The sequence below is a fragment of the Nycticebus coucang genome, chromosome 8 (genome assembly GCF_027406575.1).
Source record: "Nycticebus coucang isolate mNycCou1 chromosome 8, mNycCou1.pri, whole genome shotgun sequence".
NCBI lineage: Eukaryota > Metazoa > Chordata > Mammalia > Primates > Lorisidae > Nycticebus > Nycticebus coucang.
This window is the reverse complement of record NC_069787.1, coordinates 74630868-74759027: the sequence shown is the minus strand read 5'-3', so window position 1 is coordinate 74759027 and position 128160 is coordinate 74630868. Positions and strand designations below refer to the sequence as shown.

Below are 128160 nucleotides of genomic sequence, written 5' to 3'. Positions count from 1 at the left end.
TTTTGAGGTGAATATTTTGAGAAATAGGAGACAAAGGAGTTGCTCTGAAAACAGAGTAGAAATAATCATTGTGTAAGGGAAATTTTCACTTGCAAAGAAAATCTCTATTTTTTTTCCCTCTCTGTATTAGGAATAGAAGGATGGGTAAATTAATATAGACTCTTATCAATGGAGAAGACAATGACTTACATCTGGCTAACAAAACTTACTGTTATTGACTGTATTTTCCTGGTCATCACCCCAGAATTTATCTCCCCATATCTTTCTCTCTTTTGTTTTTAGCTGAAGATGGTATTTAAGCATAAATTATAACCTACCTCTTTGAGAATTAGTTTTTCTGAATGTATCTCCCATGTGTACATGTTAGTAATCTTCTGGGTTTTTTTTTTCTCTCTTCTTAATCTTTCTTTTCTTATTAGGGACTCAGTTGAGAATTTAGAAGGGTTGAGGAAAAATTGTTTTCTGCCTTTATAATGGGCATATCAAAAATATTATAAATAAGAAATACACACACATGTAAATACATACATACATATTCTAAACCCTATCCAGGACACTGGGAGTCAGATAGTTTTGGAAATCTAGAATTTGGGGGGACTTTTAGATAATATTAGATATTATGTATGTAAGGAAGCTTAAACTTGCCCTCTGAATGCTTGATTTTTGAATCTGCTAAAATAAACTGAAAATAGATCAATAAGAGAAAGGACACATAAGTGTATTGACATTTAAGTGCACAGGAATCACAAAAAGTTTGAAACTCAAAGAAGGGCCAGATGGTTGAGCTTACATCCCCCTTTCACAGTATAACAGAGAGAATGTACTGATAAAGTGGTTAAAAATGTTTTCTGTCTCTTAAAAACATTCTCACTCTTTTCTAGAACTAAAAGCTGTATCTCTACCTCAGGCAAGTGGTTAGGAGGCCCATGGAAGTTTTTTGTTTTTTGTGCTACAGGACATGGCTCTGTGGAATTGTTCCTGTGGTCAAGGTGGGTGGAGGTTTGGGCAGGCAGAGGTAACAAGAATGTCTCTGCCTTCATCTCTCCGCTGGAGATGGGATCAATGAGAATCACCAAATATCCTTGAACAGCAATCATTTAAAGCTGAAAACCCCCCTGTAAAGGCTCTGCATCTCTGCTCATGATTTGGAAAATGGTACTTTGAGATGAGAGTCTGCCTTTTCCTCGTTCTCCAGAAAATTAATGAATCCCTCTTTCCTTCTCCTCAACTACTTGTCCTCATTCTTCTGATAAAGCCTCAGGGATAGGTGCTGAGCTTTTAGTAAGAGAATTTGGGTCCCTGTGGAACAGCATCCTCTACATACTGGAAGAGATAGAGTGCAGCATTGGGTCAAGCCATGGGAAGAGCATTGCCTTTTTTTGGTAAGAATGTAAGGGATTACCCAGCAGCTGCCAGGGCCTGTTCAGCTCCAGGGAAGTCTCATCTTTTTCTCCCTAAACCAGTGATTTTAAACCAGTGTGCCATGAAAAACTTTAAAGATTACTAATTATATTATTTTCAAAAAGAAGTTCAAATTCCAGTAAGTATATTCTTTTTTCTTACTCTTTCTTTTTATTAACATAATTTACATGTGTCATGGAAGTTTAACTATAGATTTAAGTGTGCTGTGAGAAAAAAAAAAGGTTGAAAAACACTGCTGTAAATGGACACAGCTGTAACCTACCTGAAACTTGTTGAAGAGAAAGAAATGAACCTGGAAAGTGTCTGGACACGAGGCCAATTTAAATAAGCTCCCTTTGACCTGATTCCACTTGTTCGGGAGGTTTTCAGATCTCCCTGTCAAATATATTAAAGGAAGTGTTTGAGAGCAGAAGTCAAAGAGTTGAGTGGAAGTAGGGAATGTGGTTTGAATTCAGGATTCGTTTGTGATTCTCAGAGAACTGGGGGCATGGGGAGATTAACATTGGTTCTCATTTTGTCCCTTTTGGGAGACATTGATTCTCATTTGAGATAATTAGGGTCTCCCTTTGTGGTTCCCTTTTGGTAAGGTCCTGGCATTTTGTGTTGACAATTCTCTGTAGTGTCTGTATTTGTTATTTGTGAGCTTTACTGCAACATAGGGAAGCTCCACCTAAAAGTCCCTTGGGAAAAATTTTGGCGGCACGGGCAACTTATAGTACAAGTCTATGTCTAAAAGAGGATGGTGTTATTGTAATCCAGTGTACATGCTGGAGGGTGAGGAAAAGTGGCTGTTGAATGAAACCTCGAGTTATTTTACCGTTTACAACTAAAATGATTTTGTTAAAGATCATGAAAATGGGAGGAGATCCCTTGTGTATGAATGCATAAAGGCCTGGGATAAAGTTAATGCTACAAGAGAGACCTCTACTGGTAGTGGGTGGGATAGGCGTGACACTTTGTTTTCATTGAATGGTAGTTTTCTGGGTTGGTGCCTTGCAGCATCAGAGGTAGACTAGGAGGAGAGGGGACCAGTGAGCACACGTGCCACCTGGTGAAGAGGCGCTGGGCTGCTGCAGCTGGGGTGACCCACATGAAGGTGCTGTCGGCTCAACACGCTTGATTGCACACTAATGTCCTCCTGCCCCGCCCCCAAGGCCTTCCCCGCCCCCAAGGCCAGTCGGAAAGCCGCCTGTGTGGATGCCGGCCAGGGCAGAGAGGGGCAAAGGCCGGGGCGACTGAAGTTTAATATCCTTCAGTTCTACACCCGCTAAATTATGACTTGGGAAGGGGAATGGTCTCTCCCTTTTAAGACTCCACTTGAAACTGAACTTGGCCAGAGGGCATCTCTTAACTGGATCGAACAGATTAAAAAGTATATAATGCCAGGGAAGAACAAACATTGAAACCTTTATGTGTTCTGTTAGCTGTGCCAACCATGCATCCTGTAAGTATTGTTTGCTGTAAAAAGAAAAGCTATTGGAGAGAACATTGCCAGCCCTCCAGGTAACAGGAAACCCTCCAAAAAGCAAATGATTATTTTTCAGGTCCAGAGCTCTGATGAGGAGGGGATCTAGGGACACACTGCTTCGTTTGGGGGCTTCAGTTTCTCCACAGAATCCCCAGGAACAACTGACAGTGAGGTTTCTATTGGTGCCAAGCCACGTGGACAGAAGCCATGGCTGGGGTTTCTTTCCCTGCTGCCACCCTGACCTCAGCACCAGCTCAGCCCAGCTTTACAAGCCAGTGTGGGGGCAGAGGGGAAGGGCCAGGGAGTGGTGAAGCAGCTGTAGGTTAAGTGGTGACTGAGGAAATGGTCCCAGGGCTCAGAGGGCAGACCTGGGCAAGGAGAGGGACAAAGGGAGTTGTTTGAGAAGTTGAAGCAGCTCATCTCTGAGGGCACCACTAAGCTCCTGCTGAATGAATACCAGAGCCTGGTGAAGCACACAGGAGACAGCTGTGGTGGAGCAGTTTGCTTTGAAGATCAGGTCCCAGCAGACCTGCACTTCTCTGCAGCATTTGTAAGAAAAGCTATCAAAAGTAAATAAGGCCTATAGGCTGATGGGACCTGGGGAAGGACAAAGGAATTTAAATTCCCCAAACCTGCAGGATTGACATGGCACTAATGATGTTGTACAAATGACAATGAGTGACACTTAGTTGCATTTAAGTGGCAGCATCCTGGGACTGGGGTGGCCTGTAATGCTGCTGGACTATGGCAGGACCTTTAAAGGGTTCTCCTCCCCCTTTAGATGGGAGCTTTAGTGGGGGACTTGTGGAACCTGCGATTGGACAGATTGGTGAAGAGCAGGTTACTTACCTGAGGGTTCCTAGAAATGGCAGGGTTTTGTCTTGTCTGGATTCCAGACTTTGGACTAATGATGGCAAAGCCCTTGTAGGACCACCAGGTGGGCCCTTAAAGGAATAGATGTGGAGCCCCTGATCTGAATCATGGACTTTCAAGATGCCTTTGAAAATCTAGAGCAGAGTCTTATGACTGCCCCCACTTCAGGGTAGCCTGACATACAGCTACTTTAGTGAAAAACAAGGAAAGAGCCTTGGAATCTTACTCTAGGTGCTGGGAGGCATTCCATAGCCAGTGACATACTTGACAAGGCAGCTGGACAATATTTTAAAGGACATCATCCTCGATTCAAGGCCAGAGTAGCTATTTGCCACCTGTTACCAGCTTGAGAATAAGCCTTTGCAGTATGACTGTTTATAGGTTCTGGAGGCTGTCTATTCCAGCAGGATCAATCTGTCAGATCAGCCAATGCCAGAGCCAATTGGAGCACCTTTTCACCAACAGGAGCAGCTTTATGGACAGCAAAGAGCTGGGCATGCATTGTCACCTGGGACTTCAGCCCAGGAAGCTGCACTGCAGTTATCCAGAAGAAAAAGGTAAACATTTGTATAAACTCCTAATAAGTTTTTATGATAGTGCATGCTCACATTGCCATTTAGAGATAAAGGGTGCCTGCTAATGGCAGAAAATAAGAATATTAAATATGCCATTCAAATAATGGCCCTGATACAGGCCATCGCTAAGCTCAGGCAGGCGGCCATCATGTAACTTCCTGGTCACCAAAAAGGAAAGACACTTACGTTGTAAAAAGAAGTCAGGTCACTGGTAGAACTGCTGAGAAGGCCACTGAAGGTGATGTGTTCCTCAGGGCTTTGATACCCCAGCTAGACTTATATTCCCTTTAAAACAAGACTGGGGCTCTGACATTTAGGATGGCACAGCTAAATTGAAATAGAATTCTCCTGAACTCATTCTCCTACCTGAAGTTTGGTTTGGCTCTTAAGGGACACCTACATGAATGCAAGCATTATGGCTGTGATGTCTTAATGGATTTGGGGGAAACCTCACTGGGGAGGACACCATTTGCAGCAGACTGTATGCTCCAAACAATTCAAAAACACAGGTGACTTGTGGCACAAGAAACCCAGCATGTGAGGTTTTGATTTGATTGCACTGGGGTGGCTAAACTTGCATTAGTAGATACCTTTTCAGGCTGGGTAAAGGCCTATCCTACTCAACGGGAGAGAGCATCTGAAGTCCCAAGATGAGTTCCTGCAAAGATCTGCTGGCCTGATATGGGGCCTTTGCCATGTCCCTGTATGCGTACACCAGCGTTGAGCAGGAACAGGCCTTAGGGGATGATGAGATGCTGGAAGTCAGCAGTCCAGGGAAGGAGGCCAAGCAAATGGGGAATGGCATGCTGGTGATGGCCATCACAGGCAGGCAGCTGCAGAGGCAGCTTGACAGCTCAAGGTGTCAATCACCACGTTTGGCTACTCCATGACAGTGTCCATCAGGGGAACCTTTGCTTCTTCAAGTGGATCCTGAGAATGGAAATTGCATGTGTCCTGGAATTGATGCAGGAAAGTGGAATAGGGTGCTACCATTTGCCCTCCTCTAGATAAGGGTAACCCCTAGAAACAAGCTTAAGTTAAGCCCATAAAAAATATAGTTTATGAGAGGCCCTTCTTACTACCCTGAGGTAAATATGGTAACATAACCTTTTGTAAAGAGCAGAGTAAAGCAATATGTCAAGCTCGCTGGAGCAGGTCAGGTGCTAACCGCTGTGCATGAATTGCCTCTTTCAGGCCTCTGCTGCAGTCGGAAGCACAAAAGTGAGTGAAACCTTGTGAAGTGCCTCTGACAACTTGCACCTCATTGAAACTGTCAGGAGTAAAACCTTGGGTCCATAACACCCAAGTAAAGAGGTATCCCATGAAAGAAGAGGCCCCAGGCCCCAGTAGAGTGGCCAGACTTTATGCTATCTAAGGTATCTGTTTAAGGAAGGGGGAAAATGAAAATCCTGATATTTTTGCCAATCTTTCTTTGATTACTTGTTGTTTCTACAGGATGGAAAGACAGCTCCTTAGTGAGGAATTCCCCAGGCTACAGCCTCGTCTGCTGATCTGTCCCACTGCTGGGTTTGTCTTCCTAGATTTCATTTGGTGCAGATGATTTCTGAATTTGTGGAAGCCAATCTCTCATATCACCTGCAGGTGAAACCAATAGTTCTATACTCAGAGGTTCCTATGTTTCTTTCTAACCCAGCCCTGTATCAGACAGTGTGTACAAGGCAACAGTCCTTTTTGCCTTGTCAGTCTTCACTGTTGTAGCTGTTGCCTATGACATGCTTTTTGTGGGGGAGACATGATAATCTATTGTTGTAAATATAAATAAATGCCAAAGCTTTCTGATGGCATATCTAAGTAGAAACCTTCCATCTAAAACATTGCCCAGTTCAGCAGGAAGTAACTCAATGACCATGTTGCCCCTCCTTCCATAGATATGGAAGGGTAAAATTGAGAGGGGAGCATATACAGAAGGAATAGGTTGAAAAAGTGAGTAATAATACTTTCTGTATCTTTAAAACATTATCACTATTTTTGAGAACTAAAATCTGCGTTCCTAGGTCAGGCTGGTGTTTGGGAGGGACAGGAAAAGGAGTGTCCCTTGTTCTTTGTGTTACTGGAGATGTGTCAGTGGGACTGTCTGAGGCAGTACAGGCAGCTGGAGATAAGGGCTGGATGGTAGAGGTCATGAGAATGTCTCTGCCTCCACCTCTCCTCTGGAGATGGGATCCATCAGAATCATCTAATGTATTTGAACAGCAATTGCTTAAAGCTGAAAACTACCCTTTAAAAGCTCTGTATTTCTACTCCTAGTTAGGAAAAATGGTAGTTTGGGATGGGAGCCTGCCTTTTCCTCATTTGCCAGAAAATTAATAAATCCCTCTTTCTTCCTCCTCAACCACAGTCCCTGTGCTTCTACTGCAGCTTCACGGACAAGTGCTAAGCTTTTCATAACAATAGTGGAGAGAGAAGTGGGTTTTAAATGGACTTGAAAAACAGACATTGGCCTGAGACAAAGTTCCTCTGCTCTTAGTATTGTACCAACTCTACTATTTTCCCTGAGAGACAGTCTTCTCTGTCTCTCTTTGGCATTCTTCAGTGTCATCAGCCATGAAAGAGGCTCTCATTAAATTCCAGAGATTTAGGAAATGGCTGAACTCAGAATCAAGAATAGAGTCTAATAGAAATGTGATTTCCTTATTATATTGGGGAATATGCAATGTGTACCAATAAACCTGATATATCCTTTTGCAATCGGATGTGAACATTCACTCTTAACTCTGGGAAAAATAATTATTTGGTTCTTCTTCCCTTTCTTTGAATCACTGAAAGATGGATTACAAATATTTCTTTCTCCAGGTAAGATCTGAAGATCTGGTATACTTGTTGTTTCATTGGTCATGGCTCAAAGCTCTGAGCTGAAAAGCTATCAAGATCTCTCAAGAAAACATGGGTACAGCCTGAGCAAAACCAAAAGCAGAGGATATAGAATCCCTATGACTTGAAGGATTAATAGTTATGGTGGTTTCTGAAGCAGAGGGCTCCTGTGTCCTGCTCCCAGGAGGGCCCTGAAGACACAAGGATGTAAGGGAGGGGCTCATGAGGCATAAGGAAGCAAGTCTACATGGATGGCACCCTGGGATCTCCCAGGAATAATACCAAGCCTCCTACCACCAATAAGGCAAGGGACCAGAAGAGAGGCAGAGCTACACAAACCCATCAAACTGGGGTAATGGGCATCTCAGGGTGGTCAGGTTTCACGGGCAGCTGAGAACCTGCACTCCTCAAACCCAGGCCTCTGTGCTGACTGAATGAGACCTGGAAGAATGACCCTTAGGAGTTAGTGGAGAAGGTCATCCCAAGAAAGTAGGACTACATTTCCTACCAACTCAAGAGGGTAGAGGTTTGGAATAAAAATTAAATAGATTTACAGACAAATAAGATTTTTTTGTACATCTGAGTTTGTTATCTGAGGACAACTACTATAATTTAATTGGAATATTAAATTGTACTGCTTTATGTTTAGTTATAATTGCAAGGGATGACTCCTAAAAATGAGATTCTGTAATGTCTTTCTGGCTTAATTGTGGGAAAAATATTAAAAGATCATGTACTGATGGGTTCACTGGTATGTTCACCACACACACACACACACACACACAACTTTGAAAATATAAATATATAAAGAATTAGAAGCCTGTTGAAACTGAGCCTTTTTCTTCATTTAATTTTATATGATATAATATAATTATTTTATAACAGAAAAGAAATGGCAGGTGCTTGTTAGTGTGAGCACCTATACATTGAGACGATTAAAGGAAAGCACTACATAGACACCAGGGGAGCCTTAGAGATAATGGAGTGCTATTTTACAGATGAGAGTAAGACTCACGTAGTGTAAAATACCTGTGGTGGTTTTAAAACACCCCCAAACTCTTTGTTGTGCTTCCCATTGAGAGGTAGGGCATTATGTGTCCTTTCTTTGAATTTGGGTGACTTGGATCAACAGAGCATGTGAAAAGAGATGTTGCATGATTTCCAAGGCTATGTCATAAACAGACATGCAGTTTTCTACTAGTATGGCACCCTCACCCTACAGAAAGCCAGATGCCTTGTTAGAACTATGGCCCTAACACGACCAGCTGGAAGGACCATGTGTAGGTGTTCTAGATGACAGCCACAACTGAGCTCCCAGCCTTAACTGCAGAGTGAGGCATCCTAAATGTCAAGCCTTTGCTGAGCCATCAAATGATTTCAATGGTAGAAGAGACATCATGTGAGAACCATGTGGCCAAAGCTTTTCCCAAGTTCTTAACACAAAATTCAAGCAAAATAAAATTACTGGTTTAAGTCACTAAGTTTTATAATAATAATAACTAGATTATCTAAGGGCACAGAGCTAAGAAACTCAGTAATAGGAATTGGGCTAAAACCCAACTTCCCCTTCTCAGCTAGGGTAATCATATAGCCCAAGAAAGAAATCAGATAGGACATTAGAATAAGACAAATATATATGCTTACATATTCATAGTTTATTTCTAACTTTGGCAGTGTTATAGTTCATAATATTGTTTGGGCACCATGCATTACTCCCTGCACTGTGTCAGGAGCTGTTAAAAACAAGATAGTATCAAGAGAATATATTCAAAACCAGCCTGATCATGAGCAAGATGCTGTCTCTGAAAAGCAGCCGGGCCAGTTGTGGTGGGCACGTGTAGTCCCAGCTACTTGGGAGGCTGAGGCAAGAGAACTGCTTGAGCCCAAGAGCTTGAGGTTGCTCTGAGCTATGATGCTACAGCACTCTACCGAGGGTGAAAAAGTGAGATTCTGTCTCAAAAAAGAAAGACAGAGAGAGAGAGAATACAGTGGGTGGGGAAAAAAATTGCCAACCAACTTCACCTCATTTTCGTATTCCTGCAGGGGAAAAATCATAACTGGTAGAAAAAATGATAGAGGTGCAAAAAGTATGTGAAATTACTGATATAAGGAGTAATCCTTACATGATGTTTCAATTATTATACAGTGTAAACGTGATGTTTTTTTCCATTCAGATAGAAAATGAAACCAATTATAATGTATCATGCTGTCAGAGTCATCTTTGGGGAGTCCTCAGATGCACAAGGAAGAGAGTCTAGAGCTTGGCATCTTCTCATCTTGGAAGAATTCATACCAAGGGAACTGGCTAAAACCCTGTAGTGGGTTGATTAATGGCTTCCAATGAGACCTGTCCATGTCCTAATCCCCAGAACCTGTGACTATGACCTTATTTGGAAGAAGGGATTTTACAGGTGTAATGAGATGAGATAATTCTGGGCTATTCAGCTGGGCCTTAAATCAAATGACAGATGTTTAGAAACTTCAGAGAAAGTGAGGTTCAACAGAGGAAGCAGAGCCCTCAGAAACCTTCCTTTCAGGCTTTAAACCTCCAGCACTGTGAGAGAATAAACTTTTCAAGCCATCACGATTGTGGCAATTTGTTACAGCAGCCCTGGGAAACTAATGCAAGCTTTTTGAAAAAGAGTTGTAAGGAGACCTCACAGCCACGTGGCCACCTGTAGGACAGCAGCCAGGCTCCCGCTTGGAGTTACTCCACAAAAGCCAGGCATTTTTTAGTTGCACTTGCTTTATTGCAAGACAAGTTACTGATTAGGACATCCTAATCACATGCTGTTTATTTGTATGTGTGTGTCTCCTCAGCTGGGTAATGGGCTTCTGAAGGCCAAGAGCCTTTATTTCCTCTTTCGGTGAAAATTTGTTGAAAGACTGTTATGCTCTCCTCTCTGTGCTAGATGCTGGGATGAAGTGCTGAGTAACCCAGAGTTCTTGTATTCAAGATACAAGCAGACCTTGGGTGGTTTTACATTTTAACTAATGCTGGATGGAGGAAATAGACATGGATAAGTTGGTTTGGAGGAGTGGACAGTTTTTTATTGATGGAGACCTGGGTCCAAGTTGTTATAAACTTAGGATAATTTCCTTAATTACAAAAGTGAGACAATAGTAGCTACCTTTAGGGCTATTAGGATGGTTAGCATAGGTATAAATATATGTTACACAGAAAATATTTATTTCAAAATGGCTGTAATGTTCCTGATGAATAAGAGTATAGTGTTCCAGCCATGTCTATAGCTTACATTAGTGATATTTTAGTACTGTTTCTGTGTGATTTTACTTATTATCTCATTTCCTTTTTCTCTAGCTTTCTAATCTAGGCAGGGCAGGGATGATTCTGAGATGGGGCTAAAGAACAAGAGATCAAATTCACAGAAGTAGAGGGTGGTGGTGGGTGAAGCTAGACAAAAAGCCAAGACCTCCTGTCTCACAGGGCCCTGTGTTTCCTACCCCAGCCTTTCACATGGATGAGACAGTCCCTCAAGGAGAAGGGGGGATTTTCTCACAGTTACAGCATAAACACATCTTACTCAAAAGTCAATTTTACCCAAATATTTTTGGGAATAATACATATTTAAAATATTATAACAACACAGCTTGATTTTAGAGAATGAGAAAACTTAATGATAATGAATGCTTATATGCAAGATTCTCTGTCTAACCACTATTAAAAATAGTATTTCATAGTCAAGGTCAGGTGTGGTGGCTTACACCTGTAATCCTAAAAAAAAAAAATAAAAAAAATAGTATTTCATTTAATTCTTAGTATTTTCCCAACTAGGTCCTGTCATTATCCTCATTCCATGTGTTAAGGAACTAAGAAATAAAAACAGCTAAACAGGTTCCAGTGCATAGACCTTCTAGATAAATATTTAGACAATTCATTAGGAATATTTTGATGACCTTAGGATACCAGGGCTACAGTTATTTTATTCTTTTGTCTGTCATTATGGACATGGGAAGGCTGTGAGGAGAATTTCAGAAGCACTGTGCTGCCTGCGCTGTATAAAGAAATGATTTTTAAGGAGCCGTGTACATGTGTGTGTGTGTGTGTGTAGAGAGAGAGATAAGGTGCAAGAGAGCAAGCATTTCATAGTGTGTGCAATTTTAGCTTAATTAGACTAGGAAGACTATTAACAAGTTATTTTTAAATGCACTGAAGATCAGGAGGTATATTAGAATTAAATTACACTGTGTGAGGCTGATTGGCAGGCCATGTACTGTGAGCAAGTTCACAATCTTGTCTTTATCAGCCCAGTTTGCAAAGTAGGCCTGAAAGGCACAGGCCCCAAACCCATGGCGTGTGGAGCTATAATTATTCAAGTAAAAAAAAAGAAACTAATTGGAAATGTGATAAGCAATGATTAGGCAGCCTATTTCAGGAGGAAAATGAACAAAATGAGCAGATGTCAACTGTGGTGGCTTTAGTGAAAAAGGACAGACACGCTTGTTGAAATGAAAAGTTCCCTGTCACCTAAAGAAGGGATTTCCCTCAGGACTGGACTATTAGCATGCCATTTGCATAGAGAACTGAAAACAAAAACAGCCAGCACAAAATAGAAACTCATGGGCACAAAGAAAACCTACATTCAAAGGATGCTGACTGGTACAGGGGACCTAGTCCCTGCTGAGGGCACTCAGGGAATAATTGCCAACTGGGAATGTTCTTGACCTTGCAGTAGCAAGAACTGAAATAACCCCAGCAAAACAGAGCCTGGAGCAGGGAGGGGGTCAGAAGACCTTGGCTCCTGTTTTGGCTGAAACTCTTGGTCTGAAGCCCAGAGCTCATGTGCATTTGAGGAATGACTTTCTCTCCCTGGGCTTCCTCATGGCCATCCCTCTCCTCTCCAGGGCTAACTGCATCTTCCTCCTCTGCATTTGGGACTAGTAAATCTGACTCTGGAGCCCTCCAGAGGCTCCGTGTCATTGCTGCCTGACTCCAGCTTTACCTTGTTTTCAAGATGGGACCTTGAGCTCGGGATAATTGCTAACTATGGGTCCCTTAGAGAGACCTCATTCTCTGCCTCAGTTTCCTCATCTGTAATATTGAAGTAAGATACTTAATGGGATTGTTGTGGGGATTAAAGCAGATTAAAGAAGATAAAACACAGGGAATAGTTTTTGGTGCCTACTGAGTGCTCTCAATAAATGTTCATTAAATTTCATTCATTAATATGCATTTGCCTTCTTGGGTGGAGCTCCCTAACTTCAGTCACTCATTTTCACTTCTCTTGCAGTTGCTAGAATAAGTACCATGGCATGCTTAGTGATTTTAAAACTCGATTAAATTTTTAAAAATCAACTGTACTTCAAGCAATAATATTTGCCCAAGCCCAGGCTTACTGTGTTAATGTTTTTTAATACTAGTTAAATGTAAAAATAGATCTCCTAAAGAATGTTTTTAAAGGTTGTCACAACTTGAAGTTATCTCAGATACCAGTACCCATTTCACACATCAGGAAACACTGTCTATACACATTCACTCCTCTTCCGAGTGTTCTCTCCCCAAGCATTTAGATAATACTTATCAGGCAGTGAAGAGCAAGTTAGGCAACAGAAAGGAAAAAGCACCTTCCCTGCCCCCAGTGAGCGAAGAGACCCAGAGAGAGAAGAGGACAATGATGAGGCAGGGTAATGTCTGCTGAGGGGGTGGGGTGGCCTTTTTGCCTTTCTAGGCAGGTCATGGAGTAGAGAAAAGGAACAAACATAGGGCCTTCTGAATTCCAGGTCCAGGGCAGTTGGCTGTGCACCCACATTATACCCATGAGCTTCCTACTTGAGCTCCCTGACCATAGGATTCCTCAGCTAATAGAAGATTAAATCTGATGACACTGGGTCCTTGGTGAATGAAAGTTCTCTTTGGATAAACAATACTCACAGAGAACAGAAACTTCCCTATCCCACGGGCCTGGGGAATATGCCCATTCTCCTTCCTTTTTAAAGCTCTCTGGGATTGTCCTCAAAATCTGCCTTTTTGCAAAAGGCATTTAATATTTGCCAACATGTATTGAAGGTTTTCCAAGTTCAAAACAATTCCGAAAGCCTTGTGTGTACGCTTTATCACGATGGTATCTTGTATAGGATGAGGCTTATAACATCCCATTTTACACATGATAAAATTGAGGCATGGAGGGGTTCAGTAATTTGCCCAGGCAACACAACTGGTAAATCAAGAAACAGGGAACCTGTAAAATTAGCAACCATTAAAATTGCTACTACTTCAAATGGAACGATAACTAATGTTCACAGTAGGACCACATCGTCTTGCTCCAAAATTTTTCAGCTGGAAGGGGTTTTGTCTTCCAGGAGACATTTGGCAGTGTGTGGAGAAACTTTTGGTTGTCACAGCTTTTCGGTAAGTGCTAGTGGATTCTAGTGGTTAGAAGACAGAGAGGCTGCTAAACATCCTACAGTGCCCAGGACAACCTCCCTCCTCCCACCAAAGGATTATTCAGTGCAAAACATCAGCGCACCAAGGCTGAGAATCCCTGATGTCGGCACTTCCACTGCAGAAGTCATAAAACCTCTCTGAATCCAAAACAGGTAGCTTGAAGTGCAGGCAGAAAATCTCATATAATTTTTTCACAAGAAACCCTATAAACAATGACCTGGAGCCAAATTCCTAAGATGAATTCATTTTGCCATTAGATAAGTCAATGAATAGCAGCACATGGGATGTGGGGGCTGAGTGACAGGAACAGGGCAGTCAGGGCACATGACAAGAGCTGAAAAGACAGCTGACAGCCTGCAAGTATGAGGGGTGGAGAGAACAGAAGAAGCCAGAATAATCTTTCTGCAGAAACCATGCCTGTGAAAACCCCTGGAAGAAACAGACATGTGGAAAAGGCAGCTCTAAGGATCACGGAGAGATGTCACATGGCACCCAGAGAGGCACAAACCAGGACACGGGCATAAGGGGCAGGCCACCAGCAGCAGCTGCTGCATCACACAGGATTAAGTTTCTGTGTTTGCTTTTATTTTTTTAAGAGACCTGAGACTATCAGTGGAAAAAGACAATAAATATGAAAAGTTTGATATTTTTCTGGTGAAATTTTCTGCATTAAATGCCAAAGAGTCACGTGAACCAAGAGGGAATAGGAAGAGGAAGCAGGAAGCTTACCTGAATATTTTTGCTTTATTGAATCTAATAAACATTTTATTTATATAAAAGACAAACAATGCATAGAATGAAAATAAGTGCTTGAGACCTTTGATATAAAAAGAGTATATAGCATTCACATTCCTATTACATGAGTACGACTGAAGTGTTCCATAAAGGAATAAAACTTTCCCTTTAAGTATAGTAGTGAAAAAAAGTCAGTATGTTTAGGAACTACAGAATGTTATTCCTTGGTCTTTTTTTTTTTTTTAAGAAGAAAAGAACATAAAATAAGCCACAGTATCGTCTGACACTACATTCCAGTTTATGCTGCTGATAACCCAGAAGTGACAGTGCTGTTTTGAATCTTGGAAGAGTCCATGAATGGATCAGTATTCTAAAAATTCACCACTAGAGGTCAATGAGCAACAGCTATTGGGATGGCATGGTGTGCCCTAAGTTGTGAGAGCAATTTCTAGGGGCTTCCATGGCATTGCAGTGAAATAGTCATTAACTCCCAGCCCGCCCACATGGAGCAAGGCCTCAAGGTTCCAGCTAACTCCAAAATTCTCCGTGGATCCTAAAACTTCAATGCCACCGGACCTTCCAAAATCTAAACAGAGCGCTGCCAGTCCCTAATATTCCTATTAGGCTGAAAACAAGTAGCTTCAAAACAATTTTTTTTTTTTTAAAGAAATTACTTGCAGCATTAACACTTGTGGACTAACAAGTTTCCTATGAAGTATTAAAGCTCATTCTTTGTTCTTGTCCATGTGGACACAGATTTCCTTACTGCAAATGGGACTCCTACGTCCCACATTCAAGTCTTCGCTCCCAATTTCTGCAAGGGATGGGAAGGCTAGTGTGATGAAGAGACTGGTCATCACGAGAAAAGCTTCTTGGAGTAAAGAGCTTCCCTCCCTAATGCAGAGGGAAAAACTATTAACATATAAGCAAAAGAGACCAGAGTTAACTGGGACCCCTTACAGGAGGTCCCTTTTAGTCCAATAAAGGCCAACTTCAAATCTTAACACCAGACAAGTAGTCAAAAGCATCCTATGTAGCCAGAGAATTGACTGCTTGAAAGCACATTTCTTACAAAGACCTTGGACAGGGGCAGTTCTACTTCCTAGAATAGGCAGAGGGAAGGGGGAGCGGCAGTGGAAAGGGCCAATGTTAAGCAGCTTTATAAGTGTGTCCATACTTCAGTTTTGTGAATATACGGATTGGAGAGAACTGGAAACGTTTTGCTATCCTTACCTGGGGGTCCAGATTTTTCTGCACCATCTCCAAATATTAAAAAAAAAAAATGGCATAATTTTTTAAAACACTCCTGGCCGAGTAAAACACATGTTCAGAGTGCTAAGGATTCTGGCAGTATTGTATAGTTCAAATCCTTTCCACAGGGCCAAAAAGGAGCATTCAGGAGCACCAAAAGATGGAACCCATTGGCCTCTGCATAAAAAGCTAGAGACGGACATCAACTGTTTAAAAAAGTTAATTACAATGAACTTTGGAGCAGGGATTTGTTCACTTTTAGAAAAGGATGAAGGCTGGAAGAGTATGATAGTAATATAGGTATAGAGGGAAGATGAAGGAAAGAAAATCTCCCATTAGTAAATGGTATGGCAATTTCATGAGTGAGGATATTTGGCCTTCTTATTTTTCTGCAGCCTACAAAAATAAAATATGGGGCTCGAAGGCTTACGCTACTAGAGATGGGGCAGTGTTTCTGAACTAGGATGAGAAAAGTGGTTCACAAAATAGATGGGGGGCTTGGAGCTCAAGTAAAAAGTCCAGGAAAACAATGGCATACAGGAACTTCAGGAACACTGGTTCCTAAATACTGCCACTGTATTTAACTCCACAGCCAGAGAAGAACCCCAATGCAGGGAATGATTATTTTGCAGAAGCAAGTGCAATGTGGCCATAGCAGGTTCTGAGACTTGAGGCCTGTCTCCTAATTCAAATGCCCCCATCATATAGTCAGAGAACCATCATGTATGTGATTGTCAAGTGCTAATGCTGTCATGGGTCCCTTCCTTCTCTGCTTGGTTCTGGAGCTCTCCAATAAAACCAGTTTCCTGGGAATATTTGATCTTTTTCCTTGTCTCTTTTCAGAGTATGGCTATAGATATAGACATATATAGATATAGATATATATATAAAACATAGCTATTCCATATTTATATACAGGCATTAATAAAGTGCAAAAATGTTATTGGCTATTGTAAAAATCAATCTCATTTCCTGAGGAAGTGCTAACACAGCTTATCCTATGACAATGTCAAAGGCATAGAATGCTTTATGTCACCCACTCCCTGCCGCTGTTGTTTCTGTTCATCCCCGCAGCTTGCAGGGAGGGGAGTGACCACCTTGGTTTTCAGGAAGCATCAGTTCAGGGGCAGCTTCCTGCTGCCTATGTTCTTTGGCGAGAGGGGTGGCTTCTTTAGGCTTGGCCCAGCCTGCCCCCAAAGAGCTATTTGGTAGTGTTCAGGGAGCCGTCTTCGGGAATCTTTTCCTCCGAGCAGCTCCTCCCAGAGAGCCTGTCCAGGTGCTCCAGCTCGCTGAAGCGTTCTGCCACACACTGGGCTGTGAGACGGGCCTCCGGGTCATGGTCCCAGCACTCGGTCAGTGTCTCGCACACCATCTGGATGCCCTATAGTGAGAGAGAGGTCCAAATGGCACCATGAGTGGTGGGCTCTGCAGAGGGAAAGGTGGCCCACTGGATCTTGTTTCTACAATGCAGGCTAGGTCCAAAAGAGCCTGAGGATTTAGCCCCACAGTGTGAGGCCAGCCAGTTTCATCTGAAGCATGGGGTCCACAGAGGGTAGCTGCCCTTGAAACCTGCCACACGTGTTTGCTCTGGTGCTATCTAATCATAATAGGGCCAGACAGCACAATGACCCTCTACTGGACTTCTGGGGTATGGTAATATCCCCACGCCTGAAAATTCCCCATGAAGATGCCCCTAATACCATTTCCACACCTTTATATGTATTTAAAAGGGAGAGACTTCACAGAAAGATTGAGTAGAAGGTAGAGTTTCCATATACCCCTTCTCAGCACATGTACAGTCTCCCCCATCTTAACATCTTGCTTCTACGTGATACATTAGTTATAATCCATGAATTAACATTGACACATCATTGTCAATCAAAGCTCACAGTTGACATAGGATTCCTTCTTGGTGATGTACTTTTATGGGTTTTGACAAATGTATCTGTCCTTATCTGTTTTGACCTGTATCTGTCCTTATACCATCATACACAGCGGTTTCTCTGCCCTAAAAATCCTTTGTCCTCTACCTGTTCATCCCTCTCTCTGCCAGCCCCCAAATTCTTGGAAACTACTGGTCTTTCACTGTTTTTGTAGTTTTTAACTTTTCCACAGTGTCACATAGTTGGATCATGTGACTTTAACATAGCTGTATACCCCACTCAGGGAGGTGCATAGATGTTAGCCCAGTTTCATTTTGTAAAATCTATGTTTTCTGGAGTGATTCATTAGCAGCTTCTCAGTGCTGCCAAGTATGGCCTCCGCAATGTCCATTCCTCTCCAACAAATGAGGCTGGACCTAGTAAACTGTTGTCTCTGTGGGTCAGGTGTGCTTGACGACAGTCCATTTCATAGGGTTCACCCTAACCCTAAAAAAGTCCTAGCCAATGAACCCATCTGGGAACTCCTGCCTAGGAAAGTGGTGAGAATTTTCTATTACTGGCTTAGATTTTATTTTGCATTGCAAATATTTTTGTTACCATTTCAAGTCCTTTTGGGGAATAAAGTAGGCAGGAGTTAAATAGATATTCTGGTAAGTGGAAGTGATCAACACTGCTAACAGTGATCCCTTATATCGGTGGCCAAGGTGGGACAGATAAATCCCAACACTGCTTGGGAGATCTGGCCCTTTCCCTGCATGTCTTCTAATAAACAACTTTCCCCACACACCTAGCAGTCTCTCTCTCTCTCCTCACCTTGGGAGTTCATGATGTTGAATTAATTGTATAATTCACCTAAATGACAGTATTGATTGATGGCCCTGTTAAAAGTAGAGTGTTATTGTTGGTATACAAGTAACATTTATTTTATTCTGGCATTGTAATTACAGGCAGTAAATTAAATTAAATATTAAGCATTAACTTGAAATCAATAGGGCAACAAATCTCATTATAAGAAAAATGTATTATGCAAATTCTTTCCAGAATTTTATCATTATGAATAATGGCTTCATTACAAGAACTGTACAGCTGAGAAGGTAACAGAGTTTGAAAGAAACATAACACTTTAGCACTTGGTGATTTCAGAGTTTGTGCAAAATGGTCTTGCATTTTTAGAATCGGAGAGGATTTATCCAAAATCTGGAGAAGTCCCTGACCCAACACAGTGTGGTTCACTGCCGCCACCTCCTCACCCCGACTTTATTAAGGTCTGTCCACTGAAGTGGCTCTGGGCCAGGGCTGGCACAGACCAGGCTTCCTGCTCCATTTGTCTTCCCGATTGCGCCAGATTTGTTGTTTCTGTTTCTTATCTGAACTTGCCTTGCCCTTAGGAAAACCTACAACTTAGCCTCAGCTTTCACGGATGAGGGAATTCTTCCAAAAGAGGCAATAAAAGGTTTTAGTCAGTAGAAAGAACAGTTTTGTCAGTGAGCTATGAGTACACTGTTCTCTCTCATTCTTTACGCAGGGTCCTTTCCTGGGTGTGTCAGACCTAGGGACAGTTCCTTCTCACAACCTATTATGTTTTTCTTTTTCTCTGACCATTGCCATTATAAGTCCCCCTAAAAATCTGGATAGGCCTCCTACTGCCTTGCTTTGCAGCCTTAGCTACCATTTCTTGAAAAGAAAAAATAAGAAGCCATTACGATGTTCCCAACAACCATGTTTCCCTTTCCTTCACTGGCATTTTCCTCTTCTTTGCTTTCCTTCATTCCAGAGTGAGGAGCTGACCGCCTCTTTCCCACGCATACACACGCAGGCCTCTCCCAAGTCTGTGTGCACAGCCTGCAAACACCTGTGCACGGCCCTCTGCATGCCGCAGTCACTTCTCAGTCCAGCTGCCTGACAAACCTAGCTTGTTTCACATCTGCTAAGTATTTCCTTCCGGAGATGAAGATTCCCAGCAGAAAACATTTGGAATCCATAGAGAATGAAACGCACTCCCCATGTGAAGGCATGGGGGTGAGTAGCAGAGGCTGCAAGAAAAAATATTTTGACCCCAAACCAAGAGGACTTGGAAAACATGACAAAGGTCCTTCAGATGATTATTCAGGAGGTCACTTTCAATGTGGTACATACCTGCTGGTTGAAACTTAGGATAATAGCATCGTCCACTTTATTGACTTTTTTCAATAAACAAAACCTAACAGGGTCATAGATCACAAAGGGACCTGCCTTCAGATTTAAGTGCAATATCCCAGAATTCTTTCTCTCCTAAAAGGCAGCTTGGAATGAATCCTTCTCACCCTAAGAAACAGTCGCTCCTTACCTGGTGGTTGAGCCAGAAGCTGGGAATTTCTGGTCGTCCTCGGTCTCTCAACACGTTGTCCTTCATGCTCTCCACACAGGGATGCTCCCTCACCTTGGAACCGAATGGAGGCTCATAATCTTTTACTTCTAAGAAGAAAGCAGGCAAACATGGGGACATTGAGAGTGGTGTGTGCAGCTGAGGGAAATGAGTGTGGTGGAGATGCCTGGCTGGGTAGCACGGGGCACTGAGTCTCAAAATACATCTGTGGTTACTCGAAGGGCAACTTTTAACAACACTGGAATCAAAAAAGAAGGAAAGAGTGGCCAAGCAAAGAGCTGGAAAGTATTCAATGAATGACTATTGAGTGCTCACTGTGTGCTGGGAACCATGCCAATAGCTGGGTACAGAGTGGACAGCAAGGCGGACAGGGTCACAGAGCTTACATTCTGATGCAGGCATTCTGTACAGGGCCACATTGCCCCAAAGGGGTGAAACTCGTTCTTGGAAAGTAAAAAAATTTTACGTATTACAATGGTTTGTGGCCCTCTAAAGCCCCATAATACATGAACAGACTTACTATGTGATATTAAACTTCATGAGGATATCCAGCCATAAATGGAATGCCATTCTGGCACATGGCACAGCATGGAGGAACCGTGAGGCCATTATGCTGAGTGAGGTAAGCCAGACATAAGGACAAACGATTGTCCTTATGTGTACGATTGCACTTACAGGAGATGCTTTGGACAGGAAAATTCAAGAGACAGGTGGTTGCCCAGGAATTGGAAAAAGGGGAGGGGGGGAGTGTTAGTAGTTATTCTTCTATGGATTAAGAGTCTGGGGAAATGAAATTTATGAAAACATGGAAAATAGAGAAGGTTGTATGACATTGCAAAGGTGCTTAATGTCAGAAAAATGAACACTTAAAGTCACTTAAAATGGCTCAGATGGGTAATTTTCTAATATGTATATTTTACTACAGAAAAAAAAATCAAGGGTAGAAGTAATTAGGCAAAAAATTATCTACAAAGGCCCCTTACAATAGCACAGATGAAAAAAGGGTTGAGAAGTGCTGTTTTAGTGAGATAATGGACGGGACAGAGTAACTATAATATCAATAGGCAAAATTCCAACATGATAATGTTTCCTTTTTTTTTTTTAAGACAAAGTCTCACTTTGTGACCCTGGGTAAAGTGCCGTGATGTCATAGATCACAGCAACCTCAAGCTCTTGGGCTCAAACAGTCCTCTTGCCTCAGCTTCCTAAGTAGCTGGGGCTATAGGCACCAGCCACAATGCCAGCTATTTTTAGAGACGGGGTCTTATTCTAGCTTAGGCTGGTCTCAAACTCCTGAGCTCAGGCAATCCACGTGCCTGGGCCTCCCAGAGTGCTGGGATTACAGGCATGAGCCACAACAATATTTCTTCAATGATACGTGCTATAAAGAAAATAATAAGGATGTAGTAACCCTTCACTAGGGCTTTGGGTTTCAACTAAGGTCAATTTTTTCATAGAAACTTCCTTGAATATCCTTCAAATCATTCTTGGTTAGAAGTGCGGGGTAGAGGTCTATTTTAGCACATGTCCTATTATAATAGATTCACCTGCTTATTTGTATCACTCAAATAAACTGTGAGTATCTGGGGGCAGAGTAAGTGTCCCTTTCTCACACTTGCATTTCTAATGCTAAGGACAAGGGCCTTGGACAAAAGCCTTCCTAGGCAGCAGGCTCTCAGTAAATGCTCTGTGAGTAAATGAATGAATGAGTGAATGAATCTTCAATCTTTCCCAAAGTAGCCGTGCATAAACTCTGAATGAATATTCAATCAATACACTAATGTAAATGAGCAGGCTAATATACAGGCCAATGGAACACAGGGCCATTTAAAAGATAGAAAACATCCCCATAGTAAAACATGACTGGGCTGGAAGGAGAGAATAAACTGGATTCAACATTTTTCTCCCAGGTAAGTAGGATCTTTGGCCTTAGCTTCAGAATAATCTTGTTTAATGAGTAAAATGTTCAATAATTTGCACTTCCAGGCTAAGAATTGAAGAAGCTTTCATGGCAAAATGACTCATTAAAATGGGATGTGTTGTTTTTGTTCGTTTGTTTTCTGTTTTCCCATCTCTCAGAACCCTAATTACATATTTATCTTCCTCAGCCTCACCCAAATAGAAGAGCTGCCAGGATATTTTCTTGTTTAGTTGTTTTAAATACAGGGAAATTCTGATGAAGGCCTTCCATCACACTGAGACAGGGACAAACTAGCCTCTGTGTGTCCACTTCTGCAGCAAGTGACCAAGCACTTAATCCACCTTGTTCATGGGTTCAGATCTGAATTTTGATTTGCCTAATATTTATGCATCTTATTTCTTTCTCCCCTTCCCTATTTCCATCAGACTGTAATTTGCTAAGGCCTGAGGTACAGGCCAAGTTTTGTCCTTCAATTCCCTGCTCAGTGCCTAAAACTACCTTACCCATACATAGTAGGCATTGAATAAATGTGAGTTGGGCTGAATTCAAGCAAAAGCAGATAACTGGGATACAGCTCTGATTCCCAGGAAGGATTTACTCTGTCCTTCTTCTTCTCCTCTATAAAATGAATAAACTGAGCTGAACAACCTCCATGTTCCTCTGCAGCAGTGGTTCTCAACCTTCCTAATGCCCTGACCCTTTAATACAGCTCCTTGTGTTGTGGTGACCCCCAACTATAAATTTATTTTCATTGCTACTTCATAACTATAATTTTGCTACTGTTATGAATTGTAATAAAAATATCTGACATGCAGGAGACCCCCCCAAAGGGGTCATGACCCCTTTTATTTTGTAATCTAATCTAATCTAATAAAATAAGATGATCTTTTCGTAGTGCTGCACCCTGAAGTGTGTGTGATAGGATAGGATAGGATAGGGTTTGTATATGATACATATTGCTCCTTGGCTAATGTACAGTTCACAGACACTCCATTCACAACTGTTTTGGCTGCTGTAGTGGTTGGTGCTGGCCTAGGTCCCCTCTACCAAGCCAAGACCGGCAGACCCTAGCTGCCACAAGTGTTATGTCATAAGAGCTTATACCTTCACCCTTCTGAGGGATGACCCTTGGCTGCTGATGGGAGCTGCCTAGTCTGGAGATTCCTGGACATGACACAGCCGCATCTCCAGGGACAGCCTGTAGCCAATAACAAACTAAGAGTTGGAAGTTTAGCAGTCCAACCCTGTCAGCTCTTGGTGAGATAACTCTGTGGTGCACTGCACACTCTAGAGCTTCCTGTGAGATCAGGCTGAGGCTAGACTTCTCTGCAAACTACCAGTTTGCTTAACTCCTTGCATGCTCCTTCCTGCTTCTCTTACTTCCTCGTCCTGAGACCTTATCCTTGTCATTGCACAAAAATCTTTGTGTCAGACTCAACTTCTAACAAAGCTGGCCAAGACATCTGCCAAGGAAATGCTTTCTCCCAGGTCTCTGTCTCAGCTAATCTGCACCACTTGACTATGGCTGCAAAGCCACCCTGAGGAAGACTTGATGTAGCCCCTTCCTCAGAGGCCGAAAGCACTCAACCAGGAAGAGCACTCAGAACTGCACACTGTATTACTGTTACTCTAGTGAAACTTTTTTGCCTTTTTTAGGAAGGGTTCATGCTTTCTCCTTTCATCAAGCATTTCAGAGAGTTGTTTCTCCCCCCACCATCAACAATTCCCATAGCCACGCTCAGAAGTGAAGGGGAGGCCATGAGCACTGTAAGAGGAAGGAAACTCTGGAGTCAGAACCAATCCCAGCTGTCCATCTCAGGGCTGATAATCTTTGAAAACAAAGAAAATTTCCATTGTTAACATTATAATCCAAAGCCAATTCATTAGAAATCACATAAGTCACAGTTTTAATGTTAATTTTGTAAATTTCTGTGTGGACCAAAGCAGGTTTCTATGAGGAATGGGAAAAGATGACACTGGGCACATTTCTATTTAAAGGAAAAATACTGAGGGCTCCTGGAAGGGGAAAAAGAAAAGACAAAGGCCATATTCCTTTCCCAGAGCAGAAAGATTTGTAAATGGATTACTTCCTATTTTTCCTAAACCCTTGGGAAGTTGTGAGGTTCCCTAGTATGCCCAAGGGATATGAGGCCTGCTTCCCGTCTTTGACTTGTGGGGGATTTCATAGAAGAGGGAGGTCAAGGTTAGTCTGAAAGGCACTGCGAGGGACTGACTCCTTGAGCAGCACTGGGAAGATCTGTGAATCCTTTGCCTCCTAGCTTTAAAGGAGACAAATATGAAAAATCATCATTTGACCCAAACTAGCATACTCCAGTCCCGTAATATTAAAAGTAGTTTTTCAGATTAGAAGTGGGGTGGAGATTTCCAGTGTGTGTGTGTTGCAAGCTGACCTTTCTTTAACTGCTGGGAAATGTCTTATTTAATATACATATACATATATATATTCTAAAATAGCTACATACATGCTTTCTTTCTTTTTTTTTCTATTATGGATTCTTGCAATTCTTCTTCCTTTGCCCTGCTCCCTCATTTTGGATATTCTACTCTCACCACTATTTTTCTCATGCCCTGTAATGTGTGCAAGGACGACTCACTGCTCGGCAGTGCCATATACATGTGCCTCTCGGTCTACAGATCTGATGTTTGATTGCAGCAATCAGGCAGCACTGCTTATTTTTCTTCTTGTGGCAGATAAGGGCAACATCATTCTCGGGGTTTCCCTTAGGACTGGAAGGATAACCATTTACAGACATTCTGCTGGAGGCCATTCCCTCCGGGAGGGCCTTTCCTAGCTGGTCCTTAGTTATTCTTAGTATCCCTCAGAACATTGTGGGTACTGGCTTTGACTCAGCAGAAGAAGGTGTCCAGACACCTGGGTGGAAGCCTGAACCTGGAGAGGAGGCTAGGGCAGGAAGCCTTCCACCAGCTGGGCAGGGACTGATGATCCTTCCCAGGACGAGATCTCTCACCTGGAGAGCCAGATGGTCCTGGAGAAAAGGACAGAGTTGGTGACCAGTCACTAGCTGGTGGCTTAACTCTTTGCAATTCCAACTTTTTCCTCACAGTTTCAGACAGCTAGAACCTGAGATGCTTAATCCACTTTGGCAAAATTATTGCCTACAAACTCCATATCTTTTACCACTATTTATTTTCATATTGGTGCTTAAAATATTTTGATTTTAGAAAATACACGTGATTAAAACTATGCAATTAATAAATGTGGATAGAGAAAAGCAAATCTCTCTGGCACTCCTAACCCCTAGTCTCTTTCACAGAAGTGGCTTAGGTTGAATTGCAGAATTTAAAAGAGACTGAAATTTTTCCTTTAATATTTATAAATGAGCACTTCTCAATTTTTTTTTTTTTTTTTTATAAAAGACCAAGTGTTTTGCCCTCAATTGATTGAAGATAAAGGCTTTGTCAAAACACAATGATTACAAGAAATGGATTACAAGAAAAGTGAATTCCACTTGGGTGTGGTGGTAACATCAATTTGCAATTAAAATTACTAACCACCTACTCTCAGATTCTATCCTCTCATACTGAAAATTTGAAACAAATAGTTCAAGGACTAGCATCTTCCACAGACCATACTTGGAGGAGCATCGTTCTAAGTATTTCACAAGAAATGTGAGTTGTATCTTGCCAGAGGAAAAAGAATGCAAGTTATTACATGTCTTTTAAGGGTTTCAAATGAGTCAGACAGAGAATGTTGAAGAACAGTCAATTTACAGTTTAGAAAACTGAGGCCCAAAGGGTACACTGGATTCCGGAAAAAACAGTTAGAATTACACACCGTATTACTGTTAATCTGAAGACACTGCCTTCCCTTTTTAGAATGCTTTCATGCTTTCTGATCTCCGCCAAGCACTTCAGCGAGTTCTTTCCCCCAACCATAGCAAGGACAGCTGAGTTTGTTTCTCGCCACCTTGGTGAGCCCTCCCATCATATAATCTCGAGAAGGGGAAATTTACAGGATCTGCTGGATAGTTGTGATTTGTAATTTCTAAACAAGCTTTGCAAAAAGCTACATATTAGAGAGCAGCCCTCTCCTTAGCAGCTATTATTTGCCCACCTGGAACCCACGCACTGTCCTTTCTGGGTTTAGGGAAGTAGATGAGACTGGTACTGGTGGGGGATGGGCGTGAATAAAAATGTGTCTTTGTAACCACAGGCCCTAGGCCAGGCCATGGCCCGCCATAGGGGTAATGCAACATTTTCTAGAGTTCCTCTCTGTGTGTGTGTTCAAATGATGCCCAGTCTCAGGCCTCCCTCTGTGAAGAATTGCAGAGAAAGCAAGTGAAGGGGTAAGCAGGTTGAGACCAGAAAGAGGGCTATACTTGGCTAACCTATAATAAGAACTGCCTTTAAAATAATCTGGATTTGCCTCTAGGAAAAAAGAGAAAAGCTTGAAGAATAAGACTGAATACAGTGCTTAAAAAAAAAAAGTGCTAACAATATGCATTATAATTAGGGGCACTATTTTGTTGCTTTTACCCTGGCTCCTTCATAAAGTAGGTATTAGGACTTGGAATAGAGATGCCAAGACCTGGGGCCTCAGTTTCCACGTCCACAAAATGAGAACCGTCTCACATGCTTCCTGCCACTCTTCGGCACAATGCTCCAGGGCCCCGCACAGCCCCTGCATCTTCCTGCACCTCTGGCCCAGCTGCAGGGGGCAGGTGGGGAGTTCTGGGGAGTTCACCCTCCTAACATGGCCCCTCTACTAAAGACCGAGGGGAGTTGGAAGATAGACCCCAGTTTCCTTTGAGCCAGGTGGTATCTGCTGCACTCGCTTACAGCCCTGTTGGCCATGGTGGTAACCCTCTTGATAACCTCTTCACTGGCTTCCTTCCCCTTCCTGACTCATTTCCCCATTCCGTTGCTGGCATTTCCTGTGATCTCTTCCCAAACAAATGATCTGCCCTCAAATCCTCCGTCTAGGGTCTGGGGCACCCAGCCCAAGGCAGATGCCCACGCAGCAGACTTACTTAACAAAGCAAGTTCTTCTCTCACCCACAGACTGCTTCCCAAGCTAGGCGTGCTGAGGCCAAACACCTCAGTCTTTCCCTGAGTGCCCCAAACAATATCTTTTCTAAGAAACCTCCTTAATTCACTGCTTGAGAACGACTTTCTCTTCCTTCTGTCTCCTTTACCCTCCTGCCTCTCGCTGCAAGCCTTTTCTCTGGTGGAAGCCACACACAACTGCCCGGCGCTGGCAGCTTCTTAGTTTCTCTTGGGAGGCTCTTAAGAGAAACTGTGCTTGTCTCTCTCCCCATTTTCTGCAACACTCAGAGGGCAGGTCTCTGGGACAGCAATGCTATTCCTCTGAAAGGCAGCATCTGGTGCACAGCTGTTGTTTTGATTGTAGTTCCAACTTAACAGAGCAGCAAAACTGTCGACGGTTTCCCCCAAAGCAGTAAGTACCCTTGAGTCTTCTTAGCTGCTTTCGAAATTGTGCTCCCTTGAAATCCAGGAAGATGAAGTGCTTCGTCCAATCCTGGCCTCTCCTCCACCTTCTCTCCAATCCCTACCTTTCCCCCCCTTTCTCTCTGCAACCCCCTTTCTGTTCTTTTTGATTCATTTGCACTTCTTGTCCATACAGCAGCTAGCTGACAAGAGGCTAAGGAGCCATTTTTGGGTGACTCCGTTCAACCCTTGCTCAGCTGGCCGCCGGGTGTCGGCTGCTATTCAAAGGCCTCAATGGCCAGGGATTTGGAAGCTGGTTTGCTTGTGGGCTGGTGTTGGCTGGGGATGACGTGAGTATTGAGCCTGCTGTGTTCACCAAAGGGGGCCCTGAGCAGAACCTCCCACACACCACACATACACTTGCAGAAACAGCAGACAAACTGAAGCCTGGGACAGAGATTTCTTTGTAAAAGAGAACCAGTCTCCAGGTCTGTCCTTGCCTTGCTGAATGGCAATTTCATGACTTTGCTCCTGCTTCATAAAACAGTAACACACCAATAACTTTCTTCTTTCTTGTTCTTTCTTCAAACAACTCTGAAAGACTTATTTTCTTGTTTTTTTTTTTTTTTTAATTCTTTCAGAGTGTTAAAGCATCTAAAATAACACCCTCTATCATTATCTAATTCTTACATCTGCTTTATTTTTCTCTCTAAAATCATCATACCCATCCCCCCATTATGATATTATGCGTCTATTTTTTCACTATCTGTCCTTCTGGATTATTAGCCCTTCACTAGATCCCTGGTCCCTTGAGAAAGACACTTATTTTTAAACTACCATATCTCTGCATTTTGAATAATGGCTGCCACACAAGGGATACCGAATAAGTATTTTCTGAGTGAATGAATGAATATATCTTCCAAGAAGTAAGAATAAAGGAGTTATCTAAAATTTTAAAGCACTGATACTGTGACATGCTATAGATAATCTTGGGCTTCTGTTAAGAAGGATTTACCCAGAGAAGTGAGGCCGTCACTGGATGTTCCTTAAGTGTGTGATAACCTTGCCACATCTTCTAGAAGGGCTTCACATCAATTGCCAGGATACACAGAGTAGCTCTGACTACCCCATTCATAATAATAATGGAAATCATTGATACTGTTTTTTAAATATGATGACTCATTGCTCAGGCCAGCATTATACCAGGATTGTTAAGGCCCAGGGGCTATATACACTCAGACAACAGGGCTTTGATTCCTGGCTGTACAACTTTCCCACATCCTGAAGCCTCAGTGTTCTCAACTGTAAAATGAGGTTAATAACAGCACACACTTCAAAGAGGTCTTAGCACATTAAATGAATTCATCTATGAAGCAATGGTGGTTATAATTCTTCTGTGGCTTTCTCCATCTGGACCAAACCCACTTCCAATAGGAAGCCTTTCTCTTTTGGCCACTCTCTTCACCTGCTGTAACCTGCCTCTTGAGCTCCACAGTGGAATTTCATGCAAAATGAAGCTGTGCCACTAGGCTCCAGAAGGGTGCCACTGTCATCTGTTTACATTTTCTCACCTGAAGCATCTCCAGTATGTGCTGATTTGCCCCATTTCCCCTTGCTACCTTGCATACTAGAGAGGCCAGCTGATAAAGAGGTAACTCAAAAGGAGACCCTTGAGTCTGACTTTTCCTTCAAGAGCTGTCTTAACCCCTCCTCCCTGACCCTAGCAGTTCACCCCCTTTAGAGGGTCTCACCATTCATTCCCTGTGTCCACTGCCTTCCCTTGCTGAGGCATTTATCACAACTGAATTTCACTTGCCTGTTTAAAAAGTCTATGTCAGAGCCAGTAAATAGCATGACACAAAGCCCAGAGGTGAGACCTAGATGACATTCACCATGATGAATGGAGAACAAGAAAATGGTGTTGAGATGAGCCTAGAGCTGAGCCATGAGAAGAGTTTAGACTCAATCCTAAGGACTGAATGGAGTCACTCATAGGCAGGAGAGGTGGGTTTTCACATTCTTCCATGAAATCTTCTGTCCTCTAATGTTTGGTATCCTATTTCATTCAGTTAGAGCATGTGCTACTTAGAACCTTTAGAACCTTTTTTTTTTTTTTTTTTTTCAAGTAGGGAGTAATGTAATGCTGACATCCAAGAAAGTAAAAGAAATAGTCACTTCTGCAGCAGCTTATTAACAACTGATAACAGATAGAGGTTAACATTTCAGAGCTTAAAAGAAAAGCATCAATACAATTATTGACCCCTTTACTATACAAAGGGGTGCTGTCTCCATAGTACCAATGACTGGCACCCTAAGAAATGCAAGCACCCACAGCCACCCTCCTTCCAGGGGCAGATCCTCTACAGTTATCACATAGATCAGCCACATCATCCCTGAAGACCCAGATCCAGCGATCTTCCTGCACATAGCAGAGGGGCACTGCCCCTCCTGAGCAGGCTTCTAATGAGGTGCTTGGCAGGTGTCTCAGTGCACCAAATCACGGGCCTTCCAGGGCACAGGAGGACCCCAGAGCCACGACCCTGTAAGCCCACACAGAGCTAGAACATACAGAAATGACCCTGACATCTGCTTCTCTTCACTGTCCACATAGTTGTGACATAAAATATTGACCTGTGTAATTCCTCGTTCTAAGGTAAGCACATTCCACACTCCCTTTTTTGAAATGAGACTGCTAGTACAAAGCAAGAAGTATAACAAAAACCGTGTGTATTTCAAAGCACAGAAAAGAAGTTTAAACTTACAGAAGAAACTTCCACATCCCTCCCCCTTCCTTAAACTTCACAAATTAAATTCTAATCCCAACTAAAGGGATATGTTATCTCTTTTATTTGTAAGGTAAAAAACGTACTTGCCTGTAAATTTTTTTTTAAAGGAGAAAAATCGAATATCAATTTCTAGTTGACAAAAAGTTTCTTCAGGTCAAGACCTGTCCTTCCTTCTGTGTGTCTCCCACACTTGGAGGAGATGCACCTGCCTCTAGGCTTCTTGTGCTTTCCGAAGGATTTCTTGAATGTGCAAGAAAAATCTCTCAGACTAGGAGTAAAAAAATCTGTAATATTTTAAAGACCTATCCAAAAGGAACAAAAAACATGGATGCATTTAAGAGAAGAAGCTTGCTATATAGAGCTCATACACTTAACCAAGTGAAGGGCTTTGTGTGAAGTGAGGATGAATAAGTGATTTAGGTGTCTGCAGCTAGGAAGAAACAGCATTGCGGCTTATGATCAAACAAAATGAGAACCAGGATGGCCTCTTTCCGGTTTTCTCATAGCCATCTGTTCTTATCCTAAAGGTTATGAAAGATTTTTTTGAGACTAGCTGAACAAACCAGAGCCTGTTCCTTCCTTGGGAAACCTTGTTTATACTGCATCCGTTTTTAGACCTTGTAAAAGTTGGTGAACTTGCTTCTTCCCATTAGCCTAAATTCTTCCATACTCAGCAAATATCAACAGGAAAAGGGTTTAGTCATTGATAACAATGAAAGCAGGGAGCTCACCTAGGGCCTTAATAAGCTGGCTGCTCTGACAGATAGGAAGACAGAGACACAATCTCCAGCTCATGTTTATAGAATAACAAGTTTGAAAGGATAGGAGAAGAGGCTGAAATCGAGGTAAATTTATTCTGACACAACTCATACCCGTCTAAAGATTCATTTTGGAACTGTCAAAGCTTTCAAGCAGAAAATTATTCTCAGTGGCTGAAACTTGGTTAAACAAATTTCACTATGCAAGGAAAAACAAAGTTACTTTTGGAAGTGTTATTGGGGAAGAAATCTCAGGCAGGAAACTAGGAAATAACAGAGTCAGCCAGATAAGAAGTGCCATCCACATGAAGGGGCCCAGGAAAATAAGTGATGGTTCAGCAAGGTGCAGGCTGGAAGGAAGTGAGCTGGACACACACCCCAAAGAGTTGGCTAAACATGTTCTGAATGGGTTGAAGAATCAGAGCCAGCCATGCTGCCAGCTAAATCTGCCTTGTACAAAACTCTGGGTAGTTTGGTCTCATAACTAAAGCTGGCGGAATTTAAGCAACAACATAAACAGTGACGACATCAGATACCCAAAGAATAAAATAACTTTCAAAATTCCATAGTGACCTAAATACTTAATAAATAAATGACAAGGGTTTGTGAGAGAAGGGACAGATACTCCTTACAGTAAAATGCCTATTAAATATAGAATGAATAAGAAAAATATAAAATCTTCATTAAGTAAACATTTCATTAATAACTGCTATAGGCAAAGAATTATTGTTGCATCTTCAAATTAATGGGTAAAATTATAAAAAGTCCTTACCTTTACTAAGGAGGTGTTCAGTATTTTTAGAAACAGATCAAAGGCATATATTACATTAGTTACATATAGACAAATACTTTCTTTACAGGGAAGAAACCTGGCTGATCCCATTGTAATGGAATGATCAAATTTAACATCAGGAATCAGACATCTTGTATCCCTGATTGAAGGGCACACTGTCTTTTGTGTGGTATTCTTGCTCAAAATAAGTAATCTCAACCTAATCATGAGAAAACATCAGGGAAACCCAAAGTGAAAGGCAGTCTATAAAACAACTGGCCTAAACTTTGACAAGTGTCAAGGTCATAAGAAATGAAAAACAGACTAAGGGACCATCACAAGGTGAAGGAGACTAAGAAGATACACATGTATGTCAATGTGGGATCTTGGAATAGATCTGATTCTAGAAAAGGACATTATTGGGGACTTGGAAGTGCAAATAAGGTCTATAGATTAATTAAGAGCATTGTACCAGTGTTAATTCCTGTTTTTGATAGCTGCACTATGGTTTAGGTTGGCTGTTAATGCTGGAGGAAGCTGGGTTAAGAGTATAAGGGAACTCTGTACTATTTTTGCAACATTTCTATAAATTTAAATAAAATTGATGCAAAACAAAAAGTTAAAAATAGAATTGGGGTTAACATGGCTTCATTTATCAGCCAGTCAGGACCAAGTTGGGATGTGTGCATTTCTCAGGTGAGACCTAAGACCCAGATGGAAACTACTGATGGGAGTGTCAAAGAAAGACACAGTACTGTAGACCTCAGCCACTCTAAACCTCCTGGACAAGCAGGGAACAATACTCTGGAGACCAAGAGTCTTGCTCCTGCACCCCAGGTATTGCCAATCCTTATCTATACTGTGTTCTCATGGTCAGTAGTAGTAATAGCCTCTAACAATGAGCCTCTAATAATGAAAAGGATGCTGTGTGCAACTTGCAGAGAAGATATAACAGAGGGAATCTGAGAAGACCCACTAATATTTTCAGGGAGAAATGACTTGAAAACAGAAAAATAAAGTAGGTGGCTGACGTTGGGGAAAAAAGATCAAACCAGATGACCATCTTTGGTTTGCAGAGAAAAAGCAGGAAAAGAGTAAGTCTCCCAATCAGTCATGGAAACTTAACCAGTGAGAGGATGGCCTTCCTCAATAGCCTGTGTACTAGCTTTTTCAAGGTACCAGCTAGGACCCAAACAAAGACAGCAAACTATTCTGCTTGTTCTATCCAGCAAAAGAAAGTCCATAAAAGTAAATTTTGAATCAAATCCCTTTCCCAGACCTTATAATTTGTAAATACCTTAAAATACAAAAACAAAAGTCAGATGCTTATCTAAATATTATCCAGTTGATAAATAGAGATAATTCCTATAAAGATCAGTAGTGCTTATCTCTTGCCAGACATTTAAATACCTTCGGAGAGATGGGTCAAGAGAAGAGTAATTACATAAAACGTGGTGAAAAGAGATATAAAGCTGTATGCTCCAAACGTGGTTTTTTCAGCTTAAAAATCCTAGGCTCTTTAACATAATCCCAAATAATTCTAGAATGGTTGTACAGGGATAGTACCAGATCTGGAAAAGCTCTTACTGTGGAGTTAACTGTTTTGTCATCCTTGGAATCATACTGAAGGCAAATAACATGATATTATTTTGAGGACGAGTCCACCACTAAACCAGCATGCGTGGCCTGTACATACCTCCCACTGCGTTACAGCGAGATGTCATTTCCCAGAGCACCAGAGCCATGGAGTACACATCGGTCTGCTTGAAGGACTCAACATTCTCCAAATTCATTCTGGATTCTAGGACTTCTGGAGCCATGTATCTTGCAGTTCCCACCTATAGCAAAGATAAACAGTGAGGCCCTTCATTTAATGCCAGCTCCATTTTGCTTACACAATATAGCTGACGCTTGTTCTTGCAGGTGCAGATGATCTCCTGGAAAATCACAATCCTGTGTTAAATAAAGGGAACTGCACAGAAAGGTACAGCATAAATGGTTATTAAAAAAAAACATGTTCTCTCCCTGAAAACCCTCTAAAGACTATAATTAAAGCATGCCAAAAATAAGGAAGTACCATGCCCCAGAGTCACCTTATCTAAGCTCCAAGACATGTGTTATCACATTTTTCAATAACATCCTTAGAGATAACCTGGGAGACAATATTTGTGATATTTCAGATGTTTATTTTTGCTTTTGCTCATTAATTACTTTTTCATTCCTGAAACTCCAAGACTTATGCTAAAAATAAAAAATGTCATCAGTTTTGATCAGTTAAGGACTGAATCTTAATCTTTGTTTTCCCCAAGGCACACTCCATTGTGTCAAGGATGTAGTATGATTTCATAAAATTTTCTCTACAAGATTACATTGTAGCAAAGTATTTCCACAGTAAAAAAACCAAACCTGGATCACTTTATGATTTTGGTGGGTGTGCCATACTGTGTTATTTTGCCTTTTAGGCCTGTACTAATCTCTGTGACTGATAACACAAAAACATGGGATCCATAGAACAAAGAAAAAAATATATATGTATTTCTAGGGAATGGATCACTTAAATATTTGATATTGCAGTATGTATAAATCAACTAAATAACAATAAAGTCTACCTTCCCAAAGGTCTAAGAAAGGCCAAGAGAGTTGATTTATCATCCCAAGGAATGCTTCTTATTGGCATGTACCAGAAGAAATTTTTCTTTCTAACAGGTCATTGCATGACTCATTACTCTGGCACATCAGTCGCTCTGTGTTTCAATGTGTTTACCTCAACACTGCAGGTGCTGCCATGCACACAGGGGGCTTAGGTAGGGGTGACCGAACACTTCAGAAGTATGCCCTGCCACCTGGCTAGAGAAAACAATGGTGCCCTGGATGGAGGACACTGCGAAAATGCAAGGCCTATCATTTATAAAGATGTCTGGTATGTCCAATCACTTTCCAATAGTTCCTTAGCCAAAAAGATTTCCATTTTAATCTGCAAGATTGCTTCACAAGTGGAATTGCTCGCTCGCTCACTCAACAAATACCAATGGGTTACTTTCACACGTCAAGGTATGACACCATCTATCTCAGGTGACCAGATGGAGATTTGGACTTCAGTGAGATTGCCCTCTGGAGTGGCATGAAGAAACTAATATCACTACCAATAGTATAGAGTAGAAAGGGCTGAGTACAACCACAAGAAGGAAAAAATAGAGATAAATTACTAGCAGTATTTGAAGCAAAGAAAAAACATTTGCAAATGGAATAGAAATGAACACTGACTCAGGGAGAAAAATCTCTCTCCTGATGTGAAGACAGGAGGAGAAACGCTGTCCATTAGCAGAAGTACCAAGGCAGGAGGGAGTGGAGTCTGCCCCAGGTAGACTTGGTACTTTGGCCAGATTCGCTTGTACTGGTGTCCAGGGGACAGGGCTACTTGGGACAAGAGGCAGCAGATATAGATTAGGAGGTGGAGTGAGGCCAGGCTCAATAAAAAGGGGATCTAGCACCAGCTCTAACTTACCTGCCCACTGTTAGCCAGGTCATCCACGGACAGGGTAGGGTCCAGACGCAGGGAAAGGCCAAAGTCACATAGACAGCAGGTCAGGTCATTTTTCACGAGGATGTTGGAGCTCTTGAGGTCCCTGTGCACGATGGGCATCTTGGGGCGCCCGCACGGGGTGTGGTCACTGTGGAGGTGAGCGATGCCCCGGGCCAGAGAACTGCCCAGCTTTCGCAGGTCCTCCCAGCTGACCACGTGCCGCATGAGGTACTCCTGCAGGTTGCCCTTGGCATGGAAGGCGGTGATCAGCCAGTACTGTTTCCCCAGCTCTGTCTTCCTCTCCTCAGCTGTCAGGAACTGGAGGATGTTCTCATGCTTCAGGTTGATGTCTGAGAAGATGTCCTTCTCCGTCTTCCAAGAGGCATATTCCTCATAGGGGAAGATCTTGACTGCCACCGTCTCAAACTGCTCGGAAGTGTTCTGCTTCAGCTTGGCTTTGTAGACCTCGGCGAAGCGACCTTTCCCCACCAGGGTGTCCAGCTCGATGGGCAGCAGCTCCGTGTTGTGGTTGATGTTGTTGGCACATGTGGAGCTGATGTCAGAGCGGTCATCTTCCAGAATGATGGCACAGTTATCACTGAAGTCCATGAGTTTCTGTGGCTTGGTGCTTTCCCAGGAAGGACTCAGTTTCTGCTGCCGGTTAACGCGGTAGCAGTAGAAGATGATGATGACAGCTATGGCGATTACCAGCGGCGGCAGGAGGCTGACACCTGTCACTTGGAATATGACTTGTAACAAGTCAGGATTGCTGGTGTTATAGTCTGATGGGGAAACAAAATGAGAGGAGGAGCTGTGTTCAGTTGGGTAAACACTATCAGGAAATGGGTCCATGTCTTACGCATCTACCCAGTCATCCTCGCCTCTGGCCATCCTTTCCTATTCTTCCCCCAACCTCCGGCTTAAATGTCACTTCCTATGGAAAGCCTAGGAAAACTTGGAAAAATGTCTTATTTTGTATTTTCTCATAACACCCAATAGCTTTCCTATGTAACAGTGCAGCAACATTTAAACTATGTAACTCTACTTATTGGTTTCATACCTGTCTTTCCTCTCTCCAGCCCTGGCAGACTGGGAATTCCACACTGGCAGGGAGTGTGTCTTTCTTTGTTACGACACTTAGCACATAGCAGGTCCTCAATATCATTGAATAAAGAGACAAAGCATCTGCTGAGTGTTACCTGAGCTCGAGGCATTGCAGGATGCATTGGGCGTATAGAAGGAACAATACAGCTCCTGCCTTTAGAAAGCTGGCATATATGGCATCTGATAAAAACAGAGAGATGGCCACAGTTCTGCCACAGTGTTTGCTTCGTTCCAAACTCCCACTTATACTGCTCTGATGGGCATCCAGCCTACCCTGACACTTCAGGTCTGGACATATGGGTGGTGGGGAGAGGAGTCTGTGGAAAAGGTCCCTTGCAAAGTCAGTTGTCTTATAACTATTCAATATTCCTCTTTTCAGGGTACACCCAAGTTGAAATTTCACGGAACTGAAATATTTAATAGCAATAATGGAAACATTGCTACAGAGGCGGAGGTGTTAAAGACAGCAATGCAGTTCATGTTATGACTTGGAACACTGAAACAGGCCCCTGTGGGTTGACGGCAGTGAGTCCTTATCACCAGCTTCTAAGTTCAATGTCCTGTGTATCAAACTTTGGTTCATGTGCTAGCCTTGCTGGCTCTCGTTAAATAGTTTTCTTCTTGGGAAGAAGACATGAATATAAATGTACAATGGAGATAGCAAAAGGCATTCATAGTTTAATGAGAGCTTGTGCTGGGTTGCTTCCACTGGACAAGAATGCCCGAATTTTATTACTTAACACCCGTGTCATCCACCTGCCCTCAGAGGCACCTATTACCAGGCCCCAAGCTCAGAGGCCAGATTCATTCATTAAATCACTGCTGAGTGCATGATGGGCATGGTACTGCCCTCAGAGAGTACCCAGTGGAGGAGTCAGGGCATGTACACAAACGCCCAGCAGGGACTGGCATCTGGGATGGCAGCTAAATGTGTGGTGCAACCTATGTGGAGGTGGGGCGTGGAAAAGGTAAGAGAAATGTTAAAGGTGTAGTGACAAGGGCTGATTTTGAGCTGGTCTTTAAAGAATAGAAAAAGTCCATTCAGGGCAGAAAGAGTGTTCTGTTGAGGAGAAAGAACATACGATTTATCTGAGAAGGAGCAATTCCCCCAAGATGACTACTCTGCACAGGGGGACAGAAAAGAAAAGGTTGGGAAAGTGATATGAAGCCAGATCTCATTTCAGAGATACCCAATTATAAGTTTTCACCGACTGAAGGTGTTTGAGGAAAAAAAACAAAAGAGCGATGAGGTGAAGTCCAGGTGGAATGAGATAACCATAATTTCTCGAAGGGAACCTGTAAATCTACACGGTATTTGATACCACCACTTAACAAAACAGTGAGGAATAAGGGTCATACATGTCAGTCTGGAATGTTCAGGTTTAATATGATTCACCACTTGTTCTTAAGGTAAGTCTGAGTGGAAATGGAAAATGCTACTGAAAAATATATATATATATGTTCTGGATGAAAATCTTAGGTCTTAAGTCAATTTGATGTCACTAAAACTAGAAAAGAAACCACAAAACATTAGAATTTCAGCAATTAAGAGAAAAATTTCACCATTTGGGAGAAAGGTATATGAAGATATTTTAAAAATATAGGGAAAGCGCTAAAATTTAGGTTGGAACATAGAAAGGGGAGGACTAGAGGCAGAAGTGGCAGTGGGACAAAGCCATTACAGAAAAATTGTAATGCAAAAGAAAAAAATGCTCTTGTGGAGATGGACACATGGTCCCTATTGTCCTGCAAAGTACAGAGCTAGAGAGCAAACTCAGGGGACAGATGAAATCACGTTCAAGCGCAATAATAGACCACAATGTTCCTCCCTGAAACTCTACCTCTGTTATCTGAAGTATCCAATGAATGTGTTTGCTTGAAGAACTCACTTGTTTCAATTGAGTAAATAACCCTAACCCTAACCATGTCTGTAACTATAGGAAATGTCTTATAATCGTAAATCAGTTTGATTATCTGATTGATTGCTTCTCTCATGACAAAGTCAGGTAATGGCCAGGTCTGTTCTGATCACCATGATACACTCAGCAACTGGCACAGAATGGGGCAATTTATAGGATTCAACAAGTGTTTATTTTAGAAGTTGAATGTCACATTATTTATGTAGAATAATATTCTTCAGATTTTTTACACTCTGTAGCGGGATTTGGCAAACTATGGCTCAAAGACCTATCGCCTGTTTTTGTACAGTCTTGTGACCCAAGAACACATATTACAAGGGTATATGTGAAACTTGGTAAACGGTCTGTAAAGCTAGTGAATGATGCCCCATGATTATATCAATGTACACAGCTATGATTTAATAAAAAAAAATAAATAAATAAAAATAGAAGGAAAAAAAAGAACTTAACCGAATTTGAAGAGAATTCACTTGGTCCAATAGGAATGTGCTTTTTCACATATGAGGAAACGTAATCAGAAAATATTAAGTATTAACTAAACAATTACTTAGTTGTGTTTCCAATTTATTAGAACATCCAAATGGTTTGTTCATTTAGCACAATAGTTTTATTTTATAATTTCTAGCCCATGTAGGAAAAGGGTCCTCCATGTTTATCTTCCTTTTGAGGGTAAGGGAAACAACATAAACAAAAATCCCCTGAAGTTCATGTGTGGCACTGACTGAAACAGATTTTAGAAATCCCCAGTTCAATGTCAGAAACCAAAGATCTACTTTCCCCTTAAATTTCCTGTGATTTCTTTTTGAAAACCTACAAGTAAAACTTTCAGGGGGAGGAATTATTGAATAACATCTGTCAATCAGGAAACTTCAAAGAGGTGGTGAAAACCCCTAACAATAACAAACTAGGCTGGAAGGAAGCTTTGGGATGTGGCTTTATCTAAACAGGAGCCACCCACACCCTCTCACAGGATTAACCCTTGGGCTGCTACCAGAAAAACCAACAGCTGTAGGTGTAAGTGGTATAGGTACATGCTGGCAACTCCTTTTAGAGAAGAACAAGAGGCATTTCTTTTTACCAATTCCCAATTACAGTGAAATTCATAAACTGAACCTTTATTATATACCTGGCTCTGTGCTAAGGATTTTACGTAACATGTAAATTTAATTGACAGAAAAACTCTATGATGTCGAAACTGCTGTTATTATAAACCCTATCTGACTGATAAGATAGTTGAAGATTAGACAGCTTAAGTAATTTCCCAAGATTACAGATTTAGGCAACAGCAAAGCTGATATTTGAAATTAGCTCTATCTCACTGGAGAGACCTCTGATCTTAACCCCACGCCTAATTTCTAAATGTCATATTGTCAAGTGTACACAGCCAATTGAGAATGACTTTGTATATGTTCTCAATTTGAGAAAGTCGTTTTCTATATTGGGCGGGGTTTTGACTAAGTGATTTTAGAGCCATCTAATGAATGATATTGGCAATTTGTGGATAATGTGTCTAAAGAGGTATATTCTGGGTGTGAGGACTATCTTCTTTGGTTTTAACTAAGACGTGCAGTTTAGTAATGTCCTTGCAAATATGCATCTTTTTCCCACCTGCGAAGAAAAACTTTTTACATGAAGGAGAACCTGAAAATCGTTCTCATTTTTTCCTCAGAGCCTGTCCCAGAGCCTAGAACATATGGGGGGCTCAGCACATAATTGTTGAAATTCTGGAATCTTCCATAAATAGTAATAACATAAATCTAGATACAGCTCTGAAGGGCATTACATATAAGGGTGGAATTTATCCACAGTTCATAACCAATGAGGCTTTACACTACAATAGCAAATGTTGTTAGCCTAGGCTCCATAGAGTTCAGTGGGTCTGTGAATTTAAATACGCAAAATTTGCATGTTTTTATTTTCTCTAACCTTTACTTAAAAATCAACATTTCTGGCTTGGTGCCCATAACACAGTGGTTATACCGCCAGCTACATACACCAAGGGTGGGTTCAAACCCAGCCTGGGCCAACAAAACAACTGCAACAAAAAAAATAGTGGGGGATTGTGGCAGGCACCTGTAGTCTCAGCTACTTGGGAAGCTGAGGGGCAAAAGAACTGCTTAAACCCAAGAGTTTGAGGTTGCTGTGAGCTGTGACGCCATGGCACTCTACCAAGGGCGACATAGTGAGACTCTGTCTCAAAAAAAAAAAAAATAAATAACCTTTCCAAGTATTAGCTGTACCTGTGGCTTTGTCACCAGTAGAAAACAGGATTTTCATACCATGTTACATTTGTTGCAGATGTCCCAGCATACCTGCCCTCATCAGTTAGACATTTCATTTTTTTTTTTATTTCTACTACTGGATCTTGTTATTTAAAGCATTACTATGGAAACATATTTTACTGTATCACAAATTCATTCTTAAAATACTTGATCGCCATATTTCAGTGTAATTGGTTTTCTTTGAAATACTGTGTGTTATATTTCACACTTTTAAAGACATCACTCTGAGAAAGGAGCTCCACAGGCTTCACGCCTTCAAGAAGTCCCTGGCAAACACTCACAAAAGAGCAAAGCACCCTTGGTAGAGTGAACGCATTTGAGCTCTATCTAATCTGGACATTGCCAGAATGTCCTAGAAAAGATTTTGAGATTCATTCCTTTCTTTAGGAAGCTGGTAACTTGTGCCAAGGGGGGATCCGTGTGTCTTAATGTGCTGCGCTCCTCGCGGACAGTGTGGCTACCGTGAGAGCTTCTTCCTGGTGAGGATGGAGCTCTGCAGTGGAGCAGGAGGGGAAGCCTTCCTTTGAAATCTCTTAACAATAAGGAAGATAACTAACAAAAAATGCTTTACTGGGTTACACACTGAGTGATTCATCTTACAAACATCATCTCACTTTATTTCTTCAACAACTTTGAAAGTCAGATTCTGTTACACATACTACCCCTGTTTTACAGAGAAGGATACTGAGCCTTGGTTACTTCTACAACATTCTTGTTTACTTAGCAAATAAGTATCCGTAGTAAGTAAAAGTGGTCTCTAGCAGGTGCTCAATAAATGAAGGCTGTCCTTTTACTGTTACAGTTAACACAATGACTTGAGACAGGAAGCTCTTCCTTTCCTTCAGTATATCTCTCTTCAGCACAACTTCCTTCTTTGGATCTCAGCCAGTTGCATATATATGCTGTTGCTCTAGGTGAACGTGTTGGCATGTGAACAACTTGGTGGTTAGAATATCATCGTCAACTGTACAAGAATCTCTCTTGGTATGTGATTTTCGTTGGTACACTGATGCACCAAAGTGAGTGGAAATCATCTGTGTCCCTTTCTGTCGCTCAGATAAATTAATATCTTAGTAAATTTTGGCCCTAACCTCCTTTATTGAGTGGAAGAATTACCCAACTAATACAAATATTAAAGTAGGAGTCCATCTCTCAAATTCAGCTACGTGATTTGTTTTTTTATCGAGACATATTAGCTGAGACTCATTTTGCATTTTTGCAATTAATTTAATGTCTTTTCCACCAATTGACTTTTATTTAAAATTGTAAATTAGAGAGGTTCACTTTTATGTTTCTTTTAAAAATAGTGTTGGCATAACAAATGGCTTGAAAGAGGCTGAGAGCAATCTGTTTTCGTTGTTCCCTCTGTGCGTGTGTGTGTGTGCATGTACACACACATACTCAAGTTGTCAGAGACAACTTGTTTACTTTTTTTTTTTGAGACAGTCTCAAGCTGTCACCCTAGGTAGAGTGCCGTAGCGTCACAGCTAGCAACAACTTCCAACTCTTGGGCTTAAGGGATTCTCTTGCCTCAGACTCCCAAGTAGCTGGGATTATAGGCACCTGCCACAATGCCTGGCTGTAACTTGTTTACTTTTTAATCACTCCAGAGAAAAGTATACTGTAGGATTTCCCCTTTGAAGTTTTCTGCTAGGTTTTTTTTTATTTTTATTTTTTCTTTTAATGGTACACTAACATTTGTCTTTGGGAAATAAAAAAAGAAAAGGAGAAAGAACAAAAGAGAATTTGACATTTGTCTTTAAAAATATTTATTTATTAAGACTCTGACATTTTCAAATGGCTCTTTATTTGCAACTAAGTCTGGCCTCTCTATGTGGGACATATGTGGTTGGAAATTTTCAGCATTCCTAAACAGACGTCTAGATTGACTACTAGGAAGGTGACCTGGTGGTATGGGAAGCACAAAGGATTTGGAGCCATTCAGATCTGGGGGGGAAAGGGGCTTCACTTGCCACCTGAATCACTTCAGGTGATTTGAAGGAATCACTGTAACTCTTAATTTCTCACTCCTAAAATGGGACTAATACTTGGGATTTCTGAGCATGAAATGACATTACGTATTTGAAGTTCCAAGTAGAGAGTAGGTGCTCAAAAAAAATTAATTCTCCCTTCCTTATTTATTTCTCTTAGTAGTATTTGAAATAATGTACTTAGTCCAGAAGCAAGGCATGGCCTCCATAAATTATTATTCTGTTTTCTCTCTTGTAAAAAAAAAAAAAAAAATCCCTCCAAAATAAAGCACAGATACAGAAAAGTATATGAAACACACGTCTGCCTTCAGAAATTTTTATAAGATAAACACTCTTATAACTACTGCTCAGGTCAAAAAATATGACTTTCAAGCCACCTGAGAAGTCCCTTCATCTTCTCAACTCAATCACAGACCCCTTTCCCTTCAGCTTTAACCACTACTCCTGACTTTTATAGTTACTGATAACTTTTGATAACTTTTGTAGTTATCACTTACTATAAAAGTTCTTTTTTATTGAAATTGTTTTATCATCCTTATGTACATCTGTAGTTTTCTTGGTACTAATAATATGACTGACTATACGTGACAGAATCTGTTTCAGAATACTGTAACAAAAAAATCTTCTTACAATAAAAACACCAGAATTCTACACAAATATTGAATCAGAAACTAATCAACAATCAAAATAGTGTTGGCATAACAAATGGCTTGAAAGAGGCTGAGAGCAATCTGTTTTCGTTGTTCCCTCTGTGCGTGTGTGTGTGTGCATGTACACACACATACTCAAGTTGTCAGAGACAGTAGGAACAGTCAGACAAATCCACAAAGTCCCTCTTCAGCATAAATGAAATGTCCTGGGCTGTTAAAAGTAAGTGTCATGAAAAACAAGAAAACATACAGAAAGCCAAAATAATCAAATTAAATTTGTGGGTTCTTGCTGGATTCTGAATTTAAACAACAATAGACTGATTTGGGGAAATTTGAATATGGACTGTACATATGTTTATTTACATATATGTATATGTGCACATACGTGTATATGTGTTGGTGTGTTTGTATACACACACACAGAAGTCCAAGCCATGACACCGTACATATGCTTTACAACTATGGAAGTCAAAGATATTACTGCTATTTTCTGCATTTTTAAAAAAATTCTGTGGACATGTTGCAGGAAGAGTATCTTGGTGCTCTGTTATTTAAAGTTGCCAGACCAGCAGCATCAGCAGTACCCAGGAAGATAGCTGAAACACAGCCTCTCAACCCTGTCCTAAACTATCTAAATCTGCATTTAAAATTCTCTAGGCCCCATCCACTCATGCATGGATTAACACATTGTGGCATATGTAGACCACGCCATACCATGCACCATAAAAAGATGGAGACTTGTACCCTTTATGTTTACCTGGATGGAGCTGGAACATATTCTTGGTAAAATATCTCAAGAAAGGAAGACAAAGTATCCAAAGTACTCAATACTATTATGAAACCAAGATATAATCACCTACACTTTCATACAAATGTTAAAACACAACTATAGTCCAGAGAGAAGGCAAGAAGAAGAGGGAGAGGGAAGGGGAGGGGAGGGGAAGGCCGGGAGGAGGGAGGGTATTTGGTGGGACCTCACCTCAGGTGCACAATGCAAGGGAACATGTCAAAACTACTGAGTCAAGTATAAATGTCTTAACACAACAAATAAGTAAGTGAGGTGAAGGCTATGTTAACCAGTTTGAATTAAGCATTCCAAATTGTATATAAAATCAGCACATTGTACCCCATAAATGCAGTAATGTACACAGTTGTGATTTAATAAAAAAACAAAAGTTCTCTAGGTGATTCATTTCACACATTAAAGTTTCAGAGGCACTGCTTTAACAAAAATAGAGGATTGTTCTTTGTACTATACCACAGAGATTCTTCCCTTGTACAGGAAATTTTCTTAGTGAAATTGTTTGCAAAGCTGTGTTACAACAGTATTCGGTACTAGCCAGTGAGAAAAGGGTCCATGAGGATGTTCTAGTCAAATAATTGGTGGAGGAGTGCAGAATGAGATATGATTCCCCATCCATCATCCCAACAGAAAGCAAACAAATTCAGGCAAACAATAAAAAAAAAAATCATTTAAATTAAACAATACAAGGGCAGTTAAGTTCACTGGGTATACAGGATTTAATTTAACTTGGAGCATATTGACAGTGCTGCCTGACATACTGGACAGATTTTGAGAATAGTTTTTCCCAAAATGATGGAAGAAGGCTTCTCTCCAATCAATGTGATTGTTTATTCCATTGCACATAATTCAAAACTAAGTTACTCCTCACATCTCCCAACCCATTCCACAGTCTCTTTTGTAGTATTTCCTTCTTATCTCTCTCCCCAAAATCTTCACCTCACTTATTTATCCCCCTCCAATCCAGCGTAACAACCTCTTCTGTAATATTCCTGAGAGATAGGGGTATAATGTCTGGCTGAAAATGTTATAGTAGAGGGACACCACTCCCCTGTTATCATCCCATAATCAAATCAATATAGGAAACTGCAAATCTATCTGCATAAAATCTAAACATGGGAACAGTAAAAAAAATTATTCTTTATATTAAGGCAAATATAGCCTCCCTGTACTTCCATAATACTTCCTGGCCCTCATGCTTCTCTCTAGAGCAAAAGAAAACTAAATTATTCCTTCTTCTATGGGATGACAGCTCATAGCTACCGGGTGTTAAACCCATATCCCTAAATCATTTCTTTTTCAAGTGGAATATCCCTGCTTCCTTCAATTAGTTTTCAAAAGATATTTGTCAGACCCTAAAGACTGATATATTTATCAGACCTTCAAATCAGCCTGCCAGCATAGCACCCAATAAATACCAGTATCTTTTTTTCTAAGTGTGCAGTGACCTGTTCTCTGAAGCCATTCTTTTTTTTTTTTTTCCAGTCCCTTTTCTGTTGCCTAGGCTGAAGTGCAGTGGTGTGATCATAGCTCAGCATAGCTTCAGACACCCGGGCTCAAGGAATCCTTCCATCTCCCTCTTCTGAGTAGGTAGGACTACAGTCGCCTGCCACCATGTCCAGTTAATTTCTTTCATCATTATTTTATAGTTTTCAATGTATAGCTTCTGCAATACTTTGCTAGAGTCATAACTAAGTCTTTCATTTTTGAGGTGCTATTATAAATGGTATTGCTTTTGAAAATGTGAATTCTAATGTTCATTGCTAGTATATAGAAATACAGTTAATTTTTGTATATTGATCTTGTATCCTGTGGCCTTAGTAAAGTCATTTATTAATTCTAGGCTATTTTGGGGGTGAATAATTTGGAATTTTCTACATAAAAACAAAAACAATGTATCATTTTAATTCTACACACATTTTTTACCATTTATATTCCTCTTCCTTCCTTCCTGAATGTCTGTGATTTTATCTGATACCATTTCCTTATGCCTGTAGATCTTTGTTTTTTCTGAAGCCATTCTTGCTATTTAAGATTCTCCATGATGTATTTTGCTAGACCCACCTACAACACTTAGAATGTAATCTGTGCAGGGAAGATTACAATGGGACTCACACTTCCTCTTCTATGGAGTGCAATATAAGACTCTGGGCAGTTTGTTTTTTGTTGTTTTGATTCTTTCAGCCAGATCATCCTGATTTCAGAATGACCTTAACTCACCTCTAAACCCCTCCATGTTTATCCCATGAACAGATGCCCAGCCGGCCTTTTAATCGCAATTGACTGTTTGAACTTATATATCTGACTTTACATCCACCCGTTAAGTTTCAGAAAACTGGCCATTTCAGTCAATTAAAAACCTGATTTGGTCATTGCTGTGTTAGGCGTTTCTTCCACTGAGCTTTTCGTCTTTCTCATTCTAACTTAGATCACCAACTTCTGCTGCTTCTGCTGCTCTGACTTTACAGGGAAGGTGACCAATATCAACAGGGTGCCTACCAGATGCCAGGCTTTGTCCAAGAAGTGATGGCACGTTTGTCCCCCCACAGACAGAGCCTCAAGCCTGACAGTTGATCTTTTGGAGTAAGACTTTTTTGTTTTATTTTTCTCTGTGTTATACAGTTTCCTGACTACTAAGCTTGAGTTTTGTTAGGATTCCCCACTTGGATTCTTTTTCTGGCTGCCTGTCTGGATTATATCTTTTTCTCTGTCTAGAGTCCCTCATGTTCTCTCAAAAGCAGAGATGAATTTCCCATTTTAGTATCTTTTCCAACAGGAAGACTAGATGCTTTGGAAAAGCACAGTAATTATTCACTATCAATACTGTTTAGGTCACTAAAATACATCCTGTCTTGTTTCTGGCTTTCCATGAGGACCACAAGTTTCTGTAGTTCCTTCCCACCTGAGTATCTTCACCTCCTAAAACCATGCACACAGCCAAGGCAGTGGCCTCCAAACCTTGTCATCTAACCTTTTGAACACATTAAGCTTTAAAATGTGCTTTCTCTTACTGTATAATTTAATTATATATTTAGAACTTCTGATGCCTATTCCCAGTGAAACCTTTGACCTTATTCTGAAGTAATTGCTTGTAAATTATAGAAAACACAGCAATATCCTGTATGAAAGAATCCTGTTATTCCTCGGGGAGGGGTAATACAGGTGTGGGTGCGTTTTTCTTCCCTTCTAACTTTAGAAGGCTGAATTTTGGCTACTTCCTGCATTGGCTGCCATTTTCTAATTGTTACCATCACTTTCCAGGTTATACAGGGAACAAGATGAAAAATATAAAAAGATTTGGCAGAACAAACTGTCTTGCGTCCAGTGATTCCCATTGTTGGCTGCATCTTGGAATATCTTAGGGAATTAAAAAAAAAAAAATTCCTGATAATAGGCCCCAGACCAATTAAGTCAGAAACTGCAGGAGTAAGACTCAGTTAATGAGTAGTTTTTAAAGCTCCTCAGGTGTTCCCAATGTGCAGCCAAGGCTGAGAATGACAACATTAGCCTGGTGGGAGAAAAAGTTATTTTGAATAGGATGGGGCCCAGAAAGTGGAAGGAATTTTAATGATTCAATTTTGAATGGATTATTTTTGACACTGAAATGAAATATATCTTCTAATGAGGCAACAAAAGATGTGTGTGTGTATATTTAAATATATAAATGTATGTACACATTTAATGTAGAAAAGTAATGATTTATTTCTTCAAAGTTAGCTTTTAAAAAATAAACATAATAATTGATGGTAAAATTGGTATTTTACATAGCAGGCATCATACAAGAGAAATTTGGGATCAGAAAAGATTTTCTAAAGGCAAGTCAGCCAGACGTCCAAATGGTGGTAAAAGCAGCCTCTGGAGTTTACCAGGGCAGAAATGAAAGTCACTTTCACAGTGGTTGGCTAGCTCTCTGTTTTCTTCTCTGCCAGGATACTGGAACACTTGCTAAGTAGCAAGTCTCCGCAGACCCTTTCTGCCGTTGCCCATGGCTGTGGGGTTGATGGAACGCCTGGAAACCCCAGCGAGAGAGATGTGGGCCTGCAGAGGAATCCCCAGGACCTCACCACAACACCAGCAATCTGGATCCAATTGCTTTATTGGCTACTCATATCCAGTGGGTTGAATTCAAGACAATCTGTGTCCACACTGGATTCCACTCTGCCATGATTCACATCAGAATGAAGTTCTAGAGTATAAACATTCACAACCAGAAACCACATCTGTTCTCAATGCATCTTTGTTTACTTTGCTGCTTAGGGGAAAAATTCTAAAAAAGCAAGTTGCTTTGCCTTAAGTCAAGGCAAATGTTCAAATACATTCTCAGCTTCACTTGACTGAGTCACAATGCCCTCTAGAATATACAACCTTTATTATTTCCTTAGCCAGACACGGGCCATATTGACCAATCCAAAGTATGTTTCCTAACTGAAATTTGGTCACAAAGTCATCTTCAGTTCTGAGTCATCACCTCAAATAACTGATTTCTCAGGAATGAGACTAGTGACTTTAATCCATAATTTTCTTCCTCTTCTAACAACTTGTCTCAACCATATTTCCACACTTATTTTTTTCCTCTGCATGTAGACTAGACCAGAAAGCAAATCTGGTTTGTTGCTTTTGAAACAGAAATGCACAGCTGGCAACGCAGCTATTTTGAGAAGTGAGTGCACAGTTCAAAGGCAGCACACCCAGAATCCTCCAGAACTGCCAAAGCACCATTTATTCTTTTCATTTCTTATACATGAGAACTAAGCATTTCCCCCAAGAAGCCAGCTCCCTGATGCTGGAGCTGAATAAACACAAAATGAGATTTGAGAGAAAGAGAGCGTTTCTAAGTCTTCCCGTACTCAGGAAGCAACACAAGTCAACGAAATGTGTCAGGCAAGCAATCCATACACAGAATGGGCTTGCTGGGTGCTGTGCAGCAACAACACAAGGTCACAATGGGCCCAGAGGGAACCAGCTGGCTGAGATGTTCTGCTAGCAAGTTAAACATAGACAGGAAACCGCGTGTCTGATACTGTAAAAAAAATCATTTGTCTTCCTGCCAGAGTTAGGCTTGCAAACCAAAGAAGCTGTTTTCATTTAGAAGAAATTCTACAACAATGAGAGAGGAAAGAATGAAACTTTGTGGCTATGAGAAGTCCTCTTCTCTTCCCTTCTTTCAGCTTCTTAGATTAGAGAGTGTGCGTCACCATGCTAACTGCTAATGCCTGCACTAGCTTTCAGGTCAGCGATGGACACCATTGGGGGACAGCGTACATCTGATGGTCTGCTTCCCTGTGTAACCACATAGGTTGAAATTGGGGACAGAAGTGGATTCTGTAGTCCGGGTTTCTAAGATAGCTAGTTATAACTGATGTATTTGTTTATAGTCCTATCCTTTTCTTTTTTTTTTTAAAGAAGAAGAAAAAAGATCTCATGAAACCTAAAAATAGATATAGTGAAAGAAGATAAAAAAAAGTGAAAATAGAAGCTGGAGTTATAACAAATGGAATATAAATGTGAGAAAACAGGGTAAAAACAGGTAACCAAGCAAGAGTGATATGAATGTATATGCATGGCTCAGGTTGGACCCTAAGGTTTTCCAGCCATTGGAATTTAAGAGGGAAGTACAAAAGAAAAAGCCCACAATGATTTTGATCAGTGATTGGCCTGAGATCTGCTTTTGTAAATGAAGTTGTACTGGAACACAGCCACGTCCAATAGCTTATATACTGTCTGTGGCTGCTTCCCCAGCCCAGGTGATTAGCTGCTACAGAAGACTCTATCCCATGCAAGGCTGAAAATATTTATTATCTGGCCCTTTACCAAAAAAAATGTTTGCAGACCTCTGCCTGATATACTTCAAAGAGTCCTTAAGATCAGAAGCAAACAGCTCCGCAAGAGAAGAGCATCTTTTTAGGGCAGAGAGCTGAAATACATTTCTCCCAGTTTCCTCATGAGGATGACGATACAGCTTAGTGAACAGCATCCCCAACATCCTTTACAGTCAGCATATACCTCTGAGTCACAGGACTGCTCCTGACAAATGGCGCCTCAACACAGTTCAGGCGAAGGAATTTTCAGAAAGGAGAATACTTAATATGAGCACAAAACTGCTCACTTATCTGGATAAGGCCAAAGTTAAGATATTTGAATCTAACAGGATAATAGTGACTACACCTAAAATTTGTTAAATATTTGCTCTATGTCAGGCACTGTGCTAAATTCCCTAAATAAACACATTTATTCATCCTCAAAATAATCCAATTGAAGGCACTCATTATTTCTAATGCCATTTTCAGAAGGGAAAACTCAGGCAAAGTAGTTCAAAGTTTATGAATGGATACGTTGGAATTTGAACTCAGATAATCTCACCAGGGAAACCATGCTTTTATCCCTTACCCTATATTGTCTTCTCAAAAGATGAGTGTCCTGCTGATCAGTATTTATGGACATCATTCCTCACAGAGAGGGGACAGTATATTCTGAGGCTGTATCTCTCACCTACGTCTATTTGAACATTAAGTCTGGGCTGCCATTCAGCCAACAGAACAGGTGGCCTCTATGTAAGGAGTGCAGTCAGCCTCCTGTGGCTGTAAGACTGATGAAAAGCACACACACCCCTGCCGCCTGCCATAGGAATGTGGAAGGGTGAGGGTATTTCTTAAAGAAAAGGCAAGATTTCCATCTAGATTTCTCTATGGTCTACCTAAAAGCAAAAGGTAGGGAATCAACTGTGAGATGCTGGGAATTTCAAGCTACTCTCTAGAGAGGACCCACTTCTTGGTCATTAAAATGAAGTTTGGATAAGCCAATTTCATAGGTTTAATTTCAGCATAAAATGGTAATAATTCCATGAAACAAGACAACACACCTCAAAGTGGTTAGCAATGGTGAGCACATCCAGAGTGGGCTCCAATCTGGGCTGAGATGGTCACTACTATAGTTCCCTGAGTTCCCCCAGCCTGGGCCACAGGCATGGTGCCACCTGTCTGCACTGCATTTGAGGAAGGGGTGGGCCCCTGGCCTTGTAACCCAACTGCTAAAAGTCTAAGACTTGAGTCGTATGTTAATTCCCTTTCCTACATGGCCATAGAGCCTCTCATTTTCTAGAATAAGCAGCTTAGCTCTCAGTCAGGAGGCAGGGTAGGATGGCCCGGATCCAGTCACTTGGGAACTGTCAGCAGCCCAGAAACACACCTGTCTTAATCCTCCAGGGGTTACCATCTTGTAGTCCATGCACCCAGCTCCAGCAGACGATTATAACAAAAAAGCTGAGGAGCAAACTGACTCAGGCCCACTGTTTTGTTTGCCACACTCCTCCTCCTCCAGGGGTTCCCAGGGCCACCAAACACCTGCATAGATCTAATCAGGATAATAGCCTGTAAAATACATCTTGAAAACATTCCTAAATGTCTTCTTGCTTTGGGAAATATTGAGGGACAGTCCCACAGATAAACTAATACAAATACAATAAACTAATATGAACACGATCATGATCACAGAAACAAAAGAAATGTTTACCAGAAAGGTGTCTTATTTTCCCTACATCCAGATCCATACCAGAACAACATATGGGGAGTCTATACATAAAATGAGCTTTAATCTCACTCCTTAAAAAGCCTGCATGTCACTGGCGAGTTCTGTCATACGAGCAGACTGAGTAAAGTTTATTTAGCTCATTTCCAAATGACCAAGTTTAAGATCAAACTTATTCCTCATGAGCCTGCTAGCCCAGCAAGTTCCTAGCAGAAAGTTAACAAGACCCCCGTCTCTGGTCCCACCACTGCCTTGAAGAGTTCACACCAGTGCTTCTTACACTTCAGTGTGCAAAAAAAGTGACTGAGGACATTGTTACAAGCAGTTGCAGATGCCTCAGGAGTGGGTGGTGTGAGGTTGTACGGTTCTATCAAGCTGCCCGGCCACGCCACTGCTGCTGGTCTGCATACACTTTCCGTAGCAAGGGTTTTCCCTACTCTGAAGAAGTGTGTTCTCTGGCATAGAGTGTTCTCCTTAACCACGGGAGGAAGGAGGAAGGAAGGAGGCATCTTCTGTGTGTCAACTACTGTGCTGGACACTCCCAACTACCATCTCCTCAAATCCCTGCATCGACCCACAGGCACTAGTGCTAGTTGGCCAACGGTGGCAGGGCATTCAAAGAGAAAGCCTCATGGCTGTAAGCAAGGTTTCCGTGGAAAAAAAAAAGAAGAAAGAATGAATCCCTTTGGCAAATGCAGAACTGCGATTACCCTAATTACTTATCTGAAAGGCACTTGTGAGTCGTTCCAGTTTTATTTAGCTGCTTCCTGCTGTGATTCTGAGTCAAAACAGGAACAACGTGCCTAATTTGTAATATTATCCAACAATGTCAGGGATGTGGTTACCTTTGATTAGAAATTCTAGACCCAGCATGCTCCCCTTTCCTCTGTGAAGGCATGTGGAGAAAAAGAGAAACTGGATGAGGCAGGGATTCAAGCAAAGCAAACCTTGCAGTGTGATATCGAAATGTTCTGTCCGTATAATGGTCAAAACTCAACTAAAAAACCTCAAAGTTAGAACAAACCAAAGGGTAAAGAGACCTGGTTTCCCGCATTCAGACAGGTCTAAGTCCCCAACCCCATGAAAAGCCCAGATACTACTAACAGCTAACACTTAGTGACAGCATACGATATGCCAGACACTTTGGCAAGCACTTTAAATTTATTTATTAATCTACTCAATCCTCGCAACACCTCCCACAACTGTTGTATTCCATTTTACAGACGAGAGGACAGAAGCACAGAGATGTTAGGTCACTGGCCTACAGTAGCAGAATTAAGAGAGCAAGAAGAAGAATAAACTGTATGTAAGTTACATATCTGTGTATCTGTGTATCTTGTACTAAAAGTTAACATCATCTCTGGGTTAATGGAATCTCCATCAAAAGGAACTGTGTAGGCTGGATGAAATGCCGTAGGTTAGGCCCGAAATTCAGGAGACCATCTCTGGCTCTCATCCTTGAGCATCACACTAGACTGTTTTTCTTTTCTCTCTCTCTCTCTTTTTTTTTTTTTGGCCGGGGCTGGGTTTGAACCTGCCACTTCTGGCATATGGGGCCAGCACCCCTCCTTTGAGCCACAGGCGCTGCTCTAGAAACACAGCAGAAATCATCTCTCTGCTCAGTGCTCTGCAAACTGAATGTCTTTATGCACTTGAAACCCATTTATGAAATGAACAAAACTGAGTGTTTGCGTTAGATCCTTAAAGGTTCAGTGAGAGATCGAGAACTACTTCATGTCATTGCAAAGTGGGGATGTCATCTGGAAGTAAACAGCAGCTGTTTGCTCAGGATCCCTTCCTCTCCCACATCCTGTGTGGGCTTTACTCCTGGTGCCTGTCAAGGGTGTGTCTGACTGACAGCTGTCCCCAGGCCATCAATCATGACCAGTCCAAACAGCTCTCTCTTCCAAGTGGCATTTTATGTGTTGGTGAGTATAGGGGTAGACATGGACTTCCTCAGCATTCTACACAGAATCTTCAGAGATGGTGGGGGGAGTGATGACTGTTAGAGAGCAGCTGTGGAAGCACAACTTGTTTTATTCTAGTTATTCCTCCACTGCCTGCCCTGGGCCACTGTCGGGAGGCAGGGGACCAACATGAGGCCCCAGGGGGGAATTCAGGGGCAAGGGTAGGGACCTAGCTTTCAAGAGAAAATCAGCAAGGTCTCTTTAACACTTTGATGCTACAACAATAGCAACACCTTTCTGGCATCTCTATGTCTCAGCTTAGTATATAGGGCAATAGAGGAGGGCTTCCCCATCCCTTCACCCTCAGTTCTGCACAGCAGCCCCTGAGGCCCCTTGGGAGGCAGCTTTCAAACCCCCTGATAGGGAAGCAAGCCTCTGTGAGAGCCTGGAGACAGTGAGCTATCGCCCCAACTTGCCACTAACTAGCTGAGTCACGGCAGGCAGGTCACTTAACTTCTGTGTTCCCATTTTTCCTCCATCAACAACTCCAGCTAGTAGTCTAATCTCTTTATTGAAACTTAACAGGATCATCTCGATGCACCTTCCAGGTGTTTTTTGTACATTCTCATGTATAGAAAAGAAAAGTACCTCAACAAGATGATCAAGACCATAGGCATAGAAGCCACTGCTACAAGCTGACCTCCAGGAGCCTGAAATGGGTGGAGATGGGAAGGCCAGGAGCTTAAATGTGGGCCCATTCTCCCCTGAAACCATCTGCCAAGCCTCATATCACTCACTGCATGGTATACAGACAAGCTATGTGCAGCGGCAGAGAAAATTTAGGGTAAATGGTGCAGAGCTTTAACATTTGCTCTCCTTCTTTGTTAGACTCTGCTTGCATGTCTGTAGGGGCAGGGGAACACAGTAACATCTTGGCATCACAGGCTGGGGTACATTCTTCAGAGATGCCCATTATTCAGAGGATTGAGGTCATGTCCTTCCTCAGAAAGTATTTTAATTGGAACTCACAACATGTAGATAGAAAACACCAAGTTTTAAAAATGAAACTAACAACAGGGACTCCACCTAACAAATGCAAACGTTGTAACCTAATTGTTTGTACCCTCACCTTAATATGAAATTTAAAAAAAGAATATGAACTATGTAATAATAAAATCTATTACTTGTAAAAAAAATGAGACTAAAATTCCCAGGGGTAACCACAAAAGGGCATGAGGAAACTTACTGTGAGTCATGGAAATCTTCTCTATTTATTATGATGGAAGTTATATACACTTGTCGCAATTCAGCAAACTGCTCTTTTTTAAAGGGTAAATTTTAGTTTACGTAAATTATATGTCAATGCATCTGACTTTTAAAAAACCTCAGTGATACGCTTTATCCAATTTAGGGGTATCCACAACTCCATGCAGAAAACTCTGTCTGGAAGAATGGATGATCAACTTTTAATAATGGCCCTGAGGGATGGAGAGATTGTGGGATGAACTGAAGGAAAGATTTACTTTTCTGTGTACCTTATTTTGTATCATTTGAATATATTTTCATGTGTACCTATTATCTGTTTAGAAAGACAGAAAAAGATATGGAAAAATAAAGAGAAAGAAGGAAGTAAAAAGAAAGAAGAAAGGAAGAAGGGTAAAAAAACCTTCACAGGTTTTGTGCCATACATCACCCATTACAAATCCTAGCTCTGACACTCACTGGCTGTTTGATCCTAGACAAAAGTTAAATTTCTCTAAGCTTGATTTTTCTCATGCATAAATGGGGATGCTAACAGCGCCTACCCTCATGGGAGGGCTACAAGATGAAATCAGGTCCTGGCTTGCAAAGGACTGGGGACCCTACACAGCAACAGTAGGTCTCCTCTGAATACTGGCTACCAGTATTAGGACCACTAGAAATGAAGATGTACACTTAAAGAGATAATTCTTGTGACTCAACTTTTCTTACCCATTTAAGTAAAGAATGGAAGGTGCACATAATTATCATTCACGTGTGGCTGCAGATCAGAAATCTGGCAATGAGAACAGTCCCGATAATGGAGTAGGAATAATCCAGCACAACACACCCCATAGCCTTTGTGTTTGCCATCCTGTTTGAGTTGGTGTGGAGAAAGAAAAATGATTGGAAGACTTTTCATTCCTCGTTATAAAGAAGAGATGGTGGCAGTAAGAGGAGAAAAGGAACACACAAGGTTGCTCCTAATATCTGCTGTTTTAGGTGGGGGGAAATAACCTATGGCAAAGAAGAGAGATGCTTCAAAAGCAAACACCATCCACCCACCTCCCCAGTGCATTTTAGAACACTCTGAAATTACCCAGACATTTGAGTCATCAGCTGTGTGGGGTTCCTGAGTTGTACAGTGAGAAAGTGTCTTTATGCTTAATATGGCATTTCACGAGGAAAGAAAATAGTCTGAAAATAAATAAGAGAGAAACTACGATAGATGCCCATGATTATCACCTCACTTGAAATACTCTGACAGTGAGAGCTGAAGTCATTAATAATCTGAAGGGCTTGTAGTAAAATACATATCCAACTTTCAGGTCAGTTATCAACTGAATAGGAGGGAGGAGAGATTTTACGAAGTGTTGCCCCGATAAGACATGCATATCTGCCTTCAGTTCACTGAGAAGTTGATGTAGGTGAGGAACTGGACAGGAAAAGAGAGAGACTGGGAGTAGCTGAAGGACACAGAGACAGAAAGAGTTGGACGTGGGTGCTTCTGGGCACCCAACACAAAACGTGAGAACATATCATCTCCCACAGTTGGGACACTCGTGGTAGCAGGGATAGTGTGTAGACCTGGCCCTTGTGTTTCAAAAGAATGTTTTATTAAATCAGATCTATTTTTGACTAAAGTAATCTTTCCCCACTCTGAATTTATGTTCCTAGAACACAGAGAATATTATTTACGGTATCAGACTGGCAAAACTGAAAGACATATTCATCACCATTGTTGGGGAAGGTCCATGGAAATCTATATGATCACATATCTTTATTGGAAGGAGAATAATTTAGTAGTGGTTATTCAACTTTAAAATATGTGCAACTTCAAATCCAGAAATTTCACTTCTAACAATCTACCAGAAATATTAGCACAAATGTATAAGAGGCACTCAATGCAGCATTAAGTGGAAACTGGAGATAACTAAATAAGCCACCAACAGGGGAATAATGAGATCAGTCATGAAAGATGATATATATTACGGAATTCTACACTACAATTAAAAGATGCACAGTGCATCTATTTATATTAGCTTGTTAAGAAGGAAATGTAAAATGCGTTGGATAAAAAAAGGGTTGCAAAATACTATTTGTAGTATGATCAAATATTTGCATTGAAAGATGAACAAATGAATGGAATGGATGGAAGGATGGAAGATAACTGTAAAAAGGGAAGAAGTAAAGGAGAGAGGTGGGGACTGAGGAGAGAGAGTGAGGATATGAATGAATAATAGAGTCATATGTACATCCAACAAACTGTCAATATAGATTACCCGCTGGATCAGAAATGAGGGGCTGAGAGAAATGTACTTTCCTTTTTAACTTTCACTGACAATTGGTTTGTTTGATTTTTGATAAGGAACATATATTACTTTTGTAATTAAAAAAAAAAAAAACTACTGAATAGTTTTCTAAATGGAGGGAATAGTGTGTGCCTTCCTTTCAAGCTGAGGGAAAGCTGAATTTCAAAGATAGAGGTTAACATTGAATCCGGATTCCCCCTGGCTTCATGGGTAAATTCTGGCTCACTATTTTCCCTCTGCGTTTCAAATTTTTTTCTCAAATGGGACTACTAAAGAAAAAGTCTAGGAATGTGTATATAAATCTACTTCAGTTATAAATAAAGTTGCCCTTTGGGGTCAAACATCCCCCCTCCAAATCTCTAGACTAGTGGTTCTCAAATTGTAGTCCACCAGAATCACCTGGAGGGCTTGCTAAAACACGGTGTTTCTGATTGAGTTAGTGTGGGGCCTGAGAATCCGAATTTCTAACAAGTTCCCAGGGAATATTCATGCTGGCTGCTCCAGGGACTGTACCTTGGGAACCAGTGTTCCAGGTGAAAGAAACTATTTGGTAAGGACAAGTAATAACGTGAGCCCTGGTAAACGAGATTTGATAAGGACCAGAACCAATCCTGCTACATCCTAACTGTTCCTTCCCCCCAGGCGAATGGGTTCCTAATCCATTCTCCAGCATCAGCTACAGAAGGATGTGCCCTAGGAGACTAAAAATGAAGGCTGCGAAGCATCTACACAGAAAGTGTCCAGCTCCTATCCCCTCAGAGAAGAAAACTCACCTTCTGAGAAGATGATATTGTCATTGCACTCATCAGCACTGCAGGAACACATGAAGAAAGTCTCGCCAGACTTCTTTTTTTCCTTCATAATGCACTTTGTAGAAGCAGCATCTTCCAGAATGAATTCATGGTAGGGGAGTTTGGGGTCATGGCAAACTGTCTCTAGCGTTATGTTCTCATCATTCTTTCTCCTAGAGTGCAGACGTTTGTTTGGGGTGGGGGAGGAGAAAAAGAAAGAAAGAATGAATGGCAAGGTCTCCGGACAAAAGGCAATTTGGACTATTTTTCCTTCATGAAGCTCTTGCTAGCAAAGGCTCTTGCTTCCCTGTTCTCCAACATTAGCAGGTTGGCCTCTAGTCTCCGCTCATTTATGGTTTTCCACTTTTTCCACTCATTTATGGTTTTCCTTTGCTTATTCCCAGAACCCACTTATGATTATAAATATAATGGTGTGCCTTGGGGGCAGTCCTGCTAGAGGATTTTGCACGTTAAATCTTAATTAAATCATTAAAGGGGAGGGCAAGGGGAAAAAAAGAACATTCCTAGGTACTCAGGATGATTTTCAACCTTCCATCCTGCATGTACTGCAAGGCTCTCATTGCCTCCCCAGTTTGTTTGGCAGGCTCTGTCCTGTCTGGCTAGTCTCATGGAGCACGCCTGGGGAAGCAGTCACAGTTCCTCTTTTTGGTTTGCTGGCCTCAGGGCACTGAGTGTGAGGGGGCATATTCCAGGTCAGCAGCTGGTTCTGTGTAGAAAAACGGGAAGAAACATCCCAGAGAAAGAATTGCAGCTTCCAGAATTACAGAAAGGATCAATAGAGGAAAAGGAATTAAAACATATGGGAGAGATTTTAGGGTTTCTTCATCTACAGTTTGATAAAGTATTTTACACTGTCATAAATCAATTACTGGTACATTTTGTATCCCTTTGCATGACTTATTTGGAGGCTAATTCAACTAAGAGCTCAAACAATCTCTGACAAAGCATTTTCCTTAGGTCTAAGGAAATGTTCAGTTGGCACTAAATGTAATTACTTTTTAAAACAACACAATTAATATCCACTATCATAATTGTAAAAGCCCAAATAAAACTCTGGCATCCTTGGAAAAGGGCAGCACCTCTGTACCCTCTTCCCTCTGCTCTCACGTGAACGTAGCATCTAGAACAGTGGTTCTCAACCTTCCTAAGGCTGTGACCCTTTAATACAGTTCCTCATGTTGTGGTGACCCCCAACAATAAAATTATTTTTGTTCCTATGGTTGGAGGTCACCACAACATGAGGAACTGTATTAAAGGGTCGCAACGTTAGGAAGGTTGAAAACCACTGATCTAGAATGACTTTGTGCAACACCAAGTTAGTCTGACACCCTCCTTCCCTTCTCTGCCCTTTTCTGATGCAAAGTACTTGTCTGGAATGGTATTCTCTGTGTCCAGAGGGGGAGCTCAGGCAAGGGGTAATTTGGTCAGGTTAGTTGTACTAGTGTAATCTTCCATGAAAAGGATTCTGAGCACCACCCTTTCCCCCACCCTCCCACATACAAGCTCAATGCGGAAGGTGGGCTGGAAGCAAAAAGCAGCTAAGAAACAGCTTTCACCTAGAAAAGAAGTAGGGCATCCCCAGGAGAGAGGGAGAGCAACTCTGAGTACTTCCTTCTTAGCGCTTAATTCAAGGACACTAAACAACAGTATGTCAATAAGAAGATAGTAAGAGCCCAACCAGGACTGGGGCCGGCGTTTACAACATCCACATAGCCCGGACTTGCCCCCAACATAGGCACATATGCCCATTTGTGAAAGAGCTCAAGGATTCCTGAACTACAACTCCAGAAGGCACAAGCAAAGTAAGCCCTGGGGAAGTGGGTTCCTGCTGGTACAAGAACAATAGTCAGAATACTTATCCTAGAATGGCTACTAGGTCATCAAATGAAACTAAATGAAAGTTAGATGACACATCTTAACCCCAAAGCTACTGAGCAGTCTTTGTAAAAGTTGTGGCCATAGAAAAAGAGCCCCTCCCTTCCTGCCCCTGTAGTTGTGTCTGTGCGTGTGTATGTGTGAGTGTAGGTTGCTTTTGGTTTGGGGAATAAAATGAAGACATGCTGAGTCTTCTGCACTCCTGGGGCAAGCATGGTCCCTTTTCTCTGTGAACCTTCTAGAGGCCAAACAAGGAACTGTGAGCCATGAAGTATGGCTGCTCTATAATTACTGGGCCTCTTGTATTCTACCTCCCAGATGCCGAGAGGACTAAAATTGCCCAGAGAAAACAACTACGATACTTGGGCCTGGGTGAAGTCTGTAACTGCTTTCTCCACTCACTGCTGTAACAGTGCTTTCTACCAGGAAGAGCTGACTTTTCAAAACTCTTCCGATCTAGCTGAGCATAGAAAGGGTAAATACAATGAAGTAAATATACACTTATTTTTTTTGTCCTCCAACATTTACTCTGAGCCACTGAACAGGATGTCAATATTTATTAAAAGAAGAACCACCATAATAATTAACTTTGGTTTTAAAATATTTCGGTCCTTGGAAGAGTAGGCATTGTGCATAGAATGGAGTGCACAGTCAACATTAGACAAATGAATGAATGTATCGACGAATGTACGAGAAGAACAGCAGAACGGATAAAGCACTGGAACCCACAGCCATAGCAGAGCCTTTCAATTACCATGTTTGGCTGCTTTTACAGTAGCTGCCTTGGTCTGGCTTTCCTAGAAGCAGACTGAGGCTGTGCAGGAGGTTTGCAGAGATGCAGCTGCGAGGGATCAAAGGAAGCAGCATTGCACAGGAAGAGAAGCCAAACCGCTAAGGAGGGGGTAACAGAGGCCTCAGCCACCCCAGGGAAGCTCTGAAGCTGAGATGCTTCTGCAGAGTTGTCCCAAACTGAGGTAAAGTGGCCCAAAGATGCTTGCTGCTCATGAAGAGGGTCCCAGGTGAATGAAGCAGCTCCTTCCAGTGGAGGAGAAGTCCCTGCAGAGGACCCTGGGGTGGTCCCCCAGCAGCCAGGAGTCCCAAGGAGGGAGTGCTTGGGTCTCACAGAGAAACCCAGAAGGCACACCACTACATGCACTAGACCACCCTTCCCACCAACACCCTGCTCTACAGTGGAATTCACCTTTGCCAAGACAGGTCAAAAGGATGTTCACCATATTTACTCTTTACAGGTAGGACACGGGGGAGACAGAGAGGCCTCCTCTCTCTCACATGTTCACATTTTTTGAGACTAGCAAAACCTCTACTCCAGAGGGACTCAATTCACATTCAAACATTTGGGCTTGCTTGGAATACCAGTCAGGAAAAAAATAAATCTTAAATAAAAGAGGCTGTATTGGGTAGCAGACGTAAGCTCTCACACCACAGTAGGCATTTAAGTCACCCTAGAGGGAAGCGCTAAGGCCACCTAGTCTGGTGTCTCAATCTTTCCTGCACTCTATGTGACACGTGGTCATCCAGCCTTGCCTGAACTTCACTTGACACTTCAGAGAAGGAAGCCTGTTCTCTGGTTGGGAAATCATGATTGTGAAAATGTTGAAACTTATGCTGAGCATGAGTCTGGCCTCTTGTAAATGTTATGGATCCTGCCTCACCTCGTCAGAGTTATGCAGAACACGCTTATTATATTTTCCACCTGAGAGCCTATCAATTTCTCTCAACAAAATGAATGTCCTCTCTTCATTGCACTAACCCTGTCTAATTGCCTAAGCCATTCCTCGGATGGTTTGCTTTCTAAACCTCTAACCAATGGTCCCTCTCCTCTGAACATATTCTTTGTCAAAAATCTCTTCTTCAAAAGCATTGCCTAGAACTGGGCATACATCAAACACGCAGGTACAGCAGGCCATCGTGACAAGTCTTTGCTGTTAATATTCCTTTAGTACATTCCTGGTATATACAGAATGCAAGGTTTCCAGATATGTCAACAAGGCTAAATGAAGAAAGTCGCAAAAGGCTTCTTCCCCCCAAAACAGGGAGAGATATTTAGGTTTGTATTCTTGTTTTCCAACTGGCCAGAAGACACATAAGCTAATTAAAAAAAAATAGCCAATAAATTAAAAACATCAGAATAAGTCTGCAACATGAACATGTCATATCTCATTAACTAATTTATACATTTTTATAAAATTAGGACGATTTTTTTTTTTCTTTTGGCCGGGGCTAGGTTTGAACCCGCCACCTCCGGCATATGGGACCGGCGCCCTACTCCTTGAGCCACAGGCGCCACCCAAAATTAGGACGATTTTAATGATCAAGGTTGTTTATCTCTTGCTCATGCCCCCAATCCATAATGATGAATCAATCAAATGACTCATGAGTATGCACTGTGTGTGCATAAAGAATTATGAGATGCGTATGTGTGTTGGAGGGAATGAGAGAGAAAGAAAGAGCTAGAGAGAGATAGAGTTATCAATACTGAGAGAGACCACATGCAGAGAGTGGAGAATCTGACCAAAAGAGAGAGATCTCACACACAGCCCAATGGTTATGAGTGATATAACCAGGGTTTTTCACTAAGGAACAGATTGCTTTCCTGGTTCTCTAAGTAGCTCCCCCATTTTAGGGAGGTGATTTTCCTTTCCAATAGCCAATCTTTCATCTCTCCTTCCCCAACATGGAGCTGAGATAACCTCAGAAGAACAAAGCTGTCACTGTGGGGTACTGAGGAGCTGTCAGTTAAATAAGTAGTAAGTGGCAAATCTCTCTTGTTGATACAAGGAAGGGTTTACATACTTATTATAAATACTAAGGAGCATCTAGTACACTGTCACACACACCTCAACGCATGTGTATGTATGTGAGAGTATACAGAACATCCCCGGAAACCACAGTTAACAATTCAAAGAGAGATGAGCTAAAGGAAAGAGAAATGGGATAAGTGTCTATTACACGTAGGGGATGGAGATAGGACGACTTTATGTACCCTGAGCATGCAATGCAACCTTTATAACACAGGAAAAGGAACAGTTTCTTAAAGGGCTCCCTTACCATACTGCCACGCAGACTTCCTGTGGCTTCTCACAGATGGACGTGATGCTGCAGTTGCTCAGGCATGACTTCTGGTTGTCACAGGTGGAAAATCGCACATCACAGAATTTACACAGTTGTGGAAGCTTCACTGCACCATTGTTGTCAGTGACCATTATGTCATTATTAACTAGGGGAAGAGGAAGATATATTAAATAATCATCCAACGTCTAGGAAGCCTGCCAATGAATTCCTGAAGACACAATGCAGTTTCAAACGACCTTGATATCGTGAGAATGATATGGAGAAAGGTAAAATAATTCCTTCACATCAGATTAGAATTCCCTCGTGGATGTAATTTGGAATAAAAGCCAACATGTGCTGGGGGGTGGTAGTGGTTGAGAAGCCTCTTGTTTTTGTCAGTGGGTATGATAAGCTTTGTTTTCTACAAAAACCTGTTACTCAATAAAGAAACAGATTGGCCCACTGCATAGCTCTGGATGCCGGGTACACAAAGAAAAGTACCCTTAAGGAAATTATAGTTCAGCTAGCGGAACAGACAAGAAAACAGACCAGGTCCAAGTAACCCAAAATAGAAGAAAACACAGAGGATGTGAAAGCTAGACAAGTGTCACAGCCTGGATGGGCACAGACAGGTCACAGCCAAGCAGAGTCATTACATACAAAAGATAGTGGGCAACTTAAAGGTGAGACCCTAGGTGGAGACTTTGCCTCCACCATCATTGCCCTGACCCAGTCCTGAAAGAGCTATAAGGGGCTGGAACTACTGACTTCCCTCTGTTGCTCTGAGGAAAACTGGTTGAGAGCCTCCCAGCCACAGTTCCACGCATTGGTGAGGTGTTGGAGTCCTCAAGGCAAATAAAGCCTGATTCCATCTCAAGGATGTGCCTCCCGCTGCCTCTGCAACCACATCCCTCATCACCATTAAGGGCCTTTCCAGGAAGAAGCCAAGTTCATTCCTTCCTCAGGCTTTTTTCACTTGCTATTACCTTTGTCTGGCTTCTTGCCATCTTTCTGATCTCTGATTAAATGTCACTTTTTCATCCTATACCAACCTTTAAATAACTAGCACAAACTATCTGGATCACATGCTTGCTTATAACCTGTTTATCAACACATAATCTCCATGAGCCTTTATCTGCCTCATTCATATGCTGTATCTTCAGTGCCAAAAAGAAAGCCTGTCATATAGAAGATATCCAAAAAGATTTATTGACTAAAATGAATGAACAGATGAAACTACATAGGCATGAATAGAAAGAGTTCAGGTATGGACCGGTATTACACGGGAACAGGATTTAGCACTTCTTCACTCAGTTTAGAGAGGAGTGTGATTATAAATGTGGTCCTCATTCACATTCGTTCAATAAAATATTGAGGACAAGCTTTTTTACATGCTGTGTGCTGAGAGGCAATAAAAAAAGATATAACACCCCATTCTCCACTTTTTTCTTTAAAGAGATCCATTTCTATTGATGAGGGTGGTAATTAAAGAAATAAGTTTGGAGAGTCTAAAGGAAGACAAGGCTACTAGGCACTCAAGCAGCAAACATGAATTAATGCCGATATATATGCTGGACCAGAAAGACGAAGCTCTTAGACTACATAGGCACTAGACTGGTCGCTGGCTCTTAAAAAGCAGAGAGATCCTTCCCCAGAGCACAAGGCTTAGAGAAGCCCGAACAAAACCTCCTCATGTCTTCCCCGTGTGAAGTGCGCTCCTGCCTAGACAGGACCAGCTTCCATGGCCTTCCATGGTTGCCTGCTGCCTTGTGAATTCCAGGTTTTCTGTCACTGATACTTTGCCCTGCAATTTTCTTTATAGCTTGGGCATAGCACCTGTTTCCTGGGTCTCTAAAAATATAAACACATACAAATTTAAGATCTACTTTCTTGTGGTGAAAGTAAATATAGAAGAAAAAAATAAACCCATTCATCCCTCTCAAGCCTCAAGTTCACTGCAGGAAGTATATTTTTAAGTAAGAAACTATTATGAAATTCTCAGTGTCTCCCAGACCAAGAGCTCTATGCTTAGCTAAAAATACAGGCAGAAATGCTTTCTGAACCTTGTGTTAAATTTGGGACTAACACAACAATGAATATATTATTTTCTACAATGGTTATATTTGAATCTGTCAACTAATGTAACCCTTCTGATTTCCCTAGAAGATATTACCAAAGCAAAAAGAAAAAACAATAAAAAGGAAAAGGGGAAACCCTATTTTGTTTATTTGATATGTGTATATATATATATACATAGAGAGAGAGAATGTTCTAGACAAATGTTTATTTGATGTTTAGACAGCTTTATTATTTTTAAATATAAAATCAGACCTCTATGACATGGAATTCGGCTTTCTAGCATTTTAGATTTTAGGCTAGATTAGTGATTATCAATTTTCAAGGGATGTTGAAATCAATCCTGTGGGGAGCTTTAAAAAATAATGAAGCCTGGGTCCCACTCTAAGATATTCTGATTTAACTATTCTAGGGGGTGGCCTGGACATCATAGTTTTTAGAAACAGCTCCTCAATAAAGTTAGAAGTTCCCTGTGAAACACATGCACCCCTAAAGAGGGATGATTAGTTCTTTTACACTCAAGAGAAAAAGCAATCCTTTTCTGGGATGGCCAATCCTTTTTTAGCAAATCTTTAGAAGTGTGAGAAAAGTGACAGGAGTCAGGAGTGATAAGACAGAAGTGAAAACAGATAAGACTGGTGCTGGCAGCCACAGATATGTGGACAAGTGTAAGTGGTTTAGGTTTGATGCCTGCAGAAATAATCAACAGGGAAGAGGGAGAAAGGACCACTGAATGAGAAGGAAGGGAGGGAGGAGGGAGAGAAAACAGAAGCCACCACCAGTCTGCACCATTCTGGGTGCAGAACCACCATGAACCCCAGGAGATGTGCAGGTGTGCTGTGCATGTGGGGAGGCTCAACCAAAGAAGACCTTTCTATTGAATTCTGCAGAAAGAAAAAAGACCCAAACATCCAACTGTAGTCCATCCTTGCAGGTACGGGTATATGGGGAGAAGTGGTGGTGTTTAATAGGACTTTACAAGTATCAAGCCCCGATTGTGTACTAGGAAAGGTTCTTCCATTATATTATCCCACATCACAAGTATCCAGGCAGGGAACACCTTATTTTTCTCCTCATTACAGCCAAAGCAACCAAAAGCCACCACTTCTAAGACCTGATCAACATTCGTTTCTTTTGAAAACCTTTGTACAGGACATGTTCACTACCAGCTAATGATTCCCTATTGGCTCACCCCATGAGTCTCCCCACCTTAATAATTCTGGCCAGCCCCCGATGTCATATCAATTTCCAATCTTCATCTTAAGGCAGCATTCTCATTTCAGGGGTCCTCAAACTGTGGCCTGCAGGCCACATGAAGTGGTGTGATTGTATTTGTTCCTGTTTTGTTTTGTTTTTTACTTCAAAATAAGATATGTGCAGTGTGCATAGGAATTTGTTCGTAGTTTTTTTTTTTAAACTACAGTCCGTCCCTCCAACGGTCTGAGGGACAGTGAACTGGCCCCCTGTTTAAAAAGTTTGAGGACCCCTATAGGCTCTCAGGTGCTTTGTGTACTGGTAGAATGGGTAGTTAAATTGAAAGGGCAAAGCTACTCAAACCTTTACCGGCCTCACCTAAGTTTGATAAAAGCCTTAAAAACTCACTGGGGGAGAGAACCAGGCACAAAGTTTTACTCATCAGTTCAGATAGTTCACAGACTCCCCAAGGCTTATAAACTCCAGCCAAAGAATCCCGAGCCAAACCCAGAACCCTCAGGAGTCACAGATAATATGCAAAGCGGTATGCTGCTAAACAGAGTGGGGTGGGGATGTGGGATGGGAGGGTGACAGTCATTTGCTGTATGCAACACCGATCTGTGCATCCCAATCCACAGGAGATGGTGCCATCCTGACTTCACATACCAAACCTCTCCTTACGTTTCACACATAATGTTTGAGAAGCCAAATTGAGTGGAAAAGTAAACACATATGTGTGAATAGCTAGGAATAAAGTCTTTAAATAACAATACACAACCCACCCAATTAACCCCAGAGTGAACCCTCACCCAGCTTCAAAATTACTTCTAGTCCAGGTTATTAAATGACTCTAAGGATCTTCAGCTAAGGTGCGTTGTATTAAGGCAATATACAGTCTGCCCTCCACATCTGTGGGTTCTGCATCTGTGGATTCAATCAACTGTAAATTAAAACTTTTTAAAAAAGTAAATGGCTATGGCTGCAGTGAACACATACAGACAATTCTTCCTTGTCATTACTCTCTAAACAATACAGTATAACAACCATTTACACAACATTTACATTGTAATGGGTATTATAAGTATTCTAAAAATGATTTAAAGTATATGGCAGGGTATGCACTGGTTACATGCAACTACTATGCCATTTAATTTATTCATTTATCTTTTAATTGCCATGGGCAGACAGATACTATGCCATTTTATTAAGGGACTTAAAACACCAGTGGGGTGGTGCCTGTGGCTCAGTGAGTAAGGCGCCGGCCCCATATACCGAGAGTGGCGGGTTCAAACCCAGCCCCGGCTGAACTGCAACCAAAAAATAGCTGGGTGTTGTGGCAGGCGCCTGTAGTCCCAGCTGCTCGGGAGGCTGAGGCAGGAGAATCGCGGAAGCCCAAGAGCTGCAGGTTGCTGTGAGTCCTGTGACATCATGGCACTCTACCGAGGGCGGTAAAATGAGACTCTGTCTCTAGAAAAAAAAAAAAACCTGTGGATTTTGGTGTGGGGGGAGGTCCTAGAACCAATCCCCCATGAGCGCTGAGGGACAACTGTACTTTAATTCCTGTAGATCCTATATGAGTAGCAGGCCATTCTTAGGAAATTTTCCACCTGTAACCATCAAATTAGTTATTCATAAGTTTTCCAGAAATAGATTCAAATAAGAATGTCTCTCACCTCCAAGGTCCTTATTCAAGGAAGTGACTGTGGGCAGTTTCTCTCAGCATATGATACTGTCACATGACCCATCATATTTCACTTCTCTTCATGCAAGCCCCTGAGTAATAACAAGACCCTCACTGTAGGTCAAACTGCCTTCCTCATTTTATCTCACATTTTCCCCCAAACTCATTGCCTCCAGACAGAGGTTCCAGGTCTCGAGAATATGAATTAAGTGCTTAGCTGTGTCTATTTCTGGAACAGTACTATTGTCTTTGAAGGTTGCATGACCAACTTAATAAGGTTTAGACTTAGGTAAACAGTAGGAATCTTGCATCTGACTTTTCAGTCCAAATCGTTAAGACAGCATATGCTATTAAATAAAGCATTAGGTAAAAATCTCATGATTTCACAGATAATGCTAAACACTTTCTCAGGAATGCATTCATGTGTCTTCAAATTCATGTATTCATCTGCTGTTGTTTTCTGGCATGTTTTAGAAGGAATTAAGAAGTTATTTATTCCATATACATCTGAAGATGTCTTGTTGAGTGCTGTATATTTCATAGCAGGACTACTAAAATTGATGCAATTAAATGTAGCATCTCAAAGAGTGAACCACTGCAATCTGTGCATGGAACTCCATATGCCTTAGAGCAGTGCTTCTCAATATTAATATTCACACAGATCCCTTGGGAATAGTTTTAACCTGCAGGTGTGGGGTAGCATATTGGCCTCATGCAATTATAGGGGCTAGCAAGTCTGAAATTTATAAGGTATACTGACAGGCTGAAAACTCCGGCAGAAAGAAATCAATGCCACAGTTTTGAGGCAGAATCTCTTCTCTGGGAAACCTCTGTTTTGGCTCTTCCAGCTTTCTAGCTGGTTGGATGAGGCCCACTCACATTATTGAGGATAACCTCTTTTTCTTAAATTCAACTGATTATATTTGTTAATTACATCTAAAAACACTTCAGAGCAACCTCTTGAGTAGTAGGTACAAGAGCCAAGCCAACAGCACGTGAAGGTGACTGTCACAACAGGGAGTGAGCTGGTGCTCCCAGGTAAGGCAGAAGCCATCAGTCTGCCTCACAGTGAATACGAAGGCCATGGAAAATCCAGTTTTGACGGGCAATTTTTTCCCTTTCTCCTCTGATTTTAGATTTAGCAAAAGTAAAGACCTATTCCTCACTGTTTTACAGGCATTTCTCATCTTACAGTTCTTTCCATCTGCTTTTCTCTTGAGCCTGACCTCTTAAATGATCACAGACCCAGAGGCCCTGATCACCATATGGGTCCAGAATTGAAAGACTTGTTCTCGAAAAGAAGGTTTTTAATTGCAGTTGGCATTTTAGAGTCAGACACTGAGGCAACCATCTGGCATACAGCTGCCATAGCCTGTGATGCCAGCAACAAACACCACGGCCCTTGAGATCAGGTGGGACAAATCTATTGGCTGGTCACACACTTTCTCCCATGCAGAACAAGGAGGCAAGTGAAGCCTCTGGGAGGATTTCCTGTCTAATTCTTCATGAAAGACATTCCCAGGGAATGGTTTTTGTCAATTACTACAAACAACCAACCAACCAAACGAAAAACACCTCATGACTAACTCAAAGATAGGAACTTTTAAAGGATATTTCCCTTCTCTGAACAGCTACTGCACACGGTAATTGGAACTTTCAATACAACTCAATACATTTCCTTCTTTACGGTTTTTAAAATGTGCCCACACTCCAAATCCCTATGTAATTGTAAGTATCTCAAGAAAGGATATGGGGGGCCTTTCCTTTAAGGGACAGTTTCACACAGTCTCTGGGGCATCAGAATCAACAGTGGGAAAACCATCCTTCAGCTAACAGGGGACGAAACTCTTGGTGTGTGTAGGAAAGAAACTCAGCCAAGTGGCCTAAAAGTACCAATTCTCTTCCTCGGGCAAATGTTTCTTGTAGTAATAATAGTTTAAAAAACTCTCCAAGGATGATATAGTCAATACTCTAAAATCTCTATGAAATGGTAATGTCTTATAATCCTGCTTTTAGATAGTAAGCAATAAATAAATGCCAGAAAAATTAAAGCCATTTTAAACCATTGTCAACGTTCATTGGTAACAAAATGGTATATCCCACAAATTCACTATGGTTTAAAAAATGCTGCATTAAATCCTAGCTCTGACTGTGTCACCAGAGAATAACCTTCAAAATCAAAGCATGCCAACCTCATTGCTAACAAGAGAAATGCAGATTAAAACTACATACCATATTCCACCTAACTCATATTGAAAAAGATCAACAGATCAGATAACAGTGAGTTGGGCAGGGTGTGGGGACATAGGTACTCTTGTAATGCTGGGGTGTAAAGCAGGAGTATCTGTCAATGATATCTACCAAAACTACAAATGCAAATAGCCTTTTACCTAGCACTTTCACTTCTAAGAATATATGATATGCATTGATAAATTCATTGCAGTGTTATTTGTATGGGCACACAATTTGCAAACAACTTAATGTTCAACAATAGAGAACTGGTAAAACAAATCAGGCCCGTGCAAACAAGGAAGATAAGCAATGGTTAAAAAGGCACCTCCTTGTAGTTATCTTTGTAAATGTTGATGCCCAGGCTACAGCATTCAAGAAACTAAAACAAGGTGCAGACCAAGGTGTAGAGTGCCCTGGGCTGGCTGTCTTCTACTGCCCTTAGGGATCTGCTCTCTACCCTTGGTCACTTAACTCTGCCCCAGAAGGCTGATTTTTATGGACAACACAAACATCAACCAACTCTCTGGTCCTCTGTTTCCATTAAGTTTGGCCAATGGGGAAGTTCAGTGGCACGAAAGAGGTGCCAAGGGGAATGCATTTCGGATATTTGTGTCTTGGCTCCCTCCCTGTGGAATCTTCTCCAGCTGGCTGGCTGAGCTCCTCTCCTGAAGGTCTCAGATTGTCTTGAGACAGTTATTTCCATGACTTCTTCCCCCTCCTTGCCCACTTGGGCCTGGGGAGTCAAGATACTAATCACCGGACCCATGTATCTGCATCATGTTTTCCCCACTACTTTGGGTGGTTTCCCTTAACTCTGTGCACACATTTATAAACAGTCCTTTTACCAAACTCTTCCTAAATCTTCCTAATTCAAGGGTTGCCATCTGTTTGAAGCTAGAACTCTGACATACCACAACAAACCAACACTGTTTGTGTATTGTTGTTTTTTTAAAGACACACACATAACACATACACGTTAATATATGTTTATATATATTCATATGTATTATGTAGACTATCTCTGAGAGTAGATCAAGCATGTGGGAATCAAACACTATTTGGCCCTATAAAAGGAAAATAAATGGCTGGAAAACTGGCATGGAGAAGAAACTTTTTATTTTATATTCTTTTGTCATTTTTGAATTTCCTATCATTTTTATGTACTTACAAATTGTTTGAATTTAAAATAAATTCAAGGCAGATTCTGCCATGAATCTGTGTGTGTGTGAAAATGTGTGTGGCTTTCTTCCAAGTGACAGCCCCACATGGTCTCAGGAGCACCAGGATCAGTACAGGAGAAACCATCTCTGACAGGGTGAGCAAGATGTAGGTAGGAGACAGAAAGCGTCAATTTGACCCCAAAGCATCAACTTTTCCTTTTCATGCAAGCATTTTTGTAATAACAATACTCTTTTTAAAACCTTTCAAGAAAGCCATAATCAATCCTCTAAAATCTCCTTGAAAAAGCAGGGAAATCATTCTAGTCAAAAGCCTCGTATGAAAACTTAGTAAGAAAAGATACATATATTTTTCCATGCTCAAATTGCCTACCACCAGGTCAACAATTAAGAATACCAAGTGTATGTGCTACTCCCCACACAGCGAGGAATGTAAAGCAAACATCAGGCTGGTCCACTTCTTCCTGCAGCTTATTGTCTAGTTTGAGAGGCAAAATTAACAAATGCCATCTAATGTGAATCAGGTGCTTGCCTTGAAATGCAAATGTGAGGCCAGAAATGGAGAGAGAGGCGACACAGGTAAATATAGATTTTTTTGAAGGATGAATGATTCTGAGAGGCAAGGGAAGAAAGACAAGGTTCTCCAGGTTGAGAATCGAGCTAAGATCATGAGGGATTGAGCAAAATGGAACAACACCGTGACTAAAAGTCAGACTCTGAAGACAGAGAAGTAGCAACAACCAGGCACCCCATTGTGCAGATGGAAAGACTGAGGAACAAGAGTGTTTTGAGGGTGTACACTGTTAATAGGATTGGCTTGCCCAAAAGTAGGTTTAAATAGGCAAGATGAGGAGGCCAGGGAAACATCCCAGAATGAAATCTCAGCCTTTGTCCATCTACACTTATAATACATGTATTTTGTTCTAAAAGTCATCTGAATAAACTTGGTAGTTTAAAAACTTAACAGTTAAGGGCTGGTAAATAAATATGGAATCTAGCCAGTTGTAGATCACCTTAATATAATTCCAGCCTAAATACACTATTATGCAAGCAATTACATGTGAATTGAAGGAGTGTGTGTGTATGTGTGTATGTGACTTTCCCCTGTTTGGACTTGTTCAACTGAGGAAGTTCAGCTTTGAGGGTGTGGGTTTCAGTAGCCTTTTGCACACATGTTTAATTATTCACTGTGATTGCTTTAAGAAAACTGCATGAAAAGAAGTTTATATCCATCAAGTAATTAAATTAAGGAATTAAAAAATGATTCCCTGTGTTTCAAAGAAATTAATGCAATGAAGGACTTTAAATGCAAAACTTGACTGTCTCTTTATTTTATTTTATTGCAGTTTTTGGCCAGGGCTGGGCTCGAACCCTCCACCCTCAGCATATGGGACCAGCGCCCTACTCCTTGAGCCACAGGCCCCGCCCTTGACCGTCTCTTTAAAGTAGGATTTTTAAAAATGTAATTTACAAGAATTTTAAAAAAGTTATCTATAGAATAAAACACACTGTAGTTGAATGGAAACGTAATTGGCTTTCTCTACTGACAAACATAAAATAACTGAGCTGGATTTTCAATTGCATCTTTTTCTCTTTAACATTCTCCAGCCTCAGTAACTCCAAATAACTCCTAAAAATCCATACACTGATTTTTTTTTTTTTTGGCTTATCCTTGAATTTCTTGGATCATTGAAGAATGAAGTATAGTTTGAGTTCCCCCAACACTTGCTGAATTCTTTCTTTCTTTTGTGGGAATATATCTCCTAGAATCAGGTATCAATCAGGTGACATAACAGAAAACAAAATTTTAAAATGACTGTTACAAGTGGAAATTATGTAGTTGCCAAAGGCAGTATTTCAGAATACTAGCCTGCATTCCATACTCAAAAAGCTGGAACACTTTGAGTACTCTCAATCATGTTCCTTCATCTTTAATAGGGATAATGGGGATGAAATACACTTCTGAAAGCTGGGGAGAGGTGAGCAATTTGCAGTAAATGCTGTCCTCAATACGTGGCCTTTTTAGTTTTTATTGACAAAGCTGATTTTAATGGTGCATTTATTGGGCGAAGGCTGACTGTAGTCACTCTGAGATGAGCCAAAAATCAGAATGTAGGGACTGGGGCTGAAGAAAAGAGGAAGCCAGTTGAGGAAATTAAGCCACATCAATTAAAATGGATATATTATATCAAGGGAGGGAGCAGAATGTGGAATTATTTCACACCTGTGGCTCAGTGAGTAGGGCGCTGGCCCCATATACCGAGGGTGGCAGGTTCAAGCCCAGCCCCGGCCAAACTGCAACAAAAAAATAGCCGGGCGTTGTGGCGGGCGCCTGTAGTCCCAGCTGCTCGGGAGGCTGAGGCAAGAGAATCGTGTAAGCCCAGGAGTTGGAGGTTGCTGAGAGTCCTGTGACGTCATGGCACTCTACCGAGGGCAATAAAGTGAGACTCTGTCTCTACAAAAAATAAAAATAACAAAAAAATAACAAAAAAAATCAACTGTCAAAATAATAACTTTATGCTTCTGTTTGAAAAGTACTTTCAAGTTAATATTTTATATAAAGTAATAGCAACTGAGAAAACAATTCTCCCTCAGTGGAGAGGGCTTGGATGGTACACTGTAGCAACAAGAAAAATAACCCAGAGACTGAAAATAAGAGATGATTAAATAACTCTCTTGGTACCAACAACATTGGTAAATGGCACAGATTGACGGAGGCAAGATCATGACCACAGAGTGTATGGAGTGTTATAACATTCCGTTTCAACTGAAATAGTTTATTACTTACCACAGAAGTCAGTCAACATAAACAAATATGCACTATTTATCTGTTCTTTGAGAGCACTCATGACAAACTCTTGTAAAAAGGGTGGACTGTCTAAGACATGGGCCTTTCCTCAAGATGCTTATGCTCTTTCAGAGAATTTTTAAAATGCACAAAAATGATTTTTATCAAAAGAACGTTATTCATTTAAGGTTGAAATAATACTTTATCTCTCAGTGCTGAGGCAGCTTAATGAAAAATGCAAAAACTAATAGAAAACCTGATAAGAACAGACTTTTTAAAAAGGTAATGACTACCATAGAATCAGAAAAATCAGCCCCTGAGATGAGCCTTTTGCTTCAACTAAGCATGGAATTTGGTCTGAACGTCAATTTCCTGTGAGGTTAGAATCTTCACAGATAAATTTCTTGGGGGAGGCATTTTCCCTCTCTCTTTCAAAATGTGCTGTGGGGATCTGTATATGCCCAGTGCCTAAAAGGTTTTTCAATTACAGTTTTATTAAATATGTGAAAATACTGGTCAAAACAGATGATTTCCATATTTTTTCCTCTGGAAAAAAGCCAAAAATAGTGCTGTATTTGGGGAAAGCACCCAGTTTAAAGGGTAAATAAGGAGGCCCAAGATGCTTGGTTTCTGACACCCAAGTTGGTTTGGAGTAGACAGGGTTGGAAGAAGCCAAAGCAGAGACTGCTACAATGGGCGCCTGAGCTGGAGACAGTCCACAGGTTGTTCTGTTTGGCCTAAACTCTTTTCTTTTTAAAATGTGAACCAAGTTTTTTTTTTTTTTTTTTTTTAATTTGGCCGGGGCTGGGTTTGAACCCGCCACCTCCGGCATATGGGACCGGCGCCCTACCCGCTGAGCCACAGGCACTGCCCAAAATGTGAACCAAGTTTTAAAGTTAGAAGATTTCAAGTGAAAAGGTTTTCCAACTCTATGTAATAAAAATATTTGGTAACAGTGGGCCTCCATTATTCCATGACAACAGACAGCTGGTGGTGAAATGCAATGTCTCCCTGGAGAAGGTGTTTGCATCCTTACTGGCCAGCTCCTGTAGCTACCTGAAGTTTTACAATTAATAATAATTTAAACTGCCCATTCAATTTTCTGATTGTGGACTAAATGCTTAGTCCAGTACTAACTGTTGTCATGATTATCTTATTTATTCATCACAACCACCACGTAGTTTTGTCGTCACCATTTTGCAGATGAGGAAAGTAAGAGCCAAAGAGATGAAATCAGTTGTCCAAGGTCAATGAGAGGCAAAGACAGCAATGACACGTAAGTCCCTATCTCTACAAGAAAACAGTATTCCCAGTATAAAAGTTCAAGAGCAGAGCTTCACACTCATTCCAGTAGAAAGCAAAGGTACTGAGTATAGCTCCTGGGGGTTGAAAGGAGTATGCAGGGGGCAGGCAAGCAGTGAGTGTCTTATACAAGAGCTTTACTTCTTTGCGATTACTTCACTTATTTTAGGAGACACATAAGGACAGCTTGGTGAAGCTCAAGTGTTCTAGGTCAAAAACTTGAATGTGGGTTCAGGCTCTGACATGTACTATCTATGAGAATACAGACAAGCAGCTTAACTTCTAGGAACCTTTATTTCTTGATCTATCAAACAGTAGCTTGTAGAGTCAAGGTGAAGAACAAAAATGCTTGAATCACATGTGAAAATCTTCCAGATGGTAAAAAGTGCCACACAAGCACTCTCTTGTCAGGAAATTAACATTCTAGGCAATGCTCCCTCATACTGAAGAAATTTACAGGAAAGGAATGACAAGATAATTAAGAGTTTGGTAAATCTAGTCCTACTCCTCACTTGAATGCAGCAGTTTGATGACTTCTAAAAAATCTTTTAGGAAATCTGAGTTGAATAGATAAATTGAAATATAATAATATTTTTGTTACCACTGTGCTCCAAAGCTTTCAAAGATATAATCACATCAGTCATTGTCATAATAAAGTTCCTAAGAGTGCCTACAAGATCTTTAAACAACCCTTCTAGAACCAAATAATCTTGTTTTAAAATATTGTTCATAACAAGTGTTAAGTTGTGGCAAATAAGCAGTAACCTGAGAATCGGGTTCAATTTTCAAATCCTTTGCTGACTCTTGCACATTTATCAGGCAAGAGCTGATCTGCTTTGGCTTGGAGACACTTCTTAATATGTTATTTGGAGACATGCTAATAAAATTAGTAAGTTCGACATGCAGAGATGCGGAGGCAACGTGGCGCCTTAAGACTGTGGAACTCTAAAATATTGAAATTGAACTGTTTGGCTTTCTTTCTCAAGAAGATAAAACCGGCATACTTTCATTCAGAGTTGATGAAGGAATCAGAGAAGAAAATGAGAAACAACTTTGTTAGATTGTTAAGTGTCTAGTTGAGATACATTTGATAACATCCAGATATATGGAAAGCAATATTCCTTAATCTTCTCTTCTTGAGGTCATTTCCTCATGTAAAAATTAATTATGTAATATTGTGACATGATTTCTACTGGAGTAGGATTCACCATGATGGGAGGGCAGCAGGTTGCAGTAGAGAATGCTCTGAAGTAACCAAGAGCTGACTTCACATTCATGGGCAATTACTCAACCACCCCTGTGCCTTTTCTTTGACTCGTTAAACAGGTTGGCTAAACTTGATGATCTTTAAGGTCCCTTTCATTTTGTAAAAATGGCACGAAAGGACAAAGAAAGGCATATTCAGATTAACTTCAGTGTCTAAGATAGCACCAAACACTTCGAAACCTCCCCCTTCATGTTTTTTTTAAAGCAGAGGAAGTGAAATTAAAAAAAAAAAAAAAAAAAGTTTCAAGCATTGTTAAGGCTGCCAGAAAGGACAAAAAGGGCAGGAAATTCAAAACAAAATCTGAGAATCTGCCCTTAAAATGGGCAATTTTGCTTTCTTTCTCAGAGTGCAATTGATGAACAAGTGTAAGGTTGATCTTTGCCTTTCCTGGGCATTGCTCACTGCTGTCATGACCTTACTGCTATTTGCAACAAACAGCACAAAGGTCTCATGTGGTGAGTAGCTATGACTTGTATGATGCCCTCCAGTGAGTAAAAAATCTACTCCCTCTTCAAGTCTTTGCAATTCTACTATGGTTGGTGTTTTAGTTCATTTCTGCTCCCATAACAAAATATCTGAGACTGGGCAATTTATAAAGAAGATAAATTTATTTTTCACAGGTTTAGAGGCTGGAAAACCCCAGGTGAAGACTAGGCAGGTTTGGGGTCTGGTAGGGCCCCAGTCCCTGCTTCTTGGATGGCACCTTGTTGCTGAGTCCTCCAGAGGGGATAAACATGATGTCCTCAAATGGCAGAAGACAGCACTTATGACTTAATCACGTCCGCCAAGTCCCCATCTCTTGATAACACCAAAATGGGGATTAAGTTTCAATGTGAATTTTGGAGGGGACACACCACACCACAGCAGTTGGTGAGAAGAAAGAACAGCATTTACACAATAATGTTTGATTGTCAACAGTAAGAGTCAAGATACATTCCAACAGCAATCTTAATATGGAAAACATCTCTGAGGTGCATTCTTCCTACATTGTACTGGGACGCAGTTGGCTGGTTCCAGAGAGAACAGCCACATGCATGAAATGAGGGGATCAAAGCTGTGACCTTGGCATTATTAGTACCACAACACATTTGTGAAATGAAGTAACACTTGGTACTACGGGAATGAAGTGACCTAAACTTTGAAATGTTTTGGATTATCTTTGGCTAGGAAGTCAAATTATAACACTTTCCACTTCTTAAGAAGACTTTTTAATGCAAGGCTTAGTATGAACCTAATTTTGGTACCTTCACTTTATCCCCCTCCCCCACTCAAATAATCTTACTGGCAGTGAGCTATACCTCCTGGTGAAGTGAGAGCCTACGTGCCTAAAATGCTGCATGGCTGAAGTGACTGGAAGGTATATTTTGGCTACATTTCACGGTCTCGTATCTGTCATAGCCCATTGTTTGTACCAATGTAGCTGCTGATTGGCTCCAGTTCTTATGGGGTCCAGTGTAAAAATGTGTGTCTATAAATGTAACTGATAAAGAGAACAAAACTGAAGAAACATGCAGAAATGAGAAAGCAGGGAAAAGAAGACACCCAGACTCTGATTTGGGGGTACTGTCCTTGCTGTTCCCTCCAACTAGATTTCTCTCACCTGAGAGTTCTTGCCACTTTATCCCCTAACTTCCTTCTACTCACTGCACAAATAGCACCTTATCAAGGATGCCGTTGTTGACAATCGTTTCTAAAAATCACAAACACCTACCGTTACTCTTTGCCCTGACCCTGTACTTATCCCTTGAATGATTAGTAAAATTTTGTTTGTTAGCTTGTATCCAAGGACTTCTTCTAAATCACTGCTGTACTTTCTTAATCTCAAATTGACCTGCCCACAGTAGCTGGTGCTCAATCAGCACTGGCTGGGAGCTTTCCATTTCCCTAAATCCTCCAAAACCAAGTTTCACATCTGATCCTTAAGTTCCAGAACAAACCTTCCACGCTTCTGATCAATTCCTCTTATTTGTAAAAAATTATTGTGTATTTGCAGCTGCTGAATAAGGAATAAGAACATGTTCACAGGGAAAATAGAAAAAAAAAAAAAAAACATGTTAAACCCAGGTACGGCCACATAGGAGTTTCCCAACTGTGGCCTGTGGGCTGTGTGTAGATTATGTGAGACATGTTTTGCTTATCTGTGGTGGCAGATATCATGAAAATTATGCATGGACTCTTTTTTTTGCTCATCAGCTTTTGTTAGTGTCTATGTATTTAATGTATAGCCCAAGGCAACCCTTCTTCTTCTAATGTGGCCCAGAGAAGCAAAAAGGCTGCACATCCCACTGTAAACAGTCAGTGAAGAGTTTCAAAAAGATAACCAGCTCAATGTTTCAGCAGTCATAATTAGCAGGGAAAGAAAATCAGTCTAGAAGTCAAGGAGAGTTTCTTTCCTGGGAGGAGCTCACAAAACTGGCTCACGAAGTTGGAGCCAAGATATACTGTTCTGAAGTCAAGGGCACGATCTGGAGCTGTGCAATAGCTGTGAGCACACATGGCTTTTTAAAATTTAAATTAACTGAAGTTAAATCACATCACATAGTTGTAAGTCACACCAGCCCTGCTCAAGCGTTTAATAGCCACGTGTGACCAGGAAAAGAGATAGAATACTTTCGTCATCACAGAAAGTCCCACAGGACAACATTGATCTAAAGAAATCAACAGGGGCCTGGTTACTCAGCTTCCAGGGGGTCCTGAAAAGGAAGGCCCACGGGATCTGGAAGGAGCAGCGGGACACAGCTAGGGAAGGGATCCCACGGGGAAGGGACCTGCCTGCTGGCTTGGCTGACCTGTGTAATTACAGTCCTCTCCCAACTTCTCAAGGAATGTGTGTTGTATTAAATGACTGGCTGTCTGCAGTGTCACTGCTGAGGTAGGGACAGACGATAATTAGGGACAAAGCCTAGCATTCCAGGGTAAATCCATAAGCTGCGAGTAGCAGCGGCACAAGGTTCCAGAAGTGAGAGAAATGGACCGAACTGGGTTTGCAACAAGCTGAAACCTGTAAGAACTCCAGTCAGCTGGCACAACCTCTCAAAATGCAAAACCCCGAGCCTGAGATAAAAGTAAGTCTCCTCTGACTCTGAGGTCTGAAGTAATTCTTACTAAGTCCCATTTCAATGACTGAAACATAATGCAGGGCCCAGGCACACAGATTAAGTTTCCAGGCAAAGCCGACAGAAGCCTAAAGCAAGGAAATTGACATTTTAGGAGAAAAACTGGCTTTTTAAAAAAGATTTTTCTTGGACCGTTTAAGTCATAGCATGCCAAGTAAGGGTGAATTTCTAGGAGAATATCACACAGAGATCAACTGCTGGGAGAATTTATTCACAGGGGAAAACCCCAATGCCCTCAGGGAAACCACTTCTGCAGGACTCCAGATGAAAACTAAACCCCATAAAAGCATACCTTGGGGCGGGCTTTCTCCTTGAAGATGTCTACTTACGCCTCCAACTCTCTCTTTTCCCTATGATATCCAGAAGTCTGCAGGATTTATAAGCCCTACCATTCCACATCCATAAACCTTCAGCATATTTTTCTCTCACCAAACAATACTATCTTTACAGTCCTTTTAAGATCAAAACCAAAAACTTTACCTTCTCCTACAATAAAATATTATAATTACAGTGTATTAAAAAAAGACTTTAATTCCAATACACAGGAATGGAGAAGTGTAAATAATCTGTCCCACTGTGATAACAGGAGCTAAGAAATGACCTGAATGCAGCTCTTTGGGCCTTGAGAATGGGAATTTTGAGAATTGACTATAGCTGTCCTGTTCATTATGGTCACCAATAACCACATTTCGTTACTCTAAGTTAACTGAAATTAAAAAAATATTTAAAAGTCAGTTCCTTAGTTGCACCTGCCACATTTCAAGACACGTGTGGCTAATTCATAGTTTCCATGTTGGACAGCACATATAGAAGGTGTTTTCATCATCACAGAAAGTTCTATTGAATGTTTCTCTAAGATGCTGGATCATTCATCCCCATTTCCTAATGGAGATGATGAAGTAACAGCTCCTTATGTGCAGGGTTATTGAGCTACTGGCAACTTTGTCCACACTGGAGAACTCCTTCAAGTGGTTTATTATGTTGTCCAGTCACCCCCATCTCCCCAGGTCTCAGGTCCACTAAAATGGCATTAAATGTAATAACATTTAGTAACATCTATTGGGGCTCAGCCCAGTTGAAACCTAAATTTCTTCAAATTCTATAGTATATTGCACATCTTTGTGATATTTGAAGTGAGGGCATGTCAGGAAAATGTCTATGGAGGATACCCAGGAAGAAGAAGGCACTCTCCAGAATTAATGAATTAGTTTCCAGACGTGTCCTCAGGCTACTTTGGGTGGAATGAGGTGTGGACAAAACACAAGGATAGGCTGGGAGTTACTGAAAGTCCTGGGACTCTAAAGAGCATCCCCATACATCTTTTCAGGTACAATAAAGGAAATGGTGTTTAAGCAGAAAAATTCATAAATTGCTGCTGATGGAAACCCAGTGCCAAAGTGGGATCAGGAGCAGGAAGGCCCCGGTGCTGAGTTGATGGACGGGGAGGTTGTGGTGAGCTCCCCTGCCTTCTACCAACTGCAGAGGCCTGGTGGAAAAAGAAGAAAGGGATTCCCTGCCTTCCCACCACAAACTCCTGGCCTTGCAGTGGTTTTATTATTCCACTCCCCAACTTAACAATTTGCCAGCGTCTCTCAGAATTAAGCCCAAACTAAAAGCCTGGCATTTAAGGCCCCCATAATCTGATTATGTTTCTGCTGAGCAAGTTCTTTAATCAGAAACTAAACTATTTCTGCCTCCCCATGGCCAGAACTTCCACCTCCCCACCAGATTGTGGAATGGCCAAGATCAACACCATGGTGACCTGCCCAGCCCCCAGAAGGAGTTCAGCACCTTCTCTGTCATATGCAAGATTTCTGAGATCACGTGAGGTGGCATCCTAGTGTCCAATGCTGCCCCTAAGGACTGCCCAATGTGGCTCACAGGCTCATTGTCTGCTTTGACTATGGTAGAGTTGGAGAACTGGCCTTGATGTGGTCGGGCTCACATAGCCCTGGCAGGCACTTGTCAACTTCCCTCCGTTTCCTTGAAGCAAGTGGAGAAACATGGCCTGGGCGCTAGCAATGGATGGTGGTGCCCCCTTTGAAATGTACCCAGACTTTCAGACCCAGGCCAAGTGCTTTCTTTTCTGGAAAGTCATCATTACTACCCACCTCCAACACTGTGCTCTGTCTCTTTTGGTCTTGGTTTTGAACCATCTTTATTATGAGATAGCTTTTAATATGGGCCCACATTTACTCATTTTGTAGGTGAGTTTCCAAAATCTCTTAAAACCTTACTCATATTTGTTATGCCAAATTTAAAGTCAATAAATTGGGAGTTTTGAACCTAGTAAGTGCTACTATTTGCTGTGAGACATCAAGTAGGTACACTGACCTCTCTGGTCCAATTCTTCATTTGTAACCTAAGCTGAGTTGGGCTAGATCTGTGTCTCTCAAACTGGGTGCCACACTAGAATCATCCAGGGATCTTTTAAAAACAATGATGTCAGAGCTGTACCCCAGTGCAATGAATCAGAACTTCTCAATGTTTGGTTCAGGCATTGGGATTATTTAAAAAAAAATCTCTTGGATAATCCCAATGGGCAGGCAAGGTGAAAAAAAATAAATATAGAGTTTAGGAAAGGATTTATTCTATATGGATTAGAGAATTCAATAGGAAAAAAACATAAGAGTTAGAGATGGGGGTATGGTAGTACTGGATAGAGGTAGTCAGTCAGGCCTGCAACTGATGCCACCCTCATATTTGCCTTGAGCTGGCTGCACGGAAAATTACAAACTGCATTATAGCAGAACCTTATTATAAATGCATACAGGTATAATCAAGTACAACCCAAATAATTTTCAAGCTGAATTATAACTCAAGCTGAATAACATTTTGGAATGAGGTAGGAATCATAAACATAACTGGCTCAGGGAATGGTTGCCATTGTATATATTCTTCCTGGAAGATCATTTTTAGATTAATTTTACAAGTTCCTATCTTTTTAAAGGGGGGAAATCCTTTGCCAACCACCCAGGGGACAATAAGCTTAAAGGAAGATCTGTTTGAAAGATCTTGGGGGCAGGTTTCCTGACTGAATTTCTAAAGTGTTTTGACCCTACAAGGCAACATGAATTGTGAGTTCAAGGAGACCAATGTGAGAAAGCATATTTCCCTTTAGATAATCTAGCAAAGAAGTTAAGAAGGCAAATAGTTCCTCAGATCAGAATGAACAGTTGTGGATAAGATCTTTCTTCAGTAAATCATAAGGCTAAAGAAATACAACACAAACAACATAAAGTTTAAGTCAAGACATCCTCGCAATTTAATTCCTCTCCATAGCCTCTGTGATATTTTTCTTTTCAATTCTGTTAAACAAATATATACTGAGCACCATTTATACACCAGATCTAAAACAGAACCATTTCTGGAATGCTCAAAGTTTAAGTATTTTCTTGGTATAATGGCATCTGCCTTACTAGGAAATCAGCATGTAAAAACTACAGTTTTCTAAAAGATTATGTAAAAGATATTATTCTAAATGATTTACTAAGGCATCCCTTTTAAAAAGTACATAAAAAGGTAATACTGAAATCCATCACAGTTTGAAGAAAAATATCTACAATTGTAATAAATGCATGAACCTAGTCATTGTTTAATGAAGCTCATCTTTCCTGGAAAATCTCCACCGAGGAGGAAAGATCACAGTGACCTTCGGTCCCAACCAGGCCCTCTGGAAAAATCATCCTAATCAATACTTTTGCAAAAGAAGAGAAAGAAATCTAAATCATAGTATGGGAGCTAATTTATTGTGTTCAGAATTAAATACAATGACATCATGACTCCAACTCTCTTTTTATGTTGTAGGGAGAACAATATTTCTACAGTGCAAGGATCAGGAAAGCAGGAGTGTAAATTAGCTTTGCATGACACAAACAATGCATTTCCTGCTAATAGAGGCGATTCTTTATCATGTTCTTTAAAAATGTTATAGTCACGCAGGTAGGCTTTGATATTCCTCAATGTATGCTTTTATATAAAAGTGATTTCACTAAATATTAGCTGTCTGTTCCTTATGTTCTATCAGTCAAAATGGTTCTGTTTTTCTCTTCTTTTTAAAGAAGTTTGGGGACAGGAAGCCAAAAATAATACCTAACCTCTATAATTGATGATAAAGAAGTTCTTTTCCTACAGAAAAATGCCCATATTCCTGTTTGTGTTGGGCACCCTGAAGCTCTGATAAAGAGCAAAACCACAGGACTACAGCAACTGGTACAGCCTTTTATAAATGACAACATTTGTCTACTGACAATATGACATGAGCCTTAAGAAGGCAGACCACACGGTGTATAAGAGAGAAGCTGTCACCGCAAGAAAAGGGGAAAAGAAAAATGACTCATTACATAGTTTGAACTCTAGTAAGACGGGCGGACAAAATCCTCAAAGAAGTGTGTCTCAAAACAGGAAATTCTCTAGTCCTGAATGTGGTTTTCGATGTTTAAGGCAAGAACAATTCTCCTGATGTCTACCTCTTCTACAATTCAGCCATGAAAAATATGAAGACATGAGGGACCATTAATTTTTTTCTGAGATTTACTTACAAATTAAGCATTGAGGAAGCACAAGGACTAAACATGGTAGAATGGATGAAAAGATGAATTCATGATACTTTACCATGTCTCACTGGATGAACAGTCCTATTACAGCTTGGGCAGATGATTTCATCTTTCTGGGCCTCCATTTCCACATCTGTAAAATGGGATAATTATGCCTATCTCAGAGAGCTTTTTCCAAGATTCAGTATGACAAGCAATTGAAAAACTGCTCTACAAATAATGAAGCATTCTATTAAAATAAGGGATTATTTTATAAGATGATTATACTCAGACATGGTCAATATGTTTTCTTCTAAGTCATCAGACCAGACTTTTTTCCACTGGTGCTGTTTTGCCTACATGTCTCAATGATAGTAAAATTATTGAAGTCACTTCTCTTTTCTGTTTCCCTGGCACTTGTTTTTTGTCTGCCTGGATTGTAGGCAAATGACCATTTTCATAATTTTTTTGTTTGCTTTTAACACTTGTTTAACAGTTATTTTGGCAAAGAAAGACATTTTGTATGTTCCCAATGGGTATGTTCCAAAGAGAGCTGTGGGCAGAAATGTTTACTAAAACCTTCCACGGCATACTGGTCACCACCAATAAATTGCATATGACCCGCAGTGAACCAACACAATCATCAATTATCCAGTCTGATCCCTTCATTTTCTTCTAACTTCAAGACACTTCAATTTAGAGAGAACAAGAGGCAAACTGGCCTCCATGGTCATCTTATGATTTGAGAGAAGTGACACCAGATCAATCAAACGTTCCCAAGATTTTCAGGGCTCACTCCAAAGGCTTTCTTGAAGATAAATTTTATTAAAGTACTGATCATAATCAAAACAGTACATTGTATCAGAGGTCAAGTATTGTTTTTCACTTCCTTTCCCAGAACTTCTTAAAAATGAATGTTTGAAGACAGATATAGAGAAGAACAAAATTGTTTTGACTGGCAGAAAATGTCTTTCACAGACATCTAATACTTAGTCAAGTTGTTTTTTATAAAAGAAGTTGTATCTTGGGAGTAGCAATGCTAACAGTCTTGGCTCAGATGGTGCTAATGGCAGCTGCAACAGTTATTCAACAAGTTAATGCTGAATTGTTAAGAAATCTCTTCCTTTGCCTTGAGGATAACAGGCATCTCATTACCAAACTGATAATAGGCAACGCTCAGAGTTTCTGAAAATGCTTCTGTAAGGCATTTTTTGTGTGCTGAATAAACCTACATGATTACATAATTGCCACGAACATTCTCACCAATATCATCATTGAAATCTTGGTAGACAGGGCGGCGCCTGTGGCTCAGTGAGTAGGGCACCAGCCCCATATGCCGAGGGTGGTGGGTTCAAACCCAGCCCCGGCCAAACTGCAACAAAAAAATAGCCGGGCGTTATGGCGGGAGCCTGTAGTCCCAGCTGCTCGGGAGGCTGAGGCAAGAGAATCGCGTAAGCCCAAGAGTTAGAGGTTGCTGTGAGCCATGTGACGCCACGGCACTCTACCCGAGGGCGGTACAGTGAGACTCTGTCTCTACAAAAAAAAAAAAGAAAAAAGAAATCTTGGTAGACAGATATTTTCAACAGTTCTGAAAGCTAACCAATGCCATGCCAAATTATTAAATAAAAGCATTACATTGCAGCCATTTCCAATAAGTGCTACAGAATATTAAGACATAAGAATGTCAAAATTTTTATTTCATTTGCTTTCCCTTCCCCTAGATAGAGCAGTTCACATCTATATGGAATGAGTTGAAGTCAGTGGTCACTCCAGAATTCCCATGGAGGAGGAGCTTCGTGACGGTGACCCAGCTGGAGGCAGGTGAGAAGCCGATCTGGAAGCCGTGTTTGCACAGGGAGCACACCACATGGGTGCCAAGACGGTAAGCTTCCTCAGTCTTTGTAGGGAACTGTGGCTATAGACTGTGGTATAGGAGAAGGTGGAAGGCCTTCATGATCTTTCTGGAAACACAACCTACTCCTATTAATGTGCAGAAGACTTTCATTTAAGTCTACTTAGCCTCTGTCATTTTGATCACACTTGCAACATGGGACACTTCCCCTCAGGCAGGCAGATGGGTGTCCTCAGGCACTCTTCCATTGCACCAAGATCCCTTTTCAACCCCTTCTCCATCAATCTCAACCACTAGACATAATGTATAATTCATAAAAAGGGAAGGCAAGAGTTGCAAAAAATTGTCCTCTGTCAGATAATATGATTTACTTTATGACTTTGGCCTCTATAATTATAGTGTGTTGAGCCCTCCATAAAAAATTCAAACACAAGAGAAGAAATGAATCAAAGGTGACAGACTGTGATAGATGGAAAAACAGCAGCCTATAATACCCACGCATCGTAGCCCCCACAAAATTCACAGAAATGAAGACAGGGAAAACCTCCACTGTAAAAAAGCAACTTACACAAAACAGATCACTCAAGATTTCCCCCAAGCTTACAACCACGACAAACAATCCTACAGGTGGCTTCAAGCCCCTGACATTCCCACTTGGCTGAGTGAGAAGGTAAGCAGACTAGGAGGAAAAAAAGTCACCTCCAGTCCTGGATCTAAAAGCAGTTTCCCCTGCCTTGAAAAGCAATGAATTTTAAACAGTAACATACACAACACACAAACAGACACAGTGAGTTTGTGTGTATGCTCAGAGCTAGGTCAGAATCAGACAGAAGTTTCTTTCCCAAACAGTTTTCGTTCTAGGAAGGGAGTTAAAGCCCACACATACAACCACAGGTAGCCTGGTAGACCAGCCCTACAAGTGAGGAGATGAGGCCTGTTAGAGAGGCTGTGCACAGGATAGAGAATCACACTGAGACCATAAGAGAAGACTCAACAAGGAACTGATGTTCAAGGCCCAGCTTTCTTTCAAAGCGTAGGGCACAGGTAGAGAGGAGGAAAATTTGGAGGGTCAAAAGCAAGGAAATTTGTAAGCAAAAAGGATGTGTGAGGTAGCCTGGTTCAACCAGAGCCAAAGCATGAGACATGTAAAGGGAGCAATGGACGAGGAGGAAGGGGCTTGGCCTCATCTATGGCTGCAGTCAGAAAGCTGGCCCTGTAGCCCGTCTGGAGACACTGAGGCAGCTCCTGACCTCAAAGAGGAAGGAAGGGCCATGTGTCCACTTAGGATTTATAGAGAGGATCCGTGGAAGGCTTTCTAGCAGGGGCCACCTATTCAAAATGATGTCTGGGAGGAGATTTAACTGATGGCCATGCATGTGTATTGACAAGAGAAGGGACAAAAGGTAATCACAGGCAAAAACCAATTAGTGCACTCTTCAAGATAACACAAAAAAAACAGTTTACGTGTGTGTCATGTTAACAGAATTCAAGAGCAAAAATGAAACCAAATGGTTAGGCATTTCATGCAACTATTCTGATGAATAAATTGAGATTTGATGCAACAGGAAGCAACATGAGATATAGATACAGGTTGCAATGGAAAGTTTTTCTGGTCTTCTGGTTTTTTTTTCCTTTTCTTCTTCTTTTTTATTTATTTGCTTATCATAGTTCATCAAAAGCAAAGAAAAAGTCAGAACATAAAATTCTTCAGAAAAATCAGAAACTAGTAGCGAGAACTGGTTATTGCACATGCTTTATTACTTAAGAGCATTAGTAACTGTCAGGAACTAATGATTCTAGAAGACAAAAGTAATTAAGGCACAACAAGCTGCCTTATGGTGAGTAAAATACAGAAGCCAATCAATGAAAACCTCTAAAGTGGCACCGTCAGAACAGTCTAAAGTAAATGACGGTGAGAAAACTTTAGGGAGTCCTCACTAAGCATCAAGCAAAGTAAGTTTCTCAAGACAAAAGAGGATGATTAAAAAAATGTTGAAGAATATAACCATTCCCTGAAAACTGGTCATTAATTTATTAGTTTATTTGGTACATGCCTTTTTTGAGCAGAGTGCTATATATTTTAAGAAACCTTAATGTATGATAGCTCCAGCATGAACTGAGCCCAGCATGTGTCAAGCAACCTGGGATTAAAAGCCTAATGTGGTAAACAGTGTTGAATGGGAGTTCAGCAGAGAAGTCGATGCTTGCCTTCTACAGTTCATGGTCAAGGGACATGTGCTCTCTCTTCTACTAATTTTACTGTGTTAGTTACATACAGTTAAAACAGGATATGCAGCTGAGAAGGAGTCAAAGAGGCAAGTGGCAGGGGTGGCACCTGTGGCTCAGTAGGTAAGGCACCGGCGCCATATACCGAGGGTGGCGGGTTCAAACCCGGCCCCGGCTGAACTGCAACAAAAAAATAGCCGGGCGTTGTGGCGGGCACCTGTAGTCCCAGCTACTCGGGAGGCTGAGGCAAGAGATTCGCTTAAGCCCAGGAGATGGAGGTTGCTGTGAGCTGTGTGAGGCCATGGCACTCTACCAAGGGCCATAAAGTGAGACTCTGTCTCTACAAAAAAAAAAAAAAAAAAAGAGGCAAGTGGCTACATACAGCTCCTCCTTCACTCCTCCTCCTCCTCACTGACAGAAACAAGTCTGATGTGGTCCAAGAAGAGCACAGCAGATCATTTGACTCTTCCTTAGAAAATGCTGTAAGGCCATTAGAGTAGTGTTTCTCAAACTGGAACACGTACAGAACCACCAAGGGATCTAGTTAAAAAGGCACATTTTGATGCAGTACATCTGAGGAGGGTCCAAGAATTTTGTAGTTTCAGTGAATTCTCAGTGAGGCTGATGCTGCTGGTTCCTGGCTATCCTATGAACAGCAAGGTATTAGATCTCCTTTAGTTTAGAGTTATCACAGATGAGAGAAAACCATCACTGGGGTGGGGATGGGGTCAGAAAGCTTCAGCTCAAGTTTTAGGCTTTGATGCACATTCTAACTCATGGACGGACTGTGAGGGAGGGCTGAGGATCCAAAGGAGAGAGAAAGGAGAGTTAGCAAAGGCCTTGGCTGGAGGTAATGGAAAACAGAAGAGAATAGCAAAGGAAAAGACTAGCTCGTTGCTCCTTAGAAGACATAAATAGATGGTAAGAAAGTTGATAAAAATTATGAGAACAGAAATTTATTCCCAATAAGAAAAATTATAAAAATAAAAGTTAGGCTGCCTAGGGTAGGTTGACACTGTTAAAAATTGTTTTATAACAATGTATCTTAAAGAACTGCAGACTAATGAACATAAAGTATGTTACTATTGTGTTTTTTCTTTTCATATACCTGAAGGACAAATTATGTCATATGGCCTTTTTTTTATCAAATATTATGAGCTTTGAGTACAAAACACAAATTTGATATGTAGTAACAAGATAGTCACTCAAAGCAATAGTTAAAATACTCCTACACTATGCTAACAAGTGTATGCAAACTAGGGGAATGCAATTATGGGACTCAGCAGATACTCCCTTGCCTAAAACAGCAGTCTGACAACTGCCAACCTGTAGCAAATTCTGTCTTTTCTGAGAATATTTTAAGAAAAGTGGTGAAGAAATCCTTGAAAGGCAATAGAACACTAAATATATCCAGACAAATTTCCTTTCTTTCTCCCCAAAATATGAAAGCTCCTTTAAGTTTTATTTCTTCTCCTAGGTGTGGGAAAGCATTTCATAATTTGCGACTTTAGGAAAAACATTCACAGACACTTTTACCAATTCAGAGAAAGGGGGCAATGAAAACACCACAACTGATCAAAGAAAAATGATATTACCACCAAAATCAAATAAGCCTTTTCTTTAGCAAGAAGCAGTGAATTCTAGCAGAAGAGAACATGCTATTTGGACAGGATGTATGCTCAGACACCTGTCGTAGGTAATTTTCAAAGTAGGTATGTTTTCTTTTTCTTTTCTCTTTTTTTCTTATAGTAATCATCTCCAACAAACTCCAAATGGATGCTGGTGGTATATGTTAGTTCTGACTTGTTATGACTGTTGGTAGTTTTCTATTTTGATTAAAGATTATATAAAGATTTTCTAAGTCAACTTCAGGGATTTCCTCTACCAACATGAAGACTTAAGTGTTTCAGAAGAGAAAATATTGAGTATCTTACCTAATACAATTCCTGTCACTGTATAGAGGGAAAATGAAACCCAGTGTGACCAAAAGGCTTGACCTAGTCACCCAGACACTTACAACATGCTCTAGTTTTTACCAGGTCTCGCCTAGGGAGAGTCTTTCTAATCTTAAAGTAAGGATCAGCTCTAGGTTACCTTTCATTCAAGATCAAGTTTTGTGATAATTATATATTTGCAACTTTTTTTCTACTTGGTGTGGGGCACTAAAGTAGAAAATGATGAAGGGTTTAGCTAAACCTAGAAGAAAAAAAAAAAAGTTTTGGTTTGGTGAAATAACAATGCAGATTTCAGTCTCTGCTATGTGGGGAGGAAGAGGAGTTTTCCAAAATTTATTTTCTAAGCCAACAAGCAAATCCTATCATTAGGTATATACTCAGGGATTGTGGAATTTGAAGCTAATAAATTTCAGGGGCACTCTTTAAGAAAGATAATATAAAACTCAGAATAAAAATTTAGGTATGAAAGTGAGCATTTATTTAGAATTAAAATGTATCATAACATACAAATTTTAAAAAGCTGCAAAAACAAAAATATAAAATTCTTGAAAAATAAATATTTTCATTAATTAACTAATTTACATACCTCTAAAATATTTTTTCCCTACATTTTTTTGGTTGCATGTTCTTTTGATCACCTCTTCTAATAATATTTTGCAGCATTCTCTACTGAGTGAATAGAGAAATAATTCAGTCTTTCCTTTAGAACCATCAATCGGAATTTATAATTTATTCTTGAATAACTTGGAAAAGTTTCTTTCAGATTCATAACTCATTAAGATAATGTCCTATAAATTTTTTGGATTATCTCTAAATTTAGAAAAATCTCTATCAAGTTTCTTTTACATATGACCCGCAAGATTCAGGGCATTGCAAGATTTCTTAGATACCCTTTCACTTGATGACAATTGTTAACCACATTACCAGGCCCTCTCCCAGGTTCAGGAGATGGTCCAAGATCAGAGAGGAGCTGCGAGGGTTAAGTTCTAATCACTTCATGCAAAATCTACCTGGCCTTTCTTATCAACATACCTGAGGCATCCTTGAACTTTCTCAGCTCTTCCAGATAAAGTGCCTGTGTTAGTGAGAATACCTAAATTCCCTGATGGCATAACTGTTCCATGATTCAGCCAAGACAGTATCACTTGATGTACACACTTCATTTTCCTATTGTGGTCACAAGACAGACATGATGTTTGACTACCTGGTGAATGGACCAAGCGTTATTTTGCTAAAAAAATAAGTGAGATGGGGCAGTGCCTGTGGTTCAGTGGGTAAGGCGCTGGCCCCATATATCAAGGGTGGAGAGTTCAAACCCAGCCTGGGCCAAACTGCAACAGCAACAACAAATAAATAAATAAATAAGTGAGATGATATATGTAGAATACTAAAATGCTAGAAAAATGTTGGATATTATCATTATTTCTCTTAGCACCTAATCTTCCAACACTCAAGCTACAACAGACAAGTGGTTTGTGCCAATCGAGGTAGCCTCATCTTAGTATAGCTTTACAGTTAGTCTATATCCCCAAACCACATTATCTTGGTTCTAAACCCAGGATAATCATTTGCTAACTGGGTGGTCTTAGATAAATTTATTAATCTCTGGAGGATTTATAATGAGTGTAAGAAAACCTACCTCATAGAATTGTTTTCAGGGTTAAATAAGACACATGAAGTGTTCAGCAAGGTTTCAGTAAGTGGAAGCTGCTACCATTATTGGGAACCTTGTCAATAAAACTACAGGGAGCATAAAGTCAATTCCATTTTCCTATGTGGAGCTGTTTTGCAGTTTTAGTATGATGGGTGAGCATTCAAAAAGCAGCAGTGAGTTACCTCTCATAGTCAATGAACCCTTTGTAATGATGTACAACTTTAACAATAAAGAGCTGCTATAGGATACAATGAAAATATGCACCCAACCCATATTTTTTTTTCAAAGGCATTCATGTTTGTTTGGCCAAACTAGTTATCTAAAACGCAGTTTGGACAATGCAGTTTGGACAATTCTGTACCTCTATTGTTGTTGGGAAGCTTTTCACTCTCTAAACTCTTCTAATATCATTTTTTTTTTAAGAGGCTTGAGAAGGCTATGGATTGTGCAAATAAAATATTTACAACAGGAGGGAAAATCATTCAGGCAAGCTTTACCCTACTTTCAGTGGTCTTAATACACAGAAAGAAATGCAGCAAAGGCACTGGAAGATAGTTAAAGACAAAAAATGTGTAACTGAAACATCAGATAGAATGAGTCAAATATACAGAGCTAAAGTTTTCTTCAAGACAACACAAGCTATGAAAAACTGAATTTCCCAAAGTAAATACAACACTGTGGTTACAAAGAAACTCTTAGCTTTTTCATTAATGTGCAATGCTCTTGACTGGAGGGAAAACATGATACAATTAACAAAAAACGAATTTCTACCTAACGCCTCTGCCAAGGAATGCTGCTGATGCCAGATCCACCTCCACCGTAGGAAGGAAGGCAGAGTAAGAGCCCAAATAGAGCCCTGCATAACACAGGTCAAAACATTTAAAGTTACAAATCAAGTTAACAAACCGCTCAATGAAATAGGTGTCATCCTTCTACCTTGACTGACAAATGTATCTTCGCAGCCTCTTGAAAGACCAGATGAAACTTCAGAACTTTCTCTCTCACACACACACCAAACTGTTCCTTGGTTCCCTCTCAGGCAGAGGGTCCTCAGCAGAGGCAACAAAGGCTTCAGGAAGATGGACTCAGGGATCCCTGTAAGTGCTGATGCTAGTTTAGGGCTATCTGGACAGGGAATCTGAGGTTTCCACATACGCAAAACATGGTCTAAAAAAGGAGACAGGGTATGGACTGGGAGGCCCGCGTGTCTCCTCACCCCCTGAGCACAGACCTGACCAGAGAAGAATGAGAGAAAAACGTCCTCCTAAAGCTCAGGACAGAGGTTCCTTCTTCCCATGTACTAGTTTTTGTCATGGAGCTAAGAAATTTGAAGGAAAATATTTCATCAGAAAAGAAAAAAAGAAAAAAAAAAGAGCTGCATGTCTTGACCTTTCCCAGATGGAATCTCAGCAGTCACAGGTTACCCTGCAGCTAAATCCCTTGTAGAACGGTAGCTTCAACCCCAGAAATAAAACGCAAATGGCTAGCGAACCCTTAAGAGCCTAAGTAAGAGGCCATAATCTAAGTTGACTACACCCAAGGGTATAGTTGCTCCATGTTCAGTACCAAGAGCTAAAAAGTGGATTATGGCAAGTAAAAGGCACTCCGAATGTAAGAGGTGAGAAAAACTTCTGCAAGTCTGCAAATTAATTAGACCTCAAAAACCAAACTGTCCCCTTCTTCTTTGTTATGTTGGATAAATTCTGTTCTTCTTGCATTCACCAGAAGTTGTTTGAGGCATTACCCAAGTAGATGGTCGTGCATGCTCAGAATTTGAGGTTTACAATACACATCTTTAACAATGGTGCGTGTTCAACTATTATAAGTCATCAAACTACAAGTCACTCTCAGTGAGTCCCACCACCAACACACCATTACCAGACTAGGAACTGTAGAGTTCCCTTGTGCAAAAAAAAAAAATCTTCATCTTGATTTTCTGGGGTACAAAGGCAAAAAGGAGGCAGATCACACAAATAAAGCAAAAAAGTTAAATGAGAAAAACTGAACTGATGATGTTAGATGGTAAGTTTCCCCTCTGTCAAATATGACACCTCCTTGCCCCTCTCCAGCTGCCTTCCCCACTTGGACACATACATAGACTGCAAGAAAGAGCCACGCAGAATGCAAACCGGAGGGGCTTAGAACACACACGTACACACACACAGAGGTGTGCACAAGCTTCAGCAGACTTCATCTTTCCATTTATTAAATGAAGTTTATAAAACTTATCTTGCAAGCTTCTTAAGATCAAATTAGATAGGTAACATGAAGTGGCTGACCCGGGGCTGGTTCTCATATGTCATTTCTCCCTCTCTCCCTTCTCTCTGACTGTTCCTTGAGATGAGCCAATTTGCCTGTGTGCCATTCTACACCCCTCTGCCAGCCAGGTAAAGAAGTATAACCGTCATTATCTTGCCTCAGTCAGAAGTAATAAGTACCTGTGGAGCAAAATATTGTAAGGAAAAGAGAAGGTGCAAAAAGAGCAGTGAGCATTCTTGCTGTTAATGCACATTGGCTAAGACATTGCACTGAAAATGGTAAGTTAAATGGCTAAGGCTGTATACAAGGACTGGGAAGGTGGGAGTGAACAGGTGTTAGAATTATGCTTTTACGTGGAACTGGGCTAAATGTCATGCTGTAGCCAGGAAGTATGTTTCCCCTGCACCCTATATTAAACCATTTTAGTGGTTTGCATCAGACCTAAATAACATCTATGCTGCTTTACAGGAGACAGCGGTGGCTATAGGCCCACACTTCCCTGAAACCAATTCTGCTTCACCACTTACAAACCAAAACATAAAAACCTGATGAAAAAAGAAACTTAAAAACTAAATTTAGATTACAGCATTTCGGTTTTAAGAAAAGTCTATTGACAATCCTCTTAAAAGAAAAAGAGGAATCAGTACTTACTGAATAATTTCTTTGGTGAAACTTTTTGAAGTTTGCAGTGGTGTTCAATGCCCTATACTAGTTCAAGCTTTATAGCTAAAGGAACTGGGTAACAACTTCTAGCAGATTTCCATCATGTTTGTTAGAAATGGAGACATCTTTTTCCACATTTCATCAGAATATAAGAACTAACTACATAGTTTAAAAACAGCCAGAATTGCACACTTTGATCAGAGCTAAAACTATTCTAACTGAAAGTTAAGATTTTACTACTCCAAGTAAACACCCAATAAACAGTGACTGGTTGTTAAAGGCTCTACCTCAGTTTCACTGTATCAAGTAGGACAGAGTGAAAATTCAATTCAGCATTTCCTGGGTGTTCAGTGATGTGCCAGATACTGCCAGAGATGATGGAGAGAAAGAACCAAGAGGCTTAAGCTCTAATGGGCAAGGGAATCACATAAAGATATAATTTCAACTTGCTATTGTTACCAGCTAAGAGGGAGGTCTGCATCCAGGAGAAGATACTTAATCCAGGGAATTCAAAGCAGATTTCCTTTCCAAAAAGATGACACTTGTGCTGTCTTTAAAAATGAGTGAAAATTAGCTACGTAGCAGGAGTTCCAGACAGAAGTTACAAATGGAACAAAGTCACGGTTGCCTAAGCTGCTCAGAGCATGTGTATGCACAGTGATACTGGGAGTAACTGGTGAGTGGACTGGGAAAGCGTGGGCCTTGGGAGGATAAGGGGCTGCAGAGTCAAGTGGGGATCAGCTCACCAAGGCCCTTCTTAGACCAAATACTGACAATAATAATACAAGCTAACATTTTTTGAGCACTTACCACATTGCAGTCTTTATGTTAAATACTTTAAAGCTTTGGTTCATTTAATTTCCATCCTAATTCCATAATCCTCATTTTACGGATGAGAACACTAAGGGCTAGAAAGTATAGTAATTGCAACAGATATTACATAGGAAATGAGAAGTGGGTTAGGAAACCAGGACAACCTGATTCCAAAGCTTATACCCTACACTCTTCTACTTCAAAGCAAGGGCTGAATGGACACACTAGGCCTGTTATGCCAGCTGCAGAATGGGGAATGGAATTAAACCTGGGGTCTGTCACAAGGCAGGGATAGGAAAATGAAAATAAATTGATACAAAAATACATTCAGAGGGAATAAGCAGGAAACATTCGGTAAGTACACCCTCCTAGCATATTCAGCCAAAAAAAAGGCCTTTGGAAAATGGGGTCTAGAAAATAAAACACCAGCAGTCAGTAGTGCTTCTAAGTACAAAGGATTAAAATATGTATCCTTCTTTCTGCTATTAAGCTCCATGAGGGCAAAGACCAGGTAATGTCTCGTTCATCCATTGGGGATGGCATCCCTAGGTCTGAGAGTCCTTCTTAGCAGGAGATATTCAATTGAGAAGAAAAAATAAGTTAACAGCCATTTTTTACAATAACATTAATGAGGTGCCATTCTTGATTGGAGTTTAGAGTTAAAATCTAAACTCACAGAAAAAAATTTAAAATCCATGTTGATAACTGAGGCACCATAAACTGAAATATGTAGCAGTTAAGCTGGCTACACAGACAATAATGAGGATGCCACATTGAAAAAAAGGCAATGAATTCAAAATGTGGTTAGTATTTTGCATAAACCATAATTCATTAAAAATAAGATGTTGTTAAAGGAAGTGGCCCAGAGGTGAAGAGGTGCTGTATGGTTGGGGGAAGGAAGGGCAGAGAAGCAAGCAGACCAAGGATCAGGTTCTGGGCCTAATGATTTCTAGTCTCTGACTCTAACAAAATAAGCATGTCATTGAAGTGACTCTAAGAATCTGCATCCCTTTGACATTTTTGTCAATGTTTAGTCCTCAGCAAGAATCTCTTTTTAGGGATCTGAAAAGTAAAAGTCATGTTTTTCAGATCTGAAAAGTTTTCAGATACTTAAAGTCCTCCCCCAAAGAGTGATTTCTTAATTTTGAGCATTTAGGAAGAGAGGATCTATTTAGTCAAAAATAAATAAAAATAAAAATAGGTTTTCATATCTCTCTTTGTGAATTTGCTCTTACACTTTTGCCCATTTATGAAGCTACTAAACAGAAGATGGGTTTTTGTTTGGGTTTTTAAATGACCTAATCTCAGTAGTTTGTAAACAATCTCATTCCCTAATAACATCTCTTGCATTAAGATATTCTGAAAAATATTTTCGGTTTACCAATTGTGTTTAAAATATCCTGAAACTATTTACTTACATGGAAGATTAAAATGTAAGTGAATTTAGGTTTCCCATCTTCACTACCACTTTCTTCAACATTTCAACCATCTTGAAAATTTATCACGAATAAAATGAATACAAATTCAAAATGATTCCTTAGTTCAACCATTTTGAACTTCAATTCCATAAAAATATGAAATCAGCGAGCTTTGTAAAACCCAAAATAAAAAAAAAACACCAGGCTTTTAAGCTAATGGTTTAAAGTGTGTATATAGATGAAATGAAACTGACTCACAAAGTATTAAGTCTGGAATTCGCAAATCATAAATCTTGCCCTTGTAAACAGAACTTAACTAACAAAATCAGGGCCTGGCAATTTCTTTCATAATCTGAAACAAAAGTTTTCATGATTTTTAATTATACATGGAAAATTAAGGATGCCATTTTAGTATTTGCAAAATATAACTCAGGTTTTAATTCTCAAGTAAATCAGGAGACAGATGAACATTCTGGTACTGCACCCTAGGAAATTAGCCAAGAACAAAACACTAAGGTTTTATGAAAACCATAGTACTCAAATTTGATTAAAACTTTTTGCTTGCAAGAGTGCTTCTTCTTAATTCCATTACAAACTTCTACTGCCATGCCACTGTCAAGTTAAGTCATATTTTGTTCAAAGTTCCCAGTCCACTTCCAATGCTATGAGATTTTCAGATTAGACTACAATGCATATGACAAATATAATGCTAAGTCTGCCTATGCCCCTTGGTAAATAAAATGTGTGCCTCGGGGTGATGTGGACTGTCACAGCCTCTGCATTTCATGTAATATCTGCATAGGGCATCTAAGGAACTAAAAGCCGTGGGCGAGCGGAGGAATGTGGGATAGGTCACACAAGATGTTAGAGATGAAGGTGATGTGAATTATCTAAATTCAACCATGTCATTTTACAGATGCGGAAACTCAGGCCCAGAAAAGTTATATAACTTGTCAAATACTCAGCTACCAAGACCACAGCTGCAGATACTCAGCTATGTGGATCATAGTAAATGCTAAAATTCTACCTTTTGAAGTGTTCGAGGTTTTGCACTTTGTCTAACAAACTCTCAATTCCCGCACATTTTTTTTTTTAATTTCCTTAAGAACATCCTGAGACAGAGATCAGGTGGGCAGCCTATTTACCGTTTTAACTCTTCTGTTTCCACCAAACGATAATTTCAGAGAACTGTCAATTCCCTGAAGACAGGACGGTGTGCTCTAGGCAAAATCTCCAGCCCCTAGCAGGTAGAAGGCACTCAGCAAATACGCCTTCAGCCCCTAGCACCTAGTAGGCTCTCAGCAAATACGCCTTCAGCCCCTAGCACCTAGTAGGCTCTCAGCAAATACACCTTCAGCCCCCAGCACCTAGTAGGCTCTCAGCAAATACGTCTTCAGCCCCTAGCACCTAGTAGGCACTCAGTAAAGACGCCTTGCCCCGTTCACCCATCTCCATCCGCTACCCATCCAGGCCAAGCTGTCAGTGGAGCCAGATAATGTTTGCTATTGGAGATCGTTTCTTTTCTTGAGACTTGTATCCAACACCTCCGGGCCAAGGCGTCGGCCTGAGGGAATGCGGAGCTAAGGACCGACTCACTGGCCTTTCCCGGGGGAGGCTCGGAAAGAACTGGGTGGGCCAGTAGCATCGCGCAGACCGCTGCGGCCCCAGGTGCGCGGCGCTGCTTCCGCGGCTCGGCAGCTGCCGCCCTGGGCCGCTACTCCCCGGCTGTCTTCAGATAACCAACTTCTCAAACTTCCCTTTCCGGGAGTGGGGGTTCGTCTCGAACGCGGCCAACACAACGCCTTTCCTGCTCGCACAAAGGGGACCAAATACGCCCCGCGCCTCTACCAACCGAACTTTCCTTCTCTTTTTCAATACTCACACATCCCTGAGGCCGCGGGCGTCGGGCTGCGTGGTGCCCGCCAGGGGAAACTTTCCCAGTTTCCGCCCGAGCGCCGGCTTCCCGGGGCCGACTGTCAAGCGCAGCGAAGGGGCGGGGAGCCCAGGAGACCCCCGGCGCCCCGCAGAGTCCGGGCTGGGGGGCCACTCACCCGACTTCTGAACGTGCGGTGGGATAGTGCTGGCTATGCGTGTCCACAGGACGATGTGCAGCGGCCACAGGCCCCTGAGCAGCCCCCGACCCATGGCAGACCCCGCTGCTCGTCATAGACCGATCCCCGAGCGCAGCGGCCGCTCCTTCCCCGACCCTGGGCTGCGCCTCGGAGCCGCGCCCTCTCCGGACCCCGCGCCGGGCCGGCCGGGCAGATGTGCGGGCCAGATGTGGCGCCCGCTAGCCGGCTAGGAAGGGTCCTGGAGGCCAGCGAGGCGCGGCGAGGCCCCGGGCGGCCGAGGGGAGCTGCGCAGGAGGCCGGCTCCTGCCCCGAGCGTGTGCGCGCGCGGGGGTGTCGTCGGTCCGTGCGCGCGAGTGACTCACTCAACTTCAACCGGGCGCTGCGGGGGAAAACAGGAAACTCCTCGCCAACAGCTGGGCAGGACCTCTCGCCGCCCGAAAGCCTTATCCCTCTCGTCGGCTTCCAGCCCTAGCTCTCTTGTAGCTGCCAATCACGTCCCCTAGACCAGCCCCTCCGAGCGCTTTGGCAAACTTTCAGCTGCTCCTCACCGCTCTCCCACACCACTCTGGAGTTCCTCGCTCCGAGTATTTACTCAGGAGTGACTAAGTAACCAAGGAGAGAAAGCGTCTGCACTTCCCATGGCACACCACTAACATCTGCTCCCGCCCACAGTCTTTGGGGGATTATTCCCAGGTGTTTAAGAGTTGCGCTTCCAAACTCCGAGTTGAGACCCATGAGTGGATTCTGAAATCTAGTGAGTTGTGAGCAAATTTTTGCCCAAATTAAATAGTAACGGTGAGTATTGCCTCATTAACCTTTTGCTTCAGTTATGTGTATATAGATAGAGGTATATGCATACACTGTTAAAGTGAAAATGTTTTCCTAACTGTAGGTCGAAGTCCAGAAGTTTTTCTCAAACTTTAATGTGCATATGGGGCCACCTGATTTTAACAATCTTCATAAAATGCAGATTCTGAATCAGTAAGTCTAGGAAGCAGATAGATTCTTCATCTTTAATGAACTTCTAGATAGAGCCTCCCGTTTTGAACTGCCTCCTGGCGGTGACTGGGTGGGTAATTGCAAAGGAGTAGCTATCATGGGGCTGTATGGTGGGAAATGTTATTTTTCAGGATGTATCAAGTATGGCAAAAATATGTAAAAATAAAAGTGGCTTGGGATTCAGCTAAATGGCTGCATGTGCATGTCAGTAATGCAGGTGAAGAAGTAGAATTTTACCCTCCAATGAGCAAAAGGGCTAATAGAGGGAACAGTATGAATGTTCGAGTTTCCTTTCTTGCTGGGGCAAACAGGCTTTCCCAAGACAATCTCAGTTTATATCTGTTTTGCAATTTAAATAATAATAAAACTCCCTGCATTTTCAGATGTGTCCTGATAGAAATAAATTATATGATCAATCTATGACTAGCTCTCACAGGTATAGATTCTATATGGACCTCTGGTCAGGAGATCTTTCAGCAATTCCTACAATGCAATTCCTTTCTCTCTTTTACCAGAGAGAAAGATTGTTTGCAGAGACAGGTGCCAGGTTCACAGGGAGTAAAGACAAAGAGCCTTCCTGGCAAAACCAACCCCTGAAATCTTCCCTATCAGTCTAAGAGTTCATTTACTTGACCCTAAAATTTTAGCTCTTGTTCCACTTAACACCAAAGGTGCATCTGGATATGTCTTTTAGGAACATACCATATCCCAGCTGAAGGAAGTGAAGTGAAATGAGTATGCAATGGGCATCGACTTGCCCACCAACAGCCTTGCCAGAGCTGGAACCACTTTAGCAATGGGGGAATATTTGGTTCAAAATCTGCTTCTCCCCATTTCCCCCTTGGTCACCCCTCTCATACCACTGCCATCCTTTGAGCAGGAGTATTAACCACTCCCTCTCAATCAGGGCCCTGCGAAGCTCTTTCACTCAGTTTCTCGAACCAGAGCTGAAAGGTCAGTTTTCCAAAATGCAAACCTGGTTAAACTAATCCTGTAATTAAAATCATGTATTGACTTCCCGTCGCTCTTGAGAAAAACAGAAGATAGAAACCAGATTCTTGAACATGCCTGCAAGCCCCAACTCTCCTATAATCTTTCGTTTGGCTTCTCCCCCTTGACTGCTGAGAGCCTTCTCTAAATTCCTCTTGCAATGGCCATTTCTGGTGTGGACTTCCTGTTCTCTGTCCTCCCCTTCCTCTTCACCACACCAACTCCTCATCTTCTTCGATTGAATCGCAACTTCCTTGATGGGCAAGCTTTCCCTGACCTCCATGAGTAGATCATTTTTAGGTTCTCTTTGCACCATAAGCCTTTCCTTTTTAGCACTTACTACAGTTGCATTTTTATAATTATTTGTGTCATTCTTTAATTTCTATTCCTATCCCCCACCAAACTCCAAATTTCTTGAGGGTAGGCATTATCTCTTTCCATCCACATACTAACATATCCCCAATTTCTAACATGTAATAGGTGTTTAATAAATATTTGTTGGATGGATGAATTAATAAGGTAATAAATATTTGGAAGAAAATTGTACTTAATTGGCCTAGTTACTTCATAACTCTGAAGAAGGTAGTCTGGTACCTAATAATGTGAGATATAAACAGATTAGATTTTAGAAGAGGGTGATGTCACCATTACTTCCTTTTTTTAAGAATGGAGAAGTATACGGGTTTCTTTTTTTTTTTTCTCCTTAATTTGCTCAAGTTCCTCTGAACAGCATACATGTAGTTTCTTACTCCCCCAAACACAGAGGGAAATAAATATCTATTTGGCTAAAAGGGCTCTTTTTTCCCTATAATTATCACAAAGAAAGAAGTTTCACATTGGTAGAGGCTAGGTTTGAGGTACTTGATTCCAGAATGAAATGTTTAACTGGTGGTCTTTGTCATCATAAATCATAAATGTTTATTATAATTTGGTTTGCTCTTAATATTTCTGATTTAATCCTCAATCTCCTATAAAACTGAGGAGAATCTGAATTGAGCATTGCCAAGTGCAAACTAGTCTTTCAAAAATCATTAAAAAAAAATCATAGCGATATAAGCCTGATGAATATTATAATTTGATAATCTTAAAATGGATCGAATGGGTGTGGTGGCTCACACCTGTAATCGCAGCACCTTCAGAGGCTGAGATGAGTGGATAGCTTGAGGCCAGAAGTTTGAGACTACCCTGAGCAACATGTTGACACCCCTATCTGTACAAAAAATTAAAAAATTATCTAGGTATGGAGGTGAAGGCCTTTCATTCTAGCTACTTAAGAGGCTGGGGTAGAAGAATCCCTTAAGACCAGAAGTTCAAGGTTGCCGTGAGCTGTGATGATGCTACTCCAGCCTGAGCGATGGCAAGACTCTGTCTCAAAATAATTGCCACTATGCCTTTCCTTTTGGGATTCTCATGGAAAGGGAACTCTGATATCCCCCATGAAGACATTGTTTCCACACATGGTTTTATATTTAACTTGCTATAATGTTCTATGTATCCACATAGGTAGTTAATGTACATATGCAAAAGTTCGGTGATTTGCAAATGGTAACACAAAGTAAAAGCTTGGCTCAGGATTAAAAAGCAAGGTAGTTATTTTTTAAGCCCCGACAAAGTTGAAAAATAAGAAAAATTAACTGGAACTAAAGTCGAAGAACTTGACATCTTTATTTTTCCAGTTTTGCAAAGTCTGCACACATATAAGCAAATCAAGTGTGGTTGATTTAAACCCTGTGTTTCTCACTGGTGGTGAAGAAAGCACATCCTCCTCCCCTGAACTTTTTGAGATGCAGCTGTTGAGTTACTGGCATCTAAAACAGTTAACTGGGAATTCCTCTTCTTGTAAATCAATCATTCTGCATTCTCAACTCATATCTCCTGACCGATTTTCTTTGTATTGTGCATCAAAACAGTAAGCACTGAGACAAGAATAAACTTGTGAAGGTCGCCTACCCTTTAGGGGCCATCCATGATGCTTGCTCCTCGGGAAGCACTTGATGATGTTTCCCCTAAAACGATGACTCCACTCCCAATCACTCCTCTCCCGTGGAGAACTCAGCAAGCATTTAGTTTATTTAACCAACTTAAAAAAAAAAAAAAGTTTGTCTCATTCTGACATGGAATGCATTATTTTTATTCATTTAATGTTTAGAATTCTAGCCCACCAATGTAATGTCATTCAAAACATAAAATATTTCATTTTCAACTTAGGACCTCACTCTGTGCCCTACATGTAATAAGTACTCAATGTGTGTTTTTTTTCTCTTCAGTAGAGGGATAAATCAGAATATCGGTTTTCCTAATTCATTCTTTTCTTTGCAGTTCTTCACAGATACTAATAAAATCTGCAATTATGACACATGTTTACAGAAAGCATTAATAGTGTCTTCTTGAAAAAAGATACTTTAAAAAAATTACAAAAGTGATATCTGTTAATTATAGGTTAAAAATATGAAATACTGAAAGCCAAAGGCAGAAATTGAAATGGATCTTTACCTATTACCCAAAGATAATCCTTGTTAAATTTTAGAGCGTATCCTTGCAGTACTATTTTAATCTTCCCTTTACAGATGAAGAATTTGAGGATTAGAGAGATTAAGTTTTTGGCAAAGGTCACATAGTTAGTAAGAGACAGAGCCAGGTTTGGACTCAGTCCTGTCTAGCTCCAGGGTCTCCACTCCAGAATAAGTTAGTCAGCTGGTCGATCTTAACCGCCTGACCAGTGAAGGAGTTCAGGAAATGCCACCCCCAAATATGCTGCTTTGGTTTACTGATTACTTGAAGGTACTTGGAGGACAGCAAATGCAGGGAGGATAACAGATATGTGACACAGATGCGGACCCAGCCTCCTGCTTGAATCTAAGCCCAAACTCTATCCACCAATTTCAAGCCTACTTCCAGCCAAGCTATAGATGTGCACATAAGAATAAATGAATGCTCCTTAAATCACAGAGTCCTGGGATGTTCTGTCATCAAAAGTTTTGAGGCATAGCTAAGAGATACAAGAGATATGAAGAATCGTGGACAAATGAAGTTAAATATGCCGGTGGTTAAGACCATAAAGTTCTTAGAGATAATAACTGTCACGGGGTTTGTTATAGGATCTGGAGATGATCAAAACAGTAGGCCTCTTAATTTAGACTTATAGGGTCATCTATAAATTCAGTTATATTTACAGTTAAAGAATATGCCTAATACCATTTCTTGCTTACCTAAAATCCATTCTCTCCCACCTCATTAGATGTCTATTTTTGCTTAGGGCTTGGCGTGACTCCATCTTAAGGGAAATGCCTATCTTTGTCCAAGGATGAGTATGTGACCTAATGATGGCCAAAGGGATGCAAGAAGAAATCTGGCTGAGGTTGTGGGAGAAAACATTTTCTCCTACCTGATAAGAGAGAAGTGCCTGGCCCTCACCTCCACCTGTTTCCTACTTTTGAACAGGATTGGAAGAGTGAATAGTTGGAGATGTTCCAGTTGCCTTTCAATAAAGAGAAAAAAGCCATATGGTATCACAGAGTAGATCCACTGAATCAAGACCACTGACAACCTCTACATAGGCTTTTTTTAAGTGTGGTAGATGGTATTTAAAAATAGCTATTATCTCTCTCTCTCTCTCTTTTTTTTTTTAAACTGTACTTGCATGTTGCTCCTCACTTTGTGAGGTGTGATGGAGTCTATTTCCTATTTTTCATTTCCTTGAGTCTAAGCTAGCTTTGTAACTTGCTTCTGCCAAAAGAATATGGTAGAATTGACATAGTGCCCGTTCTAGACATGGCCCCCAAACAGACTTCTTCTCTCAGAAACCAATTACACCAGGCACCAGGTGCCTAGAGTCTCAGCCACTTAGGAAACTGAGGCAGAAGGATTGCTTGAGTCCAAGAGTTACAGTCCAGCCTGGGCAACATGGATAGACTCCATCTCTAAATTAAATTAAATTAAACCAGTTACCGAGTAAGAAATTCAAATACCCAGAGACCATCGTGCTGTACAGAACCCAAGCCAGTTAAATGACAGGCCATGTGGAGAGAGCAATGCCCAGCCACCTACCAGCTCTTCCAGCCCCTACATGAAGCATGAGACCTGAGTGTTAGGAAGCCATCTTGGACTTCCTACCCCTAGAAACGCAAAGGGGAGTAGAATCAGCAAGACCAGCAAGATGATCCCACTCCAGCTTGTAGAATTATGAGAATATTTAACAATATTGTATACATTGTTAGTTGTAACCAAAATCATCTCTAACTAATGCAGAGAAATACATAAAAAAATTTAAAAAGGAAGATGTTCTAGTCAGTAAATGGCTGTAAACCTGTATACCAAATACACAGCCACATCAACTATGAATTGAGAATTACACGATTCTCATAATTCACATGGTCTCGTAGTTCACAATTACCTTGTGAATTAGATAATTATGTATGTTTTTATATTTGTGTTTAATGTGATATTTTACAAGCATGTAAATGTACAAAGTTATGTGCCTTTCTTTCAGCATATCCTCATTTTTACACACTAATAAGGAATCTCAACACCCAAGAGTGGCGCAGGATAACTTAAACTCTAAGAGTACCTGCCTTTCATTTCAGAATGTAGATAATAAAAAGTAGTATTAATTAAAGGAGATTTTGATCAGGAGAGGGAGAGGATCAGAGATAATCAGATCAAATTTTCAAGTCCAAAAATAATAAAAAAATTTTAAAAAGATTCTCAAATCCATGATAAGAGGGTCTGGAAGATGTAGCAGAGGGCTACATCTGTGTCAGGAAAACAGTGTGAAATACCATATTTACCAAGAATAATGCATACCCATGTTTTGGCCCAAACTTTCAGGAAAAAAATTTGTCATATCGATTTTTTTAAGTGGCCATGCAGTAGAACTTCCTTCTCTTGTGAGAGACACGAGGCGTGGAGCTGGCTGCTAAGGAGAAGCTGGGAGTGAGCCCAGGTGGCAGGTGAGAGTGGTCTGGATGACCTGAGTGCCTGACCTCCCTCAACTGTCCTCATTTTCTATACCACCCATGTCTGTCAGTGGGAATTTGGCCACAGCTGCTCCACTGAGAACACCCATGGGCTTATTTCCCAGGAAGCTGGTGTGAGGGATCCAGGGCTGGACCTGCCTCTCTGAGACCCCCCAGGATGCTGTGTTGAGACAGAAGCCTTCCCTGATGATACCCCAGTGAACTACTCTGCATTTACATTTCTGTAGTGACCAGACTGTGAGCTCCTTGAGCCATCCAGACATAGGGTTCTCAGTAACATCAGAAAGAACAACACCAGCCTTTCCCAGACTTGAAAACCCTACAAATCACCCAAGGGACTGGTTCAAGTGAGACTCCTGAACCACACCCAGGAACTCTGAATTAACTCCCCAGGAAAGAGACCTGGGTATCCATTCTATTAACAAACAGCCTAGTTCTTGCTAATAGCAAGTTTGGGAAATGACACCAACTTAAAACCTTGGGGGTTAGGGCAAGTCATAGGCTCAAAATTATAATTTATGGGCTCAGAAATGTGTACCCCTAAGTTTTCATGCTTCTCTGCCAGGTAACTTCACAGACAGAAACTTCATGGTGACTGAAGCTCAAGATCTAGCAGGGAGCTACGAGTAGAACCTGCTCTCAGAACCCAGGCCTCTCAGACCCTAACTCAGGGATCTTCCTCCCCAACATTATGTTCCAGAAACCTCGGAATAGAGCCAGCTATAGGAGGGAGGAGGCAGCCCAGAAAGGGCAGGGAACTACTGTCAGGATTCTGAGGCAGGCAGGGCCAGCTCTGGCCCCTCACACCAGCTTCGTAGGGAATCAGTCCACTAGGATTCTCAGTGGAGCAGCTGTGGCCTTATTCTCATGATGGACATGGGTGGAAATAGGAAATGAGAGGATGTGGGATGAGGGAGGGCCAGGAGAGGACAGTGGGGAGATGCTGGGTGCTCCAGTCATCCAGACCACTGTCACCTCTGCCCAAGCTTGCTCCCAGCTTCTCCACAGTGCCTGGCTCCACACCTAGTGCCTCTCACAAGAGAAAGAGAAGTCATTGTGGGCCCACATCTGCCCTCCTCTCCCAAAGTCCCAGCGCAAGCAACACTTTGCCATTGTTGTCATGCCTGCTTCCAAGACAACAGCAGCAGCAGTTTCTGGAACACTGTGCCAAGTGGGCCGGAGGCTCCTGCACCTGCGGCGCCTGCCCAGTGAGGGGGTGGTTGGGAGGGGACTGGCATGGATGGAGAGTCATTACCATATTCCATGGTATTGTTTTGCATACAGTTATTGTTATTGATTTCTAGGGTTATGCTCTTAATGCATGAACATAAATAAAATAGTTAAAAACATTTGTACAGCTATGGAATTAGTACCATTAATGTATAATGTGCATCTTTATTTTTCCCTCAAAAATTTGGGCAAAAAAGGGCATGTTATACATGGCAAGATATGTAATGAAAGCCTGAATCAGAGTAACAATCATGGGAATAGACAGAAATCAATAGATAAGAAAGATAATAAGGAACTCTGTTTGGCAGGAATTGGTATTTGAGTTGACTGAGGTAACACAGAGGGGTAGAGGGATTCTCTCAAAGATTGCTCCTGAAGCAATCTATACTTAATACGATGATTGTTTTCAACATGTCCAGCACATTTTCTGCCATGTGCAACAACACTGTTCTGTATTTTATACGGGTAAATGCCTTTAATCCTCACAACAATCTATGAGATAGACAATATCCTCACACCGATTTTATAGCGGGGGGTGGGGGTGGGTGGGAGGGGACTGACTTACAGAGAGGTTAAGTGGTGGCAGAGCCAGAATTCTCTAAGCCAGGCTGTAAGCCACTCGGGTATCTGCTGCCATTTCATTGGCCACCTCTCAGTGTCCCTGACTAGGCTGTGATTTCTTGAGGCAGGGACAGTGTCTTTCCCATCTTTAGTACTTGTGTCTGATCCATATTTATTGCTTAATAAATACCAGTGGATAAGAGGATGATTCCATGATTTAGTGAATAAACTATAATCTGCAATATTTAAGAACTGGGACTTTGAAAGCTGTGAATCTGGGAAATAAAATCTACATTGCCCTCAATTGCTAACTATACCATGAAGTTGGTAATGCTTATCATAGAATGCAAACACCAGCACGAACTTCCCCTTGAATGCTGAAAAATGCTTTGTAAAAGTAAAAATGGTACAAACGAATCAGGACAAATTTCACTTGCAGAGAGAGAATTTCTATCTTTGATAGTTAACATTAATCAGTTTCACACTGGTAAAACATTTATGTCTAATTCCTAATCTTTTTATAAAACAAAATTATAACTAAGGACTTTTCAATCTTTTTGTCTAAATCAATATTTACTTCTTTGGAAATGTTAAATAACTTCACTCTCATGTCCAAACTCCCTCAGTTTATTTACTTTATTTACTCAGTTTATTCATCATGACTTTTATAAAGTAGTAATTAACCAAACTATATTACAAACTTTGAAAATAAGACAATTAATGAAATATAGGTCACTGCTTTAATCACAACAAAGTATTTTAATTGTTCATTTTCCGAAGTACAAAGTCACTTAACAATACGGGTTCATTGGCTTAAAAAATACATCATAAGATAGATTTATTTAATCACTGCCAGAAAAAATGCTGATAGCAATCATTGTAAGAACCACATTTAATGTATATATACTTCATAGCCATGCAAATCTTACAGCATATAAAATGTGTGTGTAAATAGATCTAATGAATACTTGATATTTTCTCATAAAATTTTTGTACCCTAGTCGAGATAAATATTCCAAGGATGTGGTAGTTTTTGGAAAGCTTTTATCAAAAGGTTGCAACCATTGGCAACCTTCTTCTGCCATTGCTTTAGTCATCTTTGACTTCTGTCAACTCCAGAAGGTTTGTTAATTGGCAGGCTGGAAATAAATCTTCACTGTGAAATGACTGGTGCTCAAGATCTGCACATTGGCTTCAAGGACAGTGCAGGCACTTCTGTGGTGGAAGGAATAGGGCATGAGGCCTTCTGTCCTTTTCAGTGGCACCCTGGGCCTAAGAACCCACTCCTGTGTTCAACCATTTTTTGTGAAATTATGAAACCTGATTTCAGTTTGTTGGTATTCTGCTGCTAGAAAATTTTCACATTTTCTTGGAGTGATGAGTGATGATTTCCTGCAAAAACTGTCAGAGCATGTGAAAGAACCAAGAGCAAAGTCTTCACTTGGTTTACAGAAGAGGCCAATGCTGGTGAGCTCAGAAACGTATGTACATATGGCAGAATTCAATCTGAGACTGACTTTCACGGTTAAACATTACCTGGTAGCAAGGATGTGGGGAGACCTTGAGTTATAGCCCATTTCTAACTTCTCCTGTCTACTAAGTTGAACAAAATATTTGTCAATGACAAATTAATTTGTTCATTTTACAGCAGCTCTCCAAATACAGAAACTTTATATTAACTGTGAAGAAAGAGAGCAAAGAATATTAGGTAAGGAAACACTCGCAGTTCAGTGCATCAGGAAAAGAATGCACAGCGTGATGTGTGCTCTTGCATAATCATTTACACAAGTCTCAAGAGGTTATTAATGATTAATCTGTGGACTCATTGGAAAAGCCTGTGCCACTTGGGCCTTCAGGCATTTCAAAGAATTGTCTTCTTCCTGAAGTTGACAATAGACTCATTGGTTATGGTTTATAATTGCTGTGGTAAAGGCTTATCTCCAAATCAATAAAATTAAATCATACTCCTCACTGAGTCATTCCTCACCTAAAGGCTATCAGAATGCTACCAGTTCTCTAAGTTTAGGGGAAGTAGTTCAGAGAGGCTGCCTTTGAAATGTTTTTTTTTTTTTTTGGCCGGGGCTGGGTTTGAACCCGCCACCTTCGGCATATGGGACCGGCGCTCTACCTCTTTGAGCCACAGGCGCCACCCATGCCTTTGAAATTTTTATTTTATCTCCACACACAAAACAAACTACTAAAGAAAATTAAAATATTAGACTATTTTTACAATACTTAATGTTTCAGTTGACTAATTTTATAGACACCTTTTATTATGATTTACTTTTTTTCATCTCAGGCATCTGTCCAATGAAACATAATTGCTTTTTTTAATGGGGAATACCTATGTTCCTTAGGACATTTTTTTTCTTCAAGTAGAGAAAACTAGATCATGGTGATACAATAGAATTTTTATAGGCTTTCATATAAATTTCTTTACATAAACTTCTTACAAAAAGTAAAAAATACTTCACATAAAATTCTACTCCTGGATGAAGTGTACAATATCTGGCTAGACCTAAAAGATAATATTGGTATTGTGTTTTCCAATTCACAAAGAGTCTACACATACATGATCTTATACACTAACCACAAAATTCATATGATGTAAAAAAATTATGAATGTAAGTATTATTATTATAGTTGTTGTTATAGTCATTTTACAGATGAAAAATTGATATTCTGAGGTATTAGTGGCTTAGTCCTACACAGTTGGTAAAATCAAAATACAAATCAGTTACCTATTTGTTCTCTATTCCTCATGGCCTTCTTAACTTGTCTTTATGGCTGGCTCACATTTCTCTAAGTTAGGTTTATCCCTCCGTTTCCAGCTTAGGGTACACTTGGCAGGTAGCTCTACTAGGCTACCCTATGTGCGTAGATACCACCTGTCAATTCATGATCACCACACTGATGGGCTATAGAATCCCCTCTAGAGCACTCTGGCTCTAGAGTACTTCTGGGCCCCTTCCATATAGGACATAAACAACATTGCTTGGGCTTTGGGAAGGGACTTAAGCATACCATGATTCCAAAAATAACTGTTTTAGAAATAGTAATAGAGGAGAACTTACTTAACTTGATAATCTATAAAAACTCAAAACTAAGATTGCACTTAATAGTCAAATCCCAAATGATTTTTTTTCCTAAGACAGAGAACAGGACAAGGTTTCCACTCTCACCATTCTTATTCAGCATAATGCTGTATTTCAAGCCAGTGCAAAAAGATAAAAAAAAAATAATAATAAAAAAGAAAGAAAAAGAAAAAAGGGAAATAAAAGACATACAGATCAGAAGGGAAAAGGGAAAACTGTCCCTGTTTGTGGATGACAATTTACAAAAAACTTCTAGAAATAATAGATGAGTTCAGCAAGGTCATAAGATACAAGTTAATTCATGTCATCACATTTCTACACTAACAATGAACATGTGGAACCTAAAATTAAAAACATAATACCAGGCTGTATGCATTGGCTTATGTCTGTAATCGCAGAACTCTGGGAGGCCAAGGCAGGTGGATTTCTTTTTTTTTTTTTTAATTTCAGGTTAATTTAAGGGTACAAAGAAATAGGATACAATATTTGCAGTTGTTCATTATAGTCATTATTATAACTGTGTTCCACCCCCAAGAGGTGTGTCATACACCCTAACACTGTGCCCATTAAGTGGGATCACACCCATCGCCCTCCGTCCTCCTCTCTCTCCACCCCCTCACTCCCCCTTCTCCAACTTTGAATTGACTTGAGTTTCTCTCTTATGTGGGAGTGATTACATTGTTTACTGGCTCATACTAGTATTGGATTCTTACTTTTCATTGGATTCTTACTTTTCCATTCTTGTGATATTTTACTAAGAAGAATGTGTTCTAACTCCATTCAGGAAATACAAAAGATTTAAAGTCTCCATCTTTTTATGGCTGAATAGTATTTTATGGTATACATATACTACAGTTTGTTAATCTATTTATGGGTTACGGGCACTTAGGTTGTTTCCACATCTTGATGATTGTAAATTGAGGTGCAATAAGTGCAGATTTCCTTGTGATACAATGATTTTTTTTTTCTTCCGGCTAAATGCCTCATAATAGGATTGCAGGATCAAATGGGAGGTCTAATTTGAGTTCTTTGAGGATTCTTCATACTTCTTTCTAAAGAGGCTATATTAGTTTGCAGTCCCACCAGCAGCATAAAAGTGTTCTTTTCTCTCCACATCCATGCCAGCATCTATAGCTTTGAGACTTTGTTATGTGGGCCATTCTCACTGGGGTTAGGGTATATCTCAGGGTGGTATTGATTTCCATTTCTCTGATGATTAGGGATGATGAGCATTTTTTCATGTTTGTTGGACATTCATCTGTCCTCCTCCAAGAAAGGTCTGTTCGTGTCTCTTGCCCAGTGGTAGATGGGATTGTTTGCTCTGTTTTGTTCATTAACGTGAGTTCTCTATAGATTTTGGTTCTCAACCCTTTGTCAGATTCATGAATATCTTTTCCCATTCAGAAGGTTGTCTTTTTGCTTTAATTGTTGTATACTTAGTTGTGCAGAAGCTTTTCAGTTTAATTAAGTCTCATTTGTTTATTTTTGTTGTTGTTGCAATTCCCACTGAAGTCTTCATCATAAAATCTTTTCCCAGTCTGCCATCATCAAGAGTTTTTACCACATTTACTTCTAATATTTTTATCATTTTATGTCTTAGATTTGAATCTTTTATACATCTTGACATCAATTTTTGTAAATGGTAAGAGGTGTGGGTCCAGTTTCAGTCTTTTATATGTGGTTATCCAATTGTTGAATAAGGATTCTTTTCCCCACTGTATGCTTTTGTTTTGTTTATCAAAGATCAGATGGCAATTAGAGACTGGTTTCATCTCTTGATTTTCTGTTCTGTTCCATATGTCTAAGTCTCTGTTTTGGAGCCCATACCATGCTGTTTTGATCACTGAGGCCTGGTAAAGTGATGCCTCTCACTTTGTTTTTTATTTCTATGAATAGCCTCGGTTATACAAGGTTTTTCCTGGTTCCATACAAAATGAAGAAATTTTTTTCCAGTTTTTCAAATTATGATATTAATATTTTAATGAGGATTGCACTGAATCTATAGATTGCTTTGGGTAGAATAGATATTTTTACAATGTTGATTCTTCCCAGCCATGAACACGGTATGTTCTTCCATTTGTTAATGTATTTTACAATTTATTTTCTTAGGGTTTCATAATTCTCTCTGAAAATATCTTTTACCTCTTTTGTTGGGTATATTGCTAAGTATTTCATTTTATTTAAAGCTACTGTGAATAGAATTGTGTCCTTCATTTGCTTCTCAACTTGGCTGTTATTGCCGTATACAGAGACTACTGATTTGTTGACATTGATTTTATACCCAGAGATGTTACTATATTTCATGATCACTTCCAGAAGTTTTGTGGTTGAATATCTGGGGTTTTATAAGTATAAGATTATATCATCAGCAAAGAGTGAGAGTTTGACTTCTTCTGCCCCCATTTGGATGCCCTTTATTTCCTTCTCTTACCTGATTGCATTAGCTAGAACGTCCAGAACTACATTGAATAATAGTGGTGATAGAGGACATCCTTGTCTGGTTCCAATTCTAAGTGGAAAAGCTTTAAGTTGTACTCCATTCAGTATGATATTAGATGTGAATTTGTCATAGATGGCTTAAATCAGCTTAAGAAATGTGCCACCTATGCCTATTTTCTTAAGTGTTCTTTTTAGAAAAGGATATTGAAGTTTATCAAATGCTTTTCTGCATCTATTGAGAAGATCTTAAGGTCTTTGTTTTTGCTTCTATCGATATGCTGTATTACACTTATGGATCTGTGTATGTTAAACCAACCTTTCATCCCTTGGATGAAGCCTGCTTGATCGATGTATAACTTTTCTAATGTGTAGCAATCTATTAGCCAATATTTTCTAGAATATTTTAGCATTGATATTCATTAGTGAAATTGCTCTGTAGTTGGGTCCTTTTTAGTTGGGTCCTTTATTGGTTTTGGAATCAAGGTGACATTTGCTTCATAGAATTTTTTGGGACAGGAATGTTTTCATTGAATCTATTCAATGTTTTGGAATAGATTCTGCAGTATAGGTATAAGGTACAAGCTCATCTTTGAAGGTTTGATAGAATTCTGGTGTGAATCCTTCAGGTGCAGGGCTTTTTGGTTGTTGTTGGAAGCCTTTTTATTGTTTCTGCAATCTCATTGCTTGATATTGTTCTGTTCAAGTGATCTGTTTTTTCCTGGTTAAGTCTAGAGAGATGGTGTGATCCTAGATACTGGTCCATTTCCCCCACATTGTCAAATTTCTCATCATAGAGATTTTGGTAGTAGACAGAAATAACCTCTTATATCTCTGTGATATCAGTTGTTATTTTTCTCTTTTCATTTCTGATTGAGGTTATTAAAATTTTTACTTTTCTGTTTCTGGTTCATCTTGCCAATGGTTTATCAATTTTATTTATCTTTTTAAAGGACCAACTTTTCATTTCGTTAGTTTTCTGAGGGTTGTTTACTTTCCAATGTCATTTATTTCTGATTCAATTTTGGTTATTTTTTTCTTCTGCTTGTTTGGGATAGGATTATTCTTCCTTCTCCATTTCCTTGAGATGATTCATGAAGCTGTTGATTTGCTCTCTTTCTGTTTTTTGGATGTAAGCACCTAAAGCAATAAATTTCCTCCTTAGCATTACTTTGGCAGTATCCCACATTTTTGGTGGCTTGTGTCTTCATTGTTGTTATGTTTGAGGGAGTTCACGATTTCCTCCTTTGTCTCTCTTCCTTGATCCAACTTTCATTCAACATAAGTCTGTTTAGCTTCAATGCCTTTGTGTGAGGATGAAAAATTTTGTTGGGGTTGAGATGCACATTTATTGCCTTGTGGTCTGAGAAGATATAAGGTAAAATTTCAATTCTTTTGATTTTGTTGAGGTTTGATTTGTGTCCTAAGATATGATCTATTTTGAGAAAATTCCAGGGCTGATGAGAAGAATATATATTCTTTAGGTTTTGGTTGGTGTGTTCTGTATATGTCTATTAAGCCTAATTGATCTAGGATCAATTTTAAGTTCCTTGTATCTTTGTTTAGTTTCTTTTTAGAGATCTGTCCATTACTGTCAGAGTGATGTTAAAGTCCCTAGCTATTATGGTGTTATAGGTATCATATTGCCCAGACCATATAAGGTCTGTTTCAAAAATCAGGGTGCCTTTATGTTGGGTGCATAAATATTTACAATTGAAATGTCCTCTGGTTGTATTGTTCTCTTGACCAGTATAAAGTTACCATCTTGTCTGTCTTGAGTTTAGTTGCTTTAAATCCACTTGTATCTGAAAATAATTTTGTGACACCTCCTTTCCTCTGATTTCCATTTGCCTGAAATATTGTTTTCTAAGACTTTACCCTGTGTCTTGTTTCATCTTTCAAGCCCAGGTGTGTTTCCTGGAGATAACATATAGATGCAAAAAAGATGTCTCTAGATCACCATCTTGATCTACCTCCAGGATAAGCAAATGTTGAAGGGAGCATCTCTATAATTGTCTCTTTAATGGTCTCTCTGCAGTCTGATTCATACCAAAGTAGACAAAAATCACCTTTTTACAACGTAAGTCATACGTCATATTGATACACGGTTTCCATGCTCAGGGCTAAACAGGGACTTCCCACAGCCCATTTGTTAGACTTGGGTAAGCTCAGAATGTCAGTCTCACCACATACATATATGTTTTTCTTGAGCTAGGAGTTCAAGACCAGCCTGAGCAAAGAGGAGACCTGTCTCCACTATCGACTAAAAATAGAAAAATTGGGCAGCGCCTGTGGCTCAAAGGAGTAGGGTGCCAGCACCATATCCCGGAGGTGGCAGGTTCAAACCTGGCCCCGGCCAAAAAACTGCAAAAAATAAATAAATAAATAAATAAATAAAAATAAAAATAGAAAAATTAGCCAGGTAGGTGCCTGTATTCTCAGCTACTCAGGAGGCTGAGGCAAGAGGATGGTTTGAACCCAAAAGTTTGGAGTTGCTGTGAGGTATGACTCCATGACACTCTAGCCTGAAGCAACAGAGTGAGACTCTGTCTCAAAACAAAACAAAACAAAATACAATAACATTTACATAGCTCAAAAAATGAAATACTTAGGTGTAATTCAACAAAACATATATAGAGCATAAGTGAAAACTAGTCAACATTGTGAAAGAAATTACAGGAAGTCTTAAATGGTGAGACATATCACACCTGCAGACAGTAATATTCAAAATGGTAAAGATGCTAATTCTCGAGGGAGGAGAGCAAGATGGTGGCCGAGTAACAGCTTCCTTGCATCTGGGCACCGTGAGTCCAGGGAGATAGGACTCCAGGCATCTCTGGCTGGTGGGATCTGCCTATCATCACCCCTGTGAGGATACAGAGAGTCAGCAAGAGACTTCTGGACCCCAAGAGGTGGACTAAAACAGTGGAAAACTGGCAAGTGGTTGCATGTGATCAATCGGTCTAAACCCGCCTGCAACTGTAAGTTCAGTAGCAGCAAGACTGCAAATAGGAAAGGCCTTACCTGTGAACTGTTTTGGTGTCTTTGGACTTGGTACTCAGTTGAACTGCCTTGGGGAGAGCCTGAGCGGGAATGTGGAGAACTTTGGCCATTGTCTAGGGCCCCAGTCTGAGCCACTGAGCCAGACGGAGCTAATAGTGTTTGGCTGTGGGTCACAGGGAGCCATTGTGAGCGATCTGCCCCGGCAAGCTATGCCCTCAGGGTCCCAGAGCTAGAATCGGATGGGAGCTGGTAACCCAGCGACCGAGTAGCCTAAGGGTGGGGTCTGAGCCACCTTGCAGCCCTAACCCTCAGGGGCAGAGTGAGACTGGTTTTGGCACTCTGGAGTGGATAGCCACTTCAGCAGTGATTTCAGCGATAAGCACTTTCCTGGGAAAGCTTCTGCTCAGCAAGTTTACAAGTTCAAAGTGCCTTTTAAGTGGGCTGAAGAGAGATTTAGGGTGTCTACCTGCTGGGGTTTGAGAAATCAGCAGCCTCCAGTCGTATCAGAACTGTGATTAACATCTCATACCCCAGAAGACCACGTGGTGCCCAGACAATATTCAACAGCATATACATACTGCTTTGTTTTTGGTTTTGGTTTTTCTGTTTTTTTTTTTGTTTTTTTTTTTGGTTTGGTTGTTCTTTTGTTTATTTTGATGTTGTTGATGTTGTTTTGTTTTTTAAGTTCAACCTTTTCCATACAGATCTTTTTTCTTTCTCAATTTTTCTAGTTTAATTATAATTTCCCATTGCTGCCTTTTTCAATAACTAGAACTTCATTTTTGCTACTGTTTCTACCACTATTATTTGGTTTTTCATCCAATTTTATTCCGTAAAGTTTTCTGTTTGCTTTTTTTGGTTTGATTTATAGCATTTTTGTCTTTCCTCTCTACTTGGTGGAGGTGGGGTACTGTGTCTGATCAGGTTAGCAAAGAGCTGTTGACCTCAAGGGAACCACCCAACTGGGCAACCCCAGAATGTGGTTCTTTTAAAGGTTGTGTCAAAGTACCCTACTGTACATCTATATTGCTCTGTCTCCCTCTTTCTGTGCCTCTCATCTTTTTGTCAATATTTCTTTTACCAACCCCCTATCATTTCTCTATTTTTTTTTCACTCGGTCCTCCTTTCTTTCATCCCTTTATTGCTCTTCAACCTTCTCACCCTTCTGGTCCTGTACCGAAAGGACTCATCTAACCCTTAGTCCACAGGCATGAGAACTTAAAGACCAAGAGGAAGTGAAAGGAAAATTAGGGCAAGGAAACAGATAAAAGAAATCACTCATGAGGAAGAATCAGCAGAAAACTCCAGGCAACATGAAGAACCAGTCCAGAACAACCCCGCCAAGGAACCATGAGGTAGCTACTGCAAAGGATTCCACCTATACAGAAATGTTAGAAATGTCAGAAAGGGAATTTAGAATACACATGATGAAAACAATGAAAGAAATGATGGCAACAATGAAGGAAACTGCTAATAAAGTGGAAAATAACCAAAGGAAATCCAAAAACAGAATCAAATAAGAGATGAACGATATGAAGAATATAAAAAGGATATAGCAGAGCTGAAGGAACTGAAACAGTCAATTAGAGAACTTAAAGATGCAATGGAAAGCATCAGCAACAGGTTAGACCATGCAGAGGAAAGAATTTCAGAGGTAGAAGACAAAGTTCTTGAGATATCTCAGATAGTAAAAGAGGCAGAAAAGAAGAGAGAGAAAGCAGAACGTTCACTGTCAGAATTATGGGACTTTATGAAGTGTTCCAACATACGAGTTATAGGAATCCCAGAAGGGGAAGAAGAATGCCCGAGAGGAATGGAAGCCATACTAGAGAATATTATAAAAGAAAATTTCTCAAATATCACCAAAGATTCTGACACACTGCTTGCAGAGGGATATCGGACCCCAGGCCGTTTCAAATCTAACTGAGCTTCTCCAAGACACATTGTGATGAACCTGTCCAAAGTCAAGACAAAAGAAAAGATTCTGCAAGCTGCCAGGAGTAAGCGCCAGTTGACCTACAGGGGCAAATCCATCAGAGTGACCGCAGACTTCTCTAAAGAAACTTTCCAAGCAAGAAGACAATGGTCATCTACCTTTAATCTACTTAAACAGAACAATTTCCAGCCCAGAATTCTGTACCCTTCTAGGCTAAGCTTAAAAATTGATGGAGAAATCAAATCATTTACGGATATACAAACATTGAGGAAATTTGCCACAACAAGACCACCTCTACAGGAAATATTTCAAACTGTTCTGCACACTGACCACCACAATGGATCAGCAGCAAAGTAAGAACTCAGAAATTAAAGGACAGAACCTAACCTCCACACTGATGCAAAAGATAAAACTAAGCAATGGACTCTCACAAAATAAGATGAATAGAATACTACCACACTTATCAATTATCTCAATAAATGTTAATGGCTTGAATTCCCCACTGAAGAGACATAGATTAGCTGACTGGATTAAAAAACACAAGCCATCCATTTGCTGTCTGCAAGAAACACACCTGGCTTCAAAAGACAAATTAAAGCTCCAAGTCAAGGGTAGGAAGACAATTTTTCAGGCAAATGCATTCAGAAGAAAAGAGGAGTTCCAATCTTATTTTCAGATTCATGTGGCTTTAAAGCAGCTAAAGTCAAAAAAGACAAAGATGGTCACTTTATATTGGTCAGGGGAAAAATACAACAAGAAGATGTTTCAATTCTAAATATTTATGCACCCAATTTAAATGCTCCCAGATTCTTGAAACAGACCTTACTCAGTCTGAGCAATATGATATCTGATAATACCATAATAACAGGGGACTTTAACACTCCTCTTACAGAGCTGGACAGATCCTCTAAACAGAAATTAAACAAAGATATAAGAGATTTAAATGAGACCCTAGAACAACTGTGCTTGATAGACACATATAGAACACTCCACCCCAAAGATAAAGAATATACGTTCTTCTCATCACCCCATGGAACATTCTCCAAAATTGATCATATCCTGGGACACAAAACAAATATCAACAGAATCAAAAGAATTGAAATTTTACCTTGTATCTTCTCAGACCATAAGGTACTAAAGGTGGAACTCAACTCTAACAAAAACGCTCGACCCCACCCATAGGCATGGAAATTAAACAATCTTCTGTTGAATAACAGATGGGTGAAGGAAGAAATAAAACAGGAAATCATCAACTTCCTTGAGCATAACAACAATGAAGACACAAGCTACCAAAACCTGTGGGATACTGCAAAAGCAGTTCTGAGAGGAAAAGTCATCGCTTTAGATGCCCACATTCAAAAAACAGAAAGAGAGCGCATCAACAATCTCACAAGCCATCTTATGGAATTGGAAAAAGAAGAACAATCTAAGCCTAAACTCAGTAGAAGAAAAGAAATATCCAAAATCAAATCAGAGAGCAATGAAATTGAAAACAAAATAAACATTCAGAAAATTGATGAAAGAAGGAGTTGGTTTTTTGAAAAATAAATAAAATAGATAAACCATTGGCCAGACTAACGAGGAATAGAAAAGTAAAATCTCTAGTAACCTCAATCAGAAACGATAAAGGGGAAATAACAACTGATCCCACAGAGATACAAGAGATCATCTCTGAATACTACCAGAAACTCTATGCCCAGAAATTTGACAATGTGAAGGAAATGGATCAATATTTGGAATTACACCCTCTCCCTAAACTTACCCAGGAAGAAATAGAGCTCCTGAACAGACAAATTTCAAGCACTGAGATCAAAGAAACAATAAAAAATCTTCCAACCAAAAAATGCCCTGGTCCAGATGGCTTCACACCAGAATTATATCAAACTTTCAAGGAAGAGCTTATTCCTGTACTGCAGAAATTATTCCAAAAAATTGAGGAAGAAGGAATCCTCCCCAACACATTCTATGAAGCAAACATCACCCTGATACCAAAACCAGGAAAAGACCCAAACAAAAAGGAGAATTTCAGACCAATCTCACTCATGAATATAGATGGAAAAATTCTCAACAAAATCCTAGCCAATAGATTACAGCTTATCATCAAAAAAGTCATTCATCATGATCAAGTAGGCTTCATCCCAGGGATGCAAGGCTGGTTTAACATACGCAAGTCCATAAACATTATCCACCATATTAACAGAGGCAAAAATAAAGATCACATGATCCTCTCAATAGATGCAGAAAAAGCATTTTTATAAAATCCAACATACTTTTCTAATTAGAACACTGAAGAGTATAGGCATAGGTGGCCCATTTCTAAATCAGATTGAAGCTATCTATGACAAACCCACAGCCAATATTTTACTGAATGGAGTAAAACTGAAAGCTTTTCCTCTTAGAACTGGAACCAGACAAGGTTGTCCTCTGTCACCTTTACTATTCAACATAGTGCTGGAAGTTCTAGCCAATACCATTAGGCAGGACAAGGAAATAAAGGGAATCCAAATGGGAGCAGAGGAGGTCAAACTCTCCCTCTTTGCTGACGACATGATCTTATACTTAGAGAACCCCAATGACTCAACCACAAGACTCCTAGAAGTCATCAAAAAATACAATAATGTTTCAGGATATAAAATCAATGTCCACAAGTCAGTAGCCTTTGTATACACCACTAACAGTCAAGATGAGAAGCTAATTAAGGACACAACTCCCTTCACCATAGTCTAAAGAAAATGAAATACCTAGGAATATACCTAACGAAGGAGGTGAAGGACCTCTATAAAGAAAATTATGAAATCCTCAGAAAGGAAATAGCAGAGGATATTAACAAATGGAAGAATATACCATGCTCGTGGATGGGAAGAATCAACATTGTTAAAATGCAATCTACCAAAGCAATCTACCTATTCAATGCCATTCCTATCAAAATACCAACATCGTACTTTCAAGATTTGGAGAAAATGATTCTGCGTTTTGTATGGAACCGGAAAAAAACCCGTATAGCTAAGGCACTTCTTAGTAATAAAAATAAAGCTGGGGGCATCAGCGTACCAGATTTTAGTTTGTACTACAAAGCCATAGTGGTCAAGACAGCATGGTACTGGCACAGAAACAGAGACATAGACACTTGTAATCGAATTGAAAACCAAGAAATGAAACTAACATCTTGCAACCACCTAATCTTCGATAAACCAAACAAGAACATACCTTGGGGGAAGGACTCCCTATTCAGTAAATGGTGTTGGGAGAACTGGATGTCTACATGTAAAAGACTGAAACTGGACCCACACCTTTCCCCACTCACAAAAATTGATTCAAGATGGATAAAGGACTTAAATTTAAGGCATGAAACAATAAAAATCCTCCAAGAAAGCATAGGAAAAACACTGGAATATATTGGCCTGGGGAAAGACTTCATGAAGAAGATTGCCATGGCAATTGCAACAAAAAAAAAATAAAAATTGGGGACTTCATTAAACTGAAAAGCTTCTGTACAGCTAAGGAGACAATAACCAAAGCAAAGAGACAACCTACACAATGGGAAAGGATATTTGCATATTTTCAATCAGACAAAAGCTTGATAACTAGGATCTATAGAGAACTCAAATTAATCCACATGAAAAAAGCCAACAATCCCATATATCAATGGGCAAGAGACATGAATAGAACCTTCTTTAAAGATGACAGATGAATGGCTAACAAACACATGAAAAAATGTTCATCATCTCTTTATATTAGAGAAATGCAAATCAAAACAACCCTGAGATATCATCTAACCCCAGTGAGAATGGCCCACATCACAAAATCTCAAAACTGCAGATGCTGGTGTGGATGTGGAGAGAAGGGAACACTTTTACACTGCTGGTGGGACTGCAAGTTAGTATAACCTTTCTGGAAGGAAGTATGGAAAAACCTCAAAGCACTCAAGCTAGACCTCCCATTTACTGTGCATCTACCCAGAAGGAAAAAAATCCTTTTATCATAAGGACACTTATACTAGACTGTTTATTGCAGCTCAATTTACAATCGCCAAAATGTGGAAACAGCCTAAATGCCCACCAACCCAGGAATGGATTAACAAGCTGTGGTATATGTACACCATGGAATACTATTCAGCTATTAAAAAAAATGGAGACTTCACATCCTTTGTATTAACCTGGATGGAAGTGGAAGATATTATTCTTAGTAAAGCATCACAAGAATGGAGAAGCATGAATCCTATGTACTCAATTTTGATATGAGGACAATTAATGACAATTAAGGTTATGGGGGGGAGGAAAAGCAGATAGAGGGATGGAGGGAGGGGGTGGGGCCTTGGTGTGTGTCACATTTTATGGGGGCAAGACATGATTGCAAGAGGGACTTTACCTAATAGTTGTAATCAGTGTAACCTGGCTTATTGTACCCTCAATGAATCCCCAACAATAAAAATTAAAAAAAAAAGAATGCTAATTCTCCCTAAATTGATATAGAAATTTAAAGCAATTCCTCTGAAAATTCTAGCAATACTTTTATCGATATAATAATATTTTAATAGAAATATGCCTTCTCAAATTTATTTGGAATGGCATATAAGTTTGAAAGAGAATAATTAAGATAGAGAATCAGTCCACTTGATTTAAATCAAGACCATGGGGTTGGTAAAGCGTAGGCATATAGACCAATGAAAGAGAATAGAGCCTAGAAATACACTTCCATAAATATGCCCAAATGATTTTTTTTTCACAAACATACTAAAACAATTCAATGGATGAAGGACAGCCTTTACAACCAATTGTGCCAGACCACGTATTTCCACATGCAAACGGAACCACCCCCTCTACACACACACACACAATAAAAAAAAACCCCACAATGTAACTCATATTTTGTACAACAATTAACTCAAAATGGATCAGAGACTTAAATGAATGCAAAAAGTACAACTACAAGAGTGTTAGAAAAGTAAACATAAGAGATATTTTTTAAATCTTGCTGTAAGCAAAGAGTTCATAGTTTTGAGGACAAAGCACATTTATAAAAGCAAAGAAATTAATACATTGGATTTTATAGTGTGTTTACTCTGTGAAAGATCCCATTAAAAAGATGAAAATACGAGCTACAAAGTAAGAGAAAACATTTGCAAACTACATATTTGATAAAGAACTAGCATTTAGAACATATAAAAATCTCTCAAAACTCAACAGAGCAAAGCTAACAATCTAATTAGAATGTGGGCAAACATTATGAAGGGACAAATCACAACAAAGACATACATATAGGTGGCAAATAAGCACATAAAAGGTTGTTCAACATCATTAGCTGTTAGAGAATTGGAAATCAAAACCACAATGAAATATCACTAGATACTTCATGGCTAACTCTAATACATAGATATAAATAGATATGTACGGCTAACTCTAAAATAAAAAGTAATGACATTGTCTAGGTTTTTCATTGTTGCATAATATAATCTATGTCTATCCATGTTGTTAAAAATAACAGGATTTTCTTCTTTTTTTAAGGCCGAATAATATTCCTCTGCATATACTCTCATACACACACATATATACATATGTGTGTAAGATAGCTGAGTGTGTATGAATGCTACTCATATATACATATATATATACACATATATATACACACGTATATATATACACATATATATAGTATGTGTGTATATATATAGTTTGCAAATATTTTCTCTCATTTTGTATCTTGTCTTTTCATATTCTTAATGGGCTCTTTCACAGAGTAAACACTTAAATTATAAAATCCAATTTATTGATTATTTTCTTTTATAAATGTGTTTTTGTCCTCAAAACTATGAACTCTTTGCATAAGCAAGATTTTAGTGATATCTCTTATGTTTACTTTTCTAACACTCTTGTATATGTATACATATATAGACACACACACATATGCCACATTTCTTTATTCACATGTCAATGGACACTTAGGTTGAGTCCATAGTTTATGTTTTTACAAATAATGCTGCAATAAACATTGGAGTGAAGATACCTTCTTGAGATACTCATTTCATTTTGAGAAGGTATATATTCCAATAGTGGGACTGTTGGATCTTATGATAAGTCTCACTTACAGGGTGGACACAAAGTACATGTGCAATTTAAAGTGCACACAAACTTTATGTCCAATCTATATATGCAGAAATTAAAAAAGTTGAAGAATGGAAGCAGCGAATAGACTAGATAGTTGTCAGGGAGGTGGTAGAAATGATAGTTGTCACTAGTAGGTGGGAGAAATGTTGATCAAAGGGTACAAAGTTTGTCATGCAGAATGAGTAAGTTTTGAAGATCTAATGCACACCACAATGTCTATAATAAAGAATACCATGTTGTATATTTGAAATTTACTAAGACGATAGATCTTAAATGTTCTCACTGCATAACATTAAACAGGTAACTGTGTGAGATAATATGTTTCTTGGCTTGGTAGTGGTAATCATCTCACAACACATTGATATATCAAATTGTCACATTATATATCTTGAATATATACAATTTTATTTGTTAATTATTCCTCCATAAATCTGAGGGAAAATAAAGTAATGACAGCACCAAATGCTGATGAGGATGCAGAGAAACTGAATCACTCAGACATTACTGGTGGGAATATGAAATGGTACAGCCACTCTGGAAAACAGTTTCCTAAATAATCAAACAACTACCTTATAATCTTACAAACTTACTTGAAGGTAATTATCTAGAAAAAAAGAAGATATATGTTTCTACAAGAAAATGGACAAGCAGATTTACAGCAATTTTATTCATAATGGCCCCAAACTGGAAATGACACACATGTTCTTCAACTGGGAGTAGTTAAGCAGACTGTGATACAACTATGCCATGGGAATAGCACTCAGCAATAAAAAGAAATGTATTATTGATACACACACAACCTGAATAAATATTCAGAGAAATATGCCAAGTGAATAAAGCTGAATGAAAAAGTTAACATGCTGCATGCTTCTATTCATACAGCACCCTAGAAATGACAGAAATATAAAAATGGAGAAAAATCCAGGCATTGTGGTGAAAACCTGTAGTCCCAACTACTTGGGGTGTGGTGGGGGGGCTGAGGCAGGAGGGTGTTGCTTGACCCCAAGAGTTTGAGGTTGCTATGAGCTAGGCTGATGCCATGGCACTCTACCCTAGATAACACAGTCAGACTCTGACTCAAAAAAGTAAAAAATAAAAATATTAAAATTAAAATTAAAGTGGAGAACAAATTGGTGACTGTCCGGGATTTAGGAGGCAGTAAGGGAGTGGCTGTGCCAACATGAGGAAGCCTGTAGTGACAGATATGTTCTGTAACATCATTGTATCAATATCATTATTTTGTGATATGACGCTATGTTTTTGCAATGCTACTACTGAGGGAAAACTGGGTTTGGAGTACATGGAATCTCTCTGCCTTATTTCTTACAAGTATACATATATCTACAATTACTTCAAAATAAAAGTTTAATTAAAAATGAAGTTTAACTGCTCATGTTTTCTTAAGAATAAGATGATTATGTCTATAAAAACTATAATTTGTAAGGCACTGATAAATATTAAGTCTTATATGTGTATATAATTAATTATCAACATTAAGCTTCTGTTTATAGGGGGAAGGGGGAAAGGGAGGGGAGGGAGGGAGGAGGTGGGTAGAGGGAAGGGGATTGGTGGGATTACACCAGCGATGCATCTTACAAGGGTATATGTGAAACTTGGTAAATGTGGAATGTAAGTGTCTTGGCACAGTAACTGAGAGAATGCCAGGAAGGCTATGTTAACCAGTGTGATGAAAGTGTGTCAAACGGTCTGTGAAGCTAGTGAATTATGCCCCATGATCATATCAATGTACACAGCTATAATTTAATAAAATAAATAAATAAATAAATAAATAAATAAAAGCAGGGCTGGGGAGAGGGGAGGGACAGGTAGAGGGTGAGTGGAGGGAGGGTATTTGGCAGTATCTCACCTGATGTACACAATGCAAGGGTCTATTTCAAAACAACCAAGAGTATATTATAAATGTCTTACCACAAAAATAAGTAAGTGAGGGGATGGTTATAATAATTAGTTTGATTTAAGCGTTCCACATTGTATATCAAATCATCAGATTATACCCCATAAATGTATACAGTTATGATTTAATAAAAAATTAAGTAAAAAATAAAAAAATAAAAGCAAGGAATGGATCACAACTATGGCCCAGGATGAAGGAGGGAGGCGGGGGATAGGAGGGGAAGGGGGAGGCCAAATGGAGGGAGAGTGAATGGTGGAATCACACCTATGGTGCATATTACAAGGGTACATGTCGGATCTATTAATTATAGAGTATAAATGTCTTAACATAATAATTAAGTAAATGAGATGAGGGATATATTAACCAGTATGACGTAAGCATTCCAAATTGTATATGAAATCAGCACATTGTACCCCATAAATGCATTAATGTATACATGATCTACCTCTTTATGATTTAATAAAGGAAAAAAAAAGCTTCTCTTTACAGGTATTTGAATATGGTATTTCATCAGGCTATTGCACTCAGTGCATTTTCAAGTATTTGACCGTCAGGTTCTCAGCATACATGCTATAAAAATAATTAATGAGTGTGCAGGCCTGATTCTAATTATAATGAGAGATAGATAAAAACACTCCTGAGTTAACATACACAGTGTGGCTTTTGTGTTTTAGGATATTGCTGGCAACGATATAATTAACTATCAATGATGCACCCATGAATAGATTCTAAAATTGGCCTCAAAAGTAATGGCTAGAGATTATTGGGCAACTTTCTCAAAGCAGGGTTGGGAAGATTACATAAGAGAATCCTTGTAAATAATTAAACTTTGTCCCAAGCCCACAGTAAGTGTACAAGAAGTATTTGTTGCTGAGTGAATGGCATACTACTAAATAAATGGTAGCAGTTTGTACTACAAAATCTGCACTGTAGTGTTCTGCAAACACCTCAGACTCCTCATGTCTGTACCTGAACTATCACTTCTAGCTCTGAAATAAAACCAGAAACTTCTCTTATATTCCTGTCTTAACAAATGACACTAATGTGCACCAATATCACATATTGGTCCATAGTGCCAGAAATTTGGAAGTCTGTCTAGACTCCTTTTCCATACCTCTTGTCAAACTGGAAATTAATTAGTTGTTCAACTTCTCCACTCTCACAGTCTCCAGCTTCCTTCCTTCCTTTGTCATTTCTCATTGTAAAAACCTTATATAATCTCTATGTTCGATGCTCAGAGAGATTCATCTTGTGGGACATGTCCCTGATTACACCAAATATGTTTCAGATGATATTACTTATCCTTTAGTGAGCTCATGTATATTTTATACACTGTGCGAGGCTCCTTTCACACATTCACTGTTAGGGTGATTTAGTAGGTATTTTGGTTGCCTTCTCAAATAGATTTGGCCCATGCTCAAAAGCACCTTCAACCTTGCACAACTTTTCCTTCTGAATTTCCTTCCAGATGTTGTTTGAGTACTTTTTTTCTGTGTATGCATATGTTCTGAGAAAAAGCTTCTTATCTATGCATTTCAATAGAATAAATACTGATTAGTCTGGTCCAATCATGCCATCTTACTAGCTTTACTATTTAAAGGTTAAGATATGGGTATATGATGAAATTCTGGCCAAATAGGGGGAAGTTTGGGGGTGGTGAGTAAAGAGGAGAAGAGTGGCTCTGACAAAGAGTTTTGTTGCCTTTAAAAAGAGATGTGTAACTTCTGTTTTCGGGCCCACTGACATGGCTATGTGAAAAGAATCACCCTGGAAATTACTTACAGCCATCTTCCAACCTCACCTATGTGAAGGAAGTCAGCCAAGGATGAAGAAAAAACACAGAGGGGTTCACAGACCCAGGAGGGCCTGGGGATCAGCCCTGTCTGCCCAACTTAGACCACACAAGGCAACCACTCTCCTGCTGTGGATGCCATCAGAGCTGGGGATTCTGCACCCTGTCCCACCAGACACAGCCCAAACATAGGGTCAATACCACTACTGGCTGAGCATAGGAACCTCTGCCAAGGGTTGCTACCAATCGGAATCTTCTGAGGTGCTTCCTTTTGCCAACTTATAAGGAAGTACAGTAACAGATCAAGGATGCATCTTACACAGAACTGTATGTCTCAAAGTAGGAAGCACGTG

At 40.4% G+C, this 128160-nt stretch overlaps 1 protein-coding gene across 4 annotated transcripts; it reads right to left on the bottom strand.

Moving 5' to 3' along the window:
• Nucleotides 1-14299: 14299 nt before the first annotated feature.
• Nucleotides 14300-99356, bottom strand: TGFBR2 (transforming growth factor beta receptor 2). 4 transcript variants are annotated; one of them, XM_053598930.1, is made up of 8 exons: nucleotides 98750-99356; nucleotides 83938-84012; nucleotides 62487-62655; nucleotides 57504-57694; nucleotides 34983-35782; nucleotides 33174-33315; nucleotides 19772-19899; nucleotides 14300-16943 (listed from the first exon to the last, which is right to left on the bottom strand). In XM_053598930.1, the coding sequence occupies exons 1-8, from the start codon at nucleotides 98841-98843 to the stop codon at nucleotides 16764-16766; spliced, it is 1779 nt and encodes a 592-aa protein (XP_053454905.1). In that variant the 5' UTR covers nucleotides 98844-99356; the 3' UTR covers nucleotides 14300-16763. The 4 variants fall into 4 exon arrangements, with proteins under 4 accessions (XP_053454905.1, XP_053454908.1, XP_053454906.1 ...); XM_053598933.1 differs by lacking the exon at nucleotides 98750-99356 and adding an exon at nucleotides 98581-98599; XM_053598931.1 differs by lacking the exon at nucleotides 98750-99356 and adding an exon at nucleotides 98295-98516.
• Nucleotides 99357-128160: the final 28804 nt, after the last annotated feature.

Excerpts from the sequence above, each read along its gene's own strand:
- TGFBR2 (XM_053598930.1), bottom strand. The coding sequence starts at position 98,843 with ATGGGTCGGGGGCTGCTCAGGGGCCTGTGGCCGCTGCACATCGTCCTG. Across the intron at positions 62,656-83,937 it reads TGTTCATCCAGTGAGACATG|TTAATAATGACATAATGGTC; the intron begins GTAAAGTATCAT and ends CTCTTCCCCTAG. Across the intron at positions 16,944-19,771 it reads GCTTCTGGCTCAACCACCAG|GGCATCCAGATGGTGTGCGA; the intron begins GTAAGGAGCGAC and ends CTCTCACTATAG.